Below are 121,896 nucleotides of genomic sequence, written 5' to 3'. Positions count from 1 at the left end.
TGTTTGTTCTTATTCATAGCTCCTATCTGACATGGAGTAATCAGAAACACATAATGACCAAGAGTTTACACAAAACACACTAAACTAAATTGTGGGTTTGTGTTTCACTTTAACAAAACCCCACTACTTTCTTAGTGTATTGTATAAATCAGGTCATCTATTAAACTGTAGCAGGTCTATTTGGTTCAGGGCTAGCTATAAATTACTGTCAAATAAATATATAAATAAAGGCTATAGAGTGGAAATAACATGCTGTGTGAACACAACAATGTTGTTAAAACAGGAGTTGGGGCTTGCAGTGTTGTGTGAAACCACTCATGGTTCAGAAATATTCAATACCGCTTTTGCAAAAAATCAATCTTATCTTTGGAGGTGGGGTGATTCGTTTGCTTTTTTTTTCTTTTTTCTTTTTTTGTAGAATGTTAACAACCCTGTGAGATTGTCTGGTAGCCATAATGTATCACAATGCCCCAAAATACGTTTGACATTCCCGCTCCACCCCTTCCCTCCCCGAAAGGATTTTGAGCAAGAAAAGACCTGAAATAAGAGGAGAGATCCTAATGGAGGGATGGCGGGCTAAGGGGCGCGAAGCTGAAGCTAGGATCCGATGTGAGGCCTCTGGATGGTGAGATGGAAACAGCAAGTGCCCTTTTGGGAGGGATGCTAAAGCTCGAAGGGACCGCCTTGCGCTGCAACTGTGGACTGTGCTGGGGATCGCCTCTGCTCCCCCTCCCCCCCCGCACCTTATTTTCCTTGCTCTCGGCAAGTCCCGACCCAGAAGGATGGGGGGGGGAGTGACGGGGGGGCGGCGGCCGGGAGGTTTTCTCTCTGAGGAGCCCCTGCACCGGGCGGACAAGGAGTCGGGGAAGGAATAGGAGACGCAGCCTGGCCTTGCTGGGATGCAGCAGAGGTAGGGCTCGTTGCAGAAGCTTCCAGTCCCATCCCAGCACTCTTACAGCTCGTCTCCCTCAGGAACCATCTCTGGTCTCCAGCTCAGGAAAGCCCTAACCGGGCGACCGGCAGCCGGATAACCGCGCCCCACGCTTCTAATTCGGAGACGGGAGAGAGGCCGTCAGCCCAGTGGAGACGGCGAAGAGAGGGGTCCTTCCCTCGGGGCCCAGACAAATACTCCCACCAGGTTACTCGGGTGGAAAGTCACCCCGTTACTCAGACTCGGGAAGGTCTCTAGGCTGCAGGGGCGAGAAACGGTCCTCTGGGCTGCTGGCCTCCTGGTCCTTTGGGTTTCGCTCCTCTCTCTTTAGGGTCTCCAGGAGTTCCTCTTGCTGAGGTAGGAGGCAGTCAACAGTATAGCTCTTAAGGCTTACCTTCTCCACATCAGCATCTCCTCAGTGGCTCTAAACCGCAGTGTGGTCCAGAGGGAACGTTTCTGGATCACAAGGAGGTAGACTACAGGAGACAAGTGGCACTACTGAGAACCAGCTGTTCTTCTGTCATCTGCAAAGTCATCTGGATCCCCACTTCTCCCAGGAGCAAGCAGAGTCTCAAGATGAGGGTGAAGGTTCGTTTTCCCGAGCTTGTGGATTGGTTTCCGAATGTTTCTTACCAAGCTAGGTAGTGTTTTCACTGGAGTTTAGGGAATGTCAGCTTTCTTCTGTTTGTAAGGGCTTTGTATGATCAGTAGCTCTTGTGAGGGGTCAGTTGTGAGTCATCGGTGGGAGCTTGTGATGGGTTTTGTGATGGGGAGGTTACATCAGGTGAGGGTCATAGGGAGAGTGAAGTGATGTGGGGAGAGGCTTGCATGGGTTGGTTGAGGGTCAATGTTGTCTCTGGTTGGCTGTATGGGTTCATAGGCTGGTTGTAGGTCAGTGTGTCTGTTGAAGGAATTGCTTGTGGAATGCCAGGCTTTGATGAACTCCGCAGTGGTCGGGTAGTCAATGATTTCTGTGTTCCAGTCAAACTGGTGCTGTTTGGTGTCGGTGTGGGTAGAGATTAAGGATTTGGGATTGTGGTGTTTGACTGCCAGCTGGTGTTCATGAATCCTGTTTAATTGACATATTTGTCCCACACAGAATTGATCCCAATGCTTACAGTTGATTTTGTAGATTAGTTTCTTTCATCATTCTATATCTTGTCTTTGTTTCTGGATAATTCCTGGTGGGATGTGGGTATGGGTTTGTGGGCTATTCCTATTCCTAGAGGTTGGAGAATTCTGGCTATCATTTCCAATACCCCTTTTGTGTCTGGTAGGATTAGTTTTTGCGTGGTGGTTGGCTAGGTGGTATGTTGTGGTTTGGATGCTGTGTGTTGGAATACAAAGTTTTTGTGATAGCTGAGAAAGCCATCAAGCAGCTGTTTCTCTTCCACTTTTCTTAGTGTTGAGGTGCTGCAGTGTGTCCTGACCCTTCTGAAGAGGGCCTGGACATAAGTTGTGTGCAGTGGGGTAGTTGCTTGTGGAGCTAGAGACTCTAAAGAGGAGTGCTTGGCATCCGAAGACGGTGGTCATTCTCAGGGAAGCCTGCAGCAACAAACCTGAAACTGCCCTCCCCAAAATTTGTGCTGAGGGCAGGTGAGCAGCTTTTGTCCCCTCTGTTTCAACTAGCATGTTTAGGAATACTTAAACTACAGCCTTATTTTAATTTCCAGTGTGCATTTCACTGAGAAGTTACAAAGCTTTGCCACTGTTGTTCAGGAAGCACCACTGCAATAGGAACTCCCTCCACTTGCAAAAGGAGGGAGCAAGAGAAAAAGAAGCATTTTTTCCTTCATCTAAGCAGCAGAGACCCTTTAGGAGACAACGTACATATGAAAAGACAGTAAGAAAAGGAACAATCTTGCAAAAAAAATTAAGGCAAAAAAAGCTAAACAGGCATAAAATATATTTCACTAAATCTAATTTATATGGAGAGCTATCATTTAATATAGTGCTCTGTACCTTTCTCTTTGCAAATATTTATTACCAACTTAAGTGCCCTGCTTTATGAATTGCCTTTTCTACTTAAAACTTTTTGCCTGTTTTTGAAGATGTTATAAAACATCACCACTTTCTCAAACTTCTTCTCTATTTTGCTCTTACTTCATATATTTGCTCCATTCATTTTTGCCTAAATAATTGCATTGAATTCATTCAGCACCATTTAGTTCTGAGCCTATTTCTTTTGGCATTATCAATGGATTTAAATAGTCCATTCCCACTGCAATCCACTTTCCTTTGTATCAAACTCTCACTTCCATATTACAAAGGGGTAGAAGCCAGTGGTGAGATTCAAATATGTGAACAATTGGTTGTCTGTGTGGATGCCGCTTCCAAAAGTCCGTTCTGGGCCTGCGCAACAAAAAATAAGCTACTGGTTCTGCTGAACTGGTGCAAACTGGCTGAATCCCACCACTGGTAGAAGCACACTGATGTATACAGTACACCTTTCTCCCCCCAGTAAATGTTGTCATAACTCAAACCTAATATAGGCAGTAACCGTTCATTTCGTGACCTTTCAAAGTTACATCACTGAAAAATGTGACTTATGACCGTTTTTCACTTACGACCATTGCAGCATCTCCATGGTGACATCATCAAAATTTAGATGCTTGGCAACTGACTCATGACAGCTGCAATGTCCCAGTGTCATGTGATCACCTTTTGTGACCTTCTGAGAAGCAGTGTCAATGGGGAAGCCAAATTCAGTTAACAACTGTGTTACTAATTTAACAACTACAATGATTCACTTAATAACCGTGGAAAGAAAGGTCATAAAATGGGGAAAATTCACATAACTGTCTTGCTTAGCAACAAAAATTTGAGACTCCGCTGTGGTCATAAGTCAAGGACTACCCGTAGACACTCCGGTCTTTTCTGTGAAGAGATAACACACACCCCTCCATCCTCCTTTTAACAGAATCCAGCAGAAGTATTTCATGTTTGCATTCACAGTAGTTTTAGGAAGAACTCTGCATCTCCATGTGCATGGATGAGGATGTACAGGCACCCATATGACCAGCAGTAATTTTCCAGCAATTTTGTGTTGCTTTTTTTTTTTAGGTGAAGGCATCCTCAAAATGCTTAGCAAAATGACGCCTCATCTCATATCATGTTCTTTATGTCTCTGAACTCCCATGCCAGTTGTGCCTTCTCTTATTCCAGAATATACAGGTGGGAGAAAAGTAAAGTGCCAATCATTAAGCTAGAAGAAAAGGTCAGCCACTAAGACGATGTAGCAGAATAGATATTTGCTAATAATTTACAAAACAGAAACATACACTATAGGTAAAATTCACAACAGAGACAAGATCTCTCAGTCATATGCTTTTGCCAACAAGCGATTATGTGTCATCTGTGAAAATGACCATCCGGTTCTGGCAAACGTTCTGCTTCAGTCTCCCACTGAAAAAAGTTGCCACAGAAGGAACTCAGTAGCCTTGAGTCGAGGGGAGCAGAACGGCTGCCACAGATGGCCAAGAGTGGGCCTGTTTCACAGCTCTGTGTTCTTCAGCTACTGCGTCCAGCCATGAAACGGTCCTTGTTCTCTTCTACTGGTTGTTTCTGGTCGAATAGTGCAGCTTGGCTTCTTGCAAGAAGTTTTGGAAGGCAGGTTCTTCACGGCTTTCCTCTGTCACTATAGTAGAATAAATGAAGAGGTGTGTTAACAAAGTGAGTCTCACTAATGCCTCAGGACCCAAAATGCCCTAGTAGAAACCCTCTCTCTCTGTGTGTGTGCGCGCGCACACGTGTATTGCATTTCTATGCAACCCATCTCTCTAATACAGTAACTCTGGGCAGCTTACAATATAATAAAAGATAAAAAGGGCACAAAAAACCCAATTAAAAAGTTACAAATTAAAAACCAAGATGATGAGCAGCCTGTGCAGAGAATCGTCTCTATCCCATCAGCCACCCCCAATGTAGTGGGTCCCTCTCTGGCCCCCCGGCCAAGCAGTAGAGCCAAGCTTTTAGGATCTTTTGAAAGGGCAGGAGTTTGGAGGTGGATCTCACCCGTGACAGGAGAATATTCCAGAGAGCAGGGACCACAGCAGAAAAGGCTCTTCAGCTGGACTCCACCAGCCAAACATTTTGGCCGATGGGATCCAAAGTAGGCCCTTTACCAAAACAAGCGGCGCAACCCCAGATACCCTGGACCCGTGCCATAAGGGGCTTTAAAGATAATGACTTTATTGTTAGGAATTCTATGTAAGGCAACTGATGGGAAAATGCTGCCACCCTCCCTCTTAGCTTTTCTCTTGCAATTTTTAATTCCTCCAATTTCTTCAGAGCTTTAATTACCTTTATGATCAATGTCATCAGTATCACTGTCTTGGGCCTCTTCTTCCTCCTCTTCTGGATCCAGAGTTCCTCGTGTCAAAATCAGTTCTGATGGGCCTAATGAAGATTCTGCCACTGAACCTTTGGACCAAAACCAAACCAAAAAGCAATTTTTGGATTTCTTCCTGTACAGGAGGATGACCACCTTGTCCAGGAGTTCCACGCCAGGTCTCAAACTCTACAAGGTCAGAAGAGGGTGTGTGTACGTGATGCCTAAATGAGGGCTCTGGGCAGCTTTAGAAATTTAGCAAGGCAGCAACAATAGTTGCTTAGTCCTATCACTATAACATAATACCTTGCCAGATGAAGTGCCATATCCCTTAGGTAAACCAGTGTATACAGATCCCATCAGCAGCCCTTCCTTTTCTTCTGTTCTTCTCTGTGAAACCCAACTATACCCCTCAAATATTTAATGGAGCAGATAAAAGGGACACGGTGGCTCAGCGGGTTAGGACGCTGAGCTTGTCGATCAGGTCAGCAGTTTGGCGGGTCGAATCCCAAGTGCCACGTAACAGAGTGAGCGCCTGTTACTCGTCCCAGCTTCTGCCAACCTAGCAGTTTGAAAGCACGTAAAAAATGCAAGTAGAAAAATAGGGACCACTACGGTGGGAAGGTAACAGCGTTCCGTGCGCCTTTGGCGTCTAGTCATGCCGGCCACATGACCACGGAGACAAGCGCTGGCTCTTCGGCTTTGAAACGGAGATGAGCACCGCCCCCTAGAGTTGGAAACGACTAGCACGCACGTGCGGGGGAACCTTTACCTTTACCTTATGAACCTGAACATACTTCTAAATATTGCTTGATGGCTTGTTAGCTTATTTATCAATCAAAGTTATATAGTTGCCCATCTCGCCAAAAGTGATTCTGAACAGCACAACAAAATAAATGTAAAAAATTACAGACATAAGAATCCATGCTGATAAATATAATAAAAAAATAAGATACAAACCCTAGGTGATGAGAGGGACAAAAATGCCTACCACAACATTTGAGCCATGTCAGCAAGTGTCCTGTACTTTGGGAGCCCCAGGCCTGATAACATAATGAGCTCTTGAGGCCTATCAGAAGGGATGGAATTAATCTAATTTTGAGGGAAGGATGTTCCACAAGGCAGCCACCATGGCAGAGATGTAGTGGGATCCTAGCTAATGGGACCCACAACATGCCCTCTCTGCTAGATCTGCTAGGGGGGAAGGGGGGGCTGATATAACCAGGTAGAGGCAGTCCTTCAGAAAGCCTGATCCCATGCCATGAAAAGTTAAAAGCGGCATCTTGAATTGGACCTGGAAGCAAACTGGCAGCCAATGCAGCTAATATAGTAATGGTGTAACATGCTGTTTTAGAAGTGCACATAACTGCCCATACCACTGTATTCTGTACCGGCTGAAGCTTACAAATACTTTGCAGGGACGTCTCTGTAGTTTCTCATGTACCTGAAACTGCTGGGCTGTTCTCCATAGCCACAGGCCCCATATCTCTCCGCAAATTTTTCAACTGTTCTTCCTGCTGCTGCTTCTGAGCTGTTTCCTGTAAATGAAGAGAGAGTATTTCAATAACGTATGTTTTTTTCCCTGTGTGTTTGTATCTCAATTTGCTCTCACATTGGAACTTATTTTTCATACTTAGCTAATTAGGTTTTATAAATCCATGTTAAACGAACTGTGCTTTAAAATGTTTAGAGCCAGCCATCATGGTTTATTTAGCATGTCATGAATAAGTAAGTAATGTGTTACCAGTATCTTTTTATTATTCATAGAAAAGACTTCTAGATTCTTCCATAATTGTACATTAACCTTCATCACTGCTTTGAATTCATTTAACAATGGAAAAAGAAAGGCTCTTGGGCCTATACCAGGGGTAGGCTACCCTGGCTACCCCATGGCTGGCTCAGGAATTCTGGGAGTTGAAGTCCACGAGTCATAAAAGATCCAAGGTTGCCTACCCCTGGCTTATACCCTCAGGGATTTTGATCTCTTCACCATAGCCCTAGGATTTCCTGCTTGATTTCCTTTTCCCACACTTCTTTTATCAGCTTATAGGTGAATTAGTATTTACATCTGAAGAAATACCTTTTAGAACTCCAATGTCAGATATGAACAACCAGACCCATCTAGAGTTCAAACTAGCTACTCAATGATTCTCTGCCTATCATACAGAATCTTCCCAGACTGGCAGCTTTTGTCTGGGAAAGACCAGGCAAAGCTCAAAGGTGTTTGGAGGGAGGATCAAACCTCTTATGTTTATATAGGAAATCCAAGTTAATTCCCTGCTTCAGCTCTCCTTCCGCCTGGGACGGTTGCTTTCCAACATCCAGCAAACAACACAGCAACAAGTATTCAGACACAATTGGGGTTGGGAGGGGCTTATAGCAATACAGCCCAGAGCAACAAAGTATATTCATGCACTTACCAATTTCTTTCTTAGGCGCTCATATTCTGGTCGATATTCTCTGGAAGAAGAAAAAAGGGGGCTTCATGTATTTACTCCTGAGCACTACTGACATGTATCCTAACGGACAACAATTTAGTTACTTGTTAAACTTATATGCCACCCATCTTGCCTGGTGGCAACTCCAGACAGCTTACAATCTATTAGAAACCATTTCATATAATAAAGTTCTTCTCACACGGTCAGCAGTACTGAACGGACATCACCGTTACAAGTAATCAGTGTGCGTACTCACCATTTTATTTACTGCTATAGAAAGAGAGGAAATTCTTCCTATAAGCCTAATATCTGCACCAAGAATGAAGTACCTGGTGGTGCTCCAAGAAAACCCATTAACTTTACAATGCATCAAAATATCTGATATGGAATTGCTTAACAGTTGAGGTGTCTAATACAAACAGAAAATAATTGATTTTTGAAGGGTGTTGTGAAATCTAGTGTATCCATAGGGTACAAATAAACCTAACTGGAAGCATTATTTGCCTAAACTCTCATTTTATTTTTGCGCCTTTGAGCCAGTATGACTTCTGCTGACTGCCCGGACTAGTCCCTGCAGTTTTCTTGGCAAGGGTTTTTGGAAATGGTTTGCCATTGCCTCCTTACTATGGCTGACAAAGTTTGACTGGCCTAAGGTCGTCCAGATGCCTCTGTGCTTAAGATAGAACTAGAACTCCACCTGTTTCTAGCCTGGTGCCTTACTCAATATACCAAACTGGCTCTCTCTAGTTTCTAGGCAACCTCAAATTCAGTTAAGGTTGGCTGAGTGCAAATTCCCATTTACACTTTGATTCAGGTGACCTGAGGGCACAGATAATCTCTCAAGTGGCTTCAATGGTTTTCGGAGACTGCTAATGATCCTTCCATTTCTCTCCCCCCACCCAATTCTGTCAAAGCTAATACTTCCATCCCCTCCACCATCCTGCCAGAACCAATGAAGCTTCTTGGATGAGAAGTGAAATGTCTTCAAAGAAAAACAAGAAAATCCAGTTGCCTTTTAAAAAAGTATCTTAGAAACTCAAATTCAGTAAGTCCCGAAATTTAGTTATCCCTAAAGATAAAGCACAGGCATACCATGTTGCCCTTGCTATAGTCCTTCCTTTCCTGAAGAACTCACCTTTCATATTCATCAACAGCTTTGGACAAATGTTCAAAAAATTCATCCATCCCTGTTCCTTGAACAGCAGAAACACCCACAACCTGCAAGAGAAAGTTACTGATAAACTGGATGCCTTTAGAAATGTGGGTTTAAATGAATAAATGTCTTGCTTGAGACTTAACTTCAACCTATCTCTTCCCATTCAGCACCAAAAACTGCATTACTCAATAACTGTCAATGCTGCAAACATTAACATGTTTTTGCACTGACAATGTAAGAGGCAGCCTTTTGCTTTAATTGTTTGGCTTTGAATAACTAAAGCGTGGGAGGAATTCAACCCAGATGTTTTGAGAAGATAAGAGCTGCTTTAGAAGGGAAATGAAACTTCGTGTGCTAAACTAATTGGTGAATGTGATTTATGACGCGTAATTAAGGGAGGGAGATTCTGTATGATATGATGGGTTAAGGGGAGGAGAATTCAGATTCTGGCATCCATCCATGAGTGCCGATGCTCCGTTCTCATTATTATAGACTTTTTGGGAATAAACAATCATGCAGTGTTCTTTGATCTGTCTCATTAATTGGAACCATGACATCAACATTTTTAACAAACCCACCTACATACATAACATATGGCACCGTTTGCAGTACAAAAGAGAGCACCCACCTGAAGTGAGTTGTAAAACTCATCTAAGACAAGACTCATAGAGCGAGTTAAATTACTGGCATAGCTGGTTTCCTGACTGAGGGCATCTTGAAAAGCTTCAAAGTCCTGCATCCATTCAAGTGCAAAACTATGGTCAATGATGTCTGTCTGAGTTGAAAAATAAAAATAAGGTGTACATTTAAGGAAAACATAGTAACAGCTTCTGCCAAAGAAGTCTTGCCAGAATCTTAGCCATTATACTTTGTTAGCTACTGGCCCAGGAATGAGGACCAATGGCCTCCTAATAATTGCTGGTTCTCTAGAAGTGGTAGGGAAAACAGACTGACTGCTCTTCATTTCATTTGCACAGAAAAGCCATGGTAAGAAATTAAAGACTACAGTATTATCAAAACCCAATAGGCCATCTATGAACTATTGTGATCAATTCAAAACTTCATCTTTCAAGAAGGAAACAAACAAACTGAAGCCTGTTCTGAGGAGCATAAAGAAGATACTTGGAAGTCTCAAAGTTCACTTTTGCAAATAATGGTAAAAAGATAAGGTTATTCATCACGATCAGGAGAAGCAAAATTAAACCACTGGAAGAGTTGACATTGGAAAATTTATTCTCTGTGCTCCAAAGGACAGCATTTAAGATTAATGGTTGAGAATCTCAGATTTTAATGAAATATTAAGACAGTGACTCAGCAAGCTTTCAGGACCCTAGTCATATCTGAACCTGGGTTTTTCAGATTCTTGATCATTTTAGTATCATTCTCAACCCTTTTTCAGATCTTCAATATTCTTTGTGAGATGGATTGATTGAGTACAGCATTTCAAATTTTAATTTATTAATTAAATTCACTGGCTGCCCATCTTACCACAGGTTAACTCTGGGCGGTTTACAATATTAAAAGGATAAAATTATATAAAATCTATACACAATAAAAACAAAATAGTATAAAAATACAAATACTCAACCCTAACTAAAAGATGGGGAGGGAGAAAGTAGGACGAGCGGGGGGGGGGGGGGGAGGGAGATGATTCTCTAAATTTAATCTGTCAACCACTCCCCAATGTGAAGTCCCGCTCCCCCGCTGGGGCCCCAAGCCAACTGGCAGAGCCAGCTCTTTAAACTCTTGTGTCAGGACTGAAGCTCATTCCAGGAGAGCAAGATGTTCCAAAGGGCAGGAGCAATGGGAGAGAAGGCCCCACTCCTAGACCCTGCCTGCAGGAATACCCTGGCCGATGGGGACCGCAGAAAGCCTTCTCTGCCAGGACGGGTGTGGCGGGTCAATCCCACTGGGATGAGACGGTCCCTCAAATGTGTTTACAGCAACAGTTATCTAACACAGGGCTTTTCAACTTTTTCACCCATTGTACCACTTTTAGGATATGGCAACATCTGAGTACCACCAGTCGCCTAGCAAGGTGTCAAAAACTTGATGACCAAAAAAAAAAGGAAAAAAGTGATGAAGTACAGGTAACCCTCGACTTACAACAGTTCACTTTGTGACTATTCGAAGTTACAATGGCACTGAAAAAAGTGCCCACCAAGCCACAGCCAAGCAAAACACCTGCCTGCCCGCCTGGCGGTGCTCTTCCTCCTGTCTGAGGTTTTCATTGTTGTGAGCATTTCTGTTGAGGGGGGGTGAGGTGAGGGGTGTTTCGTTTTTATTCCCCCCATCTGCTGGGTGGTTGCAGCAGGTTTTGGTCACTTCACATGACCCTGGGACACTGTCACCATCATAAATATGAATCAGTTGCCAAGCATCTGAATGTAAATCACAAGACCCTGGAGATGCTGTAACATTCCAGCTGATCGGTGCTTCTTCTGGGCTCAGCAGAAGTGCCAGGATCTGTGCTGAGCTCCAGCTGGAGCCTGGCGCTGATCCTGGTGCTTGCACTGAGCCCTGACAGCCCTGCAGCTCCAGCTGTCTCTCCCTCAGGCTTGTGTGGTGCTGCCACCAGTTCAGCTCATTCCCCTCCCCTGCTACCACTTTTCTAGGATGGTCGCGTACCACCTGCCAGGTGCCAATGTACCACAGGTGGTACCCGTACCACTGGTTGAAAAGCCCTGATCTAACAACATTGTGCTATTGATAGTTTAAATTCTCTGTCCCTCCTCAAATGTTGGAACCTGGCCTTTTCGCAGTATTTATACATTGCTGACATTTCATAAAGATATCTAAAACAATCTCAAGGTGACTGTCCTGATTACTCAACATCAATGAGATTCCAATGATATAATCCATTAAGATTACTTTGCCCTACGTCTCATTTTGTATTTACTGACACTGACGTGTTTGCCACTTAATGACCACTGTGTATTTTTTCTTCAAAACCGTTTTCTTTTTCTTGGGAGATAATGGAAAACATGAGTAACCACAACAACAATAGGTAATACCCTAAATATAAGTTGGATATCACAACTTACCTTACATTTTTGTTGTTTCTTTTAAGAGAAATGTCACAGCAAGTGACAGCATCTTAACTGAACTTAACTGATCTCAAAAAAGTTAAATAGGACTAAGTCTGGTTAATATTTCAATGGGAGACAAACCTGGGAATCCCACAGCTGCATTTAAAATGGGAAGTGAAATTTCTCTCTCTCTCTCCCGCCCCCCCCCCCAAAAAAATTCTGGAACAAGGCAATAGTACATCTATTAAGCTGCTAAAATTATATAGACATCTCCACATCCTCATCAGGCGTTGAATTTGAATAGATAGCCTTCACTTTTTTAAAAAAAGAGAAACAAGAAGGTATGGTAGAAAGACAGTGTTGGTTTAATATTAAGAGATAATCTCATTAACATCTAGCATGCAATATGGACTCTGGAACACCCCACTCACCTTATTCATGACCACTATAAATGGGAGCTTTGTTTTGTATAGGATGCTGGAAAAAAAGAGTGGATGATCAGAGATAAAAAGGTGACCCAGATATGAAAAGAATAGAGCTGGAAGGGACCTTTGAGGTCTTCTAGTCCAGCCTCCTGCTCGAGTAATAGGAAACAGTTTGTTGTTTTAATATTTTACTGAAAAAGAACTTTATACAAAATTCAAAACTACAGAAACATAAGCAAAACAGGAAAAATGATATGAAATAAAAAGGTTATAGACAGCAAAAGACAAAGGAAAGATATCTAAGGAAGTAACTGCAATACAGCCATAATAATTGCCATCTCCAAATTATATACCACAATATCCTTCCTCTCATAAAGAATCCTTTTTAATCAGTTAATCCCCAAATCATCATTTTTGTCCATTTACAGCAAAAAGTTTATAAAGGGTTTCCAGTCTTTTACAAAATTGTTGTTCCCTCCTTAATCAAAGGCATGCAATTGTTAAAATTCCACAATTCTGCCTTTTAATCCTTGAGACTAGAGAATGGTGGTTGTAGTATCTGGCAAACTAATGGTAACTAGTTATGTGCCCTGAAGGTATATGATACAGTAACTTTGATGAACTTCATAAGTTTTCATCTTGGTAAATCCTAGCCAAATGAATACTGCTTTTGGTTTCATGTGTATGGCACAAATTAAAAAATGGCAGATGAACTAACAATTGAAGTTGCTAATCAGAACACAGGAATTTGCTCAATACACAATGGCTTTCACTAAAGCATCACTTGTGAGAATTATTAATATTTTAAAGATAACAAATTGTGCTATAATACTCCACTGCATTCTGTTCTAAAGTACAATTTAACACACTTATGTTAACTCGGCTCTGTGTTGTGAAGGGCGCTATAATTATCTTAAAGATTATTCTTTCCCATACAACCCAACCTACAATTTTCTCTGGCAGATTCTTCTGCAAGACCAGAAGAAGCAGCTTTTGGGGACAGCACACACTCTGAGCACCACTTCTTTTAAGTCGGCTTTCCTGGCGTGGGTGCTTGGATTTTCCCTGGCTTTTAAATTTATAATATACTTTTCTAAATCATCTGTTGTAAGGTGATTTACATTTTTGCTTAGGAAACCAGATAGAAACCAATTAAATAAAGTGAACATTTGTGCTGGGAAAGCAGTTGGTGCATGTAAATAAAGAGTCTGAGGGGGGGAGGACTTCCGGTTTTGTGCCCGCTGTGCACGGCCGCGCAAAAGCAGACATCTGCTCCCCATGGCTAGTTTCTTCCTGCTTGGAGGACCCTAGATGGGTCCAAAGTTGCCCGGGAGAGGTGACTGTGAAGGAGGGGTGCCCCGTTAATCATGAAGTGATGGCAATCGCTTCGTTTGATCCGGGGAAAGCCCTCTGAACCCAACAGGAGAAAGCCTAGCATGAGATCAGCGTCTAGCCCAAACTGCTTGCAGCCGAAGTCCCAGAGCAGGAACCTAAACATCGGTGAATAGCATGCTTGGAATTGGTGAGAATACTGATCTTTCTTGTATCTACTATCTAAATCTTGAAAAGATCCCCAAAGCAAGAAAACCTCCAGAAGTGAAGGGAGGGGACTATATCCCCATTTCCTTACAGATGGAAGCGGTGAATTAATATTAAAGGTGGGAAGAGATATATTAAAATTTGATTTAAAATACTTCAGTCTGGACAAATTTAGGAACTAAAAAAACTGTCAAGCTTATACCCTAAAAAAATTTTTTTTGATGGAATTATAAAAATATATAACAAAAATAACTTTTTGACTGAAAGAAAAACTGAAAAAAAGAAATAACTGCTGACATCTAGTGGAGACTCAAGAGAATAGAACACTAACAAGGACTCAGAAATTGGCAGAATGCCTAGAAACAAAGAAAAAGTTGTTCCTTTGAATTGCAAATAACCTTGAAGACAGCTGGGAACAAAGGAAGAGCCAGATATAACATTAAAAAGGGTTTGAAAGAAAAACAAAACAAAACAAAACAAAACAAAAACACCTGGACTGTTGCTTAAATCTAAGAACTGTTTATGGAAAAGAAAAACCTTGGCTTTTTGGCTAATCCTTTAGAGGAGAATTTGTAGGAAGGATTTAAAGTGGCTTAACCTACTGAACTGTAATTTTGACTGACTGATAAATTGACTTTTGAATTAAAACATTGACGAAAGATTATTTGAAGGGGGGAGACAACATGGATATCACATACGTATCAAAAAATGACAGAATGCCACATTCAATATTTTCTCCTGAAGGACGTAGCCTGGAAAATCAAGGGCCTCCAGAAGCAATGCTTCCAAGCTAAATACTTTCCAGGAGGAAATATATGTAATGTTAGGACAAATACAAATGACAATAGACTCAAACCATGAGAAATCTGAAACAACTTTGATGATTTAAATAAGCATATTTCCAATCTAAATTTACAATTAAAAAACACCCAGGAAATAACAACAAAGGCACAAATAAATTAGATGGCAGACAACAAATTAGAACAGTATGATCAAATTGATGAAACAACAGAGGAAAAGAATTACAATTTGACATAAACAGGAAAAAATCTTTAAGGTTCTGATACAACAAGAAAAATGGAATTATCAGGAGAACCATCAAAGTTTGGGAGACAGAAAGTATTTATCTTACTTATTTCATCTTTTGTATTCCCAACATCATTTGTAAAAATACAGGAACTGCTGGGTAAGCGGATTACATCAACTTGGAAAATTACTCGGCAAAAGAAGAAGACAGAGACAGATACAAGGTATTTGACTCCCCCTACCAGATGGACTATTACGTGAATAAACATTTGTTTGAATATGGCTAAAAGAACAAAGAATTTTGAACACAAAGGGGCCTTATAACAAAAAGGATAAGAGATTTAAGTAATATAGTATGTTTTATAATATATGAAATGTTAAAATAGTAGCTTGATGCAACTTTTATTAATATATAAATGAAATATAAACTGATTAAAAAGGATGTTATATCTAGATATTATAAGATAGATAAATAGTATTTTTTATAATGCATGATATAAAATAATGGGAGGATGTACCTAAATGGGAAAATTTGGATAGTTAGATGACTAATATGAAGAAATTACAGTATGACTGATAAGAATTGGATTGAATATAAGGAAATTTAAGCGAACAAAAATTATAAAAATAGGATCTATGCTGAACTAGTGAGATGATTGTTATGAGAATAATATAAGCTAAAAAAAGCAATATATATATATAATTATTTGTATAAATATAAAAAATGCCTATATCTAAATCATTTATATATTGAAAATATTAAGAATTATATTTTGGCTAAGGTTGAAGGAGAATACAAACGGGAGAAGGGAAGATCAAAGAAATGTATCATTAATTTATTAATTATGGAATTATCAAATTTAATTATTATTGATTGTTAATTAATTATTATTGTCCTTTTTTCTTCTTAAAATATAAACCAAGACAACACGCTGCACACCAGGCACTGGAGCTTGTTATAGTTAAAAACTAATAAAATATCTATATAAAAAGAAAGTCTGGGGGGAATAAGAATTGCATTAGAATTTAAAAAAAACACCAGACCTTTATCCACACAAAAAAAGAGGAATTGTGGAAAAGTGCTTCCTACCTGCAGGCATACAGCATGTTAGACATGAAGGTGACAGGATTAGTGCTGCGAGATGTGTCCATCACATAAACCACCACCGATGGAAAACAAGAAGCCTAAACAGATATAGCGGGATTACTGTTTACAAAGCATAGCATGTTTTCCCCATCCTTAATTAACTCCCAACATCAGATAAGTAGAAGTCACTAACCAGGGCTTCTGTGATGATAGTACCAGAGGCAGACCAAGTAAACACTTCAATCTGCCCAGGTGTATCTATTAAGACATACCTGCAAGAGAAAAAAAAATGCTTTCACACACTCAGAATATACAGAAGACATTTTATTAGAGATTGCACACACTGGAGCTAAACAGTAGTATGTACTTTGTCCATTGCTGTCTCAGAAATTCTAGCAAGAGCTACTACCCACAGAGACAAGAGCCAAGTTCGGGTTTAATTATTTTTTCGTTTCAAAACAAAGGATGAATTTGTGAACCATTTTCCTTATCAAATCAATGTAAATGAACATTTTAGTCCAAGACCACAGTTTTAGGAGAGATGGAGTAATTAGTTGCTCAAAGGAATATTTCTAAAATATTTCATATGCCACTCCCACCCTCTTTAAATCTTTTTTTTATTCATTTAGGAATTGAGGACAGGAAGGCCTGGAGGAATGTTGTCCATGGGGTCACGATGGGTTGAACACGACTTCGCAGCTAACAACAGGAATTGAGAGGACTCTGAGCACTCATTTCAAAATATTCCAAGTCACCAAAAAAATAACCAAACCAAACATTTACAGGTGTGGGGGGGACTACTCTCAGTATTTTGTGACTGAACATAAAATAATTTTCATAATTTCAAATGTATCCATAGCTTTCCAAAAAAGCTGGAGAACCCCACCACTTGTTAAGTCATCATAACTGATGACTGGACAGCTTCTTTCCCAAAGAGGACTTGCCACATGCTTTCTAGTATTGGAAACTCATTTTAAAATAATGTTGAACACCATTTTTAAAATCACCATCCCTTAGTTTTACAACCCTGGGTCCTTTTGATATATCTGAGCTTTTGACATGCTGGGTATTTGAGTATGTATTCTAATTTTAGACCCAGGATTTTGAGCAATATTACCTGATTATTTCCTCTAATTTATTTTTTTCATTTTATCATTTTCTGAGCTGCACAAGTTAAACAGCAAGATAATGTTAACAAGATCTATAAAGAACAAAGGTAACTTTTCCTATGTAAGGCAGATCTGTTTAGGATAAGCAGTGCATGGATGATCCCTCTAAAAACAGGAGCCTCGCGGTAGCCACCCCCTCCCTCCCAATATCAAATTTATCACTCACTGGGATGCAGTCTGTCTTTTTTCAATGAACTTCATCACCTTAAAGAGAAAATATAGTTTGCATACAGGAATAAAACTGGAGTTTGCAAAAGAGCTACTAAAACAAGAGGTCCATAGTATAACAGAATTACTGTAGTGACATTCTTCAACTTTACAGTTATATTGGCACTTCTTCAAACTTTAGCATTCACTAGACAACTCACAATCCCTTGGGTCATCAGAGATATTTCCGTACCAGTTTCCTCTATATCTTCAATGTATTGGGATAGATTCAGAGATCTATCTGCTTGGAAATAGTCCATGCTGAACTGTGTAAAATAGTCAAACATCAGCATAGGAAATGTTTTATGACATAATATGTAATGACTTAATGTCTTATGACATTTTGTATTATAAAATGTTTTATAAAATTTTCCAAATTTCAATTCCATAGGAGTAATTGGTCCCAGATTTTGGACACATTATAAGTTAGCACATTTGAAGATATTGTTGTTCAAATGTTGTCCTATGAAGCACATTTTCATCCAGTTAAATGTTACGGGAACAAGAATTTTAGCAGTATATATATTGCTGGTGCAGTTGTTAGAATGCAGTTTTGCAGGCCAACTCTGCCCACAGCTAGGAGTTCAATCCCGATAGGGCTCAAGGTTGACTCAGCGTTCCAAGACAGTAAAATGAAGACCCAGACTGTTGGTGGCAATATGCTGACCGCCTAGAGAGTACAATAAAACTCTTTGGGGGCAGTATATATTATAAGTCTAAGTGCTATTGCTATATTTTATTTTATTTTTTATTTTAATCCCATTTATATCCAGCCCTTCTCCGAAGACTCAGGGCAGCTTACAATTTAAGCACAAACCAATGTGCTTAGCAATATATATATGGCCCAGAATAATGAAATTTTCAGAAAAGAATATTCAGCAGCTTACCAATATGATATACTGCACACCAGCAAAATCAGTTAAGTAAACACGTACCTGGTCAAATCTTGTAGCAAAGAGATTGAGGGACGTCACAATGCCACCATTTGGGCCCAGTGAATATCTGGAGCTAGGTCAGGAAAAGTTGAATAAATCCAAATCACTGGGGTCAGAATATTCCCCAGAGCAATTCCACAAGAGATGAATAGGAAGCTATATTTCAATAACAAGCTGCAGAACATCATCACTCTTTCTTATTCAGAAACTTTTATGCATCCAACAAAGTTTTGGATATAGAGTCAGACATGAATGGAACAGCATATACATCCAACAATATAAAAGGTAAAGGTAAAGTTTCCCCCGCACATGTGTGCTAGTCGTTTCCGACTCTAGGGGCCGGTGCTCATCTCCATTTCAAAGCCGAAGAGCCAGCGCTTGTCCGAGGACATCTCTGTGGTCATGTGGCCAGCATGACTAGACGCCAAAGGCGCACGGAACGCTGTTACCTTCCCACCATAGTGGTCCCTATTTTTCTACTTGCATTTTTACTTGCTTTCAAACTGCTAGGTTGGCAGAAGCTGGGACGAGTAACAGGCGCTCACTCTGTTACGCGGCACTCGGGATTCGACCCGCCAAACTGCCGACCATCTGATCGACAAGCTCAGCGTCCTAACCCACTGAGCCACCGCGTCCCTTCCAACAATATACACACAGATAAATAAAAAAACAATAATGGTACCATTTGGAAAAAAATAATGCAAGGATACTGCTTCATGACTTCTTTGTAATTCACTGTGTCCCGAATATCTTAAAAAAAGGAAAATTATACAAAGCCTGATTCAAAACAGTTAAAAGAAATGTATCTTATTGTTGGTTTACTGTTCTCTTTGAATATATCGAATAGAACATGATTTACCTTTAAATATAACACCACCACCCCCAGTTTTTCCTTTCTCAATACTTGTTCCATCATCTTAAACGCAGCTCTAATATTCCCCTAAGGCTCTCTAACAGGTAATCATGGAAATTGTAATCCAAACACACAAGATTTCCAATCCATCCTATGGAACTTTCAGCAAAGATTTAAAATTTTGGACTATAGACTAATGTATTCATGTCTAATCAAGTCTAGTCATCCATTCATATTAATGTGGTCCAATTCAACTTAAATCAATTCCTTAAAACAAAATAAAATCTACCATTTATTCCTTTGTTCTATACAGAATGAGACTGCAAATAGCGAGCCGCTCCAATTATACTTGGCAATCATAAGGAGAGCTATTCACCTTCTCACATCTTACAGCAACTCCATTCAGTTGGCGGTGGTAAAGGTACCTGGAATAGCATCTGAATGCTATTCAATGGCACCTACAACTAGGGTAAGGTGAAATAGCATCCAGGCCCATATGGGTGGCCATGGTTAAACGTGTGGCAGCTTACACCCACTGCGCAGTTGCTTGGATATCTGCAGTCCTTAATTCTACTCTGAACTCAAGGTTTACATATTTGTGCTTTATAGCAAAACTAATTAATACTCTATTTTTCTGAAAGACAAAAATGTTGGCGAAGCATGTTGACGACCACCCTATGTACTCACCGATATTGGCCTGGAAAGGCAGCTCGTAAACTGCGGGGTCCAGATTGATGACATACGGAGGAGAATTCTTACTATGCAGGTAGGCAATAAGTCTCTATGGAAAACAAACTGTAGGTCAGCTCAGATGAAGCGAGCAGGGGAACCAAGCAGCCCTCTCAGGGCTTCTTTCCCCCGAGCCAATCCCCTTTCCCGCTCCGCCCGCACCTGCACCAGCGCCGTCTTGCCAGAGCCAGCCATTCCCAGAACCAGGACGCATATCGGGGCTCCGGATGGAGAACTTGCTGCTCCACCGGCAGCTGCCATTTTGCCGCCGTTTCATCCGCTTTCTTTGACTTCCGGGGCTTTCCTTTGCTTTAAAAAATGGAAAGGAAACCAAGCTTTTGACCATAGAGATACGAAAAAAATAATAATGAGAAGTTGGAAAAAAGAAGAACGGCTCCATAACATTGGTGGGGCTGGAGAAGCCATGGGAACTATTCGAATAGTTTTCCTCTCCATTGACCAGGTTTCTCCTCTAGCAAAATTAGGCTGCCGAACAATACCGCTATATTGTTCTGCTCCTCCGTATCGTCCCTTAGAGCAGCGTTTCCCAACCTTAGGAACTTGAAGATGCGTGGACTTCAAGTCCCAGAATTCCCCAGCCAGCTATGCTGGCTGGGGAATTCTGGGAGTTGAAGTCCACGCATCTTCAAGTTCCTAAGGTTGGGAAACACTGCCTTAGAGAATGTTTTTCAAAAAGGCCACCTTGACATCGGCAGCGGCCTGAGTCTTGCTCCGCCTCATTCTTCTCTAAGAGGAGAGAACGGCCGTTCCGCATTTTCTCTCTCTATAAGCAGGGGTGGGGGAAAACAACGGTCCTATTATGACTTGTGGACTTCAACTCCCAGAATTCTTGAGCCAGCGTGGCTGGCTCAGGAATTCTGGGAGTTGAAGTCCACAAGTAATAGGGCCCTCGGTTCCCCACCCCTGCACAGTATTCCTGATGAACTTTGAACCACCAAACATTTTCACCATAGAGCTGCGATAGTTAGACTGGACCAATCGGCCATTATAATGTACTATCGTCACGGGTGGCCGGGGGTGTGTGTGTGTTCTAATTCTAAGATTTCCAATTCTAAGGAAAGGCCGCGGCGGCAGGAAATTATGTTCTCAGCGGGTAGCGAGAATGGGGAAGGGGAGGCCCCAACTGGGCGTCGGCGTTGTGACACACTTTGCGTCACCTAGGCAACCAGGAAGGGGAAACAATCGCCGCTCCTCTTTCCGCTTCCTCTGAGGCTCGAAGGCGAGAGCTGCTCGGCTGGGTGCTGTTTACGGGACTTCCTCCTTTACGTTTCCTTGATCTCGGGACACCGCGCCGGACCGCTGCGCAGGAAAATAACCTGTCGCAAAGGTGAGTCATTACGGCCGTCTGCCGGGAAGGAGGTCGGAGCTCTGCCGTTCCCTCCCGAGGGTCCGTTAGGAAGCCAGGCTCGTGGCCGTTGGCCAGAGAGGAGCGAAGATTGCGTAGTTTAGCCGGCCGCCCACTCGTTCTGCCCTGGGAACCGTCGGCTCTCGCCTGTTTCCCCTCTTTTGTTAGGACCGACTCACATTTGTACGTTTCCCCTAATTTAACCTGATTGTTAAATTGTTACTGTGGAATTTCGGCAGCAGGGGTCGGCAACCTTGGCTCTTTTATGACTCGCGGACTTCAACTCCCAGAATTCCTGAGCCAGCTATGCTGGCTCAGGAATTCTGGGAGTTGAAGTCCGCGAGTCATAAAAGAGCCAAGGTTGCCGACCCCGGTCTATTATAACGCATTATTATTTACTGCATTATTTTGTGCCTTCGGGTCGGTTTTTGATTCCTGGGGTCTTCCTGAACTGCAGGGTTTTTTTGGCAAGGTTTTTCGGAAGTGGTTTGCGATTACAGGTAGTCCTCGACTTACGACAGTTCACTTAGTGACCATTCAAAGTTACAACGGCACTGAAAAAAATGTGACTTATGGCCGTTTTTTCACAGTTGCGACTTTTGTAGCATCCCCACGGTCAAGTGATCAACATTCAGATGCTTGGCAACGGGCTCGTATTTATGGCCGTTGCTGTGCGCCAAGGTCATGTGATCGCCTTTTGTGACCTTCTGACAAGCAAAGTCAGTGGGAAGCCAAGTTCACTTAACAACCAGGTTACTAACTTATGAACTGCGATGATTCACGAAACAACTGTGGCAAGAAAGGTGATAAAATGGGGCAAAAATCCCTTAACAAATGTCTCACTTAACAACATAATTTTTGGCCTCCATTGTGTTTGTAAGTCAAGGACTACCTGTGACTGACCCAAGGTTTCTCGGATGGCTTTGTATCTGAAGTGGAATTAAAATTCATGATCTTCCCATTTCCATCCTGATGCATTAACCAGTGCATTAAAGTGGTTCTTCTATGGCATATAGCTCTTAAAATTTTAGGTAATATGCATAGAGCAGTGTTTCTCAACCTCGGCAGTTTGAAGATGGGTGGACTTCAATTCCCAGAATTCCCCCGCCAACCATTTTCAAGCTGCCAAGGTTGAGAAACATTGCCATAGAATAAATGGAGTAATCATCTGATGTGTTCAGGTGGAGACTAGATAGCTATCTTGTTTGGAATGCTTTCATTTTAGATTAGCAATAGCACTTAGACTTATATATTGCTTCATAGTGCTTTACAGTCCTCTCTAAGCGGTTTACAGAGTCAGCATATTGCCCCCCAACAATCTGAATCTTCATTTTACCTACCTTGGAAGGATGGAAGGCTGAGTCAACCTTCCTCCATTCATAATTTTCATAGCTTGCCTTTCAGCAAGGTGCACAACATGTAGCCAGTTGAAAAATAATTAAAACTTAAGATAACCAATAGTTACATGCCTTTGTATAGTAAAAATTTAGAAAAAGCATAGTTAATGAAATCAATGAGTTTATGGCTACAAAACTCAAGTTCCATGCCCTTCCAAAATTGCCAGTAAAATACATTGTTAAAATCTGTAAAAGAGTAATATTTAAAATCTACATGTAACTAGATGATTTATGTATATTGAATAGGGGGATTGAATAGAGGTTAGAAGGCCTCTCTTCAGTTCAAGGATTACAATAGGTATCAGTTCTGAAGAAAGTGCATTTATTTTACTTCAACTCCAATTCAAGGTTCTACTTAGTTAGAATTGAATTGTTTCATTGTTGGGGGGGGCGCTCTGGAAAGGTTTTTTGAAGTCACCAAGGAACTCAATAAAGGACTGAAGAACTGAACTTCTCTACTTATAATTTCTGCTTATATGCCGTTTCCAATAATAAACATACTGATTATCACCTGAAGTTGTTTTGACACTTTTGCTGCAGTGCTTTGCAGGTCATTGAACTAAACCATTTTCTGATCTTTGATGATATATTGAACCACATGTTGACCACATGGACTTAGTTCGCTTACTCAGTAGAACACAGAAAAAGCAGACCAATATTAAAAGTAATGAAGCTTAGTATGTGCAAACGCATTTGCCAGATTTATAAGGGGGTTCATGAAGTACTCCATGAATAGTGATGCTTTCTCCTCTTCTCAGAGCTAACAAGTAGAAGGACAGTCCTTGGACATCATGGAGCCATTCATGGGCCAGGTACTGATTTGAGATGAAAGGGATGAAGCCTTCTGCCAAGGCTGTTATGGAAGAGGAGAAGAAAGGTATAGATGAGTTTTGGAAAAAACTTAATAGTGTGAGCATAATGGAACTTATCGATTTTATTTATGTATAACGTGTACTATTTTTATGTTTTTATTGGATATATTGTAAACAATTGGGAATGTTTGGGGAAATCTGGTGGTAAATTAGAACCATAAGTGAATGAATAATAATCATGTGACAAACATATTCAGTGTCTCTCTCCTTAGAAAGAATTTGGAATATATCATATTTTCTTGCTCTCTGTTGATTAGAGAGTTGTGAGTTTGTAATGATTTGTTAAAATCATGTTCATCTATAGCAGTTCCAGGTAGAAATAGATACTGTACTTTCTCTGTGAGTGTAAATTACCGATTCTGTCACTTTGCTTCTTTTTAATTTAGTAATTTTAAACTTAAATTATATTTAAATCTAAGAATGTGTCAGAGTTTGATTATAAAAGGGAAAAGAAAAGGAAGCAAAAGAAAATAGTCTAGTTTTATTTACAATGTAACTGCAGTGATGGATGCTTTAGCTGGCTAACTAATTGACCCATACTTGAAGTCATGGGTTCAAATAATAAGATTGCTTCTTTTTGACATTTTGCATAGCCACTTTGTTATTAGTCTTATTTTGTGTTAAATTTAATCTTAAGAGAGACTAGGTAAACAACTACAAAATGTAAATATTATTTGATTAATGTTTTTATTAGGAGAGTTGGTTTGATATAATGGTTAAGGTTAAGATTAATTCTGTAAATTGTATGCCCATCTTGGGCATGATGTCACGTAGGTGATTTTGGGCTAGTTATTTTCTCTTAGCTATGGCAAAGAAGGAAGCGGACATTTCTAAAAAGTTGTAGGGATTAGATCCAAGAAGTCACCAAAAGTCAACATTGGCCTGAAGGTGCACAGATGCACAAAATCATTCAGGCTATAGTTGCATATGTCTTGAGCCTATATTGGCTTTTTTAAATCTGTAAATATAAAAAAGGTATCTTGGTATCTCTCCCAAGCTGGAGATTCCCACTCCAAGTCAAAGCATAGGATGGAACAAGATGATGAAGAAGACTACAGGCAACTTCCCAAAAAGAAGCAGAAAGTTTCTGGTGAGTAGAATAGTATTCCCAATTCTCTGCTTGGCATAGATTAGGTGACCCCTATATATTTGTTTCCTTTGATGGCTTCCAGCTGATCCAATCAGTGGACTGATATTCTTGCTTTTTCTTCTATCTTTCCCTAATGCCAGTTTGAGGATTTTCAGTATTTAAGTGAGTTTTTTTCCCCAGATATAAAAGAAAAATCTCACATTTGCTTGCCTTTCTCCCAGGAAAAAGACAGTCAGTGGGAAAACAACCTAATTTGAAGTCCCCAAAGTGCTCTAGAAAGCCAGAACCATCAGCATATGTAGCAGGTAAGATGCAGAATCCCATATAAAGTCCTTGTAAGGAAGAATATATGAGTATTGTAGGAATAACAATTAAGAACTATCACAGTTTAGGACTTAATATTATTGGAAAGGGGGTCATACACCTTTCCACTTCCCAGTAGAATTGGAAAAGGAGACTTGGCACTTATATATGCAGCCAAAAAAGGATAACTATACTACCAAAGGCTTAGTAATACTGTCTATATAAATGCAGTACTAGAGATACCTACATAAAGATATAAGAAGAGAATCCTACCTAGTTCTTTCCAGGCAAAGGTCTGTGGAGATTCTCAGTCATCCAGGTCATGGTTATTTGTATTATTGTATTTGTATTATATTTGTATTATATTTTGATATTTATTGCCCTGTACGCCACCCCGAGTCCTTCGGGAGAAGGGCGGTATAAAAATTTAATAAATAAATAAAAAAATGGTTATACCAAAGGTGCTTTTTTCAAACAGCAGCTGGACTTCTTTGATTTTCCTTGAAGACATTTCATTTCATTTCTCCTCCAAGCTGTGGGGAAGGATTTATGATGCTGCTTCAATGGAGTAGAATGACAAAGTTGCTTCTCTTCTCTGTCTGTGGTGAAAGTGCTCCTACTGGATCTTTTTGTGGATTTGACAAAGGCCCAGTTGGGATATCCGCAAGTTTTGAGTGCTTCATTGATGTGTTTTTTGTTCTTTCTCTTTTTTCCTTCTGCTACAAGAAAAGAGCTTGCCCACTCCAAAGACAAAACACCCAGGCACAAATAGTGCAGTGCTGCTGTATGTGCAGTGTAATGCAGTGAGGCATGTGCAGACTTGTACATTGGGGAAACAAAATCTCCTGTTTACAATGCAGTCCTTTCAGCAGTCCCAAGATGGTTCCATACTCATTTGCACTCTGAATCAGGTACTCTGAAAACATAGATTAACCCCCAGGTGATTTTAATGACTCTCATAATGTTAACAACTGGCTGACTGAAAAGAGTATAAAACCTTCCTTTCCCAGTTAGAACTGAAGAAGCTTCTCGGAGAAGCAAAACATCTTCAAGAAAAAGCAAGAAAGTCATTTGAAGAAAAAAAACACCTTTGGGACATTTTCAGGCAAAGCTATTTTTGCAGAAAATTGCAAAACAATTTTATTTTGGAAAGCAAGGTGTTCTAGACACATATGGAACCAATACAAATTTTCTCTAATGTTCATTAGAACTCATTCCTATGCATGTCAAATTGCAGCCTAAATCTTTCCGAGACAATAGCCTAATCATCTTGTAGCTGACAAAAGACATATCAAGTCCAGTAATGCTTTACCAAATTTGTCTATGGTAATTCTCAATCAAATTCTTTACCAAATTCTTGTTTGATAGAGGAACACATTGGGAGATACTGGGTTGTCTTTTGCTGGAAATTATTTGACACAACTGGCTCTCTATTAATGCTGTAAGTTGGATCCTGAATTCATCAAGGTTTGATCTAGAATCACTGCCAAGATCATTTGAAATTCATTGGCTCTGCTTCCATAAGCAGGACATGAACTTTGTTCCTTTGCAGTGGCTGGAATGTAGAAGTACTCTGCTTCTAAACCAGGAAGTAGCCCATTCAAGCATAATGAACACATGCTTCCTTTGCTTGTCCTAGATCTCCCAGCCTACTGCACCATGCCTGATTTTGTATTCATATCCCCCTCTTTACTTGCCACTTCTCTAAACTAAACTGCCCCTGACCATTTTTATTGTGATGGAGGTGCTTTAACCCTGCCATTTTGGTGGTTCTGTTCTGACCTTGTTGCTCTTTAAAAGGAAAGCCCAGTTGGGTTACCTACAGAGAAGATTAAAATGTTGAATCATCACCATCCTGTGCTCTGGCAGGAAGCTTAGAAGAGCAGTGGTACTTGGAGATTCTGGACAAGGGCCGTGTATCTTGCCCAATCTGCCGATCTGTAGTGAGGAAGACAGTGGAAGGATTGAAAAAGCATATGGCAAATTGCCACCAGGTGAGGAGATGGGAAATACAATCCTTAGGAATTCTGTTATGCCATCAAAAAAAGGTCCAGCTGTTCCAACATTTCATCTTTAGTCTGGGTGATCAGACGGTTATTTCCCTAACACATCCCAAACCATGTTTCCTTTGTCTTTTGAAGTTCTGGTTAGTGTACAATGGCTTACGTATAATGAAAATGGTCAGGATGAGATAATACATTAGAATTCTAGCTTTCTATGTTTTTCGGGTGGGCTCCTCCCTCTTTATTGATTTTTTTTTGAACTAAAAAATACCAAATATGTATTTCTTCATGCAGAAGAGATCCAAAAGTTTATCATTTCGATTGCTTATTTCCAGTTTTTACCTTCTTTTTACCATAACTGCACAATGTAAAAAAGTGCAATAGCATGATAAACATGTCTAAAGATATTAGTTTTCAGCTTTATTTTAAAATTTGGTTCTCCAAAGTGAAATTACATTTTATTGTTAATGTATGTTGAATGAATATTCCCTGGTAAGTCATTATTAGTTCAGATTCAACAATGCAATTGTAATACTGGGACTTTTCCCCTTTATGTATTGTTTCTTTATTGAATTGCATTTGCCTTTAAGTTCAAAATCCATATTCTGACATGTATACATGTGTGCAAGAAAGGTGTTTTAGGTGAAGCTCCTCTAAATTATATAGAATGAAGATATTCTATAATGCTAAGATTGGACATCGTTCAGTACCATTGAATGGAGGGAGAGGTAGGAGAGCACATAATTATTGCAGCTTAAACTCTCAGCTGTCTTAACACTTTCTATTCCTAGGAGATGTTCACATGTCAGCACTGTGGGAAACAATTGCGGTCTCTTGCAGGAATGAAGTATCACATCATGGCAGATCACAACAGCCTGGTATGGTGCAAAGAATATATGTATAAAAAGTCTTTTCTAGGAAGGACCTTTGGGCTACTAAGATAGTCAACTTGAACATTTATGCTACCCAGCACTTGGAAAATGGGTGTGACACCCACCCACCCCCAACCCCCCAACAACAGTTTGTTGCATTGCTAAAATAATAGCTCAGTACTTTGTTCAGAAACCCCTGTCAGGTCACATGCCTCAGCAGTTCTGAAAACCAAGAAATTTCTCATGTAGCCCAGTTGGGAGAATGGACTAAGATCCAAGGTCCTCCTGACTGACTTGCAAGATTTTCATCTTTCATTGCCTACCTTGTTTTTTCTTTGTAAGTAAACTTCCTTTGGTTTGCTGTAAATGATAGCCTTAGATTACCGTAATTTTTCCCTTCTCTGCTTTTATGCAGCCAATTAGGAAGGAAGCCGGCCAGTTAGATAAGCAGAGTGAGCGTGAATGTTTGCGGAGAGTCCTGAAGCGCATGGGCAAACTCAAGTGCACAAGAGAGGTGAGCTTTGGCTACTAAGGCTGAGGGACATCTTTACAGCTCAAATGGACTTTCCCAAGTCCTAAGAAGATTATCTTTTGCCTGTTCTTGAGGGGAGTGGTGGACCAGTGGATTAGACTCGTCTTCCAGATTTCTGACCATAGGTGGGGGAAAATTTATGCACCTGTTTTTTTTCCTCTCTCTCTTGACTCAGGAACTGACCACTGTTTTTCTCTGCCTTCTTCTACAGGGATGTACAGGCAGCTTCACCAGCATAATGGGGTATCTCTACCACACACAGAAATGTGGAAAAGCAGCTGCCGAACTGGAGAAGATGGCTTTAAAATGCCATCACTGCAATAAAGCATATCGGTCCAAGGCAGGCCTTGTTTATCACTTGAAGTCTGAGCATGGACCTGTGAGTTCTTTGGGTAGTGAAACTGGGGAGAATGGCTGGGGAACTGATAAGCTTCTGAGCGCCTTTTAATCTGTCTCTGGATTGCTTCACCTTCACAAGTCATCACAAGGATTTCAAGTCTTCCCCCACCCCAGAAAAAGCACTTATTAGGGCACAAGATAATTGTGGAGTGGGGAGGAAAAAGCCGAGGACCACAATAGTATTCAGAAATGCTGTTGTGTCATAGTATTTCTGACTCAATAATAAGATTCAGTTCTTATCATTCAACTCTCTTCCCAGGTCTTTGAATAGTGTAAACGATTGGCTTTTCTTGTCAGGTGTCATTTCTCCACGAAGACAGCAGGCCAACCCATATGAAGGACTCAAGCATGGAATCAAACAGCATAGGTAGAATCCAGAGGAAGTCTGCTAAGGTGGCTGCCTACTACCTGCATGAATTGGCCAATGAAGAACTTGTAAAGGAGTGGCCAAAGAGGAAAGTCTTGCAGGATCTTGTTCCTGATGATCGGAAGGTACAAGATTTGCATGTTCTATAAAGAGGAATACGTCCAAGGTCTGTAGCTAAGAAATGAAAGACCACAAGTAAAAATTCTTAACTGCTTGAGAGGAGCAAACCGGTGCTTGGGGCACATCGTTTTATTGCAGTTTTGTAACTTCAGGTCAGTGGAGCATCCATGGCAACAGTTCTATTGCAGGCTATGACCGTACAAAGTTCTGGGAAGAGCTGCTTTTCCTTATTCCTTCAGACAGTGATTGGGCCATTCCAGGATGAGAGGGACATTTGCAGTTCTTGAAATATAATTTGCCCTGTTTTTGAGATTACCTTATGAAATAATCCTAAATCTTTGTTCATAACTGAGTATCCAAGCTGATTTATTTGCATCTTTCTTGGAATGTTGCACACATGGAGAGAAGCAAAGAGACACTATAGATTTGCTATCAAATCCTCGGGAATTAGACCTGAACTAAATAGAAGATTGTTAAACTATTAAATCACACAGAGTTAGTGCAAGTCAGGCTTTGTTTAAATTATATGTACAAAAGCAGCTCTTCTATGACTCGAAGTAACATTTTCCATTCTTTCTATGGGGTATGCAAGACTATTTGGGGTGATGTTTATGGTTAGAATTTATCACTGGAAGGATTTTGTGCATCGTTCCCAAGACTTTGGTGACTAGCATTTGTCTGTCCCTTTTCTCGAGGAAGTTGTTAGTTCTTAGTGTGGTTTTGTCTTGGTACTCATGATTTTTTTTTTTGAAATGTAGTGTTTTTTTAGAATTGTAAACTACCCAGAGTCTTTTTAGAAATTAGGCATCTTGAAATGTAATAAATAACCCATTCCGGTTGGCTATAGCCTTGCTAACAGTTTCTATCTTTTATGTTAGATTTTTAAAACCCTAAGTCCTAACTCCTAACCCCAATATGCATAGTTGCTGGGATATGGTATGGCAAATTGAAATTCATCTGCCTGAATGTATGCTGTGAGCTCGATTAGGCACTGATCTTGCCTGACATCAAAGCTCTTTAAGAGGGGATGATTGACTTGAACACAGTAGGTTGAAAGGGCAGCTTCATGTACAAAGACTGTATAGAGATGACAGCATCAGCTCCTGAACTCTAGTTTTTGCTTTTGTTCTGTTCTCCTGTCTCAGCTGAAATATACTCGGCCGGGGATGCCTGCTGTGAGCCAGGAGGTTCTGTGCAAGTGGAGGTCAGAAATAAAGACATACAGACGGGTCCATTGCCCCAACCAGGTAACCATAGCCCCTGCCAGGTAAGATTGAATTTGGTGAGCAGGAAAGTATGGTTTGCAGTTGAAACTATTATTTTTTCTCATGGCAATGTCATTAGAAATGTAGTCGTGATTAATTGATCCGATGGAACAGTTTTATTCTATTTCCAAACTGGCCCAATACGTAAAAAACATCTGTGGAAAACCTGCAGATCTGTGAACCTTTTATTACTTTCTGTCATGTATCCTCTACAGGCACAAAGGAAAGCCTCTCTCCATAAGCACACCAACTAATTAATGATCGTTATAGCTTGTGTGAAATCCTTTTTCTTCATAGTTATCAGCCTAGGTCGCTCAGTCTTTACATAGTGACCTTATTTCTGTTTTGTTTCTCTCAAGGGTTGTGAGTGTGTCTACAGCAGCATCTCTGGTCTTAAGGCCCATCTGGGCAATTGCACCCTGGTATGTATCAGTAGACAAGCTGTATGGAGGCCTTCTCCACTGTTGCCAAGAAAAGTCCTAGGCAGAACCAGGGGAAAACCAGGCATACAGTCAGTTCCAATGTCTTTTCTGCCAGATCTGTCCTCTCCAAAAGATTCATATTTTGTATGTGAGACTTTGCCCGCTTAAGTGATATCAGTATAGCTCCCTCACTTAGTTTGTGGGAAATATTACCTTTGAGGACAGAAAGATCATTTTATTTTTCCTCCAGGCCATTTCACTCTGGCCTTTTCATGAATAAAAAGGTAAAGGTTCCCTCGCACACGCATGCTAGTCGTTTCCAACTGTAGGGGCCAGTGCTCATCTCCGTTTCAAAGCCGAAGAGCCAGCGCTTGTCCGAGGACGTCTCCGTGGTCACTAGACGCCAAAGGCGCACGGAACACTGTTACCTTCCCACTGTAGTGGTCCCTATTTTTCTACTTGCATTTTTACATGCTTTCGAACTGCTAGGTTGGCAGAAGCTGGGACGAGTAACAGGCGCTCACTCTTTTTACGCGGCACTCGGGATTCAACCCGCCAAACTGCCGACCATCTGATCGACAAGCTCAGCGTCCTAACCCACTGAGCCACCGCGTCCCTTTTTTCATGAATAGGGAAAGGTTTATCATGTTTTAAATATGATCAACATGATCCAGAGGAAAGCCACAATATTACAGAATTCACCAGAATAAAACCTCTTGCCCAGTCTCACTTCTTTTCCTTATTGTTCACTGTCACTGCTAGGAATGCTAATGATTTTTGTCTTTCCTCAATTACAGGGTGAGTTCGTGGCTGGGAAGTACAAGTGCTTGCTTTGTGAGAAGGAGTTTGTGTCCGAGAGTGGGGTCAAGTACCATATAAACACTGTGCACTCTGAGGTGAGGAGCTGGTCTCAAAAGCATGGACCTGTTTGTGTTTGCACACACTCCATGGCTTTAAGCCTTTTTTTCTGCCTTTTTTTCCATGGGTGGGAGAGGGAAAGGGTTCAAACTTCCCTTTTCCTGTGGTATGAGTCGAGGTCATCAGTGTGCGCCCAGTGTTTGTATTGCGCCTCTTCCCCTCAGGACTGGTTTGATAACACAAACAGCACTAAGAGCTTTGAAAAACTGGTAAAGCTGCAGCAAAAGGAAGTTGAACAAAAAAGGCAACGCAAGAAGCACGTGTCCAGTCGGAGCCGTAAGAAGAAGCTGCGGAACGCCACTCCAAAGAAATCACCCAGGCTAGCACCAGATCAGAACCAACGGCAGGAGGTCAAAGTCAGCCATTCTAAGATGGCAGACTGTGAAAGTAGGAGCCTGGAAGAAGAGGATTCTGTCCCTTTGAAGTTCAGTCACCGAAGGGCGAAGAAATAGCCTCCTGCAGGAATTTCTGCTTTGCAGGACAGGTACAGCAGGAGCATCTTATACTTAGGGAGCATGTACTTAGCAAAACCTGGGAGAAGGAGGAGAGAGGAGAGAGGGGATTGGTTTGAGGAGTGAAATCAAACTACTAACAGTCCTGCTAGTTACTACTTGGCAACTTTAAGAGGTATGGGCTTGCTGGCTGAGGAATTTTGGGAATTGGAAGTCCATACCTCTTAAAATTGCCATGATTGAGAAATGCTGTAACAGATGAAATCTGGCCATTTGGAAATAGTAAATTTTCCCACGTTTTTCAGAGACATTCCGTTGCACACTACAGGAGAAAATGTATTAAGTTCTCAAATATAATATATAAGAATTTAGCAGGGATAGGACTTGGGAATCAATAGATCTCAATCGTTTACCCTGCTTCCCAAATCCTGACTTCAACTACTTAAGGCTTTTTTCCTTTGAAATGTTTCAGCATCTGCAGTTCCTAACGCTTGGGAAGGAGAAGGGGGAATGTTCCATCTACCCTAAGAGACAGATATAAGTAAATTGGAATAGATGTAAGATTTTTCCATGGTCAACAGTCCACATTTTCTTTTTAAGGGACCGTTAAAAGTGATTGCAGTTGCAGTTTTGACACTTGGAAATACTAAAGACATGTTTCTCAATCACAGGCACCTGGAAATAGGAAAGAGAAGAGATTCTTGACTTGAATTCACCTCTTTCAAGTTCAGTGAAGGTAGAGAGCAGAGTATCTGGGAGAAGAACTGGTCAACAGCATGAGTAAGAAGACTTTCCTGAAATTCCACTGTTCCAGTCTAGTTGCAGTAAAACAAGATCTTTTACATATTGTTATATATTGAGCCAGGTGCTTGCACAGGATTAACTTGCAACATAAGCTTATGAAATATTATATCACATAGAAAATAAAGTTACTAATCACTCTAGTTGTGTGTTGTTTTTTTAGTGTCAAAATTATAATTTATTGTTACTATATAATAAAAAGCAAACAAGAATTCCTTCCAATGAATTTAATACAGGAGTAGAGAATCTACATAAATGAGCTGCACTCATCTAGTGAGTGATTACATTTAACTCAAATTGATCTGGCCTTGTTTGTGGTTAAGTTCCCTTGTATTATGCAAAAGTATTTCCTGAGTAATTGATGGAGCTTTTTTGGGAACTCTTTTCCCACCTTACAGAGTTTCATGCCCTCCTCCCCACCCCTCTATCACGGGTCAGTCATTTTCCCCATAGATCTCCTTCAGGAAGCAGCCGATCAAGGGCCTTTCTATGCGGAAGCCGTGTGGTTCCACCCTGAAAGTGGGTGCCATTTTGGGAGCAGGCCCCATGCGAACAGGGAAGATGCACTAGGTCTTCCTGATTCTTCTCCACCACTGAGGCATCCCATGCTCCACCTAACAACCTGCACAGTTGCTTAACCACAACAGCAAAAGCAGGGATTAGGATCATGAAGTGAGGCAATCAAGTGAGTGCTTCACTTAATAATGAGCACAACCTGCAAACATAATTGGCAGGCTCTATGGTCCTACATCATATGTAGTAATGCTAGTAAAGCTCCCCAAGGGAGTACACAAGGGGATTATTTCTCTTGACAGACCAACGTAACTTCAGGACCGCTTGCAGATAACAATTTAGCCTCAAGTTAAGGAGTTCCAACATATTACGGGTATTGGGAAGGTCCTTGTTTGGGATAATTAAAAATCAGAGCAGCATGTCATGAAAGCATTAACCCCACTCAGTAGGTCTGGCATTACTTTCCCCTTTCTTTAAAACAGTCCCCAACAGGACTGCTATGTCAGCTTTATCCCTCGGCCTCCATGGATTATATATTAACCTGTCCTTCCCTTTGTATACCGAGTCTTTCTCTGGCAATGTGAAACTGTAATCATGCAGTAGAACAAATTCTCTTGGGCAAAGTATTCAGTCAAGCCCAATTGGTTCGCATTACAATTTTATTAGCCTCGGGAAAAGAATAATCAGACAACATAAACGAACAAGTTAAACACTAAATGATCTAAACAAAGAGCTATTAAATCTATTAGTATATGTAGGCTACATGAATCAGTGCAGAATTCCATAAAAAATGACTCCTGTGATAATGGAAAAGAGGAATTTGATGCCCACTCATATTCACACATGCTCAGGGCTTTTTTTCTCATAGAACGCTCAGAACGGAGTTCCGGCACCTTTTTTGGATGGAACCTTGTAGGGTAGGCAAGGCGGGTTGTATGACATGTGTGAGTTCCGGCACGTTTTTCTTTTACAAAAAAAGCACTGCACATGCTTAACTTGATTTCTGAATGAATCTTTTTTGTTAAGTTTGCATAATACAGGGTCTCATCAGTTGGCCAAATATGCTACATTTGCAAAGCCTAAGGGCTGATACTAACCATACACCCTATGCTGTGTCAATGCATTTTCTAGTCCTTTATTGACTTAATAGCAGCTGAGATACTGTTCTAGAGGGCAGGTTTCTGAAACTGAGAAACTTGCATGTAAACTGACATATGGGAGATGAAAAGCAATAATACTCCAACTGTATAGAAGGGATAAATTTGAGGATATTTTCAATGCTATCCTGGTAGGAGATGTTCATCCTGCTGGTGTGCCCGGAGGATGCTTGGTACTGTCAATGTTTGGGTTGAAGAATCCTAAGTGAAGGAATGAGGGGGCTGGTTTCACTTAGCAGTCATGAATGGGGTTGGTGATCCAACCACTTTAATTTTTATCAGTGTTTATTATAAGAAAAGTTATAACCTCAGCTTTTTGCTTTATATTTCTATTAATTCAAACCATTTTTATAACTACAAAGTCAAACCTTAAAATTGAAATTTCACTATTTTCTGTTTTGAGAATAAAATCTAGAAGTAGTTTCCAAATGGAAAAAAAACCTAGATAAATTCTTTTTAATTAAAGCAGTCATTTTTGCCTTCTCCTCAACTCCATCAATGTGGGAGTTGATAGATCTTTCCATCTTTGTGCAAATAAAAGTCTTGCTGCTGTCAACATATATAATAACAAAGTTCCTTTTTCCCCCAAGTCCTTTATCCAGCAAACCAAAAGACTTCTTGTTTCAGTTTTATATTTATTTTAAGAATCCTCTGAATTAAAATAAAGATTTGGTCTCAATATTTCTTTGTTTTGTCACAGGTCCCCCAACGATGGTAGAAAGTACCCTTTTCAGAAATACATTTCCAACATACATTTGAAATTTCTTTACACATCGTTGACCATTTCTCGGGCATTATGTACTAAAGGATGCATCATTTTGAAACAGATTGTAGTTCAATATAAACTTCATTTCTCCACATTTTTTCCTATTGATCAAGCATTATATTGCAACCAAAGTTCTTTGCCCATTGAATCAGTCTTTAACAGTTCATGTTTTGGTCACTTTCTAATTGGATTACTGCAGGGGTTTATAAACTTTATTCCTCCTTCCAAAAATAAAACCAGACCAATTAATCATGTTGTGCCAGTCCCTCCGTTAAGTGTTCCAAGTGTCCTAATTGTCTTGGCTGAATGCAGTTTCATTGGCCATTGCATTTCACTCCTCCTGCAGCGCAAGGCCAGAAGCTCTACCACTCAACCGGCCACGCAGATAGGCCAAGTCCTGCAAACAGTCGTGCTCTCGCCACAGCTGCTCCAATTGTTTCTGCAATCGGTGCTTATGCTCCTGCAGCTTCTGAGCTCGCTGGACCAGCTGGTGCAACTCCTTCTTCAGCTCCTTATTCTGCTGGCAAACTGTCTGGCTGTGCTCTTGAAGGCACTGCAAGGCCAACTGTTGCACCTGCTGAGCCAAGCCCTCCACTTCCTGCCCTGCCTCCTGTTCCTGGGCGATCTTCTCTCTCAAGGCTCTTATCTTGGCTGCCTCCAGGTGCTGCACATGCTGCTTCTGCGCAGCTGCCAACTCCTTCTGCAGCTGCCGAATGTGGGAGGTCTGCTCTTGTTTCAGGGTTTGCACCTCACGCAGTCCCTCCAATTCAGAGCTGAGACGGGCCAGCTCAGCTTCCTTCTGGAGCAACTGTTCCCGCAGAGCTTCCTCTTGCTCCTGGGAATGGGCAATCACTTCTTGGTGCTGTTGCTGGATTTGGTGCAGCAACTCCTGGTTCTCTTCACTTAGAGAAACCACCACACCCTGGCGCCTTCGGGCTCGCTTGGCTAGGTAGCCGGCAAACTCCCGGCTCTCATTCTGGAGGTCTTGTGCCTCTTGCTGGAGGAAGTCATATTGTGCCCTCAGCTGTGCCCTCCTCCCTCTCAAATCCTCCAGGTTTCGGCAAACGCTCTCATATTCCTGTTGTACTGGCAGCAGCAAGGCGTTGTCTGGCATGGATTCCACGGTGTCCCCAGCAGTGGCCCTTGAAGCTGTGAGCTTGGGCCTGGCTGGCTGTGCTTTCTTTTTCTTTTGGGGCTTCGGAGCCATCACCTTGCCTGGAGGGCTGGAAAGCAGATGGACATGATGTAAAGGTCAAAGCAGGGAGAAAAACCTTAACCCAGATGAATAATAATAATAATAATAATAATAATAATAATAGTAATAATAGTAATAGTAATAATAATAATAATGTTGGAAGGGACCTTGGAGGTCATCTAGTCCAACCCCCTACTCAGGCAGGAAACCTTATACTATTTCAGGCAAATGGCTGTCCAGTCTCTTCTTAAAAACCTCCAGTGTTGGAGCATTCACCACCTCTGGAGGCAGGTTGTTCCACTGGTTAATTGTTCTAACTGTCAGGAAGTTTCTCCTTAGTTCTAAGTTGCTTCTCTCCTTGACTAGTTTCCATCCGTTGCTTCTTGTCCTGCCTTCAGGTGCTTTGGAGAATAGCTTGACTCCCTCTTCTTTGTGGCAGCCCCTGAGATATTGGAACACTGCTATCATGTCACCCCTCACCCTTCTCTTCATTAAACTAGTTAGTTTAATTATTTTAAGAAAAGGGAAGAACAAGAGCAATCGCTCTAACAATATCGACCGTGCTAAGGCTGAAGCCCGTGCAGAAACCCTCTTCTAATTTCTGTGGGATTCAGGCGCAGCAGTGGAAGAGCTGGGCCAGGCAGAACTAAAGGGATTCTAAAGATGGAAGAAGATATGAGTGAAAAGCCAGAAGGCTTCATACAGCAGCTTATGAAGGGGAAAGTTAGTATGAAGGAGGTGATATGGAAGGGGGTGTTCTGCTGGGGGTGGGGTAGAAGCTCAACAAAAAGTCTGTAAGGAGCCTACCTGAAAGTTCTTTTGCAGCTCTGAAGAAATCCCTTCTGTGTTTTCTTGTTGCTTAGTGCCTGGGAGGGGGTGGAGCCAGGGGGAGGAGGGAAGACTAACTTTCTTTCATAACCATCTGGTGACTCAGGAGCCAAGACTGAAAATTCATCCTTCCAAGCTGTGTGGCTTATTACATCAGCTGCTGCTAAGCTGAGGATTTGGGTGACAATACATTTCTGTACATACACAATAGATATTCAGCCTGGCCAAATCTTACTGCCCTTGCAACGTTGAGGGAGCAAGGCTTTGTGTACTTCTTGAAGCTTCTCCATTCGAGGGGTCCTTGGTGCTCTCTGAGCTTGGTTGCTTTCTTGTAGATGTTTCATTATCCAAACTAGGTCACATCATCAGGGCTGCACTGCACAGCATTGGTGATGTGACCTAGTTTGGGTAATGAAATGCCTGCAAGAGAATAACCAAGCTCAAGAGACCACCAAGGACCCCTAAGCTACAGCTCTAAGCATTCTCCTTTATTGGCTTCTCCATCTGTTCAGCCATTTGTTGGGAGGTGGAATGAAAATTCTCTCTCTCTCTCTCTCTCTCTCTCTCTCTCTCCCTCCCTCCCTCCCTCCCTCCCTCCCTCCCTCTCTCTGCTTCTGGGAGTTCTTGAGGGTAGAGTTTAGGCCTTCTAAGAGGCTGTCTATGTTGCAGGACCTTTTTAAATATGGATATTTAAGACTCCCAATTATCATGTGAATATTTAGGGTTCAACCGACCACTGGGAAGAAAGCCATAAGCCTCAATAACTGTAGAGTAAAGAATAGTGCAAAGTTAGCAAAGGAATTTGAGGGGCACTCTCTGTCACAATAGGTAGTGGATAAATCAATATAATCCTTCCAGGTTTGATATTTACAGTCTTGGATTGCAGTGCTGTTTTTCCTTTTTGCTAAAGTGCTGGAGTTTGGCTCCATGTAGGCTGGCAAAAGAGATGTTTCATTTGCAAATTGCAGTTATTTTATCCACCAGGTGATAACCCTTATAGTTAATTTATATTTCTGTTCTAATTTATTCTTAACAGGAAATTACGCATTTTAAGGTAGCATTCATTTTCCCCCTTTATTCTGTTCATTAAGAGCTGTGGCATTTTCTTGGGCTTGCTAGCAACCTTATCTGATCCGATCTAATATCTGATATGATGTTATCTAAGCCTCTCTCATGGTGGTTTTAAATAACCTCCAGCTATCCAGGAGAAATATCAGTCTTTTAAGTCTTTTATTTCTTTTGAAGCAAGTACTTTAAGAAGTTTCTTCTATGATTAGTAATCACATTAATAGTGGTTGGTCCAGTGGTGGGATTCAAATATGTGAACAACTGGTTATCTATGTGGATGCTGCTTCCAGATGTCCATTCTGGGCCTGGGCAACAAAAAAAAAAAGCTAACAGTTCTGCCAAAGTGGTGTGAACCAGCTTTATCCCACCCACTGGGTTGGTCCCACCCTGGGATGGCAAAGAGGTCTTCTAGTAGAAATACTTCAACAGTTCCACTATTAACTGATGCAGTCCTCAGACCTTCCTGCCACAACTTCCATCTGCTATTTCAGCAGAAACTATGAGTCCAGAATGATCTTCAGATTACATACCAAGTCCTTCTGGGCAGCACTTCCCCCGTTACCTACACCACAACCTTCATTAGAAAACAGATATTGGAAATTACTGTAGGTGGAAAGTTGTCAAGAATGGCTGAGTTCATGTAGGGTTTTCAGGAGGTGTGCTACTGTCTCCTTCAAGGTGAAGAATGTTATTCAAAGAAGCATGAACAGCCTCCTGAATCCAGCTACACACACCCTGCTTGGACAAGCCAAGAAGGGCAGGGGTCAAGCCAGGTTGAATGTGGCAACATTGCAACCAGAGAAGAACTTCTCTGACACTTCAGGTTCAAAAGAATCACAGATAATTTTGCGTGACATTGCTCCACACATCACAGTAGACTCTGCCAGCTGGTTTCCAAACGAGAGTGGATATGAGCATCTTTAACTGCTAAGAAACCAGCAACTTTAGCTGTGGTTTGGAACTGTGGTTTGCCCATCCTTCTCTAGAAGGCTCTGGGTTTCATAGAACAGGTTTGTAGGTCCAGAGTCTGGATGCAGTAAGTGCAAAGAATTGATATTTTTTGCTCTTATTCTTCATTATAGACTCAGACATGAGTTCTTACCAATGTTCAGTGGCCGCTGCTGGTTCTAGATTTGGTTTGATGTCCACCTTCAAAATCTAAAATTGCCCAATAACTTACCAAAGCCACATTTTTTTTAAAAAAGCCCTTGAGCTTACAGCTTACTAACTCACACCATTCTGAATCAACTTTGCATAAAGTTGCAGTAACGCTTAGTCTTTTTATTCAAGAGGCATACAAAGGAGGCTAAAATATCCTCAGACTCTCCTCTGCAAGGTATATGCACCCAAAACCAAGTTTCAATTCAAGCAGCTAATATGTAACAAAATTGGTTTTCAGTGTGATGTTGCTTTCCCCAATTCTCCTGCTTTTCCTTGTTTTCTGCAGGAAATTCCTTTTAATATTTGGACTTATGCCCAAATCATTTCGAGCTGGAATTCCTTAAGTTCAGGAACACCCTCTCAGCTGTGGCAGGAGCAGCATCCCTAAGGGCAGCATGATACAGGCAGCACTGCAACAATAAGACACTGAAGCCCTGGCTTTTTCGTACATGCCCCGTGACATCATCCATATATACTGAAAGGGACCAAACTTGCAACCCGTGACTTCTTTCATTACTCTGAGAAAAGCAGCAGCCCCTGCAGCTTCCCATGCGTGGCAGTTCTCAGGATGATTTTTTTCAGCTTAATCTCCAACACAAGAGGGCTGTTATATGGATAAAAGTGGAGGAGTGATATTATGCAGGTAGTCTTTGATTACCAATGGTAATTGGGACCAGGAATTCTGTCACTAAGCAACACGGTAATAAGGTGTGTGATGTCATGAACATTTGACACCTTATGACAGCAGTTCAGGGAGTTCCAGTTACTGTTATTAGAGAATCTTTCAAGTTTGCAACCTCCTGCAGTAACATTGATGGCTATTTGCAATATACTGCTGGTTTCCCCATTGACTTTGCTTGTCAGAAGCCGGCAGTGAAGGTTGCAAATGGCAATCACACAACTGTGGGATACAGTACTCTGATGTCATAACTGCAAGCTGGTTGCCAAGCCCAAAGCACAATCACATGATCACAGGGATGCTGAAATGGCAACTATGAGAATTCACTGTAAGTACCACTAATTCAATGTCTTTTTAACATTCAGTAACTGAGGGGACATTAAAGGAGGACAACCATATACTGTAAATGTCTTAAAGTAGCATATATTCTGCTAACCAAACAAATGCACCCTATATCACATCCATCTCTTGTATTTTTAAGTTTTTTTCTTAAAACTTTATATTCAGTTATATACATGTGGAGTTTTGGACAAGAATGTTCAAAACATTTATATTTTCTAGGCTGAAAAGTTGGTATGTTTGTTAGAGGACTTTGCACCAAGCAACTATCTTTGCTTATTTGTTTATTTGTTCTTCCCATCTTCTAATAAATTCTGGGTGGCTATCAATTAAAAGAGCTGACCAGATTAGGGTATTCAGGCAAGGGTTGGCCTGTAATAACAACTCACGAGTAATCTGTCTTCAGGGAATGCTAGTAAATAAAGAGATGATTAGTAAGTTATTTGTTGCATCTGTAATGTAAACTCAGAACCGACTCATGACATTTTTATGCCTAAGGCAGATTGGCAAATGGTGTTTCTATCCCTCCAACATTAAATTAACTAGTAACTGCAAAGATACTAAATTATATATCTACATATACATATACATATACATATACACATACACATACACACATACACATACATATACATATACATATACATATATACATACACATATACATATATATATACATATACATATACATACATATACATATATGTAGATAGAGTCTCGGGTTTCTTCCCGCGTTCCTTTCATCTTCAGAAAGTTGTGGCGACGTTTCGACGAAATCTGCAAGCAGCAGGAGGAACACTCCGGCCTGATGATGACGGATGGGATTTCGTCGAAACGTCGCCACAACTTTCTGAAGATGAAAGGAACGCGGGAAGAAACCCGAGACTCTAGATCTACACATACAGACACCCGCGAGAATCTACGAAAACATATACATATATATATATATACACACACATATATATATGAGATGCGGTGGCTCAGTGGGTTAGGACACTGAGCTTGTCGATCAGAAAGTCAGCAGTTTGGCAGGTCGAATCCTGAGTGCCGCGTAACAGAGTGAGCGCCTGTTACTCGTCCCAGCTTCTGCCAACCTAGCAGTTTGAAAGCACGTAAAAATGCAAGTAGAAAAATAGGGACCACTACGGTGGGAAGGTAACAGCGTTCCGTGCGCCTTTGGCGTCTAGTCATGCTGGTCACATAACCACGGAGATTATATATATTCTGAAAGAAATTGTTGTATTTAGTAACTTTACAGTTTACAATAATACTGAGAAACAAAGAAGGCCATACGCACTCTAGCCACGCCCACCCAGTAGGCCACGCTCACCCTGGCCATACCCACCCGGCCCCCTAAGGGCAACCGCAATGCTGATGTGGCCCTCAATGAAATTGAGTTTGACATCCCTGGTCTAGAAGTAACACTTAGCTTTGCTAACCGCTGACACAACATCTCTCCCAATTATTCTTTGCATTGAACCCTCCAAGGTCCTGGAAGTGTTGGTTTCTGCTGAATACATTTTTATTTAAGCCACTCTGTGGCTGGGTTCACATATATTACATCCTAAAACTGGCTGAATGAAACACTTTATCTGTGTCAATATAACATAAGCCATCCCCTAAATAATTGGAATAGTGGCTTGATATATACAGCATGTCAAGGTAATTATTGGATTCTCTCAGCATATTGAATCATGAACTACCCCAGGGGTAGGCAACCTCGGCTCTTTTATGACTCATGGACTTCAACTCCCAGAATTCCTGAGTCAGCATAGCTGACTCAGGAATTCTGGGAGTTGAAGTCCATGAGTCATAAAAGAGCCGAGGTTGCCTACCCCTGAACTACCCAAACCCATTTTAGCCTAGTCTCATGTGCTGGGTAAATCCATGATGTGAGAATCCAAATTATAGACAGTTGAGCTTCCTCTGACTCTCAGTCAGGCTAGGCCGTTATTTCTTAATGACATCTCTGCACCAGCTTGCTAATATAACTATTCTTTCTGTTGTCAGTAGAGGGCGCAATACACCCAAAATTACTGCTTCCCCAAAAAATAGGATTGAGAGAGAATGAAAATGATTTGAGCAACTGGAGATCTACCGTTAGCTTAAGCAAGAAAATAGATAATTTCTAGAAAGAAAGAAAGAAAGAAAGAAAGAAAGAAAGAAAGAAAGAAAGAAAGAAAGAAAGAAAGAAAGAAAGAAGAGAGAGAGAGAGAGAGAGAGAGAGAGAGAGAGAGAAAGAAAGAAAGAAAGAAAGAAAGAAAGAAAGAAAGAAAGAAAGAAAGAAAGAAAGCACAGAACTGTCATTATGTCAGTCTTTACAGGGCACAGCATTTTCTCTTCCTCCAGTCAGCTGAGCAAAGGAACAAAGGTTCATATCACTAAGCGGTTTCTTGATTAATCACTGATGCTTTGAAAGACACCAAGGTCAGAAACCAGACCCTTTCAGATGCCCCTTAAAGGAGGATTGGGAAACTGAGAAGACCTGCTGAAGCCAGACTAAATAAGACAGTGGCTTTTTTAAAAAAAACTATCCATATGGTGTTGTAACAACAACTTGCACCTGAACATCGGCAAGATGAAAGAGATGGTGCTAGACTTCCGGAGGAGAAAGGAGGAACCTGCCCCACTTTACATCGGGGAGAACTGTGTGGAGAGAGTTTCCTCCTTTAAATTTCTGGGAGTCTACCTCTGCGAAGATCTGACCTGGAAAGTTAACACAACTCAGGTGGCCAGAAAGGCCCAACAGAGACTTCACTTTCTCAGGATCTTGCGGAAGAACAGGGTAGAACAACGGATAATGACACTCTTTTACGGTCTACTATAGAGAGCGTCCTCTCGTACGGTATTGTGGTTTGGTATGCTGGTCTGACAGCCGCGGATAGGAAAGTATTACAGAGGGTGGTGAGCACAGCACAAGACATTGTGGGCTGTTCCCTGACACCACTGGATGACATCGCCAGGGCTCGTTGCCTTGGAAGAGTGAGGAAAATTCTCAGGGACGACTCACACCCTGGACGGTATCTCTTTACTCTCCTACCATCCGGTAGGAGATATAGGAATATAGCCAGCCGTACCAACAGTCTGAAGAACAGCTTTTATCCATGGGCTGTTAGGCTTTTGAATGGGAAATAATTTAATATAATATAACATAAACTTAATAATATAAAGTTTATGCAAAACTGACTTGCGAGGCCGGTGCATTGTGCAATTAGCTCACATGGTGTAATAAGATGGAGGGTTTGTGTCACTGTAAGTTGGGGGTGGGGGCACGAAGGGAGGCTCAGCCAATCTCAATGTATACATGGTTGTACTTTGACAATAAAGGTTCATTCATTCATTAAATGTCTGGTTTTATTTTGCATTTATTTGTATGTTTGTTTGTTTTAGAGTTAGCCTAGTTATTAGTCTGGCATAGTATCAATTGTTGAAACTCCCTTAGCAGCTCAATTGCCTGTAAGCTGAAAACAAACTGTACTGATGGAGACCTCAAAAGTCATGTAATAATTTATGTAGGTGGGGAAATCTATAAATGTATAATATCCAGAGGATAGCTGCTGGAGATGTACTGTATACTGATAAAAAGCACATGTACACAATACATGCATGTATATGTGTACATGCACCACAGATGTACATATAAAATTTTGGCAAGATGTGTATTTGTGTAGCAACATCTTTTAAAAATAAAGTTGCTATAAAATGGGTATAGAAAGATATACAGTCATTAAATGTAACACAGAACAGGTTTCTTCATTGAGAATATTTTTAGGAATAGACAAATGTGTTTTCATGAAGCTTGTCACTTACAGTATATGTCTTGAACTTGTGTAAAGTTTTTTCATTACTGGATATAAATGCTTTATTACAGTACTTTGCTTTTTTCTTTTTGCTGATTTTATTTCTAAAGTATTGCTATTTTATGTTATTTCCTTATGTATTTGTGTCTATATGTGTAATTTTTAAAAAAAATCCTCTCTAGTTCTCTGCCATCTCAGAAAATCTAGTGTGAAATCAATAGAGAATATTTGTAGCTCAATGTGAAGTCCTTAGGGCTCCTCTGAGCTTGTGTGTTTTCTTGCAGATGTTTCATAACCCAACTAGGTAATATGGTGTAAATCTTGGGTGGTTAAAAAAACAACTGTACCTTGCTTAAACAGTTTTCACGTGACACCTCCCACTAGTTGATAACAGCTACAAAGAGGGCAGAAGCAGCTGGTAGGGCATCAAGTCAAGACAGACCGTCTGCCTTTTTTGGCCCCTCCAGGCGTCTTTGCCTTCCGGAGTGCATGTCTCAACAAGTGGGCCTCCCCTGACAGTTCTCTCATCCTACCACGCTCAGGATTTCCCCCCATTTCCGATGCCTGCTCCAGATGTGTCTTGCTGCAAAATAATACTCCAAGAACGCCCCAGGCATGATTGCAGGGGTCGCCCTGCTCCATAGGCGGCGTCTTCTCCCGTGCAGCCCAGCTCAGCCCAGCCCAGCCCAGCCCTGCTTGCTCAGGGACGGGCTTTTGCTGCCTGGGTCTCCCGCAGACTCAAACCAACCCTTGTTCCCTGGGCCGAGGGCGGAGCGCCGGCGCGCGGCCAGGAGGAAGACGCCGCTTGCCCGATCGACAGTATTCAGCGGCTTATGACTTGGCGTGGCTGGCAGGAGCGGCGGGGTTGAGTCGACTCTGCCGCCGCCGCCACAGACCCGCTAGCCGCGATTTCGGTTACAACAGCAGCAGCAACAGTAGCAGAAGCAGCGCGGAGATTCCCCGGCGGCTTTGGGCCCGCCAGATGGAGCCGCCAAGCGGCGGAGGAGCAGGTGGCGGTTGGGCGCCGAGCTCCGGCGCCACTGCTGACTGGGGGAACGTGGCGCTCGTCCCTGCGGCGGACACTGCGGTTCCATCCGCGCGTCCCTCGCCACCTTGAGCGCCCCGGAGACGGCCGTCAAGACCCGCTTGTCGCGGGGTTCCCGACGAACTCGAAGCCGCGCCGACACCCCGCCCGACTCGATGAGCAGCTGCTGCATCTGGCCGCGGTCATGGCTCCAATTCCCACGTACCTCAATCCGGCCGCCGTCCTGGTCCTGGTCAGCTGCGACCTGTGCCTTGTGCGCGCAAGTAAGTGTGGGAGAGGGGTGTGGGTGGGAGAATCTCCCCAGTGGGTCTGGACCGGCGACCGAGATCCCCACTCTGAGATTCCCCCTTATGGCAACTTCTTCCAGCGCTTCCTCTTTCGGCGCCCTTTCGGACCAGCCCACTTCGCGGTCACTAGCCTTGGTGCTGAACTGGATCCCCTTGTGCTTTCCCGCTTCAGGGGCTACCTATAAGGGATAGTGTGACTCTGCTTTAGAGAGAGGGGCTCAGGCCTGCCTGTCTGCCCGTGCTTCTACAGTGAGATGGTTAGAGACAGCTGTGTCACTGGACAAAAGAACAAAGTCCCTTTGGGACAATTCAGTTGTATGAGGTTTGGAAGCAAGAAAGACCCTCAACACCTGAGTTGCCTGCTTCTCATCTCAGAACTTCCCCGCACAACCCTTCCTTTGGCCCATCGTCAAAATCTCAGCCAATTTCATTAGAATAAAAGCTTGACTCAAGGTTGTGGCCATTTGGCCTTGCTAGGTCTTGTCTGAAGTCTTCATCCAAGTGCTCTTGCCTCTGCCAGCTGCAAAGTTTTTTTTTTAAGAAGTATGTACTTGGCACCTTGCAACAAACACCAGAGTCCATGCCCACATTCATCTCAATTTCTGAGCCACAGAGAGACAGGGAATCTGACACTTGGCAGAAAGGAAACAATCATTCGCTCCACTCCGCTAGCTTGAGATACTGGTTCAAGGCCCACATGAATCACAACCCCACTCACATACACATACACAGTAGTACATATTACTGGTGCAGGCTACCTCACTTTTTTTAGCCCTAGGTTATATATATGAAATGCTATTTGCTGCCTCTGAAAAGTGTGGGGGGGGGGAGGCAAACAGAAGTATGTGCTAAGATAATGGCTCAGGCAGTGGAGAGGAAAGAAAGACTAAATGGTATATCAATGCATTCCTCCTATGTAGGGACATAGAGGCTGAGACCAAAGTCCTGGGTCTGTCAACAGATGGATCTTGTACAGCCTTTTGTATCTCAGAGCAGCATTTGGCTTAAAAGGTGCCCACTCCCATTCCAACAAATATATTCTGGAGTTATTCTTCTTGCTTGTTCTGTGCTGGTTGCCAAGTATATCTTCTTGACAGTGTTAACATTTTTATGAATGCAACTAAGGTAGAGTGGCACTATTCATTTGGTTTTATAGCTTATAATAAACCATATGCAATCTGCTAGGAAACTATTGGTTTTGGTTTTCTAGCGTAACCAAGCGGAATGGATTCACACACATTTAAATAAAATTGTAAAGCATCTACATTAGCAAAGCAATTATACTCCTGGCACAATTTTGTTTCCAGTACAATTTTCAGAATTTCTAGTCCACTTTAACTGGCCAAACTGGTTAAAAATTCTGGAAGTTTTAGTATTACACATCTGGAGATCATGTTGCAGAAATAACTGCACTGACAATAAAAACCTAAGAAATCTAATTCCCACTTAGTTTGTAAATCATCCTGTTGCAGAGATAACTGCATTGACAATAATAACTTAGTAACTCCCAGGCATTAATTTTTGGATAGTTATATTCCTCTTTACAATTAGTATCTTCAAATGCTTTATATTTATAAAATAGAGTTAAAAATCAGACATTTAAAAGCCTCAAAAATTTGGCCAGCTAAGCCAGGCATTCGGTGAAGATGAGCACATGGTGACATTGAGAAATTCAGCTGGACAGGAACAGGTAACTGAAGTGATCAAGAAAGGCAGGTCTGTTGCTCAAGGAAGAATAGGACAAGGACCAGCAAAGGGACAAAGCTGGACACAGTAGTGATACAAATGGCTTCATTAATGAAATGTGTGAAATATGAGAGTGTAGCAGAGTTCAAGTAACAGCTAATGGGTGTGATGCCCCATTTGTCAGAAGACCAGCAACAGATAATAAAGTGAAAACAGCTGATGCAGTAAATGTGCTACAGGCCAAATTTGCAAGGTTCTTGGTGTTAGTATATTTCCATTAGGAGATCTGGAAAGGATCCAAACTCAGAAGCAGATGAAAAGAGGCATTTCTAACCAACATATTAGATCTCTCTCTTTCTCTCACACACAAGCAGTGTGAAGCCTTTATGTAGTTTCCTCCCAGCATTTACTTCCTTAACTTTCACTTCCCTCTAAAAAATGTTGACCTGTGCTGCATTTGGATACCCTTTCTGACTTTCCAAGGAAATGAATTAGAAAACAAAATGAATATGTAAGCAAAAAGCAGCTAGAAGCATTTTGATCTTTGGAATTCAATGATTCAGTGTGATTTATAGGATAAAATTTTGCAGGATGTTCTGATGTTCTGAGTTCAAATCAGACAGATAGCCAAGTTGCCTCCCCCTCCCCCCCACCCCTCATGCCAATCTATTCCCATCCAGGTTTTCAAACTGATACTCAACAAAATGGTTACTAAGCACATTCAATGCTCGTAATTTTTATGAATTTAGGAAGAAAGTAGGATTTTGCTGGTTCTTTCTGCTCTCTCTTAATACACAATGTTCTTGCTTAGTTTCTATGTTTCTATTCATCACATTTATCTACTGTTAAAAGAATAGATTTAAATAATGTGACTTGCTTTTAAACAAAAAAAATGTGTTGTTAAATGTATACCCTGGATTTCACAATCACAAACCAGCCTTCCTTGTAGCAAAACAAATCTTTTCCACAGAGGATCTGCCCTCTGGAATGATCTCTCCCACCATCACCCCAAATAGGATCTAAAAAGCATTAAAAACTCAACTTTTCCCTTGGCGTTGGGGCCAGGTTGATTAGAGGTACTGCTGTAATGTGTTTTGTGGGTTCCTGATTACCTATTAATTGCAGTTGAGGTTTTAACTAAATAATAATAATAATAATAATAATAATAATAATAATAATAATAATAATAAGAAGAAGAAGAAGAAGAAGAAGAAGAAGAAGAAGAAGTAGTAGTAGTAGTTGGAAGGTACCTTGGAGGTCATCTAGTCCAACCCCCTGCTCAGGCAGGAAACCCCATACCATTTCAGACAAATGGCTGTCCAGTCTCTTCTTAAAAACTTCCAGTGTTGGAGCATTCACCACCTCTGGAGGCAGGTTGTTCCACTGGTTAATTGTTCTAACTGTCAGGAAGTTTCTCCTTAGTTCTAGGTTGCTTCTCTCCTTGACTAGTTTCCATCCGTTGCTTCTTGTCCTGCTTTCAGGTGCTTTGGAGAATAGCTTGACTCCCTCTTCTTTGTGGCAGCCCCTGAGATATTGGAACACTGCTATCATGTCACCCCTCACCCTTCTCTTTGTTAAACTACACATACCCAATTCCAGCAACCATTCCCTATATGTTTTAGCCTCCAGACCTCTAATCATCTTTGTTGCTCTTCTCTGTACTCTTTCTAGAGTTTCGACATCTTTTTTACATTTGTTTGGCTTCTTGTACATTGCTCAGAATTACAGTTGTTCAAGTTGACCAACCATACAAATCTCTTAGAAAACAAAAATGTAACTTAAAAACCAAAAACAAAACCCCCACAAAAGAAGGAAATCAATTGCATCAGGTTTTGCCTCTCCCTGAGAAGTTCATTGGCTATGGCCAGTGCTTTTTTTGTAAAAGAAAAAGGTGCCGGAACTCACACATGTCATGCAACCCGCCTTGCCTATCCTACAAGGTTCCATCCAAAAAAGGTGCTGGAACTCCATTCTGAGCATTCTGTGAGAAAAAAAGCCCTGGCTATGGCAGATGGAACCCTATTACCTTGCTTTAAAGGCAGTTCAACCAGGTTTTGCTTCTTCTCCCTTCCAAACCCCCTCTGCCTTTGACAAGAAGGTGGCAGAGGAAGAGATATAGTTCATTGGGACATTAAGACTGGGCCTCTGTGTACTTTCTGTAGGCCTCAAAAAGCCTTTCTTGCAGAAGGGTAGAAAAGAAATGCTGCAAATAAATAGAAGCTACATATTCAGCATGACAATATTAAATGCAGTACCATTTATTGACATTCATAATAAATTCCTGTCGCTGCTATTTCTAGGTGGGCAGTATTTCTGGAACTCAGCTTCACATCTGCTCAAATGGCTAAGGCACAACTCCTGAGGATGCCTGAGCGAGAGATCAAGAAAGGCATCTATGTTCCCCCAAAACAAGGCAGGGGCACCCTCCACTGTCCTGGATTGGCTAGTGGAGAAAGCCCCAAAGTTTTCTTCTTTTGGGAGCTGGGAAGAGTCCAGACATTCACCAGTTGCCTCACTTCAGGTTCTCAAAGTCAGCAGTGCCATGTCCTGAGAAGCTTAGCATTCCTTCAGTGAAGAAAAATCCCCTTGCCCTCTGCCTTAGCCATGCATATTTTTCATCTGGAAAGTGGGAAGAGAAGGAACAGCCACCCAGACCCAGTGAAGTCTGTTGGTACAAGTTAGCTGCCGGCACTACTGCATTCCTGGCTGGCACACCATACACTGCTGCCAGCCTCCCATTAGCAAATTAACACTTGCTGGAGAACAGAGTTGACTCCACCTATGTCCTTGGCCTGGCAGGCTTGCACTGGGCTACTATGGGCTTCTAGCCAGGCGGATGTACAGAAAAGCTGAATACCATGAATATCAAGTAGCTTTGATAGTAGCCAAATGGGTGGGATCTTTAAAAACACTCCTTAAGGAATAATGGTAGCTTTTGAGGCTGGGCCTTACTTCTGGATCAGTTCAAGAAGGCCGTGTTTGCACATCTAGCTAAAATTGGTGAGTGATAGCCTCGATTAGGCTTTTTTGTTGTTTAGTGTGTTGTGCAAACCCACCCTGTTTCATTACTTTATAACCGTGCAAATCTAAAAACTGGATTAATTCAATAACCAGGTTAAGCATGCTGTGTGGAGTTATATTGACTGGAGCAGAAAGGAAATTGCCTCTCTGCTCGAACTGCAGCACTCTGAAGCTAAGTTGTGCACTTAATTATGAGCAATGGAAGAGAGCAGCCAGTGAGTGTTCTCCACCAATAACTTTCTTGCATCCCATAGATCGGCCCCCATCGCCTGTCAACGTGACTGTCACACAGCTGAAGGCAAACTCAGCCACCGTCTCCTGGGATGTGCCAGAAGGAGACGTCATAATTGGCTATGCCATTTCACAGCAGGTGAGCTCGCGTTGAGGCACTCCCAGAAGGAAGCCTGTCATTCCTCAGGGGACCAAGTAGCATCAAACCTTTACACCCCAACCCAGCCAGAACCTTCCCGTTTCTAACCCCTCTGTGGGCTGTCACTTTCTTCAGTTCAGATGCATCCCCCCCAGATGAGGATTAATCAGTCCCTTAGAGTAACAGTAACTCTCCTTAAGCCGCCTGGTGGAAGGAGGCAAGGTGAGCCTCAGGGCTTGTCCCACAGCCTGGCTGGCCTCCTGCTTTAACAACCTTCCTGGTTCTGGCAGCGACAAGATGGGCAAATGCAACGATTCATCCGGGAGGTGAACACCACAAACAGGGCCTGTGTACTCTGGGATCTGGCAGAGGATGCAGACTACATCATTCAGGTCCAGAGCATTGGCCTCCACGGAGAGAGTCAGGCTAGCAAGAGAGTCCATTTTCGCACGTTAAAGCAAAGTGACCGACTTCCATCCAACAGCTCAAACCAAGGTAAGCGAGACCCATTGTTAATTAGTCTGGTGTCATCAACCCAGGTTTTACTCATTATGCCAGCATAAACGATTGTCTGCCATATCAAACTTACTCCAGCAACACCTCATATCTTTTCCAAGGTTATTTTTTAGTAACTTCTCTGATCGCATCCATCCCCTTTATCCATTGTCTTCTCCTTTTTCTGCTTGCTTCAACTTGCTTAGCTTTTTTATGTCAATCATTAGCCCCCTGCTAAAGTTGGCTATGTGGCTTCAAGAAGGCCGGTCTCTGCATTGCATTCTCTCACCACCACCATCCAGCTCATCCCAATGAGAAACAAAACCCTGCAATGTCAGCTCCCCCACCCCACCCCCCCATCTGCTACTTTGTAATGTTCTCTTCGTCACTCCCCGGCTGCATACGTGTAATTCTTACGAACCAAAGGATAATTAGTGAAAGATGGTCTTTCCTAGCTCTGTCAAGGGAGATGACCTGTTCTAAATGTGAAACAAAGCAACTATGGAGGCACTGAGGAATCCTTGTCTTACTTAGTAATGTGAATGACCCCCTTGCCAACTTCCAGCCTTATGTTTCTACAGGAGACATCACAATGGAGGGGCTGGACAAAGAGCGGCAGCTGCAGACGGGGGAGATTATTATCATTGTGGTTGTGCTGCTTATGTGGGCAGGTGAGTTTTCCTAGGTTCTCTGGATTTAGGCAGGATTGTGGCTGGAAGTGAAGTGCTTACTTGGCATGCACAAAGTTGCTTTTCTACAGTACGCCTTTAGGATTGGCTATTACTTTGGTCCAGGGCTATTGGAGCAGAAAAAAATATCTTCTACAAGTTCCTGGCAGCAAGTGTTTGCAAAATTATTAGATATTTGATGTTCAGGCAAGGTAGTCCTTAAATTATGACCAAAATTGAGCCCAAAATTTCTATTGCTAAGCAAGACAGTTGTTAAGTGAGTTTTGCCCCATTTTATGACCTTTCTTGCCCCAGTTGTTAAGTGAATCACTGCAGCTGTTAAGTTAGTAACACACTTAACTGAATCTGATTTTCCCATTGACTTGGCTTGTCAGAAGGCTGTAAAAGGGGATCACATGACCCCAGGACACTGAAACCATCAGAAATACATGCCAGTTGCCAAGTGTCCAAGTTTTGATCATGTGACCATGGGGGTGCTGCAGGTGTCATGTGAAAACAGTCATGTCACTTTTTTCACTGCTGTTATAGCTTCAAATGGCCACTAAATGAATGGTTGTAAGTTGAGGACAAACTGTATCAGCATTTGATATCTTGTAAATTTTGCTCAACCTGCCAACATTCAACATTTATCATTAGTGTGATTTCTAGCCCAGCAGATACTCATGGCCACATTTAAAATCTATAACGTATCATAGAAATTTTATCTGAATCCTTAGCAAAAGCAATAGCACTTAGACTTATATACCACTTCACAGTGCTTTACAGCCTTCTCTAAGCAGTTTACAGAGTCAGCATATTGCCCCCAACAATCTGGATCCTTATTTTACCGACTTCAGATGGATGGAAGACTGAGTCAATCTTGAGCTGGTCATAATCAAACTGTTGACTTGCAGGCAGTTGGCAGTCAGCAGAAGTAGCCAGCAGTACTGTATTCTAACCACTGCACCACCACGGCTAAGAAAAACTATTGCAACTATTACCATAGATGCATTTGACCAATTTAGATGCTAAAACTAGAAATATAAAACCATTATTAAAGCACAGAAAACAAAAAGTAGTAGCTGATTGTCTGTTAAATAACAAGATCTCCTTATTGTGTTGTATACAAATTCCAGATCTTTTGTACATTCTATGTCATAATATACAACAGTGGATGATAGTGTGTGTGTGTGTGTGTGTGTGTGTGTGTGTGTGTGTGTGTGTGAGAGAGAGAGAGAGAGAGAGAGAGAGAGAGAGAGAGAGAGAGAGAGAGAGAGAGAGAGAGAGAAGGTTAGAGTACTGCACAAATCAAATCTTCTCAGTTAATTTGTGGTTTCACGTATTATGTAAAACCCAGAAAAAATGGTTAAATTCAGTAATGAGGATAAAGCATAGACAGAGTTGATGTTTTTCCAGGCTGACTACAGTGCTTTAATTCAATGCATTTTTTTCCAATGAGTATTTTTCCATAACATTTTTAGGTTACTGCTTGTTCACATACTTAGTTTGCAAATTAAGTAATTTGAATTCTTGAAGCATCTGTGTTTCTTTTGTTTTCCCTTAGTTGCCTAATTTTTCCCCAAACTGTCAGATCCTATTTGAAGAGCATGTTTGTTCTTTTTTCTCTAGTATGTGGTCCTTGTACTGTTTTTTTAATCCTTATTTATCATAATAATCATTCTTACATATAATTGTCTATGAATGAACAATGATTCTACCAGACATGATCAAACATCATTTAATGTATCTTTTTCTAAACATTGCAAATGTTATTTTTATAGCAAATCATTATATTTGCGTTTTGAAAGGAAATGGATTATTTGAAGAAACTCTATTAAGTCTTGCAAACTGCATGTGAATCCCAGATCCTTTTTCTATTATTTCTATATGCTTTTTGTGCCTGTTCTCGATACTTGCATCCTTGTTCCAAACATTAATCCATTGTTTACATTTGTATTACGTATCCTTTAAATATGTAAATTACTATGGAGATGGCCATTAGCAACTTTGTCGAGTACAATACTTCATGTCCTGATTTCTTGCGATTGCATCCACTGCATGATAGGTCTCATTTGGCCTCCCCAGTTTTGAAGGGTGACATTTTCCTGTGTCACACAATCCATTCTCTGCAGATATTGAGTATTCAAAGGCTGGCTTCTTCTGACAAGTCTGTACCTTTCTCCCTTCCACCCTCTCTTCCACCAACTGTGTTTCTTAACCCTCTCCCCCATCCTTAAAAGTCCAATACAATTGGCTATCCTTCCCTGTTAATTGAGAGGGAAAGGGCCTCTGTTCAGAACTTTCATTTTAGAACTTTTAAGGTAATGGATTAGCCACTCTTGGAATTGAATGCTGTAACAACGAGCAGTTCACTGTGATCTAAGCACAGTGGGTGGGTGGAAGATTAGATACTGTTGTGGAAGACTCGGCTTCAGAAAAAGTCGGCTTCTATTCTTCTGACCCTTTATCTGACTCCAAAGGAAGAAGGGCCTTTCAGCTCTGTTCGGTGTCTATAGCATTCAGCCTAGGAATGGTCAGTTCACAAGTCATTTAATTCCTGGAGATGTTAATAATTATTATAAAAAGAATGGAAGCCAGAATGGAAATGATAGCAACATTATAAACTCTGCGAATGTAAAGTTAAACATTTCTAAATTAATCCAAACCCAAATATTTCTTTCCTTGTCCAAACAAAAATATGGTACAGGTAGTCCTTGACTTACAACCATTAGCCAATTGGCTGTCGAAGTTACAATGGCACTAAAGAAAGTAACATATGACCATTTTTCACATGACCATTGCAGCATCCCATGGTCACATGATCAAAATTCAGCCGCTTGGCAACTGGCATGTATTTATGACGGTTGCAGTGTCCTACGGTCATGTGATCATCTTTTGGGACCTTCTGACAAGCAGTCAGTGGGGAAGCCAGATTCATTTAAAAAATTGTGTTACTAACTTAACTGCATTCACTTAGGAAAGGTTACAAAATGGGGCAAAACTCACTTAAAAACTGTGTTGCTTAGCAACAGAGATTTTGGGCTCAATTGCGATCATAAGTTGAGGACTACCTGTATGTGGATCATGCTTCTAACTTACAGTACTGCACTCTAAAAGCTTCATTCTTCTTCAAGATGTCATCAACTCATTTCCAGGTAAAAGAGAGAGGGCAAGAGAAAAGCTAGGCTAGAGATTTTGATCTCATAACTTGATAATGCATAATGGAAATAAAATCAATATGAGTGATAATTCCCCGTGTCCTTATTGAAGACTATGTCAATTTTTTATGTTCCTTCTCTTTAAATGATAAACTAGAGTCTAGACCAGGGGTAGGCAACCTTGGCTCTTTTATGACTCGTGGACTTCAACTCCCAGAATTCCTGAGCCAGCTTGAAGTCCACGACTCATAAAAGAGCCAAGGTTGCCTACCCCTGGTCTAGACAATTCTCAAGGGCTATAGGAACAGATGGATTTTATTCTTTTAAAACATTTTTAGTTTAAAACTGCTTCCACAGAGAGGAAACAGATATGTGATGGGGGGAGATATTTCTTTATCCTCATTCAATATCCATTTGCACATTATTCACCAGTTGCTCCATTATAATGCTTGGGTACTTGCCCCTTGAAAGACTAGTTTGGCTCTATGTAAAACCGGGGATGAAGATTTGGGTGTTTCTCTCTGCCCATTTCTAAGGGATATCTAAGGGAACACCTGCTGCCAGCATGAAAGTTCCCTTCGTCCTGTGCGCTCCCACAGGGTGCCGCCGGTAAAAGATTGCTGGCGGATAACACCCAGGGGGAGGGCCTTCTCTGTGGGTGCGCCTGCCCTCTGGAACCAGCTGCCCGCGGAGCTTAGGACTGCCCCCGACCTTCGTTCATTTCGCCGGGACCTGAAGACCTGGCTCTTCGAGCTCTCTGGCCCAGGCTGAGAATTTTAATTGGGGTTTTTATTTTTTTCCAAGGATTTGATTTAATCTTTTTTAATTGTTTTTAACTTTTGTATCAATTTTTGTTTTAAATACCCTGTAAACCGCCCTGAGTCCTTCGGGAAAGGGCGGTATATAAATCCAATAAAATAAAAAATAAAATAAATAATTTTTGGAGGATTTTTTTAAAGTATTTAAAATCACGATCACTAACCTCTACATTTCTGTCTAAAAATTTTTTAGGTTCACAAGCAGTTTTATAAACATAATATTTAATCACTTCCATTTATATTGCCTGGTTTAGACCTTTGATAGTGTATGCCTTCACAAAGTTTTGTGTTTCTGCTTTGGGCAAACTGTAACATTTTAAAAAGGAGAGCAAAGCAAGAAATAGTCTGGTAGTAATATACAGCATGTGATAAATGGAAGTTCTGTGGAACCAATGATCAAGCTTTGCCCTCTGTATGACACTATTCTATCATTTAATACCATGTATGGTGGGAAGGTAACAGCATTCCGTGCGCCTTTGGCGTCTAATTATGCCGGCCACATGACCACGGAGACGTCCTCGGACAAGCGCTGGCTCTTCGGCTTTGAAATGGAGATGAGCACTGGCCCCTAGAGTCGGAAACGACTAGCACGCATGTGCGGGGGAACCTTTACCTTTATCTATGGCATGATTGCACCTGCTCTTGATTGGCAATCTTTAATAGATAGAAACATGTGAACTCTCAAAAGGAGCTTTCACAATTTCCAATTCCTCACCTGAGACAAGCTCAGGTTTCCATGTAGATTTCACACATTGCACTAAGCATAGCTTTTCAAATGAAGAGAATGCTGGAATTTGAGTTTCCCTGGTTCATCTTTCTTTCTTTCTTTCTTTCTTTCTTTCTTTCTTTCTTTCTTTCTTTCTTTCTTTCTTTCTCTTTCTTTTTCTTTTTTCCTTCCTTCCTTCCTTCCTTCCTTCCTTCCTTCCTTCCTTCCTTCCTTCCTTCCTTCCTTCCTTCCCCAGCTGTGATCGCACTCTTCTGCAAGCAATATGACATCATTAAGGACAACGATTCCAACAATAATAAAGAGAAGACCAAGCCTTCCTCAGAACATAGCACTCCAGAGCGGCCCACGGGGGGGCTACTACGTAGCAAGGTAAATACTGTTACTGGGCAAAGAAGGGATGAGCAAGGGGTACAAGATGGATCTCGTTTCAGATGGACTGAAATTGGCAGGGAGAGGTTCACAAGCACACTGGGCCCCCAAGAGGACCTGTAACACAAGGTAAGAGACTTTGCTAGAGGTACCAGCATCATTGTTTACTACAATTATTATATGCCATATTCTCAATCTTTACTCTTCACTTAAGCTATAATGCAGGGCTTTATTTCACTTAGGATGTAATATGAATCTAATTCATATTTAATATATCATTATGTTTGATTGCAGTCAGCCAGATGTTTAGATTGGATCTGGCATTTTTGTCCATCTATTGGGTCTTTTCTACAGAGTTGGGATAGGCCGATGTTTAATAATATTAAAAGTGTTGTCACAGGAACCAAGCAAATATTTTCTCTAATTCTTTCTCTTCTATTATTATTCTGTTGGAAATATGGTTTGATATGTTGTAGGAGAGAAAAATAAATATCTAAAAATAAACTATCTGAAAACTTCTCTGGCCAACCTTAGAGCAAGCAATGCATGGTTAAAAATCACATAATATGGTACTTTGGAGAGTTAAAAAAAAGAATATGTTATCAGAGTAATCTAGAGGAGTGCACGAAGTGGTGTTACATCAAGGCAGATTATTGTGTTGCCATTGTGGTTAAACATCTGAACTGACACTTTTCAACTTGGATGAGTCCTCCAGTCATAGATCAACTTCCATCAGCCCACTCCACTGCGCCCAGTAATGATAATGGTAGGTGGTAGGAGTTGCACTGATATGAAATGGGCATAGTGGAAACAACTGAAGAAAGGGAAGAGATTTAAAGTAAGAGGGAAAGCACTATTCTTAGTATAAACAATGCAAGTATTTGTTTAGTTCTAAGGGACTGTAAAGGGACGTGGTGGCTCAGTGGGTTAGGATGCTCAGCTTGTCGATCAGCTTGTCGGCAGTTTGGCAGGTCGAATCCCAAGTGCCGCATAACAGAGTGAGCACCTGTTACTCGTCCCAGCTTCTGCCAGCCTAGCAGTTCGAAAGCACGTAAAAATGCAAGTAGAAAAATAGGGACCACTACGGTGGGAAGGTAACAGCGTTCCATGCGCCTTTGGAGTCTAGTCATGCCAGTCACATGACCATGGAGACGTCCTCGGATAAGCCCTGGCTCTTCGGCTTTGTAACAGAGATGAGCACCGGCCCCTAGAGTTGGAAACGACTAGCATGCATGTGCGGGGGAACCTTTACCTTTACCTTTTAAGGCTCCTCAAAAGAAGATGAATTTTGAAAAGAAATCTGAAAATAGGAAGGTAACATTTTCAAACCAATATGGAATGAGGGAGAAAGAGTGAAATCTCTGCTCATCCAGCAAGTTTCCGGAGTGTTTATCCAAACAGCTCCCACAGACTGGCAGTAACAGTATGATGGATGAGCAGATTAAAAAAAAATGTCAGTTGTAAATAATTTACAAGTTTCCCTCCCCATCTTGAAGAAGTATTTGAGTGATCATTATACTGTAACGTTAAAAGCAAGAGTTTAATTAACCAAATATAATTAATTTTACCACTATATACAGAAAGAAACTCATACTTTACTCAGCTGTACTCTTTCATTACCTTCTTGCATCTTGGAAATAAGGAGGAAAGAATCTTTTCAATATAACAGCTATAGAGAGAAAAGGACAGAGAGATGGATACTTCAAATGTATCAATGGAAGATGAGAAAATGTATATAGGAGGAAGTGCAAAGGAGAGGGAGAACAATATAATTAGTAAAGAAACACTTATTTTAACATTGCAGGATGAGAATGTACCCATAGAGTGGAAAAACTGTTATTCTTATCTATTATTAAACATTATTCTTCTTAAGATTGCCTGAAGAGAATCAAGAAACTCCAGTATAGGAGAACAAAGGATAAGTTTTTGCTGACACATGCTTTGCCTCCTATTTATACCTGTGACCCATGTTCAGCTTTTCAGGTCAAGATGGCCTCTTACCCGTACATTTATATAGTTTTTAAATGTGTGCAATCACTTTACATTATCATTATTTCGGTATTATCATATATTATCTATTATATCATCTATCATTATCCTTACCTTATTATTTATCTTACTCTGTGCTACTAATTGCCTTTTGCTGTTCTATTATTTGAATGCTTTCAAATGGTGCAATCATTTTGTATGGGCCCAGGAATTATTAGCTATTGGGTGGATTAATAAAATAGTGTGTGAGTGACGCTGGATCATATTAAAGGATCTTTTGTCCTGCATTCTGTTGTCAGAGAAGACAGGCATTTATATGAAACTGATAGTAGAATATAAGGACAACCGAATACTCTCCCCCATCCATTTGAATATACTGCTTTCCAAACTGGTTAGTTAGGCATAATGACTAGCAGCCCTAGTTTAACATACATGATTATATAAAATCATTTTTATAAGTAGTCTATGTTGGTAACAAATTGGTTCATCTTTTGCTTGAAAATTCCATGTTTTCATTTAGTATCTAGTTAGTTAACATATCAATGAACTGGGCTTGACTTCTGCTAGATATATACACAAACATTCCATATCTCAACTTGCGTTTGGTAATAACATGCACATGATCCAGGCACAAAACTGCAGCAAGCTACAGTCACGTGATTGCCATTTGAAGCCTTCCCTGTCAGCTTTTCACAAGTAAAGTCAATAGGGAGGGGGCAGAGAAAGTCATATTGCTCCTATAAGTCACTCCCACCACTTTTTCCCCAAGGACACCCACTATGGAGTACAAGATCTCAGGGATTCTCTGCTTGCCCACACTCCATAGCAGCCCCTTCTGGCCAACCTGTATCTGTAGGACCTGGCTGCAGCTTCTACCAGCCCACCAATGCTCAGATATGCTCACCTACAGCCAGCCAGCCATGCTTTGCAGTGTCCAGCTACAGCATCCCCCCATGATCCATAGTGTCTGCCCATGGCACCTCTTCAAGATACATGCACCATTACCCCATGCACCTTGCTTAAGACTCCCATCTTTTTTCCAATTAGCAACCTGAAGTTATGATGGCAACCGGGACTGCCAGGATGTCTGTCACTAAGCAATGAGGTCACATGACACTGAGGTTTATGACTGCATCACTTAGCGATGGAAATTCTTGCCCCAATTGCCTTGTAACCCAAGGACTACCTCTACCCTGCAATAAGAGTTTAGGTGACTTTGACCCTTTGATAGACTCTCTTCATTCAAATCTCTTCTGTTGTTGAGTGCAACAGAGGAACAGAATCAATCAAAGAAATCAAGTGGGCAGAAAGGGAATAGTAAGTTGAAGTTTAGAGGAGGATCAGTTACAACTGCACTTTTTTTAACTTATTACCCTAAACATCTCTCTCTCATACAGAAGAAATCACTATCTATCAATATCATTGAAGTATAGCTATTGCCACACAGGCTCGAACGAAGCACTCCAGAAGGCTGCTGGAACATTGCTGGGCCCTGGGTCTGGCTCTTCCCCTGCATGCAAAGAATTAAAGCTTCTTGCCCTGAAGGAGGTATCTGCATGGAGCCAGCTGCCAAGACAAGGTGCATGTAGAAGCTGGCCTCTAACTAACCTCTCGTCCTGAAGTTGTAATAGAAACAAGTCTGGGCCGCAAGGAACAGCCAGCTGCAGAAGCCTTCAAACCAGCAGCAGGAAGCACCGTGAAGCGCTAACCTGGGAACAGACCAGTGAAGACTTCCTTCCTGCTGACGTGGGAAGCAGCACTATACTGGGCCACATTTTCTTTCAACCCTGAATGAGAACCTAAAGCATGGCCTGCAGTCCTAAAACCCAGGCTCTATGTCTCCTGATGTGGCAGAAAAACAAACTGCATCTTGAAACGAATGATGGATACAAGGAACACAAAGGTTTTCAACCTATCCAGTAGTCTGTTTTCATCAAGGAGTGGAGAAAAAGATGAACTCTAGATTGTCCTTATCACCCCATCCCAACCATTAGTGACAATTTAATTCCAGAGCCGATTCAGAAAACATCATGTTACTTTGAAGAGCAGTAGAAGGAAGCAGCAGCATCGTGAGCTTCTAGAGTTACCTTCTCTTTCAGAGTACTTACCACCTACTATCAGAATTGCCATAAGCTATCAGTTCTTTGTAAGGTTGTTTTGCTCCTGTAATCTACCTTGTGCCAACAACTCTTGTGCCGTACAAATGTGCCAAATATCCCCAAATCTATACCCCAATTGAGAAGACTATTCCCTATTCCTGTGCATCTATCCCTCACCAGAGCCACAAAGAGAGGAGCTGAAAGAATGTCGTCTTACATACTAACTAGTGGAAGAGCCACATTTATACAATATTGTCACCAGCTAGCATTTCCTATTTGTAACAAGCTCCTAGTCAAATTGGTAATGCCAGCAGAGAATCAGATCTCATTCCCAAAACCAAGCCTGAAACCAGGAAGCAGCCACATGAATCACCGGTGGCACAAAAATACCAGCAGCATTCCTTGTCTTCCAAGAATCCTAGCCATTCCTCAGCTAAGAGTATTGCACTCTAGACAGTAGAGCAGGGCATGATTGCATAGGAGACCAGAAGAGCTATGGAACCAGCATCCATTTATCCTTCACATGTTACTGACTGTAGGGTCAGGCAAATGTGCCATTCAGATATTTTCCTATAAAAAATGCTGACACACATGAAAAATGAGGCAGAATTGCCTTGTACATTGGTAAGAGTGAAAATTTTCACTGCTGGTGAATTCTCTAGCTAATGGTCATAGCTGAGCTGGTACCTGAAATCATATCAATATTTACATTTGACAAAACTAAGCCAATTGCATTGCCGTAACACAGAGAACGATCATATACTGCTTTTTATAGCATTGAAGCCACAGACATATATAGTTATCCCCTCCCATCATCTCTTTTGGCTACAAAATACTGGAAAAAAAATATTCTAGTGAATTTAAAACCTAAAAAATTAAATCCACATCTGCGTTTACATAACAGACACCCAAAATAACCAGCATTTCATCCCAATCATTTATACAAAGTCATATTAGTTTGTGGTTCAGCAGGAAGAGCAAACCCGCAAAATGAGACTGAACCTCAGTCATGGATATTCATATTCTTAGAACGTATTTAATATTAGAGTCAAATAATTTTCATTTTCAAAAGGCAAGAGAAACTTTTGGCTTTGGCTATGAGGGCCTACCTAAAACAAGTCTCAAAACTGGAAAGAAAAAGGTGCATTCATTATAATGACCATACTTGTGTGTGCACACTCTTCTCTAGGAATTGCTTCAAACAGACCAACTAAAATGTATTGTAGCAGATGTGTGTGTATGGGGGTGGGGGCAATTGCTTGGTCCACAACATACATTTTAGTCCCAAACAGCTTGACCAAGCATCTCCTTTTTGGCCTCAAGTAATGAGAATGACTTGAAATCGAGAGCTGATAAGGATGTTCATTAACAAACCCCATTCATTGTTTTATTGCTTCAAAGTACCCAGTAACATATAGTATATACAATTTCTTGATCCCCTCCTGGAAGCAAGTGTCCATGCTGAGACTAGAGGATTTCATAATCATAATCATAATCATAATAGTAAAGTTGGAAGGGACCTTGGACGTCATCTAGTCCAACCCCCTGCTCAGGCAGGAAACCCTATACCAAAAATTTATCAGAATTATCAGAACTCTGAAAGATCCATGAGTTTCCTCTCCTGTAAAGACTCAAAAGACTGTTACCTAAGAGGATCAATTAGAGAGGGAATGTAGAAAGAACTCACTGAAGAAGAATCAACTCTGCTTGGAGACACTAACAAAGACCAAACAATTTCATTTCATGTAGACCGAGAGATACCACGACGCAGTCAAAGGCCAGATGCTGCTTCTGCCCCTCCATCAGAATGGTCAAGAAAATAGAGACGTATTTTGTCTAGGGAGAAAGCAAACTTTGTAATATGGAATATTATGCAGGAGTTGACTCCCAGGGGGACAGCCTTCCCAACACCTCCCTCTCCCTTGTTCATCAATCTAAGATGAAGCAAGTGAAAGAAAAAAAATTGCCCAAATACAACTGTAGAAATATTTATTTACCTTTAAAAATGACATTAAAAATTAAATCTTTTGCTACAAAGCTGTGATTTGGCAGTGATGAGTAATTGGGGGCAAGGGATCACCCTCTCAAGTGAAACAGAAGCCAGAACATTTCTACATCCACAAGGCTCCCCACCCCAATTCAACAGGGCAAGAAATGAACTACAAATCTGATTGCTTTTGCTACATAGCACCTACCTCTTGATTCAGAGAAATGCCTTAGTATAAAAAGTGTATCTATTGCCTTTACCAAGCACAGGAGTTCTGGCATCCGTGCAGAATATGGGTTTTTGAGTAGAACCAATGAAGTCCCTGGAGAACTCTTGATGCTTTCAGTAGGTATTGATTTTAAGTTCTGAACAATACAAACTTATTCAAGGCAAGGGAGTCTGTGGCTGGAGATAAGGAAATCAGCCTGTTCTTTATGCATTGCAGGTAACAAAATGGTGCTGGAGATGAATAGTGATGACAGCAACAGGTGATTTAGAACAGTGTCCCTGGAGGCAGGCAATTGCTGGGAGGACTGCATCCCCAGGCTGCCACTGAGTGGAACTGTGTGACTGGGGAGCTCCCAAAGGCAAGGCTCCCTGCATCTGAAATACAAAGTTAGCAATAACACTACTGAGGGGAATGGTGCCCTTTTCCAGTTCAGGCACAGAGTGAGTAAAACAAGGAAGAACAAACTTTAGAAAAAAAATGATTAGAGCTCTCACACTGAAGTCAAGAAAGGGCAATAATGGACATCATGGACATGGCAAAACATAAAACACTAGCCATTTTTTTTATAAAGGTAAACCTGGGAATGTGTTGACAGCAAAGTTAGACAGAGAGATTATTACCTGTGGTGGGGCAGCCCCCCTCCTCCATGCAGCTTTGAAGTGGAAAACAAAGACATGTTAGGGCTAACCTGTTCCTAGCCACCCACACAGCTGCCAGGGTTTCTTAGTCTTGCAGTCACAGGGGATTCCAGTCATGCATTTCCCAGCCATGAGACCTCCTGGACTCTGGCCTCCCAGATTGACCCTGACATGGGCTTCAAATGCCTACCCAGAGAAGGCTTCATTAAGATCTCCTTCCTCGTCGTCTTCATCCTAGAGAAAGAGATTATTATCCAACTCGGACTCATCCATTCTCCCAAGATTAGCACGGCTATGGCTTTCCTCTGATACGCTGACCTGTTTCCAAAACTGGGAACCTTTCTTGGCCATCATAGCCAATGTGTTGCATGCAAAATAAGGGGGAAAGGAGCTAAGGACATGAACAATACAATACCTCAAAGTCTGTTTTGAATGGGGGGCTGCCCAGGGGTGTCCTGACTGGCTGACAAGTGGTTTCTATGGGGCACATTGGCCTTGGAAGGTGCCTTTCTTCCTCCTTGGAGCCTGAAGAGAAAAGATAGCCTGCAACTGATTTTCCTTTCCAGCTTCATAATAATACTGAAAGTTCCTCTGAGGATGTGAAGAGTCCCCCTCCTCTCATCACTGTCCATCCTTTGGCTAGCCCTCTAAGCTTCACAGGTTAGCCAGATCTGATTCAGGGAATTAATCCTTCCTCCTGCACTTCACTTCCCTCTGCATTGGAGAAAGGCAAGGAGTTCGGTCAAAATGTGCCTCTCAATAACAACTGTAGGAACGTGTACCTATCATTCATACCTGCCTGTGTAGCTTGCCAGAGATCCAAGGCCACTTGGAAGGCCTGTGCCACAGTGAGAGTCACAGCCTGGGCCTGCAAGGTGAGATGAGGAAAGAAAACTCGACTAGAGAAAATACACAGGAGGAGCAGGTCAAGCGGAAACCAACATGAAAATTCACACCTCCTAAGGCACAGGCAACCAGGGCTGTCTCCTCAAGACAAACCATAGGATTCAGGTGAGCCTGAGAACAAGTCCTCCTCCCTCCCTACTGAAGTCACAGGAACTCACAATCTTCTTCTTAGGTGATAGAAAAGCATGGCATTCAAGTGCACCGCTTTGAGGGTTCTGGGCCACATAGGCAAAGACTTTGTTCTGCAGCTTGTCTGTGGTACAGTAGGAAATCCTGCAAAAAAATAAATAAATAAAAGGCTGGGCTTGTTTCTTATCAGCCTGCAGAAAGGGTAGAGGCAGTCTACGCCAAAATCAGGAAAGGGCTCAGAATAAGACATGTTTGCTAATGAAGACACAATCGGAATAGGACGAAAGAACCACATGAATTGTTGGGGTATGGATAATTTGCCAGTTAGGCAAGAGCAAAAGTAAGTTTCCACACCTGACATGAGGCCCAATGGTTTGTTGCTAGAAGTTTTTTGAATTGCTACCGCGATCTTGGGAGCAAACATTTGGAGGAGTTATTTGTGACTTTTTAGAAAATGCTTTTAAATAGTAACACCGTGAACCTGTTAGGTTTAATTGTGGTAGAAGTTAATGCCATAGAAAAGGGCTCCTTAGATTAAAAAAAACCCCTTTTGATAAGAGTCTTGCCTGTTTTTCAGCCCTGGCTTGACCCACTTCTCACAGCGCATCTCCTATTGTATCATTTCAACATCAAATAGAGCCCTCGGCATAAAAAAAAGTAGGTCACTTCTTGCAACAGCAAAGGATTCCTAGCAGAAATGAGCAACAGAAGTTGAAATGCAAAAAGCCCATGAAAATATGGGAGAGGGAAAGAGTATGCAGGTATGAAAAGCATATTTCCTAAATTAGCAATAAAAAAGGTGGAAAGTCCAAAGGTGATTGGACTTAACCAGTAGGCTCCTCTGCATAGAAATGCATTTTTAAAATGGAAAGGAAATGTTTCTGGGCAGGCTCAGGAGAGGTTCCAAATTAGCCCCAATTTAGTTTTTTATACTGTACAACATGCCATGCACATATAGATATTCATGTGGCCTCTGCATGCACATTAGCCAGTCATTGATGCTTCTTGATATATCATACAGGAGCAATTAGAACAAATGAGCCATTTAGTCATCTATCCGTTTATCGGTAGTGTTCTACCAAGAATTTAGTTTCCTTGCATGAACCCATACCTGTAAATGGAGATGGTTTCAATTGTTTCCTTGGTCTCAGCATCTTGCAGAGAGAGGCCCCTGGGTGACACAGTCAGAATCATCTTCTGGAACTTCTTAGGCCCCACCCGAGCCTGAGGATAAAAGGAAGTGGATCAAGAAACAATTGTGGAGGTGAATGTAAATCTGTCTCTTTTGGGTCAAATCCCGTATTTAAATCCAGCAAACTGTTACGAAGTAATGCATCCACAAAGCCCATGTGAAGATTTGGATTACATTTACGGCTCGTCTTTGACTTACAGCTGATCCTTAGCGACCGTTTGAAGTTACAATGCACTCCAAAGAAAAAAGGACTTATGATCCAGATTAGAAGTTTTGATGTCCACGACCACAGTCACATGACCACATTTTGGGTGTTCAGCAAAAAGCCTGCATTTATGCTCATTTGCCCATTCTGCAGCTACATGACCACAGTTTATGTTTCCATCAGACAGTGCTCCATAGTGAACAATGAGTTCACTTAATGTCTATTTCATTCACTTACAACCACCACTTTCACCTAACTACCACAAAAAACATAAAGTTGGGCACAGTCATGCATTGACCCACTTTACCATTATTACAACTTAATTACAGGCTTTATTTATTTATTTATTTATTTATTTATTTATTTATTTATTTATTTATTTATTTATTTATTTAATGTATTGGCTGCCCGTCTTACCATAAGGTAACACTGAGCAGCTTACAGACAGAAACATATCTGCATTAAAACAAGAGTAAATTAAATTATGGTCATCAGTCGAGGACTTCCTGTATTCACCACTACCCTTCAAATTCTATTCATACACTATATGTGAATACTGATCTATTTAGCTAAAATAGCTAATATTGTACCTCTAAACATGTAAAGAATTTAAAAATCAAAACAGCAATCTACAAAGCTGATAAAAAGAATGGGAACTGCCACCCATTTTCTCCTCTCCAGTTTGAAGAGTCAAGCTTTAATCATCCCACCTCTGAGCAAAGCTTGTTTATGAAGTCCTGAGGCATAAAAGTCTTTGTAATTCTGCCAGCCTGTATTACAAGAACACCACAATAAGAAGAGAAATACATCTTTTACCATGGCAATGATTCGATGGATGGCACCTGCTGCCATATCCTCCCCTTTGGGTTTCTCCACCAATGTCATGCCTAGGTACTTCAGGGAAAAACTCATGCCTTCCAAGAGGGGTTCACGCATGTCAGCCCAGGATTCTGGGAGTTCTGCAAAGCAAGGTAAAAATAATTTAGTAGAGCAAGGGTCTTCAAACTTGGCCCTTTTATGATTTGTGGACTTCAACTCCCAGAATTCCTCAGCCAGCGTGCAGGGCTGAGGAGTTCTGAGAGTTGAAATCCACAAGTCATAAAGAGGCCAAATTTGAAGACAGCGTTCCGTGCGCCTTTGGCGTCTAGTCATGCCGGCCACATGACCACGGAGACGTCCTCGGACAAGCGCTGGCTCTTCGGCTATGAAACGGAGATGAGCACCGGCCCCTAGAGTCGGAAACGACTAGCACGCATGTGCGGGGGAACCTTTACCTTTACCTTTATTATAGTAGAGGAATGCTATGTCAATCTCTCAGAAGCAGCAGGTATTTTATCACAACTCTACTTATAAAATACAGCGGCTTTCTCTAGAGACTTTTTGTTTTTTGCAAACTTTTGGGCCCTTCAATTTTCCTCATATGTAGGTGGGGCTGTAAACAAAAACAGTTACATATTTCTTCCACAAATTATGTCAAGTTGGAATTGAAGGCTACAGAACCCACCATTTTCCTCAAAATAACAAAAGTAGTCTCAAATTGCAAAGTCTAGCTTCCATCATTATGCACAGACAAAATGGATGAAACTCACAGCACATCAACACATGCTGCTTTTGACATCTGTACATATCCACCTTGTGAACATCTCTGATTGGAAGTAATTAATAGCTGGACCAAATCAAAAGCATTTTAGGGGCTGTGTTTCTATGTTTCCACTACTGTCCCTCTCACTATGAGGATATAGAGCAGATGAAAAAGATTAATCAAGTATAACAACCATCCACAGATGGAAGACCTATCATCAGTTTTAAAAAGTAGAAAGCATCTAAAAAATCTTCCTGCCTTTGCTCCCATTTCCCTCATCTGTCACTCCACTGAGCTTGGTTCAACTCTAAAAACCTTTTCCTTGGTGCAAGATAGGCACCAAAGTCAGCCCTGATGAAATTTTGAAGGATGCCATTTATTCCACTATTTAGTTTAACTAGCAACAAATATTAGTGCCTTTTGGATTTTAAAGCCACAAACATGACAAGATAATAAAGCAGGTTACATTAGTACTGAACTGTTTTCTTTAAAAATGAAAGTTATTGTAAACAAAGAGGGAAAGAGATCCGAAATCAAAGCTAACCAAACTGTGCATCAGTTAAGTCCTTCACTAACCTGACTGAGGATATTGTACAAACCTGGTGCAACACTGGGTAGCCCACAAGCAGCTATCCAGCCCAGGGAACCAGATATAGAGTAGGATTTGAATCCCCAGCACAGTGTTAGCCCCACTGTGTTGGGGAGAGGTCTGCCTTGGTTCTTCCATTCAGGTGGCCCAAGGGGACCTAACATCGGTAGATGGGATAGGGATAGGGGTAGGGATAGGGATAGGGATAGGGATAGGGATAGGGATAGGGATAGAATAGAATAGAATTCTGGAAGGGACCTTGGAGGTCTTCTAGTCCAGCCCCCTGCTCAAGCAGGAGAACCTCATGCGTTCTCTGTGGGCGTGCCGGCCCTTTGGAACCATCTTCCCACGGAGCTTAGGACTGCCCCCGACCTTCGCTCATTTCGCAGGGATTTGAAAACTTGGCTTTTTGAGCTGTCTGGCCCAGACTGAGGGGTTTTAATTATTTATTAATGGGGTTTTAGTTTAAATTCAGGGACTTAATTTAATTTTAGTTTTAATCGATTTTAACTTTGTATGTATGTATTTTTAATTTTTCCCTGTAAACCGCCCTGAGTCCTACGGGAATAGGGCAGTATACAAGTTTAAATAATAATAATAATAATAATAATAATAATAATAATAATAATAATAATAATAATAATAATAATAATAATAATAAAATAATAACCTGTCCTATAGCATTTCAGACAAACGTCTCCTCCCTACAGTCTCCTTCCCTTAGGGCTGCAGCTCAGCTGGAGAGGATGGAGCGCCACTAATTAATTTCGCGCTCCAGAAAAAGCAGCACTCCCCCCCCCTCCGCTCCGCTCCGTCCCTCGAGGTCCTAGCAATGTTCCCCGCCCTTCCAGTCCCGTGGACATTCGCGTCGCCGGGGCAGGCTCTACAAGCGCACGGCTAAGAGTCCCCGAGCACCCCACGAGAAGGGAACCAAGGAAGAGCGGCCGTGGGGAAAGGAGGAGTAAGCTTCGTTGCGCGTCCTCCTGTCTCCTAGCAACCACGGCGCTACACCTGCAACGCCCAGTAAGGCGCTTTCTCGGACTAACCTTGTCTGTGGCGACGGAGGCGGGCAACGCCCAAGCGGTGGCGGGCGAGGCTGGGACTCCGGAGCACCGCTCGTCCCGCAGCCCGGAGCGCTTCCATCACTAGAAAGAGAGGAGCCACGGGCTGGGTCTTGGACGCTCTACCGGCGGTGGGTGGGACTTCTCTACGTCGATGCACCTTGCCTTCGGGTAGAGCCAGCACGCATGCGCTGCGATCGAGACAAGGCTTTTTTTCTACAACGAGGCAGATACAGTAGTAGTCTATTAAAAAGCACCTGAGAAAGTTGTAGTTGCATTTTTTTTTCCTCCAAGGAGATTGGAAGTAAGAATTGCATATGCGAATCTTGGGAGCAAATGGCATTTTTAGTGCTGTAATTTGGTAACGGCGACCAACTGGAATAGATTTTTGTTGTATTTCACACACAGTCTTGTCTCACAGAATTTAAAGAATGTAACACCAAGATCGTAAACGTTGTTCCTATTAAAAATATAACAGTTTCCAAACTAACAATGCAAATGTTATAAACAGGTCTGCTGTCACAGAATTGGAACATGTCATTTAGGCTGCTATTTCTAAAGCAGGTCAACTTCAAGACGTGGAATAACAACAACAACAAGTTGGAAGGGACCTTGGAGGTCATCTAGACCAACCTCCTGCTCAGTCAAGAAACCCTATACCATTTCAGACAAATGGCTGTCCAGTCTCTTCTTAAAAACTTCCAGTGTTGGAGCATTCACAACTTGGGGAGGCAGGTTGTTCCACTGATTAATTGTTCTGTCAGGAAATTTCTCCTTAGTTCTAGGTTCCTTCTCTTTTTGGTTAGTTTCCATCCATTGCTTCTTGTCTTGCCTTCAGGTGCTTTGGAGAATAGCTTGACTCCAACTTCTTTGTGGCAGCCCCTGAGTTATTGGAACACAGCTATCATGTCACCCCTCGCCCTTCTCTTCATTAAACTAGACATACCCAATTCCAGCAATTCCTTATATGTTTTAGCTCCAATCCCCTGCTCATCTTTGTTGCTCTTCTCTGTACTCTTTCTAGAGTCTCAACATCTTTTTTTACATTGTGACCAAAACTCAATGCAGTATTCCAAGTGTGGCCTTACCAAGGCATTGTAAAGTGATATTAACACTTCACATGATCTTGATTCTATCCCTCTGTTAATGCAGCCTAGCACAGTGTTGGCTTTTTTGGCAGCTGCAGCGCACTGCTGGCTCATATTTAAATGATTGTCAACTAGGACTCTGAGATCCCTCTCACAATTACTAGTATTGAACAAGGTACCATCTACATTGTACCTGTGCATTTGGTTTGTCTTGCCTAAATGCAGAACCTTATTTTTTTCACCATTAGATTTCATTTTGTTAGATAGCACCCTATGTTCAAGTCTGTCAAGATCCTTCTGTATCTTAAGCCTATCTTCTGGAATGTTGGATATCTCTGCCAGCTTGGTGTTATCTGCAAATTTGATAGTTCTCCATCTATCCCCTCATCCAAACGAAGAGCATTGGGCCCAGAACATAGCCCTGGGGCACCCAAATACACACTTCCCTCCATGTAGATGCAACTTCAACTTTCAGAATTTCCCAGCCAGGGGGGACTTCTGGTGGCGATGCGGCGCCGAAGACAGCCGTCTCCGGGCTGTCCGCTCTGCAGCTGTGTTTATCCATCGTAAACAGCGCCGATCAGCTGTTCAGATGGATTTGAAGCCCCCTCCTCGGGAGAAGAGGAGGGGGTGAGGCCCCAGGTAGGGGTTGAGCTCTCCGGGGCCGCCTGAGCTGAGAGTTTGGGCGGCTGAAGGATTGAGCCCCCCCGAAGCCTGGGTTGCTCCGAGCTGCGCAGCGTCTCTGCTCCGTGATTTTTGGAGCAGAGCCAGGCGTTAGCAACCACCCCTGCCAGAAGGAAATACCCTGGAGTATCAAGATGCAGGCAGAGCGGTACAGGAGGTCATGGTGATGTGGACTTTTATTTTTACTCTCTAGCTCAACAGATTTTATAGCCTTAAAGTGAAAGTGCGCAACAAGTGAAAGTGGGGAAAGATGGCGGCCAAAACTTCTAAAGCTCTTCGGAGTGCGGGGTCTTCCCCGGTGCAGCAGACCTCGTTGCAAGCTTTGCTTCCTCCTGCATCTCCTCCGGCATTGACACTTAAGGATTTACAAGATGCTCTTGAAAAGCATTCACAATTAATGTCTGATATGATGGATGAAAAGTTGAAAAAGCTGGAGGAGAAATTGGAGAAGAAGATGGAAGAGAAGTTTAGAGCAATGAGGGTAGACATGTTGTCTATAATTGAAAGTGTAGCTGAATGTGTGCAAAAGCTGGAGAAAACAGTGGAGGATCTCAGTCAAAAGAACTATATATTAGAAGTAAAGGTATTAGAGAATGAAAATATAAGGGACAAAATGGACGGAGAATTGAGCCTTGTTCAGTACCATCAGATGCAGTATGCTATTAGAATTAGGGGCTTAAAAGAGAATCCTAAAGAAGATTTAAAGCAGCTGATCTCTGAGGCTTTGGAAGTGGTATTGGGCCAGCCAGCATCTGAAATTGAGGGAAGTATGGATAAAATTTTTCATGTAAATTCATGGATTGCAAGACAGAGGAAGTTACCCAGAGATGTGGTGGTCTATTTTACAAAGAGAGTAATTAGAGATGAAGTCATTCAAGCTGCTTATGATACTAAGTTGGTAGTTGCTGAGCAAGAAGTCCTGGTTTTAAAAGAGATTCCTCCAAAGATTTTAAGGAGAAGGAAAGATTTTGCATTTCTTACACAGGAACTTAAGAAATGTGATATCAAGTTTAGATGGGAGATTCCAGTCGGACTGGTGGTGACGCACGAAGGTAAAAGACATCATCTGGTTACTGTGGGCCAGGCACGTGATTTTTACAGCAATGTTTTAAAAGCGACCCCCCTATCACTTTTGGAAGCTGCAAAGGGATTTGGCGAGGGAAAGACTCAAGATGTTGCAGATAGACAGACAGAGGAGAATGGTGTTGGAGGGGATCAAGTTACAGTCTCATTGGCTGCTGCTGGAGAGCAGAGGATGTCGCGTGCCTCCCTAAGACGAGCGAGACGAGAGCAAGAGCAAGACCAGCAGAAAGTCATGGAACCTTCAAAGTGTACTTACAGTGAAGTTGTGGAAGGGGCGCGGTCCAAAGAAGTTATAGGGGCCATGTCAGATGTGCTCCAAAAGCTTTGGGGCGTCAAGATTGGTGACTAAATTTCTAATTTAGAATGTCAGTGGTTTAAATTCATCATAGAGGAGAAAGAAAGTTTTTTAATATTCAAAACAATTTAAGACTGATGTTATTTGGTTGCAAGAAATGTACCGTATATTAGGGTTATGGACTAAAAGTATTTATTGAATTTAAGATTGGGTACACAAGCTCTTAATTAACAACAAGTTGACTTTTCTTAAATTACTACATATAAAGGGTACTTAATTGGATTTTTTTAAAAAAAATTTTAATTTTTTTTCCATTGATATTCAAAACAATTTAAGACGGATGTTATTTGGTTGCAAGAAACGTATATTAGGGTTATGGACTAAAAGTATTTATTGAATTTAAGATTGGGTACGCAAGCTCTTAATTAACAACAAGTTGACTTTTCTTAAATTACTACATATAAAGGGTATTTAATTGGTTTTTTTAAATTTTTTTTTATTTTTTTATTTATTTATTTTTTTTCATTGGAGATTGGAATGGTGTTCTAGACGTATAGATGGAAATTTTTTTTTGAAATTAATATGAATAAGTATTGGGACTAAGAAATTTCATTTAGCATTTGAGTAAAGCTCCTTTTCTGTTTTCTTCTTTTTTTATCTGTAATATTAATATTGTTTGTAATCATTTTACATGAGCTAAAGGGTGATAGAATTAATAGTTTATTGTAGATAGCATATGGATGCTTATGCTTGTTTTTCGTTTTATACCCTGTATTTAGCTCTGGGAAGTCAGGGGGGGAGGGGGGAATGGGGGAGAGGGATAGAGAGGGTTGGATGGGGGTGGGGGAGGGGGGGATTGATAGAGTTAAAATGTACTGTAAAACTTTTTAAATTAAAAAAAGAATTTCCCAGCCAGCAGGTGGATTTAGGCCATCAATTCCAACCCCTTGCTTAGGGCAGGAATCCTCATTAAAGCATCCTAGAGGGCCTAGGAGCATCTTGATTCCATATGAATAAATCCAATGAAGGGGAGTCCAACTCCAAATAATTGGCTCCACTGTCAAGCTACTCTTACTATTAAGTTGTTTTTTCCAACATTTAATCAGAATTTGCCTCCCTGTAACTTAAATCCACTTTTCTCTGTCTTGTGCTCCAGAATCAGAAAAAACAAATCCTGTCTCTGACCTTTTATTTGATGTCCTTTCAAGTATTTGAAAAGTGTTACTGTATCTCTTCTCAGTCATCTTTTCCCAAACCTAAACTGTGTTCAGTTTTTCCCCATTCAATAGTTCCCCATCTCTTGGCCATACTTGTTTCCCCTCTACGAACCCATTTCAATTTCTCTGAATATAGAACTGGATTCTGTATTTCAAGTGGGATCTGACCTAAGTGGAACAGGTGGTTGGGGTTAGGGTTTCTTGTGGTCTGAAAATTATACTTCAGAATTAGAAAGGAACAATCTGAAGTTCTGATGGCATTGTTTTCTGTGATGTGATAAAGTTAAGGTTAATATAGACTTTAAGAATCATTATATTAGAAGTGCCATATTAAAAATATGGAACAGATATAAATACAGATTGTGCCAAACACTTTATGGTTTCTCAGCACAAGAAGCATTTTATGGAAAATAAATGATTGGTAAAGAAAATTTGTTAACTTATCAAGAGAACAGCAACATGGAGAATATAAGATGAAACCAAAAGAGCAATTTGTGCAGAGGATTTAGTTATCAATGATACACAGCCAATGTCCATATGCACATATGGATAATAAGATATTTGGAATTGAACAGAAGGCAAAATTTAAAGTTGAATGATTTACAAATGATGAACACATAACAGGTAAAATGTATAAATTTTTATTGAAATTTGAAATGGAAGAAGTAAAAGATTGTATAAAAATGGGCTAAGAACTAGAGAAGATACATGAAACAACATCTTCAAAGAAATAAAATTCACACGGGAAGAAGAAAACAAACATTAACCTTCCTAGATATCCTTGCCAACAGAGAAAATGGCAGCAATTTAAAAACAGAAGTCCGATCCACATTAGTGAAGTGCTCCTTGACCAAAGTAACAACCTAACCTCTGACCAGAAGAGCTGTGAAAGAACATTATTCAAACAAGCACAAACACACTGCAGCAGCCAAGAATATCAGAAAAAGTAAACAGATTGCTTATGCAACATCTTTCAAGAAAATGGATACCCACAAAACTTCACCAAAAAGTGCCTGACCACTATAGCACAACCAACAATATAGAAGAGAATAATTGCAACTAGGGGTTAAATGGTGAGATGCTAGCACTGATGATGTTACCTAATTAGGTAATGAAATATCTGCCAGAAAAGAATGAAGCTTAGAAAACTTCAAGGATTCCGCAATCAATGCAAGGATAAAAAGGTTAAAGGATAAAAAAATATCCATTAAAAACATCTCAAAAACAGCCAACAGACTATTATAACCACATAGCATCATCACAGCACACAAACCAACTAAAGTCCTCAAAAACATCTTAATCAAAAAAAAGTAAAAGCAAAAAACATCTACAAAATACATGTAAGGACTATAACAGGAGACATCTACAAAATACAGTGTAAGGATTATAACAACCACTATGTAGGACAAACACACAGAAGATGCTGTGTGGTTGTAATCATTAGCAGATGTTATAGTAGAATGCATCCATGAACACCAACTAGGGAGCAGAAGATATTATGAAAACACCTTAATTTCACAACACATGCCAGACTTAATTATAGTTTCAACTGGGAAACTATGAGTATCCTAGAACAAGCTAAATCCAAAAATGACAGGGAATTCCTGGAAGCTTGGCACTGGGACAATTGGACTTCAATAGACATATAGAGATAAATTATATTCACACACCATTCAAAAGAGACAATAAAAAAGCTAATAAGGAATCAAAAAGAGCAGAACACATCCTCTCCAGCAACCAACCTAGATAAGCAGGTGTAACACATCAGACAATCAAGCAGATTAACAAGCATAAAACAATACCCTAATCAAGGAAGAACCATGGAGAAAACCACACCTTCACCAACCTGATAGGACAAGCTACTGTATATAAACAGGGAGTAAACCCCAAACTCACTCGCATTGATGTTATTACCCAGTCAAGTAATGAAATGTCTCAGAGTAACTACCCTGAACTAGGTACTTTGTCTTCTATTGATATCCCTTTGTCTAATATTCCTGAATGGCACTTATCTTGGAATCACATAAGCAGGGAGATCATCCCAACCTTTCTTTTTCTAATAGATAACCCTAACCCTCAGCCATAGAAACCCATAGTTAGGTACTCTGCCCCAGCCAATCTTCTTTACAGGGCTATAAGAAAAAAAATGGAGGAAAGAAATGCTATTTTCAGCTCCTGGAGGAAAGGTGTGATATGAATCTAATGAGCAAATAAATGTCTCAATTATTTTCAAGATGCTTATAGATTGATCCTTTATATTAATGTTATCAGGTAATGATGTTTGGCTGATCTATGGTTTGCAGAATATTCCTCTTTCTCTGCTTTTTGAAGATATACATTAGCTCTCCAGTCATTTGGTACTTCAACAATTCTCCATGATTCTCAAAGTTAATATCTAAGGAATGCAGCCAACAGACCATTAGCTAGTGCCTATCCCAGGTCCTTGGTAAGGACTCGATAGGTAGATAAAAATGCCAGATCCAGTCTGAACATCTGCCTGACTGTGTGATGATCAATAATAAAAGTTGGAAGGGATCTTGGAGGTCATCTAGTCCAACCCTCTGCTCAAGCAGGAAACCCTATACCATTTCAGACAAATGCCTGTCCAGTCTCTTCTTAAAAACTTCCAGCATTCACTTGGAGCATTCAGCGTTTCTGGAAGCAGGTTGTTCCACTAGTTAATTGTTCTAACTGTCAGGAAGTTTCTCCTTAGTTCTAGGACGCTTCTCTCCTTGATTAGTTTCCATCCGTTATCAACAAGCATAATCATTCTAGGTACTATGGCCAGACAGGAAAAACTGCCTACAGTAATGGAGGGCCTGCTGCTACAAGGTTAGAGTGTCTGGCTTTATATACAACAGTCTCCAATGTTTATATTTATCTGTTTTTATTTAGACTCATGAAAACTAGGATTTCACTTTCTAGGAAAACTCTTCCTTAGGAAAACTCTCCCTTAGTGATAGAAAAAAAATCTGCTTTGTGAATTTTGGAGGGTACAGTCATGGGCATCTCCAACATGACTCAACGCCTAGCTTGTTTGGTCAGCGGCAAACTGCTAACAATTATTTGGAGGGCACCTGCTTGCTATTCTGAGGGGAGATGAAAAGGGCTGCTTGAAGGCTGGGGAGCCTGTCACTTAAGGGTGACAAAATTGGGTAAGAAGGACTACAGAATAACAGAATAGTGTTGGAAGGAATCTTAGAGGTCATCTAGTTCAACCCCTACTTGAGCAGGAGACCCTATACCATTTCAGACAAATGGCTGTCCAGTCTCTTCTTTAAAGCCTCCAGTATTGGGGTACCCACAACTTCTGAAAGCAACCTATTTCACTGGTTGATTATTCTCACCGTTAGGAAATTTCTCCTTAGTTTTAGGTTGCTTCTCTCCTTGATTAGTTTCCATCCATTGGTTCCTGTTTTGCCTTCTGGTGTTTTGGAAAATAGGTTGACCCCCTCTTCTTTGTGTCAGCCCCTCAAATATTGGAGCACTGCTATATCTCCCCTCATCGTTTTCACTAGACTAGACATACCCAAAACCTGTAACTGATTTTCCTGTTTTATTCTCTACCTCTAAATCATCTTTGTTGCTCTTCTCTGCATTTTTTCCGGTCTCAACATTTTTGTTATATGGTGGTGAACAAAACTGGACGCAGTATTCCACGTGTGGTCTTAATAAGGCTTTGTAAAGTGGTACTGATACATCACGTGATCTTGATTCTATCACTTTATTAATGCAGCCTAGGATTGCATTGGGTTTTTTGTCTGCTGCCGCACAATTAGCTCGTATTTAAGTGATTGTCCACTTGGACTCCAAGATCCCTTTGACAGTTACTGGCATTAAGCCAAGTATCACTAGTCTGTACCTGTACAGTTGGTTATACTGAGTATATCTAGCTCAGTATATGGCAATTATACGTTTTTCGCGAAATCCTAAAAGGCGAGATGGAGTTCTGCAAACTAAGTTTCCAACGATTTCTACGATCAGGTTTTTTCCCCCCTCAGTGTACATTTGAAGGTTGCTCCAACAGCTAAGCGTCCATTGGACGTATCTCTATGGTCCGCATGGGTCCCCCCCATACGTTTCACGCGGAGCCCGTGACGTCATCAGGAGGGGACGTTACTCGGGTAACAGAGGAGACGCGGCAACCTGCGATCGGAGGTGGCGATGCAGCTGCGACACGTTCGGACTCTACTGACTCCTCAGGTTACTTGAGCCGAAGAAAAACCAGTTTGGGGAAGGAGAAGATCGAGACATGGGGAGAAATATTGCACCTCCAGTCCCTGGCCCATGGCCTGTACCGTAGTGCAGGGGTCCCCAACCTTGGCAACTTTGAGACCTGTGGACTTCAACTCCCAGAATTCCCCAGCCCGCAATGCGGGCTGGGGAATTCTGGGAGTTGAAGTCCACAGGTCTCAAAGTTGCCAAGGTTGGGGACCCCTGCCGTAGTGTATCTCCACTTCCCGTGGGAAGAAATCAGGCTGGCCTGAAGAAGTTCTCATCTGATTTGGTGGAAGTCCGCCTGCATACCCTACCTATAACCTTTCTTGCGTTTCTTCCTTCCAGGATGGAGCAGCCAAGGTTACCTGCATGGCCTGGGCCCCAAATAATGCCAAATTTGCCGTTTGCACAGTGGATCGCGTGGTTCTCTTATATGATGAACAGGGTGAGCGTAGGGACAAGTTTTCCACCAAGCCTGCAGATGCTAAGGTAAATTGCTCTTTGAGTGTTCGAGCTGTATGAAATAATATTTCAGAGTTTGTTCAAAGGTAACGTTTGAGAAAGGGAGTTGCTCAGTTAGTATGTTCATTCCCTCTAATTATGTGCTGCCCTTCTGGATGAATTAGTGTTAAGTATTTAGTACTTTATTCTTGTAGAGCTATGCATTAAGAGAGGAAAAATGCCCTCTATTCTATGAAGATTTCTCCTGAACATAGTTTTAGAAGTTTTCAAAAATGCATTTACTTTGGAATTGCCTGAGTAATATTTTACAAGATATTCATGTGATACTGCCATGAGATTATTGTTATACAAAATACTTGTTAGATAAGATGAATGCAAACATGAAAGGAAGAAACAAGTTTTGTGACTGGCAGCAAGTAGCATAATTAGATCTCCCAGTGACTACAGTTTCCCCACATTTTTATATTTTTTAATGACATTTGACCAGTCAGTTAGGGCCAGTTCCATTTTGGCATTCGTCACAGACCTGGTAATTTTCTACAGAGTGTTGTTGTCTTGGTTCTAGAAAACAGCCTTTTTTGTGGAAATTATATAAACCCATAACTTTTGTCCTGAATAAACCTTTTGACCTTTTTGGCCTAATTTGATGGATTTCACATATTCCAGCTTTCCTATATGTCCATAATATATGGCATAAAGCCACACATTACTAGTGACACATTGGCATCAATATACTGATGCATGGTTGACATGTTCTAAATATATTCTCAGCCTGTAGTAAATTGTATAATCTCATAGCTGTTTTTTTGGTAGTCTTGTCTCTTATGTATATTATGTATATTATTTTTAAAATACCCCAGAAAATTCTTTCGTCTCTTACTATTTGCATTTCTGTTTTTGCAAATCTGGGTTCCTTTTTGTCTGCTTTGTTTGCAAAACACTTACTGCTTCTTGAATGAAATCACCTTTTCTTTGAATAGTTTTCCTGGTGGGTTTCATTGATGTGAGTGTCTTTTTCAGACAAGATATCTATACATTTTTTTGGATTATGAGATTGAATAAATGTTACAGCCTTTATCTTTCTTCTTTTTCCAGTATGGCAGGAAGAGCTATGTGGTAAAAGGAATGGCATTTTCCCCAGATTCTACTAAGATTGCTGTTGGGCAGTCAGACAACATAATCTTTGTATACAAAATTGGGGAAGAATGGTAAGTGCCTTTGGGTAGGATAGGATGAAAATAGAGATTCATTCTTTTAAATAGCAACAGGTAGTTTTAGATTGTTGCCCTTCAGTTGCGCATCTGGTGTTACTGTGGATATGGATGAAGATGATTCATTTCTTCCTTTCTTGAGTTCTAAATTGCAAGGAATGTCACATTAACTATAGGCACACTCTGGGTGCCTGTCCCCTGCTTTACTGACACTATTCCTATAGTGTCCAGCTGGATCTCCTAGGAGAGCTTTATAATATTCTGGTTCTTGACAGTAATATTGTCTGTGTTTATTCCTGTCCAGGGGTGACAAAAAAGTGATCTGCAACAAGTTCATTCAGACGGTAAGTGTTCTTGTAATGAGAGACCTTATGCACCCTTTCATACTGTCTGGGTCTACTTTTCTTTTTGATTAATAAGAGAAAGGTGCCTTTTGGGTTAGCTACACTGACCAAGATTTGTGAATGGAATAGACAGGAAGGGAAGATGATCAGAATAGCTCTGCCTAGTAGTAATACCATTTTTCACAGTTGCTAAGAGGAAGTTCAGCCATGGGAAGAGTCAGCATTGCAACTCCAATTTCACAAACAGGCCATTCAGTTGATAGATTTCTTTCTCTGCATGCGGAATAGTTGTTTTCTTTTGCTCCTCCTGATTATCCTGTTTACTTTGTTCTTTATTAGAGTGCTGTGACGTGTTTGCTATGGCCAGAGGAGAATACCATTGTGTTTGGGCTTGTTGAAGGCAAGGTGAGAGAAGCTGAGTCATAGAGCTCTTTTTTGAGAAGTACAGTTCAGGAATTGGGGAAAAATACATCCATATCTAGATTCTGTTGAAGATTGATTCTTAGGTGTCATTGAATGTCCCCAATTCTCCCTAAGCAGTTAAAGATATTGAAGGATGTCTGTTCTCATTCTCTTCTCGCTCTCTGCTTGCTGGGCTGATGTGATTTTTCTTTTCTAAAGATTCGTTTAGCTAACACCAAGACCAACAAATCCTCCACCCTTTATGGAACAGATTCTTATGTGGTGTCATTGGCCTCCAAGTAAGTGAGGGAATGGGAGAGGTGCCTTAATTCAATGCCTAGAAGCTACTAGCTCTGATTCCTCTCCTGGCCAGCAGCTCTGAGTACTTGTTTATGGTGAGTACCTGTTTTTAGACTGCAGCTGAGGAATAGACTAGCTCAGGGGTAGGCAACCTCGGCTCTTTTAGGACTCATGGACTTCAACTCCCAGAATTCCTGAGTCAGCATAGCTGACTCAGGAATTCTGGGAGTTGAAGTCCATAAGTCATAAAAGAGCCGAGGTTGCCTACCCCTGGACTAGCTACATGATACTTATCCTGAGCCTGATGGCTGCACTGTTCTAGCCTACGTCATTGTAAAGAGGACTACAATTACAATTACAATGAATCTTTTCTCCACAATAAATGTGTGGTTTAAAGAAATGATCCCTGCAATGCCGTACTGATCATTCCTTGTATGTCTCCTCTGCAGTGTCTCCGGGAAGGGTATCCTCTCTGGACATGCAGATGGAACCATTGTGCGTTACTTCTTTGATGATGAAGGCTCTGGGGAATCGCAGGTAGGAAGAAGTTTCTCCTCCTCCTCTAACCAAACTAAGCCTGTAAAGAGGTGAGTGTAACGTGGAAAGCAGTTACGTGGCAGCTTTTTAAGCCTCGTTTCATATTTCTGGAAAAGATGGATGTTCCCTAACAAGAATTTCCACTAAAGTAGAGAGGTAGTTTAGGAATGAGGTAAATGCAGCATCTCTTAGTTGGAGACACGAAGGTTGCACGCGCAGACACACACACACACACACACACACACACACACACACACACAGTACACTTTTTTGTTTTGTGAAAGATTTTGTATATTATTCTACATTTATGTATACTTTAAAGGCGATGGAGTTGTACAGTTCACATAGTCTTCATTCCTTCTACCAACCTCATCTCTTTTATTTTCTGTCTTTCTTTCAAGATGCACTCCCTGCTCTGCTTCCACTGGCATGTGAGGAAGAAAGTAATTAAAAAGATCATAACATACCACCAGCCCACCCCACCCCACCCCCTCTACTTTGTAACAAGGCCTTTTCCTTGCTGTACTGAGTGGAACAGGGTAGCAATTTGTGTGTACTACTATACACAGAAAAGGATATTTGTGTGAGACAGGAAAGGAAGGAAGGGCTTTTCCCCCCCCCAATATTTTATGTTACGAGCAGGAAGTTCTCCTTAAAAAAATGGAAAGGTTCTCATATATTAAATTCCTTATTACATCTATCTAGTTTGTTATATTGGCTGTGTTCATTTTAGAACAAATCTGCACTTGGAGAGCCCAGGCTAAATTAGGCTGCTGAATCTCCCCATAGCAAAAAAAATATTGCATTTCCTGTGCAAATTAATAAGCATAATTGGAAGATAACAGACAACAAGACTGCCTTTCTAGGGTAACCTGGTGAATGAGATGGGGAGTTGTCTTAAGAGGATTAAGTCTGATTAGAATAGCTTTTCAATATAAATGTCCAGAAAAGGGTTTCTAAAATGCCATTGTGTACCCAGTCAATGGATAGAAGAAAAACCCGTACCAATCGGGTTTCAGGCCCGGGTACAGCATGGAGACGGCATTGGTCGCACTGGTGGATGATCTCTGGCGGGCCCGAGACAGGGGTTATTCCTCTGTCCTGGTCCTTTTAGATCTCTCAGCGGCTTTTGATACCATCGACCATGGTATCTTGCTGCGACGTCTTGTGGGGTTGGGAGTGGGAGGCACTGTTTTACGGTGGTTCTCCTACCTCTCGGGCTGCTCGCAGACGGTGTTGACAGGAGGGCAGAGGTCAACCCCTAGGCCCCTTAATTGTGGGGTGCCTCAGGGGTCGGTGCTCTTGCCCCTCCTGTTCAACATCTATATGAAGCCGCTGGGCAAGATCATCCGTGGTTTTGGGGTAAGGTATCATCAATATGACGATGATACCCAGCTCTTTATCTCCACCCCGAACCAAGCCAGTGATGCCCTCGACGTGATGTCCCGCTGCCTGGAAGCGGTACGGATTTGGATGGGGAAGTACAGGCTCCAGCTCAACCCAGCCAAGACTGAGTGGCTTTACGTACCAGCATCTCGACTCGTCCAAGAGGTTCCATCTTTGGTTATGGGAGGAGAGGTGTTGCCTCCTGTTGATAGGGCGCGCAATTTAGGCGTCCTCCTGGACTCACAACTCAGTTTTGAAGATCATATTGGAGTCGTGGCCAGGGGGGCATTTGCCCAGGTTCGCCTGGTGCGCCAGTTGCGCCCCTATCTGGACCGAGATGCCCTACGTACGGTCACTCACGAAATCATTACCTCCCGTATAGATTACTGCAATGCTCTCTACATGGGGCTGCCCTTGAAGACCACCCGGAGGCTTCAGCTGGTGCAGAATGCAGCCGCGCGGGTAGTGTTGGGAGCATCCCGATACTCCCATATTACACCCCTCCTGCGTGAGCTGCATTGGCTACCAGTTGTCTTCCGGGCGAGATTTAAGGTGCTGGTACTTACCTTTAAAGCCCTACATGGCTTAGGCCCGAGATATTTGCAGGACCGTCTGCTACCGGGGATGACTTCCCATCGCCCAGTGCGCTCACACAGAGAGGGCCTCCTCAGGGTGCCGTCGGCCAGACAATGTCGGCTGGCGACCCCCAGGGGGAGGGCCTTCTCTGTGGGAGCACCAGCCCTTTGGAACCAGCTTCCCCTTGAGCTTCGGATGGCCCCGGACCTCCGGTCCTTTCGCCGCGACCTCAAAACTTTTCTCTTCCATCAGGCTGACCTGGATTGATGATGGGTTTTTAAATATGTTTTAATTTTTAATTGTAGTTAATTTATTTTGGGGCTGTTATTTAATTCGTTTTTTAATTTTTGTATTGTTGTTTTTATTGTCGTAAGCCGCCCTGAGTCCCTTGGGAGATAGGGCGGCATATAAGTCCCAAAAATAAATAAATAAATAAATAAAACTTCATAGCTCTTCACAGCGGAATATTATTTTTATATTGGCTTGGGGTAAGTATTTGTACAACCTTTGTTGAGAGCACTGTGCAGTGTGCTGTCTGTTGCCACCTGCTTCATTCACCTCTCATTTTTGCTTCTGGATTTTGAACAGGGCAAATTGGTGACGCACCCCTGTCCTCCTTATGCCTTGGCATGGGCATCCAACAGCATTGTGGCTTGCGGCTGTGACAAAAAGATCGTGGCCTATGGGAAAGAAGGACATGTGATCCAAACCTTTGACTACAGTCGAGATGCTTCAGAGAAGGAGTTCACTGTTGCAGCCGCCAGTCCAGGGGGCCAATCAGTAGTAATTGGCAGTTTTGACAGGTGTGATGCTCGAGGATGGAACAAGGGAAGAGTTTGATGTGTAGGGCAAACCACTCCTGGCTACTCATTCCATCTTTGATCTCCCAGGCTGAGAGTGCTGAACTGGAGCCCTCGTCGCAGTGCATGGGAGGAAGCCAAGCCCAAGGAAATTTCTCATCTATATACCATCACAGCCTTGGCCTGGAAACGAGATGGTTCACGACTCTGTGCGGTGTGTTTCCCTCTCCGTAGCATATCCGTGGATATAATTCCTGGGTGGCCATGTGTTCCCATCCCATATGCTGGCTTGGAGGGCTGGTACACAAAGGATACCTGAAGGAAACTCTTTGTTTGCACAGGGTACCCTGTGTGGTGGAGTGGAACAGTTTGACTGCTGCCTTCGCAGGAGCATTTACAAGAACAAATTTGAAATGACGTATGTGGGGCCGAGCCAGGTATGAGGGTCAGGTTTGGAATACAAGAATCTTTGCTCTTGTAAAACTTTTCAATAAAAAAAAAGAAAAGAATCTTTGCTCTTGAGCAGCTGGCTTCAAATATCAGCAGAATCGGAACTAAATAAATCAGAATTGTTTTGGAAGTGGTATGGACAGTGATAGTTTGTTAGCAATGACAAGTCACAAAATAGTTGTTATTGTCTTAGAGAACTAATGCGTACCATGGTATAACAAACTATATGTGAATGTTATACGTGTACTTGTTTTATGCCCAGTTATAGCAATAGCACTTAGACTTATATACTGGCCCAGAGTGCTTTACAGTGCTCTCTGGGCAGTTTACAGTCTCAGCATATTGCCCAACAATCTGGGTCCTCATTTTACCAACCTTTGAAGGATGGAAGGCTAAGTCAACCTTGAGCCCCTCAGGATCGAACTCCAGGCTGTGGGCAAAGTACTGCATTCTCACTACTGTGCCACCAGTACAGTATATCACATTTATGTTATATACATATATTTTTATATATGAACATACAAGAATATGATATACATAGTGCTGCTAAAAACGGGACACAATTCATTTCCACTCTTATTCGGTATGTCCAGATTCGCCCCCACCCCCACCTCAAACTCTGAAAGTCTTTGATTTCACCTGCCTTGTGCTGCTGCCATATCACTTAATATATTCTGATTCCTACTTCTGATTAGGAAAATATGTAGTCTTTAAAATACATGTTTAAAGGCAAGCTAGTGATTTGTGGAGATAAAAAGCTCAAAATATATTATTGGAAGGCAGAGGCAGAAATATTAGCATGGTGTGAGGTTGTGCTATTGATCTGGATATGCTCCCGAAAGTTACATGTAATAGTAAATACAAAATGACAGAATTTAATGATTGCAACAATTTAGCTAATAATGCTGGGCAATCTTATCCTCTGGGAAACCAACTTGACTTGGTGGCATGGGTCCGGAATACCTCGGGGACCACCTGCTGCCGGCGTTGACTCCCCTCCGCCCTGTGCGTTCCCACAGAGAGGGCCTCCTCAGGGTGCCTCCGGTCAGAGAATGCCAGCTGGTGGCCCCCAGGGGGAGGGCCTTCTCTGTGGGCGCCCCGGCTTTATGGAATCAACTGCCAGTTGAGCTCCGGATGGCACCGGATCTCCGCTCCTTCCGGCGCGGGTTAAAGACCCATTTATTCGAACAAGCTGGCCTGGCCTGATGGGGAGTTACTTAGGGTTTTAATATTTGTATATTTTTATTGTTTTTATTTTGGGCAATAATTTAATTCTTTTTTTAACTTTTGTACTTTTGTAGTTTTATTATATGCCCTGTTCACCGCTCTGAGTCCTTCGGGAGAAGGGCGGTATAAAAATTTAATAAAACTTAAACTTAAACTTTCTTAGGACCAGTTAGTCTATAAAGAGTTATCATCTTTTTGTTCCACACATACTTTCTACCTCTAGATCACCCATATGCATGTATATAATTTGTATATAGGTTGGAGGGAAGAGAGCGCTATTTTGCTAATGATATATTTTTATCTATATGCCAGGTCATTGTGAAGAATTTGTCCACTGGTATGCGAGTGGTTTTGAAATCCCACTATGGCTATGAAATTGATGAGGTGAAAATCCTGGGAAAGGAACGCTACCTTGTTGCCCACACCTCCGATACACTGCTTCTGGGTGACCTGAGTTCCACCAAACTTAGCGAGGTAACGTGTTTCACATGTAAGATGGTGGGCTGATAGATGTTGGGAAGCTGGTCTGCATAAGATCTGAATTAGTTCCTGCCCGTTGGATTCAGTTAGATACACACTGATTTGTTCAAGCCATAGGTTTAGGCTTCACGCATAAAAAAAAAAAAAACCAAACAGGCAAAGCCTTGATCCTACTGTTGTGGCTGCTATTTTCACTTTTTTGACCCCACTCTGCAGACATCTCCCATTCACATGTCCTTCCGGATTCCTCCAGCCAGGCCTGTTTCTGTATCTCCAGCCATGATTAATGGCAGGAGATCAAAGCTGCCTCTCAGTGCCTTTGGCTGTCCTCAGGCTTTCAATCCCCCTGAGATCTCTGCTGTTTATCACTTTGGCTTGGTTTTGCTCTTTTGCAGCTTTTTTGGCAAAGGAAGACTACTGTTCATCCATTTTTGCTGGATAACCTTTGAAGAAATGGATGTGAAGCTGTTTTTTCCCCCTTCCTGTTCTCTCTCTCTCTCTTTTTTTTTCTCCAAAATGTCAATCCTCAGTGCTTGGGGCTTCACCATTTCCTTATGATTTCCCGGAGACATGTTTTATAAAAGTCAGCTTAATCTTTTTTGAATACTTCTCTCTTTTCAGTCATGGCAGCTTAAATTACCAGAAGTTGGAATATAAAGCCAGTCCTGACACTGCTTGAACAGGCTTTTTGCCTGGTTATTTGTGTGGTGAGAGATGCAGACTAGGGGTTGGCCGACAGAACTTAAATCACTTTGTAGAAAGTTATAAATGATGTGTGTTAGGCATATGGTGCAGCGTGCATGCTGAGAAATGCTAGTGGAAGCATGTTATGTAAAAGAGCAATCTTGTCAAATCATATCAGGCAAGTATGAATGGGGTGAACGTGGCAAGATTGTCTGATTTCATGCACACTGTCCATTCTTCTCAGGTGGCCTGGCAAGGATCTGGTGGGAATGAGAAGTTTTTCTTTGACAATGAAAATGTAAGTGGGCATGCTAGCTCGTTCAGATCTTAACCAGTATTCCTCTTTCTTAACTTTCTTTCTGCAAGAGCGTTCTACTCTTCTGGTTGGCATTTCTATAACATTGAGGGGAGAAGCCACAACTTTTTGAAGGCCCTATTTCCCTTTTCCTTGCCATTCAAATTGTCATGCTTCCCATCTTACTCTAGGTCTGCATGATCTTCAATGCAGGAGAGTTGACTTTAGTGGAATATGGGAGCAATGAAATTCTGGGTTCTGTGCGCACCGAGTTTATGAACCCCCATCTCATCAGGTGAATAATGAGACCCTTTTCTGCTATTGGAACTTGAAAAGTAAAAGCATCCCTGCAACATACACCCACCTGTTCTCACTCTTGTACTTTCAGTGTCCGACTCAATGAGAGGAGACAACAAGGAACTGAAGAGAACAAACGACTAGCCTATTTAGTTGACATTAAGACCATTGCAGCAGGTGAATGGAGTTCTTTTTTTTCTACCCAAGCTTTGACTGCTTGAGGTTGATCTCAACTTTAATTCTGAGCCTTGTACCATTTTTTTCCCTGACTTCAGTGGACCTTGTGGCTAGCTATAATATTGGCACTATCAGCCATGACAACAAGATTGACTGGCTGGAGCTGAATGAAACTGGTCATAAATTGCTTTTCCGGGATAAAAATATGAAGGTAACAGGAGGGACGCGGTGGCTCAGTGGGTTAGGACGCTGAGCTTGTCGATCAGATGGTCGGCAGTTTGGCGGGTCGAATCCCGAGTGCCGCGTAACAGAGTGGGCGCCTGTTACTCGTCCCAGCTTCTGCCAACCTAGCAGTTCGAAAGCACGTAAAAATGCAAGTAGAAAAATAGGGACCACCACGGTGGGAAGGTAACAGCGTTCCGTGCGCCTCTGGTGTCTAGTTATGCCGGCCACATGACCACGGAGACGTCCTCGGACAAGCGCTGGCTCTTCGGCTTTGAAATGGAGATGAGCACCGGCCCCTAGAGTCGGAAACGACTAGCATGCATGTGCGGGGGAACCTTTACCTTTACCTAACAGGAGGATATAGAGGGGGAGGGAATTATGTTGTGTAGGGACCTTGAAAGAAAGGAAAAAGGATAACATGAAAAACGTGTCTCTGTTGATCCTGCGTTTATTTTCTCCCACCTGTTATAATTCCCAGCTGCATCTCTATGATATTGACAATGCTGTCAAGACCACCATCCTTAGCTACTGCTCCTATGTGCAATGGGTTCCAGGGAGTGACGTGGTGGTAGCCCAGAATCGAAACAGTCTCTGTGTATGGTATAATATCGATACACCAGAACGAGTGACCATGTTCCCTATGAAGGTAATATTTGCTCTCCTGTGGCTGGTACCAGACCTGTATCTGGTTTAACTGCTTAGTTGGTAAAGATTAGCTGGAGTTTGTGAGGCTGTCACAATCTCTCAGCTAGTGAAGGGGAGACAAGAACTAGCCCGGCAGATTGTATAGTGTGGGAAAAGAACTGAGTTTTAAAAAATTGGCTCTTGCAGGGTGATATTGTGGACCTGGAGAGGAGCAATGGGAAGACAGAGGTGATTGTGACTGAGGGTGTAAATACCGTGTCCTACACTCTGGATGAGGGGCTCATTGAGTTTGGCACAGCAATTGATGACGGCGACTACCACAGGTGAGAGGCTGAAATGGATTCCAGAGAGGTTTAAATTTCTAGCCAGGTGAGAATTTGGAACTAGCCACCAGGCAACGCCTCTAGAAAAGCTTTAGGTGAGGATCCACGAGCAAGCAAAGTTGCTCCATCCTTACTCTTGAGGGGAGGAATCTGTCCTTGCATGTGAAGCCTTGGTGGAGTCTATAGAGAGTTTGAAGAAAATCTGATTCCTCATTCTTAATTGCCCAGTGCCCCATTTCCATGGGAGACTGGTACTCAGCCCCTTTGCTTTCTGCTTTTAGAGCTGTAGCTTTCTTAGAAACACTGGAGATGTCTGCTGAGACAGAGGCCATGTGGAAAACATTAAGTCGATTAGCATTGGAGGCCAAACAGCTGCATATTGCTGAAAGGTGAGTGATTTGGTCCGGCAAGCCTCCCAAAAGTATCTGGTAGGGCTAATCTGGCACTGCTAGCCAGAGAATCAGGAGTCTGGTTTTGGGCAAACACATTTTCTAAAAAAGCATACGCTTATGTCAGCTGCATCACATTTTAGCTCCTGAGATGCATAGTGGCTAGAGTCTGATGTAGGATTTAAATTGTGGTGAAGATTGGTTATATGGATGTAGGTTATAAAATGTCTTAGTTGGAAAAGATGCTGACAGGCTCTTGGTTTCTTGATACCACTGATTAACCTAGTTCTCCCACAGTGTCACTCAGAGAGCAACCCATTTGAACCAAGGAATTCTTGATTCAGTCTGCCAACTTTCATGAAATACCTTGATTAGATTGTTAATTGCTTACTCACATCTTTACTAGTTATATTTCTACAAATTTCCTTTAGATCAGTTATGAGCTGGAAGACACTTTATTCTGCTTCCTATCCACTTTAGATCCCAAATTTTGCAACCCTTTGAATTTATATTTTGGTTGTTTGCTGTTTGTATTATTATGTATTTTTGTTGTGCGCCTCCCAGAATCATACAGTCCGAGTTGGGTGTCCTTATAAATCTGGAAATAAATAAAATTTCTAAAATAAAATAAAATAAAATAAACCCCAATGATATTTTCTTCTAGGTGTTTTGCCGCTCTTGGACAAGTATCTAAGGCTCGATTTCTCCACGAAACAAATGAGATTGCTGACCAAGTGGCCAAGGAATACGTGAGTGAAATGCGGAGCTTGCTTTTGCTCTTTTATTCTCCTATCTCCTAGGTTTCCCCATCAATGTTCCTGCATTTCCCTTTCCCTTCGATCAGGGTTTCCTAAAATTGGGGAGGTACAGGCAGCCACGCGGGGAGGGCTGAAGAACCTTTTAGTTATGTTGCTGCAGTAAATCCACATTTCCCAAAGATTAATTGTATCGTTTACATTGCTCATCTGTGTTCATTTTAGTTTTGGGGGCCTTAGGGGAGGGCATGTGCATTAAGATTACATTAAAAGGAGGCGTGTTGGCAAAAATGTTGCATTAAAGGGAAAAAAGAACCTACTAATCCAGACATGTCAAACACAAGGCCCGGGGGCCAGATCCAGCCCACGAAGTGGTTTCATGTGGCCCGCGAAGCCATCCTGGAAACAGTGAGGAAACGGCCCCCACTGCCTTGGCCCTGGCCCAGAGACCCTCCTTCTGTCAGAGACCCTCAGATCTGTCCCACTCCTGCCCAGGCCCCCATAGGCACCCTTGATATGAATGATGTTGAGCTGGCCACGCCCACCCAGTAGGCCATACGCACTCTAGCCACGCCCACCCAGTAGGCCACACCCACCCGGCCCTTTGAGGGCAACCGCAATGCTGATGCGGCCCTCAATGAAATTGAGTTTGACACCCCTGTACTAATCCAACAGAGCATTTGTCTCATCTGGGTTCTCCTTGCACTTGGTGGGTGCTTAACTTACATGGATGGAGTTGGAGGGGGCCGTCTGTTTTTCCCACAGTTTGAGAATGACATCTTCTCCTCTGTTTAACTGCTCACTGCAGGGAGGGGATGGCACAGACTATTATCAGGTCCGAGTCCGCTTGGCTATGTTAGAAAAAAACTACAAGCTGGCAGAGATGATCTTTCTGGAGCAGGTGAGTCTGGGAGCAGGGATTGCTTATTTTGAACACTTTTGTCCCCTCCACCTCTCTGTACCCTAACCCACGTTATTTCCCCTGTTGTAGAACGCTGTGGAGGAGGCCATGGAGATGTATCAAGAGCTTCACATGTGGGATGAATGCATCTCAGTGGCAGAGGCAAAAGTAAGAGAGGCACTGAAGACTTAAGAGCATCAGTTTCTGAGATGGTTCGATATCTTCTCCTCTGTTGTCCTCTCTCATAGAACCATCCTGCGTTAGAAAAATTGCGTCAAAGCTATTATGAGTGGCTGCTGCAGACACAGCAGGAAGAGCGAGCTGCTGAGGTGCAGGAGAGCCAAGGAGACTTGCAAGCAGCCATTGGCCTCTACCTGAAGGCTGGGCTACCAGCTAAAGCAGCACAGCTGACCATGGAGCGAGAGGAGCTACTGGCAAATGTTGACCTCATCAATCGTATCGCTACAGCCCTGATTCGAGGAGAGCTTTTTGAGCAGGTGAGGCATCTATTACACTTCCGAAGGCTCAGTAGTTATACAGCTTCTTTAACCGTGTTACATTCCTCTTTTGAAGGAGACGTGCATCACCCAGTGGTAAAGGTAGGTATGCTTGTTATCTTCCTTTCATTTTCTTCAGGGTTGTAGCTGATAGCATCTTGGTAGATCTTCCCAATGTTATCTAGGCCAGAGATGATAACTTACGTAGCAGTGAGCAGGAAGATGGAGATTATGAACCAGTGGTAGGCATAGCTAGAGTTGGGAAGGGGATAGGGCTCACAATAAACAAGTTTATTGCTCTTAGAGATTGGAAGAAAAAGGATCTATGTGACAGAACGAATGAGGGTGAGGATGGAATAAGAGGATGGCCTAGGCCAGCGGTCTCCAACCTTCGCGGCTTGGTGGCCCAACTGGGGGAGGTGGGGAGAGACAGGAGAACTGAGCGGTCGGCCGGCACGCGTGTGAACACGTGCAGCTCAACTTAACACAAGTGGTGGACCGATGCACAGGTGCACACAGGCCAAATTGCACAAGTTGAACTATCTACACATGTGCCTGCGAGTGCACGCCAACCTGCTACTCGTACAAACTGAGCTGTGCACGCATGCGCTGGCCTACCACTCATGTGGCCCAGTTCCAAATAGGCTACAGCCTGGTACTGGGCCGCAGCCCAAGGGTTAGAAAACCCTGGCCTAGGCTATCGGTTGCTTTTGCGTTCAGCTCATTAATTTCAGTGTGTTTTAAGGAATACACATATTAGTGTCATTTTTGAGGGCTTACATTTTGCCTCAAGATGAGAAAAATAACCTTCAGTAAGTTCTTCTACGGGTCAGGCTACTAAAGAGGTTATACTCTATATTTTAATTCACTAAATCTTGCAGAGTTACTCTCCGAATTTGGTTGTTCTTTTCCCACAAGCATCCTTTTTTAAAAAATTATAAATGGACTACGAGGCCAAGACGTCGTTCAGTTTTCAAGGTGCTTCCAAGTCTCGGGTTCTGCTGCGGTGATTTTCAATAAAGGGACTTTTGTGGCGATGCCTTGGAGCAATGAGATGTCATCGTTCCGTGTGAAAAATACCATGATGTCGGGAGTCAGTGAGGTCACCTGACAGCAGTAGGGAGCTTGATAGACCTTACTTTGCTTACGGAATACTTCCCGGCATAAAAAGTGGTTGATCTGCCTTTAAACATTGGGTATTGTTGGGCAGATTCAACTTTCAACCTCTTTTTCAGGCTGGAGAACTCTTTGAGAAAATCCGGAACCCCCAAAGAGCACTGGAGTGCTATCGCAAGGGAAACTCATTTCTGAAAGGTAAGAGGATGAGGGAGGGAGGTTGCAGCTTGCCTCTTAAGTTCTCAAATTTTTATATTTCCTACAGTTCTATTGAGCGGCTGTTGAAAAATTTTAGCATTAGAAGGTAGAACAAAATCATTTACAGGTAGTCCTCGTTTAGCAACCGCAGTTGAAACCAGCAACTCAGTTATTGAAGCAGTCACTAAGTGAAAATCAGGTGATTGTGAGTGTGCTTATGATTTTACTTCAGTTTCCCTTTGCGTCTTGCTACGTCCTTCCGCCAAACTGGGCTTCTTTCTCTTTGAGGATATTTTGGTATGAGACAAACAAGCAAGTGAAAATAAGAGCAGAGAGACAATGTGCAGGTCGTAAATGGGAGGTCACTAAGTTGTTTGAGCACCGTTGTAACTAACTTTGAATGACCATTAACAAGGCAAATCACTAAGCGAAGACTACTTATATAGCAAATCTTGTTTATGGTTAAAAAAAAACCCTCAAAAAGTGAAAAGGGCCAAGGGAAGAGATATTTAGAAATGGGTTTACAGTATCCCCACTATCCTTGGATTGGCAGTTTTAGGTTCTGCATACTTCTTAAGACATGGTGGCTCAGTGGGTTAGGACGCTGAGCTTGTCGATCAGAAGGTCGGCAGTTTGGTGGGTCAAATCCCGAGTGCCGCGTAACACAGTGAGCGCCTGTTACTCATCCCAGCTTTTGCCAACCTAGCAGTTCGAAAGCATGTAAAAATGCAAGTAGAAAAATAGGGACCACTACGGTGGGAAGGTAACAGCGTTCCATGCACCTTTGGTGTCTAGTCATGCCAGCCACATGAACACGGAGACGTCCTCGGACAAGCGCTGGCTCTTCGGCTTTGAAACAGAGATGAGCACCGACCCCTAGAGTTGGAAACGACTAGCACGCATGTGTGGGGGAACCTTTACCTTTACCTTTACCTACTTCTTAAGAGACTTGCTTGTCCAAGATCTGGTCTGTTTAGTTCACCTTACATGCTCTTTGTTCTTCCTTTCCCTGCAGCAGTAGAACTTTCTCGTTCAGTTTTTCCAGCAGAAGTGGTAAAGCTGGAGGAGGGCTGGGGAGACCACCTTGTACAACAGAAGCAACTAGATGCAGCTATCAACCACTACATTGAGGCCAGGTCTGTGGAGGGTATACTGACTAGACTCTCTGAAGCTACCTTTCTTATAGTTACTGGTATTCTGAAAATTGTATGTTGGACTGACACCCAGGATCAGGATGGGCCCTGTGGGAGCCTTGCTCTAAGGAATGTGATTTTTTCCAGGTGCGCTATCAAGGCCATTGACGCAGCTATTGGGGCTAGGCAGTGGAAGAAAGCTATATACATTCTTGACATGCAGGATAGGAAAACAGCAGCCAAGTATTACCCCCAAATTGCCCAGCACTATGCAGCCTTGCAAGAGTATGAGGTAACAACTTTCTCCCTCCACACACACACACACACACACACACACATTGATACAATGGAAGAATAACAAGCTGTTTGTCCCTTTAGATAGCAGAGGAACTGTATGTCAAAGGAGACCACATTAAGGATGCCATTGATATGTACACCCAAGCTGGACATTGGGAAAAGGCACATAAGGTAAGAACATTCCAGGAAAATGCCTGTTTGTGTTCAGTGAATGCCAGAAGAGCATAGTAACACTTCTCAACCAATTGTTTGTCCCATCAAAAAAACAATGGGAGGGAGCGAAGCAATTTGCTTGGGTTATCCGGAATGGTTCAAAATAGGATAATGTACATCTCTTGTGTGTATTTGGGAAGGGGAGTTTATCCTTTCATGCCTAGCTCCCACTTTGCCTTGCAGCTGGCATCAAAGTGTATGAAGCCAGAGGATGTGTCAGTACTGTACATTACACAAGCTCAGGAGATGGAGCGACAGGGAAAGTACAAGGAAGCTGAGAGGTGAGAGGTGTTGCAGTTCTATATCTTTTAAACCAGAAGAATGGAATTTGTAACAGAGACTGGGGGAGGAAAGAGGGGAGAGGCTTCCAACTGGTATAAACAAACTATTAAGCAGAACTCTTGGGGGAATGTCAGTGAATCCCACAGGCTTTTTTTTGCCAAGTTGTATGTATCACCAGGGTAGTTCTAGGTGAGATCCTTATTTGGGGTGCAACGTTTTCAGTGGCAAGTTATGCTTTTTCCAGGCTCTACATAACTGTGGATGAACCAGACTTGGCCATTACAATGTACAAGAATTGCAAGATGTATGATGAGATGATTCGCCTGCTGGCCAAATACCACAAGGATCTGCTGAGCGATACACATTTGCACTTGGGCAAGGTAAAGCATTGGAGGAGAAGTAACGGAAGAAAAGCAGATTTAGTGGTGACCTTCTGACTTATTTTGCAGGAACTGGAAGCTGATGGGAATCTGCAGGAGGCTGAATATCACTACCTTGAAGCCAAGGATTGGAAGGCAGCTGTAAACATGTATCGTGTGAACAATATGTGGGATGAGGCCTATAGGGTAAAAGCAGCATACATAATTCCTTTTGATGTAACAGCTAGGGCATGAGCTATCTAAGCTGTTCCAGGCTGAGCTTAGGAGCTACGTATGGGGTCCAGAATCACATTACTAGCATACACCCTACCTGTGTGTTTACTACATTGCCTTAAAAGAGTACAGCATTGAGGGGCGGGAGGGGCAGTGCCGGAAGTATGCATGCACAAAGAAAAGGCTGAAGGATGAACATGCTCATTAGGCTTGGAAAAGTTACCTTTGATGGGCAGCCCCGGTAAGTTGCTTTAGGCCCAGTTCTCCTTTCATCTCTGTTTTGATCTGAGACAGGTAGCCAAAGCTCATGGTGGAGCAAATTCTCACAAGCATGTGGCCTTCTTGTGGGCAAAGAGTCTGGGCGGAGAGGCTGCCGTGAAACTCCTCAACAAATTTGGACTTCTGGAAATGGCCATTGACCACGCAGCTGACAACAAGTGAGCAGCAAGGAGAAAAAGACTTACTGGTGTTATCCCAAGCAAGGTCTCCTGTTAGAAAGGAGGCAAGATCCGTCAGTGCCTCGTTTCATAACAGAGATTCTCGAGGGGTAGGACCTGCCCACGGGTTTCAACAAGGGGATTCTGCAATAACTCCAGGTCCCCTTTCGTGTGTGGCTTGAGTGGGTCTTCTTGCTATGCTTCCTTTGTAATCGGGTTGGTTTTATTCTCATGGGACAGTTGCCCAATAGTTTTCACTCTGCTGAAATTGGTTTGAAAGTGGTTTGGGATGGGAGACATAATTCCTCCTTCCACCTCCTTTTCTTTTTCCATAGCATTTTTGATTTTGCCTTTGAGTTGGCTAGACTCTCCCTGAAGCAGAAACTACCTGAGATCCACTTCAAATATGGTTCTTTCCTGGAAGACGAGGTAGAAATCCCTCGTGTTTCTTAATGGTTGCTCTCTTTTCTGAAGTAAATGCCGGTCACGGGGTAAATATGCCATTCTCGTTAAATGCAGGGCAAGTTTGAAGAAGCAGAGGTGGAATTTGTGAAGGCCGGGAAGCCTAAAGAGGCAGTTCTAATGTGAGTGCTCCTCCATCCTCCTATGACGACAACTCTTGCTTTCTGCCTCTGTCCTATTCCAGTGCTTTAATGTGCTGCCTGCTCATTTAGGTATGCTCATGCTCAGAACTGGGCCGCTGCCCAGCGAGTAGCTGAAGTCCATGATCCAGAGAGTGTAGTGATTGTGCTAGTTGGTCAAGCTGATGCTGCCTTCAAGCAAAAAGAGTTCCAGAAAGCAGAAGCTTTGCTGTTGCGTGCTCAGCGACTTGATCTAGCTGTGAAACACTACAAGGTAAATAGAAAAAAAACAACAACACCAGGACTGCTCTCTTTGGCGAAACATTTGATTGGGTCAGTAGATGTTTAATAGACTATGGTTCCGGATGAAATTTACCATAGACAGCTTTCAAACCCCAATTTGCTATCTGGTCATTATTCTATTGCTGTGAGGAAGCCACTCTACTCAGACCAAATACCATCTTATTAAAGCTGCCTAGGGATTTCCAAAGAAATGGAGCTCCATTCGACATTCTCTGCAAGCAGATTGTGATCAAAACATGACAGCATTTTTTTGGTGATGGGAGCAGTAGATGAAATGGAATTTCAGAGAAGCATACTAGCCAGGAGCAGGAAATAATTCCTCCTCCTGTTCTCCCAAGCTGTATCAAAGATGCTGGTGGCCAACAACGTGGACACTGGCTTAGTAAAACAAACCATGCTGGTTTCGAATGATCTTTTCTCCACTGCAAATCAAATACAGCCTGATATATCTTGCAGTGGTTAGGCAAGGCAGCTTTCTGCAACCAAGGTAGTGGGGAAGCCAGCAGAAAATTGTAAGTGCCAGGCCAGCAGGCAGGTAAGCAGTTGCTGCTGGGTGGGGGAGGAAGTGAGGGGGTGTATAGGAAAGGCACTACAAGAATTGACGAAGGTGTGCAAAGGAATGCATGACCGTGTGAGTCAGGAAGGGTACATGAGGGTGCAACACAGGTCAAGGAGGATATACGGTACCAGTCCATGAGGGTGTACAAATGGCTGGCACTGCATGAGCACAGGGGCTGGGGGAGGTTGCACAGGTGGGGGAGATTTACCACGGTGACCTGCAACCTTCCTGCTGACTTCCCTATTGGCTTTCTGGGGAAACCGACAAGGAAGATTGCAAATGGTGATCACAGGACATTGTAATTGGTTGCAAGTGCAAACTGGCTGCCAAGCACCAGACTGCGATCACGATTTACCAAGAGTGCTAGGACAGCCAGAACCTGTCATAACTGCCATTCATTCAACACCATTGTAGCTTCAAACAGTTGCTAAACAAATAATCCTAAGTCAAGACTATTTGTAGCTCCCAAAGGTAGAAATTATGAGTTATAATTATTACAATTGTTCTTTTTTTCATGGGGGAAAAGGATAACTAGAGGAGCTTCTCCCTTTCTCCTTTGCCAAGTAAGGATACTTTCCATGATTCTTTTTCCCAGGAAGCTGCTATGTGGAGCGATGCTCTCCGAATCTGCAAAGAATTTCTCCCTGGAGATCTAGAGGTTCTACAGGAAGAGTATGAACGGGAGGTGGCTAAAAAAGGATCTAGGTATTTAAGTCATGAGAGGTATGGGAAAGTTTCTGGAAGCTGGCTTGCTGATAGCCACAAGTCACTCAGCCCTAAGATTAAGGCGGGGTTTCTCAAAGTCCTAATCACTTGGCCTTCTTTTATTGGGTTTCTACAAATAATTGCTTCAAAGACCTGGATCTTCTTAGTCTTTGAGCTGTCACTGGGACTATCCTTCTAATTGTACGGGATGGAATAGATAGGAGTTTCAACATCAAGCTGTAGGAAATCTCCTTGTCCCTTTCTGGACATTGACTAAGATTCTGTTGATTGTTAGAGGCATTGAGGGCCTCCTGGAGCAGGCACGTGAGTGGGAGCAAGCAGGCGAATATGCCAGAGCTGTGGATTGCTATCTCAAGGTGCGGGACCCCAGCAACAGCACATTGATGGAAAAATGTTCCATGAAGGTAGGAAATTGCTCAAGGTTCACCTAACCTTTCCTGCTTACGGCCCTTGAAGTCAGTTGGAGGCATACAGTGTAATGAAGGAGAGAAATGGAGAAAAATTGGGAATGGAAAGAAGTGTCTGGGGCGGAATTCTTTGGGCAAGTGAGACTTCCTAAATCAGTTGTACCTCGGCTTCTTTCATACATTAAAGCTAAATTTGCCTTTTGATGGTCGTTGTTCGGTTGCTCTTTTTTTCCAAAAGTTCAAAATTACCATTCCAAATTGTCTCTGATGGAGTATCATAAGCTGTAAATCATTACGACAGGAGTCTCTGCAGCAAGAAGAAGACTGTACAAGGGAACCTTCCTTCATTTGTGAATGCTTCTTTTCGTGTCAGGCAGCTGAACTTTCTATCAAGTTTCTTGGCCAGCCTCGGAGCATTGAGGTGATGCGGACAGTGGGACCCCAGCTGGTCAGCATTGGAAAGTTGAGCGTGGTAAGAGCAAGCCTCTGAAAGGCAGTTTAGTCTCACCTGTGTTTGTACAAAAAAAAAATTTCCCCAGTATTTTTTTAAAGGTTAGAAAGAGGACAGAGAGGATAAAAATGTTCCAATAAAACCTTTTCTTTTTAGAATAATGAAAGAAATGATACATGTTTTCTTTTATAATAGGAAGACTTTTATGTATACAGGTGGTTAGCTGCGCAGTCGTTCTCTAATGCTAATCAAAAATGAATTTCTGTAACCAAGAGGGCAGTGAAAGAAGGAAAATTCAGTTTCTTTGAAACTGTTAGTTTCTGTGAAAAGTCACTTTCTGTGACTGACGTTTGCACAGAGGGTGGTGGATCTGTTCTTGACTAGCCTCAAAGCATGGAAGGAGCATAAAGGAATGCCAAAACCAAAGTTTTAAAAATCTTTAAAAGTAAATTCAATTATTAAAAGTAGCCATTGATGAAATTAGACTTTCACATTTAATAAATAGTCCGCATAATTGTATGCGGAAACACGACATACATATTCTCCTGCAGGTTTTTAACTTAGCAAAGTGAATTGAAATCAATAAAAGTGTGGCATGCAAATAAATACCGCACGTATTTTAATTTTTCCCAACATTTCCACTTTTAAAAGAGGTTTTTTTTTCCTGTAGTTTCAAAATTCCTGGGGAGCTTCTCTCTTCTCAGGCCAGACGTGCAGTGAGCCTACACCTCCTCTGTACAGTTCTATTTTGATATATCAACAAATTTCTCATTCCTATCCCATCCTCAGGCGGTAGAGCTATACCTCAACCTTGATCTAATCAAGGAAGCCATCGATGCCCTCATGGAAGGGGAGGAGTGGAACAGAGCTAAGTGTGTGGCCAAAGAGCTTGACCCCAGGTACTGCAGTCTACTTCTGAGAGTGGCTTGCAAAGAATACACTTTGAATAAGAACCTATAATGCTGTTTATGCGGAAGGCTGTCGGTTTCTCAAGCCTACTGCTGCATCACCTAATTACTAAGGTGGTCACCTTATTACTAGGACAGAAATGACACACTCTCTTTGTGGCAGATACGAAGAATACGTGGATCAACACTATAAAGAATATCTCAAGAATCAAGGCAAAGTAGATTCGGTGAGCAGGAATCTTGAGTGGGGTGAAGGGGAAAGTGGGGGGCACTGACAGTTGGGAGACAACTTAAAGTGAGTAATTTGAAGAACCTTTACATCTATATAAATAAAAATGAGAGAGATTTTTGAAGTGCAGCTTAAATTGAATATATCTTGTCATTCTTCTATCAGTAATTATTTTGGAGAATGTTTAAAAATTGACTGGGTAGTCAAAAATCAAAGGATTAGGGGGAAAAATCAGGGCAATTTAAACCAAAACTGTTGGCAGCTGCTTTTTACACAAAATCTTGGTGCAGGCCAAATATATTATTTGGCAATTCTAGAAGGGGACCAGAGAATATCAGATGAGGGTATGTGTACAATCCAGGTTGGTACTGCTGTCTCATTATTATTTAAGTCAGGGGTCCCCAATCCCTGGTCCATGGACCGGTACTGGGCTGCGGCATGCCAGCAACCGGTCCGCACAAACAAGGAAAGACCCATCCATGAGATGCATGCAGAACACAAAACCACGCACCCTCCAGTCCGTGGAAAAACCTCTCTCCAAGGAAACAGTCCCTGGTGCCAAAAAGGTTGGGGACCTCTGGTTTAAGTGACTGACTTATAGCTGATCTCTCTTTGACAGCTTGTGGGCGTGGATGTTATGGCTGCCCTCGATATATATGTGGAAAGGGGGCAGTGGGAAAAGTGCCTGGAGACAGCTGCCAAACAGGTATGTGAAAGGCCCAAGTGGTTCTTCTACAAAAGGAACAAAATTGTCACAAAGGCTGACCACCCATCTAAGCATCTTAGTTTCCCCCAAAAGCTGTCTAGAACATTTGAGTTTGGTGGATCTATGAAAACAAGAGAATTGAGCCCACCTTCCATTCCCCACTGCTTTAGTTAGGGGTCAAAGATCTGTTTGCAAAAGGGGACTGAAAAGAAATTGTCATTCAACTATGAAAGCCAGTTTGGTCTAGTTGTTAAAGCACCAGAGTAGAAAGTGGGAGACTGTGAGTTCAAGTTATGCCTTAGCCATGAAAGCCAGCTGGGTAATCTTGAGCCAGTCACTCTCTCTCAGCTAAATCCATTTCATAGAGTTGTTATAGGGAAAATGGGAGGTGGGAAGTGTGTTGGATATGTTTGGGGCCTTCAGTTATTTGTAAAAATAATAAGAGCAGCATGGAAATTTTTTATTTTTTATTTTAATTCCATTTATATCCCGCCCTTCTCCGAAGACTCAGGGCGGCTTACAAGCTTAGCAGTAGAAATAAATAACAAGCATGAGATGGTTATATAAACCAAATGTATGTATGTATGTATGTATGTATGTATAAATAATAAATAAATAAATAAAATATCCACGTAGCTATCACCCTGCTAGTTCTCCAAAATAAACCAAATGTATAAATAAAAGTAAGGGACGCGGTGGCTCAGTGGGTTAGAATGCTGAGCCTGTCAATCAGAAGGTTGACAGTTTGGCGGGTTGAATCCCGAGTGCTGCGTAGCAGAGTGAGCGCCTGTTACTTGTCCCAGCTTCTGCCAACCTAGCAGTTTGAAAGCACGTAAAAAATGCAAGTAGAAAAATAGGGACCACTACGGTGGGAAGGTAACAGCGTTCCGTGCGCCTTTGGCGTCTAGTCATGCCGGCCACATGACCACGGAGATGTCCTCAGACAAGCGCTGGCTCTTCGGCTTTGAAACGGAGATGAGCACCGGCCCCTAGAGTCGGAAACGACTAGCACGCATGTGCGGGGGAACCTTTACCTTTACCTTGGACAGAATGCAAACAAGGCAGGTTAGTTTTTTCCACTAGGAAATGGGAAACACTAAAGATATAGTCACCTAGAAAGGAATTCTCCTGTTTCGCCAGGTCATTTCTCATAATGGAAAACTGCTATTTGTTTTATTTTTGTTGTTGTTGTTAGTAGCAAAGTCGTGTCCGACCCATCGCGACCCCATGGACAACATTCCTCCAGGCCTTCCTGTCCTCTGCCATCTTCTGGAGTCCACTTAGGCTCACGCCTACGGCTTCAGTGACTCCATCCAGCCACCTCATTCTCTGTCCTCCCCTTCTTCTCTTGCCCTCAATCTTTCATTTGTTTTATACTTTTCCATATTATTTTCTTCCTCTTTTCGCTTCTTATAGAACTATAAAGTGCTGCATAAATATGTGGCTCTTTACGCCACATACTTGATCCGTGAGAACTGTTGGGACAAAGTCTTGAGCCTCTATATCCAGAATGGTGCTCCCGCCAATGTCCAGGTAAGATATACTCCCACAGGCTAGGAAAGTTTGCTTGCTCCTGTTCATAGCAAAGCTCTTCCTATATTTTCTCTTCAGAATTTCAATATTTATAAACGACTATTTATGGAGATGGTGAATGCAGCCAATATGAATAGGCCAGAGGCTTATCACAGCTGGGCTGATTTGCGGGACGTGCTCTTCAACCTGGTGAGTAGAGCTTAAATATATGTACGATATACCATCGATTGTAAAGTGCCTGAGCTTCATTTTACTCCTCTGTGATGCTTCTAGTACCACACAAGCGTTTTCCTAAAAAAAAGCTACAGTGCAATATATCTGTGTGGCACCACTCTATATTTTCAGATAAAAGCAGATTTTTCATTATTACCCAATCTCTTTGGTGGAGTGAATATATATGTTTAGATGGCCGTAAATGAAACCACAATCTGCTGTTTCTTTTTTAAAAAAAATATATAAGAAAAAGGTCATTTTTCCCAATTTCAAGTGATTAAGAATCTAGCAAACTTACATGATTCCCTTTCTTATAGTGTGAAAATTTAGGGAAATCAAGTGAAGCCAATTCACCAGCTCATGAGGAGTTTGAAACCATATTGCTTATATCCCACTACTATGCTACACGATCTGCAGCCCAAAGCATCAAACAGCTGGTAAGAGAAGGATGGCAATAGGGCAAAAGGACTTAACTGGTTTACTAGTCTTTGGCTCGTTCCTGAACCCTAAATTTCTTACTATTTCACTTCCCTCTGCATGGAGTTCTGATTGCATTATCTTTGAAAAAGATACAGTATTTGCCTTGTTAGTTCAGCTTCAGATTTGGATGGCTACAGAATCTGTGGATCTTGTGCAACTGGCAACCAAGTCTTTTTGTTTAGGTTTGCCAGTCATGAAAGAATAGTTCTTGTGACATTTTGGTTCTTAGCTAGTTTGTAGCTTAATTTTCTCATGAGTCCAACTTTCAGAACTTTTCTTTTTTAGATTCATTGTATATTTCACTTTGCGCAAATATCAAATTGCAATCCTGATATCTTGAGTTCCTTTTCTGAGACTTTGGAGGGAGCGGGCGACTCTCTCTCTTAACTTACGAGGTATAATTACAGGTAGCATGTTTAAAAAGAATGCAAAGGTGGGGCAACTAACTCCACTTGAATAGACTAATTTTGTCTGGAAAAAAGGGCCTTTTCTTAAGAATGGAAGCTAGGAGGCTGAGTTTGAGTTTGTGGTTTTTTGCCCCCAGGAAACTGTGGCAGCCAAGCTCTCCATCTCTTTGTTGCGCCATACTGAGATCATTCCAGCAGACAAGGCCTTCTATGAAGCAGGGACAGCAGCTAAGGTGAGGAGCAGCAAGTTCCTGATTGTAGATCACATTCAGGTAGCTTGGTGGGGAAATATTTATTTATTTATTTATTTATTTGTTTGTTTGTTTGTTTGTTTGTTTGTTTGTTGAATTTATATACCGCCCTATTCCTAAAGGACTCAGGGCGGTTCACAGGGCAAGTTAAAAACAATACAAAAGAGAGAATAAAATTAAATTAAATTAATACAGCCCACAATTAAGATAACATTAAAAATTAAAATTAATTTAATTTAATTTAATTAATATAACTTAAAATCCCTCAGTCCAGGCCAGACAATTCAAACAACCAAGTTTTTAAATCCCGGCGAAACGAGCGAAGGTCGGGGGCAGTCTGAAGCTCCATCGGCAGTTCGTTCCAAAGGGCGGGCGCACTCACAGAGAACGCCCTCCCCCTGGGAATCACCCGCCGGCAATCTCTGACTGGCGGAACCCTAAGGAGGCCCTCCCTATGGGCGCGCACAGGACAATGGGAAGCTGATGCTGGCAGCAGGTGCTCCCTAAGGTAATCCAGACCCATGCCATTTAGGGCTTTATAGGTCATCACCAGCACCTTGAATCTCACCCGGATACCTGTCCAACTGCCGCCAAATAAGGCAACATGGGGAAATGGGCAGTTCCTTGTATGCTTTATAGAAATGGGACAAACTTACACTGACTTCCTGAGGATTCCACTTCTTACATTCAGAATCACATTTAGATTTTTAACTTTCAAACAAGTGATCTCTAGAAAAACTGTAACAGAATTAAAACATTTTACAGTATAACAATGGCCAAATGATCGAGAGAACTGAAGCAATGTATTTACGATGTCAATCCAGATGGATTCTAGGCAGACTCTAAGGAATTACAGTAATTGGATTCTTGATTATGATAAAAGGAAAGATGGCATAAATGCAATTGTATACAGCACTAGTAAAGTGGAGAAGAATCATTGTTTCTCTCTCAAAATATTAGACTCATAGTCATCCCTTTAAAGTTAAATGGCGCCAGATGATTGACCCAGTGCTCAGTGAAATTGTGGAATTTGGTTTCATACAGTGTGGCAATGTCTGCCAATTTAGGTACCTTAAAAAGGGGATTAAACAAAATAATATATGGTGATATCTATAAACTTCCCAATTGAAGTGACCTTATTTTTTACAGGTCTTAGAAAAAAACTATTGTTTGTATCATGTTTGGCAGGCTTTATAGTTGCATCTATCAGATTACTAAATCTAATGAGAACATTAGGTTTTCAAATCTTCATCTAATCTCACATATAAATGTGAAGAATGTGATTATTCATCCCATTTCATTCTAATTAAACTTTTTTTTTACAAAAAATAGTACTTTTGTGGAACACTATTTCCAATATGCTACTCAAAAGTCAAGCAATCTTAGCTTGAAAACATTTGAACACTCCCCCTGGTTGATCTTTGCCCATCAGGCTTCCGGGTGCTGCACCAGCCTCGGGCTCAGGGTAGGGGTGGTGGAGTGGCAGTTGTTGCAAGGGAGACCTTATGTCCGCGGGAGGCCACCATGGTCCAGATAGTCGGGTGTGAGTCCCTCCTCCTGAGATGTGGTCCCAGAGCTCAGTTGGGCTTGCTGCTGGTGTATGTTTCACCTAGACACGTGGCAGCAGCCCTGCCTGAGCTTCTCGATATCCTCTCAGGGTTGGTGGTTGAGTTCCCCAAACTTATAGTTTTGGGTGACTTCAACCTACCATCCCTGGGGGGATCATCTGAGTTAGCTCGGGAGTTCATGACTTCTGTGACGGCCATGGACCTGAAGCAGGTTATTCTGGGCCCAACTCACGGGGGGGGGGGTGTCACACGCTCGATTTGGTTTTTCTATCCGGACGGTGGTTAGATGATCTGGGGGGGGGGTTTCTCCAATTAATTCACCCCTGTCATGGACCGATCATCATCTCCTGCGGATGGTCTTCCGTTTTGCCACTCCCTGTCGTGGGGTTGCTGAGCCAACAAGATGGTTCCGCCCTAGACGCCTTATGGACCCTGAGCGGTTCCAAACGGCGCTTGGGCCCCCACCTGCCTCCTTTGCTCACAGCTCGGTCGATGCCCTAGTGGAAGCCTGGGAAAGGGCAGCCAGAGGCACTCGACCAAGTTGTACCCATGCGGCCTTTGACCCGACGCAGATCTCAACGGGCCCCATGGTTCTCTATGGAGCTCCGCGAGATGAAGCGTCGGAGACGGGGCCTAGAGAGCTGTTGGAGGTCCAGCCGATCCGAATCCGACCGGTTACGACTAAGGTCGTTTACGAGAACTTATCTTGCAGCGTTGAGGGTGGCTAGGTCTAACCACTTTGCCACCCTCATCGCGTCCGCAGATAATCGCCCGGCCGCCCTGTTTAGGGTAACTCGCTCCCTTCTTAATCAGGAGGTGAGGGAGGAACCCTTGCAGGGTCGAGCCGAGGAGTTTAGTCGATTTCTGTCGGACAAAATCGCTCGGATCCGGACCGGTTTGGACTCCGACTGGGCAGAGTCTGACGAAGAGGATACAGGCGGCCTTGTCGATTTAATCTGGGAAGAGTTCGACCCTGTGACTCCTGAAGAAGTGGACAAGATCATGGGGAAGCTGAGCTCCACCACGTGTTTGTTGGACCCGTGCCCCTCCTGGCTGACTTATGCAGCCCGGGATGGGACACGAGGCTGGCTCCAGGCAGTGATTACGGCCTCTTTGAGTCAGGGTAGCTTTCCCGCCGCCTTGAAGGAGGCGGTGGTGAGACCCATCCTCAAGAAGCCTGCCTTGGACCCAACAATTTTAAACAACTATCGTCCGGTCTCCAACTTTCGCTTTTTAGCGAAGGTTGTTGAGAGCGTGGTGGCGCAGCAGCTCCCTTTGTTCTTGGATGAAGCTGATTACCTAGACCCGTACCAATCGGGTTTCAGGCCCGGGTACAGCACGGAGACGGCATTGGTCGCGCTGGTGAATGATCTCTGGCGGGCTCGGGACAGAGGTTGCTCCTCTGTCCTAGTCCTTTTAGACCTCTCAGCGGCTTTTGATACAATCGACCATGGTATCCTGCTGCGACGTCTCAGAGGGTTAGGAGTGGGAGGCACAGTTCTCCAGTGGTTCTCCTCTTACCTTCTGGGACGTTCGCAGTCGGTGTTGGCAGGGGGGCAGAGATCGACCTTGAGACCTCTCATTTGTGGAGTCCCTCAGGGATCGGTTCTCTCGCCTCTCTTGTTCAACATCTATATGAAGCCGCTGGGTGAGATCATTCGTGGTTTTGGAGTTGGGTATCACCAATATGCTGATGATACCCAGCTTTTTATTTCTACCCTAAACCACCCCAGCGATGCCCTCGACGTGATGTCCCGTTGCCTGGAGGCGGTCCGGGTCTGGATGGGGAGGAACAGGCTTCGACTCAACCCTGACAAGACTGAGTGGCTGTTCGTGCCGGCATCCCGGGAAATTCCAATTATTCCATCATTGGCCATGGGGGGTGAACTATTAAACCCCGTAGATAGGGCCAGCAACTTGGGGGTCCTTCTAGACTCACAGCTCTCTTTGGAAGAGCATATTGGAGCTGTGACTAGGGGGGCCTTTGCCCAGGTTCGCCTGGTGCGCCAGTTGCAGCCCTATCTAGACCGGGATGCCTTGCGCACAGTCACTCATGCGCTCGTGACCTCTCGTCTAGACTACTGTAATGCTCTCTACATGGAGCTGCCCTTGAGGTCCACCCGGAGACTCCAACTTGTGCAGAATGCAGCCGCGCGAGTTGTCTTGGGAGTTTCCCGATACTCCCATGTTACACCTTTGCTCCGTGAGCTGCATTGGCTACCGGTTGCTCTCCGGGTGAGGTTCCAGGTGTTAGTTATGACTTACAAAGCCCTTCATGGCATGGGTCCGGATTACCTACGGCAACATCTGCGGCCGGCGTCAACTTCCCTCCGTCCATTGCGCTCCCACAGAGAGGGCCTCCTCAGGGTGCCGCCGATCAAAGAATGCCGATTGGTGACCCCCAGGGGGAGAGCGTTCTCTGTGGGCGCGCCAGACCTCTGGAACCGCTTACCGGTTGGGCTCCGGATGGCCCCCGACCTTCGCTCCTTCCGGCGCGATCTCAAAACATTCTTTTTTGAACAAGCTGGCCTGGTCTGACGGGATGGGGTTGGTTTTTTAAAACTAGTTTTAACTTTAATATGTATTGATTTTATGGGCATGATGTTTAATGGCTTTTTAATTTTTGTATTCGATTTTTATTGTGTATTGCCCTGTTCACCGCCCTGAGTCCTTCAGGAGAAGGGCGGTATAGAAATCAAATTATTAAATTAAATTAAATTAAATTGTTGTGTTGGAAATGAAAACAGTGTTGACTTTTGGCAAGAATTGGGAAAGATCGTTCTAGATCTAGTTCATCCTTCTCTTTTATCTTTCCAGAATGTTGGTTGGCAGAACATGGCTTTCATCTTCCTGAACCGTTTTCTTGATTTGACTGATGTGAGTTTTATCTGAGACGCTTAAGATTGGTGGGGAGGGAAAAGGACTCCATGTTTTTCTTTCTGATATTATTTGCTCTCCCAGGCAATTGAAGAGGGCTCCCTTGATGCTCTAGACCACTCAGACTTCCAAAATACAGATATCCCTTTTGAAGTGCCACTGCCTGCCAAGCCTCATATCTCAGTAAGTTGTTTTCATATGCAATTTCAATCCATTTGTATTTTGAGCAGGAGAGACAATATTTCTAAGAGGATCTCTTGGAAATGGATAGCCCTTGGCAGATTCCCAATCCAGTTGACGCAGGCACTTCCATCATCCAGCCCTAGAGTATTAGCACTGCTGCCACTTTTCATTCATTCTTAGTGCCCTATATGTCTATCCGTGCTAGGAAGAGCAGCGTGAGGAGATCCGTGACTGGGTTCTCACGGTCTCCATGGATCAGCGGTTGGAACAGGTGCTACCACAAGATGAGCGTGACACTTACGAAGCCTCTCTGGTAGCAGCAAGCACTGGCGTGCACTCCCTACCCTGCCTCATCACAGGTGAGCAGAGAGAGCACTGTGTCATTTCAGCATGGCTAAAGTTATAATGGAACATATTTCATCTTCTTTCCTCCATAAGATTTTCAAATGGTGCCTCTCCCCACATAAACTTGCGACCTTTTTCTGACCCTATTCTCATCCACTATGGGAGAATAAGGGGAGAAACAGTCTTTTATATTCTCCCATAGTTATTCAGACAGTCCCTCTTCTAAACTCCTGACATAAAAATATATGGTGCTGCTTTGCTTAAAATTCAGAAGAATGTTAAACTTACTTCTAGTCTGCATTTGATTTCTTTTAATACCATGTTTTAACTAAAGACATTTCTCACTATTCAATTTTTATTTTTTGCCTACTGTATTTATATTTTAGCATTTACTTCTGTATGTTATCAGCTGTAAGTTTTTACTTTGAAAGGTTATCATTTTAGGCATTTCATATTTTTAAAATGACATCCACAGTTCTGCCTAGTGATGAAATTTCTTCACTGAAGAAAGCTAATTTGTCCTGGTTGAATCCATGAGTCTATTCATCGTAATCTGCAACAACTCTACTTCTCTCTAGTGCTTTTTAAAATAGTTCATTGCATTACAATAAGCAATAAAAAACTAGACAAACAATTATGGCATTCAGAATGAATTAATCTCACTAAAAGGATTACTCACAGTCTTTCAAAACAAAGGTATAATAGTCCCAAAGGTGCTTTGGGATAATCATGACCTGGATGACTGAGAATTTCCATAGACAAAGAGACAGAGTAAAATAATAAAACACAACAAGGGGCCAAGTGACCTTTTGACAAGCAAGGTCAATGGGGAAGCCAGATTCACTTAACAACCATGGCAAGAAAGACACAGGGCAAAACTCACAACTGTCTTGTTTAGCAATGGGAATTTTGGGCTCCATTGTGGTCGAGAACTATCCACACAGTACTAAGGCATTCAATGTTTAAAATAGTCCAAATTAATTTCAAGTGTTATCAAGAAGCTATCCTGAGGTTCAACAAATACATAGAAAGATTTTGTGTTTGCCAAAATTTGAAGAGAGAAATTATTTGCCGGGCAGGAACTTGCTCCTTCAGCTGAGGTTTACAATACGTGGGGCTAAAGCTCCAGGTCCTCTTTATGCCCTTTCCATATGTCTTGTTTTCCTTCTCCCCACTCAGGCTATCCTGTACTGAGGAATAAAGTGGAATTCAAGTGTCCTGGCAAAGAGGCAAACAAGGAAAGCTGGAACAAATTTTTGATGGCAGTCAAGGTGAGGAAGAGAATGAAGGTATAAGAAAGCAAGCTAGCAATCATTAAGTAGAAGAGGGCACAGGGCAAGAAAAGTAGGCAAGCTTGCCTTTTAGCCTAAATCTGTAAACTTTGAACTCCGCCCTAGCTTTGTTCATGCTTCCCTTGCAGATGTCACACAGCCCCCCCTGCCAGGATGTTCTCAAGTTCATCAGCCAGTGGTGTGGAGGGCTGCCCAGCACCAGCTTCTCCTTCCAATGAGGTACCTCAGCCAGAGCCTTTTGTTAAGTCTTCGACCCCCTTTAGATATTTATTCTCCCATATTAAATATCTTGTTTATATAATCTATTGTCTGGGCTTCTTTAATGGATGTGGCATTTATAATCCATATGTCAAATGTCCTGCAACTCTAGAGACAGGAACTCAAAGGAGATGACAAAAGATTTATTTTATTTTTTATTTATTTTATTTTTATTACATTTATATCCCGCCCTTCTCCAAAGACTCAGGGCGGCTTACAAGATAACAGTATGAAAGGGGACACTGCAGAAAATTGTGTTATAGTGGTCATGCTGCATTGGAACAAAGCTCACTTTGGCACAGGATTACATTTCAAATGGAGCCAATAGGCAACTGCCTCCAATTTGTAATCATTTGACCTGTGTGAACTATATGTTGAAGTTTGTGGTTTTATTTCAAAGGATCTAAAGGCATTAGATGAGGAAGACACTTCTAAAGACTCTCTATATTCTCTAAAAGCCAAGCAGGGTCAAACCTGTTTGGTACTTGGAGTTGAAGCTACTAAGACATTTCAAGGCTAAAAGCTAACTTGGGTTTTTTTTTAAAAAAAATAATCCTTCAAGAAAGCATTAATGAATGAATTCATGAAGGCATCAGGAGTTGAGTTCGATTCAGAGACTTTTACCTTGACCTGAAAACAGAAACATCCATAATTAAAACTCTAATAATGGTAACTGTAGTCTATAATATATACTATGCAGGAATTAAAGGAGGGTGATCCACTAATAAAAATTAAAGAACAAGACTATCAAGGATAGTCTAGTAGCATTCTGATGCTACTTCCCAAATTGCCTGGGCCCAAGGCCAGTTGGAAAAACAAGCTTTTAAAGCTTCCCTAAACAACAAAAAAATTGGGACCATGCAAGTATCAGGGGAATGCTGTTCCAAACGTCAGGAAGAACACAGAGAAGACACATTTCTTGAGGTTCCCATTAGATGGAGATTATTTTATTGATGGTTCATGTAGAATGCCAATCCTACTAGATTTTACAATATAGGTTAAGTACAATTGGAGAAAGATGGTGGTGTAGCTATCCATGCCCTAAGCCATGTAGCCGTGATGTGTCCACATATACAAAGATCAAACTTGTGCAAGGCATGGTATTCCCTGTGTCACTCCCTGTGTTCCATTCCTTGTGGAACTGGAAGTGGAACTTTAAAGAAGCAAGATAGGAAGACTTTGGACTTTGATGTTAGAGAAGATTCCTGAGAAAATTGTGGCCAAGAAAACAAACCAATGGATCATCAAATCAACCCAGAGTTCTCACTTGAGACACAAATTATCCTATTTTTGACACATTATACAAAGACCTAACTCTCTAGAGAAACTCCATCTCTGAGAAAGGTGGTAGGAAAGAGAAGATGACCAGCAGAAAGTCAATGGACTCAGTTACAGTACTAAGGAATGCACCTTTGGGGAGTTCTGGAAAAACTGGCATAGATTGCGAGGGAGAATATGTGATCATTAGGAGTCAAAAATAATTTGATCAATCAAAGCTATGTAGATAACTACCAGTATCATGAGTTGCACTGGGAAGCTAACTGTAAAGACATGACTGGTACATAAGATATAAGCATCCTTCTGGCCATGGCTTCCACTTGCTTCTTAAGAGATGCAAATCTAGAGCGAGCTTCAGAATACATTCTTTTTTTCCCTCTGGGGAAGTGCAACACCATCCAGAACTAAACCTGGTAAGCTATTGGAAATAAAAGAACTTGGAATCCCTACCCATAGTGTTGCTGGGGTTGAGTCCAAAGCTGCTCATTATTCAGATCTTAACAACCTCCGAGCTATGAGAGAAATGTAAGCTGGTTAGCTGAAGCTACACATTTTCCCGATCTGTTATTGTAAGTCAGGCTTTGGAAGCCTTATCTGTACTTAGGAGCTAGGGACTTGGCAGCACACAAGAAAACAACAGCCAATTGCCGGCCATCTACACAACAATCAACCAATAGGAAAGCACCACATAAATAGGAAGCACAGAACAGCATAAAGCGCATATTCTGGTAGAGGGAAGTTCCCTGAGGATGGGTTCCAAGATGAGTCCAAAAACTCAGAAGACTAAACCTTTAGTCCCAGTGACAGACCCAGATTAGATCTTGCAATTACTCTGGGACACATATATTTGCCTTCATTCATAAAAGCAATTCTCTCAGCACTCTGTGGAAGGTTTTTTTTTCTGTTCAACATAGAAATTAAATAGTGGAAGGTCTTCAGATATCAACCTACATAATAATATCTTAGTTCTAGGCTCCAGATGTTACCTAGACATAAAATGTCTGCAAATAAAAACAAATTCAGAGAACTTGCACAACCCAGAAACTAACAATATTTGCTATAGAATATAGTTCCTAGAAACCAAGGGAGCATTTTTCTTGTCTTTTTAAAACAAAAGCTGGCTAAAATTGTGAGCAATTTTTTGGTGAATAAGCAGAAGAGAAAATTAGGTTCAGATTCAACCTGGATACAGTCAGTGGATGAGATAATATCTTTAAAAATATGAAAGCAGAGTTCAAGAAACTTCAGGAATACAAACAGCCCAACACCAACCACTAATGCCCTTTCCCAGTGAGCAGGAGATTGGATTAAGTGGCTCTTTTTAACTGTGATTCCGATTCCCAGATTCCAATCACAAACAGGTTGCAGTTAATTATTTACAAAACAATTTATTAAAAATAGGAACAGAAATGACACTTGGAACAGCTCCAGCACAGGAAGGGTTGACTTTCTCTGATAAACTGGCCCCAAGCCTGCAGGCATTATTAGATAATATCCCAAAGGAAAGGGTGGTTTAACATTGCCTTTGCCACCCGCTGTCTTGAAGTGGAAGTTCACCTATCTACTTCCTCCATTGACCAGGGGGAACCCTCACACCTCACACCACACAACAGATGCAGCCAAGGATCCTGGAATGCAAGGCCGGTGCACGAAGCAACTGTTGAGAAGGAGAAGAGTTCATCTGGAGGGGATAAGGCCATGGCTCTGGGGCTAGAGAGCGCGTGTCTAATGTGGAGGTCCAGCATGGGATGGGACAGAACTTAATTTCTCCATCCCCCCCCCACCCTTTTAAATAACAAGACAGACATCTGTGCTGTGCAAAAAAAAAACACCCAAACCTGTACAATTCAAGCAAAAGAAAACTCCATGCACGTGAGCCCAAAAAGAGGGAGGGAGGGAAGGCCATTGGCCACAGGGAAAATAATACTGACAAGGCACACAGCCCTCCCCTCCCACCTTGCCCCCCTGCCTTTAAGACTGGCAGCGATTGTCTGCAGGACCTGGCTACAACACATGCGGGAGGCACATCCAAGCTGGCAACAGTGGTGGCAGCGGCTTAGAGTAGTACCCTGCACAGATGCAGAGCAGGTACACCCGCTAGCAGCAAGATAGCCATTATGATGACACAGTGACAGCTGCCAGTGCCCCATTCCGCGAGTAGAAGAATTTGTTGAATGCCTCTTCAAGTAAACAGCTAAGCCGGCTTTGATCAGCCTAAAAAAGAATGGAAGAAGCACCGTAAGATAACCTACCCCTATACTCCTAATGAAGTTCCCCAGAAAAAAAAGAGAAAATAAGTCTTTTGCGAACAGGGCTGAAACCTACCTCACTGATGAATCCTAACTGAACCAGTTCAGCTGCCAGTTCCTGAATATTGTCACCTAAGGAAGGAAAATGAGAGGATCGGTATGTTTCCTGTAAGATGAAAAAGAAAAGAAGAGAAGGGCATTGACTTACTGGGCAGCAGGTCACAGCTCAAGTGTCGATTCAGTTTGTCTTCCAGTTTCAGCAGCAGCGTCAACTGAATGAAAGGTGGGGCATAGAAGAAAAAAAGAAAACTGCATTTTCGCCTTCATGTGTTTTTCAACACTAGGGTACAATTTCCCCCCCCCCAAAAAGGGAATAGGCCATTGTAAGGCAAATGCAAGCCCTAGACTGGTATAAGTCACCCAGCCTAAGGCTGATACATACATGGTGCTTCACACCCTCCTCCACTGATTCAATGTTGCATTGCATCAGCAGCACCTGGAAATTACAAAGGTGTGTGAGAAAATGAGGCTTGGCTATTATTGGCCAAGGAGATGGGGATTAGGGACCAGCCACTCACTTTGCGAGTCTCCACTTCTGCTGGCTCTGGTGTTGGAGTCTTTACTGATGGGGGGGCAATGGGAGATTTCACCACCTCTTGCTGTGGCTGCTGAGGTCGGGGCAGGCCGAAGGCAGTAAGTGGATAAATTCCATTTCTGTGGAATCACAAACGGAATAACTCAATTCTATGTATTCTATGTCGGGTTGGCTTGCCCAGGACACTAGCTTCAGTAAGAGAATCCCACTCAGAGCCCTTACAGGAGAAAGGAACATACCTCACATCTTCTAAGAACTTGTCTAGTTCCAGCGCTGGGGACTGTGAGAATCTAGGGCAAGGCAGAGCACCAGTTTAGCCTTTACAGCATAAGTTCACACCCACCCTTTAATGAGCCAGCTGTCAATTGCCTCCCACTCCAGGTAAAATTCTGCTGACCCTCAATTCATTGCATAGAACCAGAGAAACACTCGGTTCCAAAACTCCACCTGAAATCTCTCTCCCCCCCATCAGTTTCCAACTATTCAAACTCACATCATACGGACACCATCACGGTCAGCGTGGTTGATTTCAGCCAGTACAGCGCTCATGTCCAAGTTCTTGGTCATTTCTTCAAGTGCATTCTCAGGGATCATGTCTATCACAAAATAAAAGGCACACATTATCCTATTTGTCCTTCACTAACTCACTGTTTTAACCAGTGGTTTCCAAAACATGTTTTCCACTTTTCCCTAAAGAATTTTTTTAAAAAACTGAGATTAAAAAAGCAGATTTAAGAAATTCAACAAAGGACTAACCATCTCATGAAGAAAGGGGGGGGGAGGAGCATGGCTATCCAGAATGCTGTACGTGTACCGTAGAAATTTTAAAAATAACACACAAATGAAATCATGGAATGAAAATGATTTGAAGATGGAGATCTAACTATTCAGTATCGTGAAAATTTAAACAGACTTTAAAATTATGTTTTAAAAAGATTTCCACCCGAGGAATGAACATGTTAAATTCAAACTGATGCAGAATTCTAAATGTTGGTACAACAAATTCTAACTTCACACATATACTGAGGGAACCTAAATGGTTATAAATATTTTAATTTTGTACCAAAAAAGGGCATTAATACTGATAGCAATATAACCTTCTACAAAAAAAAAACTATTTTTAGTTTAGAAAAAAATGAAAGCCAGCTGAATGACTCTGGGTTAATCTCTCAGTCCAACCCAACTCATAGGGCTGTTGTCGTGGGGGAAATAGGAGGACGATGTTGTGTTGGATATGTTCACCGCCTTGAGTTTATTTATAAAAATAATAAAGGCAGGATACAAACAAATAAAAAACAAAGGACAGGGTAGACAAGTGCAACAGGAAGATTTATAAAATTGCACATTTGTAGTAGTTTATATATTCTTATCAGGATATTTTACATTCTAAGGAAGAGGTTGATCTCACTGAGGTAATAGACATTACCCTAGCTAATTTAATCCTTTTAACTGAAATCGCAACTTGATACTCCAGGGATAAACTACAATGTCTCTCTCTCCCCCCCCAGCAAATTATTTTAGGCAATGTATTAATATTTCTGTGGTTATTAGGGCTTTTTAGCACTATTCAAAAGGAAGAGAACTGGACTGAAGTCCATCCGCGTTTATGTGTTTTTCACATTTCTGAACCACACACCTTCCACATTTATGATAGTGGAAACTGAATCTTGAGAAAGTAGGATGCTAATATTAGACAGTGAGGCATTAGGAGAAGACATGTGAGAGCATCCAAAACTCAGGATGATCAATCTCGCTTAGATACAAAGGAAGCTATTTTGAACTTCTCTGTTCATCTTGGCTGCCTCCTTTTAGTAGATTTGACTTTTTCTGCTTTGTAATTTCATTTTGGGGTATTTTCGGATATATAATTGTTAGATGTTTTCGTGCCAGCCATGGCAGTTCCTTAAAAGGTCACCAGATGGGAGCAAAGAGGCACCTTTGCTCGCACTGGTGGGTCAGGGGCCTCCGGCCCATGCAGCCCCATTGGAGAGAGTTAATGGCCCTCCAGCCCCCTCACTCTCATTGGTAAGGGAGGGGCTGGGGACCCCCATAAAAACCTCTGCACAGGGGCTGCTCTTTAGCTCTTGTTCTAGCTCCCTTTGGGACTGATCCATGGGCTCAATCCAGGCATGGGTGCCTCCATGCCAGGGAACTCTTTCTCTGCTTTATATCGAAATAAAGCTTCACCTGATTGCATCCCTGCGTGCTGCCTTTTGCTTGGAAGCGCCTCAACGAGCCATCAGTCTTGTGAGGCCTCTCACAATTATGATGTATTAGTTACTGCGCTACAAATACATTTCATAAAAATATTATTTTTACACACTAGCGAAGGGTTTTGTCTTAGCAATAGTCCCAAGACTTCAGTTGGCTGTACTCACGCTGATGGCCCACAATGCAATGGGCTGCCAAAAGCTTCAGAGAGGGTACTTCAAACAAAGCCTGATGGAAGAGAAGCTCACGAGCTGTGGGTCGTTTGCTAGGTTGTGGCTCCAGGCACTTCTGAATGAACTCCTAGAAAGGAAAAAGGAGGCCAGATTTTGTGCTACTGTAGTCCTGAGAGCTGGGAAAAGAACGGAAGAGGAAAGCGAGGAAAAGAATCGAGGACAGTCTTACTCGTTGTAATGGATCTTCTAGCAATTGGATGGCATTGTTAATCGCTTCTTGTGGCACATAGGAAGATTCACCATTTCCCTGGATCTCCAGCACTGCCATCTATCAGGATAGAAAGAGATGTCAATGGGTGATATCTTTAGACCGCCACAGACAGGTCCACCATTTGTCAGAAAATTTTATCAGCCACAACAGAAAAATCTTTCTCATCACCCTATATGTGAATCAAAAGAAACAACTTTTATCTTTCCACTAGATTAAATTTACTTTCAACCAAGAAATTGGTTTCATTCCAATCATTTAATTTTACTACTCATTATTCCTTCAGACAGGAGCACATCGGGGTGCTAAGGAATTTAGAAACAGTCTTAGTTGTAAGGGATCAAGAGGAAGAAATAATGGAATCCTCTTTAGGTCTGTTCTCCAAACCCTGAAGCTAACCCTGAGTGAGGGAGATGAGCTCGACAGAAATATGTCAGAACAGTTGCCTACACAAAGAGGGCTAAAACATTCTATGAGTCCCAAGAAAAGATAACATTTGGAAGAAGCTCAGGTAAACGATTCACTGAAGTACAGATAGTTCAGTTCAACAATAATTGGGAATAAGCAGCGAGGTTGTAATCTGCAATGCCATGTGACTGTGCCAATTTACAACAACAGCTCTAGCTGTAATAATTAAGCAAATCCCACACAGGTGGTTAGGTGCAACATCACAGGACCACCAGCTGCAACCTCTTGCCAGATTCCCCATTGACTTTGCTTGTGGGAAGCTGGCAGTGGAGGTTGCAAATGGTGATTGCATGACCACAGGATGCTCCAACTGTCTAAATTGCAAGGCAATTGCCAAGCACCCAAATTACAATCACACAACTACAGGGGGATGCTGTGATGGTTGCAACATCTAGGACTGGGCATAAGTTCATTCAGCACCACTGTAACTTCAAACAATCACTGACTGAATGGTTGTTAACCAAGAACTACCTGTATAAGAAGGAAGATAAAGCACAGTCCAATTTGCCAGGTACTCTTAACATGGAATTGATTTCCTGGTCCTGTGTACAAGTGGGGTGGACGCCTTCATATACTAATTGTCTTCTACTTACCTCTAACGCACACATTCCAAAGGAGTAGATGTCCACTGCTGTAGTCACATGTGCAACTTCTGGAACAAAAAATAATGATCAGAAGTTATCTCTAAGGCAGAGAGAACAGACTGAAAACTTCTGCTGCAGTTAATACAGAACTGCAGGTCCCAATACCCTCATAGTCGTACCGCCATACTCTGGAGCAAAGAAATGGAGGTTTTTCTGCTCCTCACGACAGGTCTTCACATGGTTGTTGATGGTATCTGGGGCAACTATAAGAGAACAGAATTGTAGGCAATCAGAGTCCATGCCTCTCTTTCCTTTCTGGTGTTTGGGACTTGAGGCAGCTTCCACCTAGTTCATCTCTGCAAAGAACCCCAAACAAAAGAAGCACTGCTCTTGTCCGGCCTCCCCAGCTTTCAGGCAGCACCACATCATAAGCGAACTCAGAAGCAAACAGAGGGATGCCTACATTCTCTTCCAGAAACCCCAGGTCTTTTCTGCATCAACTCAAAGCCAGGCAAAGCAATCATCTCATCTTTCTAAAGAAACATACATGAGAAGAAAGTAGATTCCGTATGTGTATACACACACACACACACACACACACACACACACACACACACACACTATTAGAATAGGTGAGCAGCTTTTGTCCATTGATGACAGTAAAAGAGCCCATTCTCTCTAACAATTTTATTCCGGATAGTTGCACCAAGCCACTATTTTTCCAGGCAGACACAGATGCAGGCAAAGCTCAAAGTAGATCCCAAAATGCTGATACTTTACCCATCACCTTGCTGTCTTATGCAAAGAAAGCAACTTCCCAATAACATGCCCAATTGTTCAACAACACTTACCCCCTATCCTTTTCACAACTTTCTCAGTTGATACCGCAAACAAAGCAATGCTTCTGGCAGCACCTGGACATTTATAATTTCTTTTAAAATATATTTAACCTGCTTATTAAAACAGTCCCTAAATTGACCAATAAATAAAGATAAACAAAGTGGTCAGTGAATGACTATCACAAATTCTTAAGAAGCTCTTGGCACACCAAGTCTCATTCTAGCCAAGATACAAAAATCATCCTGAGAAAATTTGGAAACCAATAAAGATTCACTGTGGACAGGGTATAACTTCGGTAGACATAAAGAAAAGAAAGAAAAATCTAAGCCACCATATTATCCATACAGAACTGTTTGTGTGCTATGTTCTTCCAATATTAATTAGCTCAGTTAAAGTCCTAGCAGATGCCTTTAGACAATGTGCAAAGCTTCACTTTTTTTTGCTTTTGTTTGTGTGGCTTAGATATTCTGCAAAGTTAACCTGTGTATTTAGTTTACTGTTGTTTATGTTACAAAGATCCAGGAAATGGGTTAATTTATTAACTAAGATACATGTATTGTAGAAATCCAGTCTTAGGCTTTAGGATGGTGCAAGCTAATTCACTCTATTTAAGCAGTGTTAGATATTTTCGTTCATGCCTCACCTTTTGGTAAGTGAGAGGAATAGACTGAAAATAACAGTTCTCAAAAGCTGTTAGACCTATTGACATGACAAAAAATCAGCATGCGGAAGTCAAGCAGCAGATGATGCTTTAAGACTAATGAGAAAGGATAACTGATGGAAGAGAATATTTGTAGCTCAGGGTTGAACTGTGGACTCCTTGGTGCTCTGAGCTTGTAGTTTTTTTTTTACAAACTAGGTAACATCATCAGTACGTCAAGGGAGTGGGGTTTGCTCTCATTTTATATACTAGTGGCTTGCCCTGTCAGAGTTGGTAGGAGGGGTCTTGGTGGTTCCTTGATTAGGCTGCTGTTTATTGTTAGCATTTTTGTCTGAGTTGGTAGTTTCTTGATTTTTGGTCTAGTTTCTTGATTTTTGGTCTAGTGTTAAATCTTGGTGTTATCTCTATTCATCTGGGTGTTGATTGTTGGTGAGGAGATGTTTTGGGGTTGTTTCCTTCTTCACTTTTTGATTGTCTCTTTTGAACGGTATGTAGATGTTGTTTATGTATATGTAACCTGCTGATATACCAAGTTCAGAGAGCACCAAGGACCCCACACAACAGAAAATATACTGGCAGGACCAGACTAAGCCTGTATACTTTAAACCACAGCCCAGAATAAAATTGATCTAGTAGCACCGCTAGTGCAGTCAAACAAATTAAAATATATATTAGCTTTCGCTTAATGTCAAAAGTCTACTCTCTAATAGAGTAAACGTATTTCCAGATATTTGCTCCCGTTTGAAATTTTCCTGCAATATGTTGCTTTTCTTACATCTATATACTTTCTGCATCAACCAAAAATCTGGTAAATGCTTGAAAATAAGTTGAAAAAGCTTTTTACCAGGCTAGCCTTTTTAGGTCCTCATTAAATAAAACTTTTTTCAGAATTTAGCTATAGCTACCAGTTATCATTGTTAGAAATATGCATTCCATGTATGTACTACATTATCAAAATAGAGATGGATGTAAATAACTCACTTCCCGATATTATTACAATTATTTATTATATTGTTTAATTGCTTGCTAATAATTTAAATTTATTAGCCGCCCACCGCCAGTGGATTCTACTTGTTAAACAAGTAGTACTGCAGGGCATTACAATTATTTTGGTATAAACTTTCATGTACACTAAGAGTTCTTCATTAATACTATATTTGATTATTATTAATTTTATTATACTTCAATTTTCAATTTCTTTCTATAAAATTATTCGTTTCTTTCATAACTATCTTTGTGTTCATTAATGCTAAGGTTTTCACATACTTTTAAATTAATAAAACTTCACTGGCGTTTTTCAGTATGTCAACAGTTAAAACAATATGTACAATGTAACCAATGCATATACTCTACTTCTGGGTGAACTCACTAGTAACTCCATCTCTTAACACTGCTTAAGGACTAATAAACGATTGTGGATTTTTAATGTTGTAAGCCACCCAAAGTCACCGCATGTGAGTTGGGTAGCCATGGACGTTTGTTTAATAAAATAAAAAATATATAATAATGTATTGTAAATATGCTACTTATTTTAATAAATGTAGGCTAGGTTCATCATATCTCATTTTGCTACTGACTGGGGATTAAGTTATAACTGGATTCAGGAAGTTTAAAACTATATTATCACTTAGCATGATGTGTAAACCCACATCACGAAACGGAAGAAATCCCATCTTCTTTCTATCATGTGCACAGCTTGAGCAAAAGAACAGCGCTCTTCATGCTGCCTCCTTTTGGCAGCCATCACTCCCCTCTCAGTGCGTATGGCATCTGTTTTTTGAAATCGTCTGAACTTCCTAGACCAAGGACCGCATGGACCTGGTACAAGGTTCTTTTCAGTCCTCATTGTTGGACATGCAACTATCCCAAAGGTTGGAAACAAGGACACAGGCTCATCAGCAGCATCTCTCTTCCGTCCAAGCTTTTCCTTTCTTTTAATCAGTCCCCGAGGCCTCTGTCTGCCAGACTTGCCTAATGTTTCACCGGAAGTTCACCTTCTCTATGCTCTTTCCTGGCAACCTGTCTTCTTGTTCAGTTTCAATCGCTCTGCCAGAAACAGAAAGGCTTGCTTACCTATTATACCTAGGCGCTGGGATAGGGAAGGCAAGCCAATCCCCAAGAAATCCTTCTATGTTGAAGGGAATTGAATAGTTCCAGAATAAGAACATTCAAAGCAGAGCCTAGAACTAGAAACCCCCAAAAGAATTCAACGTGTTCCCTAAACTGGACAACATTTTAGCACTCCTGTAAGTCTCACCCGTTATCCCTAGAAATAGTTGGCCACAG

At 42.1% G+C, this 121,896-nt stretch overlaps 6 protein-coding genes across 11 annotated transcripts in view; 3 read left to right on the top strand and 3 right to left on the bottom strand.

The window, feature by feature from the left end:
* Positions 1 to 4,167: 4,167 nt before the first annotated feature.
* On the bottom strand, positions 4,168 to 20,180 carry GPN1 (GPN-loop GTPase 1). The gene is made up of 14 exons (XM_083376232.1): positions 20,017 to 20,180; positions 19,813 to 19,906; positions 18,983 to 19,022; positions 18,273 to 18,339; positions 17,297 to 17,334; positions 16,155 to 16,233; positions 15,965 to 16,059; positions 12,316 to 12,361; positions 9,484 to 9,630; positions 8,835 to 8,917; positions 7,682 to 7,721; positions 6,706 to 6,799; positions 5,234 to 5,353; positions 4,168 to 4,568 (listed from the first exon to the last, which is right to left on the bottom strand). Exons 1-14 carry the CDS (start codon positions 20,113 to 20,115, stop codon positions 4,483 to 4,485), a joined length of 1,128 nt encoding a protein of 375 aa, XP_083232358.1. The 5' UTR covers positions 20,116 to 20,180; the 3' UTR covers positions 4,168 to 4,482.
* Positions 20,181 to 21,048: 868 nt separating this feature from the next.
* Positions 21,049 to 33,176, top strand: ZNF512 (zinc finger protein 512). Of its 3 annotated transcripts, none has more exons than XM_083376147.1 (14): positions 21,049 to 21,202; positions 23,376 to 23,494; positions 24,487 to 24,579; positions 24,801 to 24,884; positions 26,752 to 26,876; positions 27,677 to 27,763; positions 28,173 to 28,271; positions 28,501 to 28,668; positions 28,986 to 29,180; positions 30,321 to 30,422; positions 30,800 to 30,862; positions 31,660 to 31,758; positions 31,945 to 32,264; positions 32,904 to 33,176. In XM_083376147.1, exons 2-13 carry the CDS (start codon positions 23,443 to 23,445, stop codon positions 32,230 to 32,232), a joined length of 1,455 nt encoding a protein of 484 aa, XP_083232273.1. In that variant the 5' UTR covers positions 21,049 to 21,202; positions 23,376 to 23,442; the 3' UTR covers positions 32,233 to 32,264; positions 32,904 to 33,176. The 3 variants fall into 3 exon arrangements, with proteins under 3 accessions (XP_083232273.1, XP_083232274.1, XP_083232275.1); XM_083376148.1 differs by lacking the exon at positions 32,904 to 33,176 and adding an exon at positions 32,705 to 32,897; XM_083376149.1 differs by lacking the exon at positions 32,904 to 33,176 and having other exon boundaries at positions 30,321 to 30,442; positions 31,945 to 32,182.
* A 12,592-nt stretch (positions 33,177 to 45,768) lies between these two features.
* Positions 45,769 to 60,605, top strand: FNDC4 (fibronectin type III domain containing 4; the record flags this gene model as incomplete). The annotated part of the gene is made up of 6 exons (XM_083376241.1): positions 45,769 to 45,847; positions 50,833 to 50,948; positions 51,239 to 51,443; positions 52,025 to 52,114; positions 57,050 to 57,183; positions 60,570 to 60,605. The coding sequence occupies 6 exons, from the start codon at positions 45,769 to 45,771 to the stop codon at positions 60,603 to 60,605; spliced, it is 660 nt and encodes a 219-aa protein (XP_083232367.1).
* A 4,262-nt stretch (positions 60,606 to 64,867) lies between these two features.
* On the bottom strand, positions 64,868 to 69,871 carry LOC310650314 (low density lipoprotein receptor adapter protein 1-like; the record flags this gene model as incomplete). The annotated part of the gene is made up of 5 exons (XM_083379188.1): positions 64,868 to 64,993; positions 65,190 to 65,304; positions 66,272 to 66,384; positions 67,374 to 67,516; positions 69,775 to 69,871. The coding sequence occupies 5 exons, from the start codon at positions 69,869 to 69,871 to the stop codon at positions 64,868 to 64,870; spliced, it is 594 nt and encodes a 197-aa protein (XP_083235314.1).
* An 8,413-nt stretch (positions 69,872 to 78,284) lies between these two features.
* Positions 78,285 to 110,420, top strand: IFT172 (intraflagellar transport 172). The gene is made up of 48 exons (XM_083376097.1): positions 78,285 to 78,359; positions 78,720 to 78,863; positions 79,932 to 80,044; positions 80,352 to 80,391; positions 80,731 to 80,796; positions 81,013 to 81,092; positions 81,543 to 81,630; positions 84,181 to 84,395; positions 84,483 to 84,606; positions 84,734 to 84,829; positions 86,382 to 86,543; positions 87,478 to 87,531; positions 87,720 to 87,823; positions 87,917 to 88,002; positions 88,101 to 88,213; positions 88,706 to 88,873; positions 89,059 to 89,195; positions 89,477 to 89,584; positions 90,249 to 90,333; positions 91,148 to 91,240; positions 91,331 to 91,408; positions 91,489 to 91,737; positions 92,973 to 93,051; positions 94,067 to 94,187; positions 94,332 to 94,476; positions 94,563 to 94,652; positions 94,878 to 94,975; positions 95,221 to 95,356; positions 95,426 to 95,542; positions 95,864 to 96,006; positions 96,342 to 96,435; positions 96,526 to 96,590; positions 96,681 to 96,861; positions 98,045 to 98,154; positions 98,450 to 98,579; positions 98,956 to 99,054; positions 99,823 to 99,932; positions 100,105 to 100,168; positions 100,790 to 100,876; positions 102,293 to 102,409; positions 102,488 to 102,598; positions 102,940 to 103,059; positions 103,647 to 103,742; positions 108,146 to 108,205; positions 108,290 to 108,388; positions 108,594 to 108,747; positions 109,913 to 110,004; positions 110,154 to 110,420. The coding sequence occupies exons 1-48, from the start codon at positions 78,321 to 78,323 to the stop codon at positions 110,241 to 110,243; spliced, it is 5,250 nt and encodes a 1,749-aa protein (XP_083232223.1). The 5' UTR covers positions 78,285 to 78,320; the 3' UTR covers positions 110,244 to 110,420.
* Positions 110,421 to 112,929: 2,509 nt separating this feature from the next.
* The window catches only part of NRBP1 (nuclear receptor binding protein 1), a 24,132-nt gene continuing 15,165 nt past the window's right edge, over positions 112,930 to 121,896 (bottom strand). For 3 of the 4 annotated variants that reach the window (XM_083348866.1, XM_083348867.1, XM_083348868.1), the window contains 11 exons: positions 118,289 to 118,372; positions 118,119 to 118,177; positions 117,019 to 117,117; positions 116,784 to 116,916; positions 114,899 to 115,001; positions 114,645 to 114,695; positions 114,389 to 114,524; positions 114,253 to 114,306; positions 114,019 to 114,082; positions 113,887 to 113,942; positions 112,930 to 113,775 (listed from right to left, as the gene is read on the bottom strand). In XM_083348866.1, coding sequence (XP_083204992.1) covers positions 113,677 to 113,775; positions 113,887 to 113,942; positions 114,019 to 114,082; positions 114,253 to 114,306; positions 114,389 to 114,524; positions 114,645 to 114,695; positions 114,899 to 115,001; positions 116,784 to 116,916; positions 117,019 to 117,117; positions 118,119 to 118,177; positions 118,289 to 118,372 — 938 coding nt within the window. In that variant the 3' untranslated portion in view covers positions 112,930 to 113,676. Of the gene's footprint in view, positions 113,776 to 113,886; positions 113,943 to 114,018; positions 114,083 to 114,252; positions 114,307 to 114,388; positions 114,525 to 114,644; positions 114,696 to 114,898; positions 115,002 to 116,783; positions 116,917 to 117,018; positions 117,118 to 118,118; positions 118,178 to 118,288; positions 118,373 to 118,960; positions 119,024 to 121,896 lie in introns of all 4 variants that reach the window. The other variant, XM_083348869.1, reaches the window with a different exon arrangement.

The sequence above is a fragment of the Vipera ursinii genome, assembly GCF_947247035.1.
Source record: "Vipera ursinii genome assembly, chromosome: 1".
Lineage (NCBI taxonomy): Eukaryota > Metazoa > Chordata > Lepidosauria > Squamata > Viperidae > Vipera > Vipera ursinii.
The sequence above is the reverse complement of the archived record's forward strand: the minus strand, read 5'-3'. Positions and strand labels throughout refer to the sequence as shown.

Excerpts from the sequence above, each read along its gene's own strand:
- ZNF512 (XM_083376147.1), top strand. The coding sequence starts at position 23,443 with ATGAAAGGGATGAAGCCTTCTGCCAAGGCTGTTATGGAAGAGGAGAAG. Across the intron at positions 28,669-28,985 it reads TGAAGTCTGAGCATGGACCT|GTGTCATTTCTCCACGAAGA; the intron begins GTGAGTTCTTTG and ends TTTTCTTGTCAG. Across the intron at positions 30,863-31,659 it reads ATCTGGGCAATTGCACCCTG|GGTGAGTTCGTGGCTGGGAA; the intron begins GTATGTATCAGT and ends CCTCAATTACAG.
- GPN1 (XM_083376232.1), bottom strand. The coding sequence starts at position 20,115 with ATGGCAGCTGCCGGTGGAGCAGCAAGTTCTCCATCCGGAGCCCCGATA. Across the intron at positions 16,060-16,154 it reads CTATCATCACAGAAGCCCTG|GCTTCTTGTTTTCCATCGGT; the intron begins GTTAGTGACTTC and ends ATATCTGTTTAG. Across the intron at positions 6,800-7,681 it reads AGCGCCTAAGAAAGAAATTG|GAAACAGCTCAGAAGCAGCA; the intron begins GTAAGTGCATGA and ends CTTCATTTACAG.
- IFT172 (XM_083376097.1), top strand. The coding sequence starts at position 78,321 with ATGCAGCTGCGACACGTTCGGACTCTACTGACTCCTCAG. Across the intron at positions 96,862-98,044 it reads TAGCTGTGAAACACTACAAG|GAAGCTGCTATGTGGAGCGA; the intron begins GTAAATAGAAAA and ends TCTTTTTCCCAG. Across the intron at positions 108,389-108,593 it reads CTGCCAAGCCTCATATCTCA|GAAGAGCAGCGTGAGGAGAT; the intron begins GTAAGTTGTTTT and ends TATCCGTGCTAG.